The sequence below is a fragment of the Pholis gunnellus genome (genome assembly GCF_910591455.1).
Source record: "Pholis gunnellus genome assembly, chromosome: 5".
Classification (NCBI taxonomy): Eukaryota; Metazoa; Chordata; class Actinopteri; order Perciformes; family Pholidae; genus Pholis; species Pholis gunnellus.
The window spans coordinates 10,031,436-10,175,614 of NC_136531.1; the positions used below are offsets into that span (position 1 = coordinate 10,031,436).

Below are 144,179 nucleotides of genomic sequence, written 5' to 3' on the forward strand. Positions count from 1 at the left end.
TTATTTCCTACTTGGCCACAAAACAAGTTACGAAAGCCAACACAACCCTGTCTCCTAGGAATTACAACAATACAGCAACAGCAAATTAAATAATGCTGGCCGGTTTACATTTTTTATTCGCATAGTGAGGAAATCTTCATTAGAAGATATTGTTACTGAATTTATCAGTAAAATGTTCACTGACAGCTTATTCGTTTTCTGCCAAAATATCCGGTCTTGCAATACAATGTCTGCTTGTACCGACTATTGCATTATTAGCTTTTTTATCCTTATGTTTAGGCGCTAGAAGCACTTGAGTGAGGTTAAGATCATGTCTTGGTTCAGTACAGAAAACGTGTGCAGCGACTTAACATTAAACCGAAACCACATCTTTCCTAAACTTCACCAAAGTGTTTTTGTTGCCTAAACCAAGCCACAGCCAGGACGCAGACTGGAGTCAAAGTCCTGCTCTTTGTACGCCGGGAAATGACCCCGACTGCCTCCCTGCGACCCTAGACCCTTCATTCACTAAAAAAAAACAACAGCTTTTGCCTCTGACCATTATCCAGGCAGCGATTGCGTTAGCCACCACAACGTAACTGGTAAAGCCAATTTTGTAATATATAAATGTCGTTTTTAAGCGAGAGGTTTGGCCATCAGCAGGCCACATAAACACTGACTCACTCTAAAAGACCCACCAGAAGAAAGTTATTAAACTAGCAACATCAAAGCTACAAACAACCCATAATGCAGCACTCTCTGTCCTCAAATATAACACAACCCTCACATTACCAAATGTAATTTCGTCTGCTTTTTGAGCCACTACGGTTAATTTCACTGGTGCTGTATTTCCTGTCAGTATTTTGCCCCACCACAACAAACAGCAATCCTCAAGCAAACAGTTATGAAGGTCACCATAACAACCACTGACATTACACTCTTTTTTTTTTTTTTTTATCTGGGCCTCAGCGAGAGGAGAAAGTGTTTCAGTGAGTGTCAAAGAGAGCAGAAAGCTAAAAGAGGTAAAGAGCTATTAGTGAGGTCAGAAGGGGGGGGGGGGGAAATCGGAGGGCCGTGAGACACGAAGAGTAAAAACAGAATAATGAGAGACGTAGAGATGGGAAGTTAGCAAAGAGAGGGGAAGGACTTTGTCAAACTCTCAGTGCTGAGTTCGGTGGAGATTGGGTTGGTGGTGGTGGTGGTGGTGGTGGTGGGGGGGGGGGGCCTTACAATGGGGGCGCTGGCAGGGTTGCCACAGCAGCGTTCCGGATGGGCAGGCGGTCTCCTCTCAGGGGGTGAGGGGGGGACGTGGGGCTGTCAGGGAGCCTGGCAGGTAGAGACACAACGCCCTGTGACTGGGGGGGAGCACGGGTCAGTGAGAGAGGACAGGAGCGAGGGGATGGAGGCAGCGGAGGGGTGAGGTGGAGGCCTGTCTGATGAGGTGAGGAGAGAGAGAGAGTAGAAGGGGAGGGAGAGACATGAGGGAAGTAAATGAGGGTGGAAGAGTAGGAGAACTAGAGATGATTAGAGGAGAATTATCCAAGTGTGAGTGTGGATGAATGTGGAGTTAAGAGGAGGAAATAAGAGGGAGAAAAAGCAATAGACAAGTGACGGAACTCAACCACTTCTTCTACGTCTTCCTCTTCTCACACAATATCTCTACACCTCCAGGCTCATACGGTATGTAACCCATTCCCTGATGCGCCACACTTTTACTGGGGTTTCACACGATAACTTTGAGCGAGGCGGAGCGTAGAATGAAGAGCAGCATGTACGGATGCAAGCAAGGATTCTACAGACGGCACCAGAATGTAAACAATCTCAGTATTAATTTCCTCTTCTCTGAAATGTTCTGCCATGTTTAAGATCTTCCTCTCAAGTCCTGGTGGGATCTGGAGTCAAGTTACAGAACTCCAGAAATGCAGAGATGCAGAAATGAACTTTAGCTCCATTCTACTATGCAGTAAAATTGTCTCCATCGTAATGTCCGCCTCCTATTGATGTCAGAATCATATTGTGGGGGGTCAGGGTATTTGGCTTAAAGTTAAATTTAGTCCAACTTTAGCTGTAAAACTTAGTGGGAAAACCAGGGTTCCATAGTGGAGAGGTCTTAAAAGTTTTGGTGAGTAAAGGTCAGTTTGTGGAGTCCACGTCGGATGGACTGGCAATACGCAAAAGGAAAATGCACTCAGGAAGTTAAACAAGTCAAAAATACTGTATCTTCGGTGATGTCTATATTTTGCTTCGTACTGTAAATGCTGCCAGTCAAATTAAATCACTGAAAAGCACTTTTATTAATAAGACTGTTTTTATTTCATGGGGACAAGCTGCAACAATGATTTTGGTTATTTGCAGGCTGTAAATTGAGAAGCTACCTTCTTAAGTTGAACAATCAATCGTTGAAAGTCATTTTTTAAGCAAAAATAATTCACTATTTCCTGCTTCTGCTTTTTGCGGGCCTTAATATTCGTATAATAGTAAACTGGATGTCTTTGGGGTTTTGGACTGGGGGTCGGACAAAACCGTGGGCTCTGGCTTCTTGTGTGATGTGATCTTTCATCGTCTTCTGACGTTTTATAAAAGAAACGATTGTTCCAATAATGTGTGTGTAGTGAGGGGAAAATGGAGTGCAGAAAAGGGAAAGTGAGGGAGGTCGACAGGTTGCTGTAGGATTTGCTGTAATTTGGTGTGAAGAACAATGATCTGGTCAGCTTGCTGCCTGCAGGGTCAGAGGTGCAGACGTGTACTGGACGTGTGTGTGTGTGTGTGTGTGTGGGTGTGTGTGTGTGTGTGTGTGTGTGTGTGTGTGTGTGTGTGTGTGTGCATAGCCTATACAGTGTCTGTGTTGATTAAATTGTACTTTTGTCTCCTAACCTCATGAGTGGAGTCTTCCCCTCTTGGAAAAGAAAGCAGCATGTGGAGCACTTTATACTCAACATGTGTCATTAGGTCATGAATTGCCAAATAGGCATAAGCAGATTGTGCTCTCAGCCATTAACCTTCGTTACCACAGATACAGTTGAAATTTGTAAATAACTCAAGACTTGAGGAAAACGCTCTGCTGGTGTCTTTTTTTCCTCTCTCTCTCTCTTGTTTTCTCACAAAGGTGCACTTATTAGTGGAGGCCAGATTGCAGTGATCAGTGACACAGACAATCATGTGGCTCTCTATCGTTCCTCTCAGACCTTTCGGTGCCCCCGACCGTGTCTCTCTATGTCTTTCTCTGCTGTTATCACAAGTGGAGGGCTGTTCCTGTCCGGGTCATATGATGTCTTGTGGCCCTTTTGGTGGTAGCAGAACAGTGACAGTTCTATCCCTGTGCCATCTGATCGACACGCCATTCCTTGTCACATGCAAACTGTGAACTCTAGATGTTCCTTTCGCGTTGCAACCCAAAGTGAACCAGTGTTCTCTCGCTGTGTTCGTGCAGCATCCTCCTCAGCAGAGAGACACTCACTCAAGCTTTTTTCTACTGGCCTGAATCATTTGTTTCTGCGGCACATAATCACCATCACTGCACAAATGATGTTGTTCCACTCTCTTCTCTCTGCCCTCTGCTTCAGTCCTCCATTTGCCCTTGTTTTTAGTGTGTAAACGGCCACTTTCAGTTGGATTTTGCTCAGTTGTGATTTCATTCCGTGAAAAATCCCCCCCCCCTCCCCTGTAAAAGATAAAAGTATTTAAAACACAGAAAAATAATAAAATAATAGTCAAGCATCTTAATTATTACTTTTTGATGACGTTTGCATTTGTTTTGTACTCATTGTTGTTAGCTTGAATGGGTTTTCTCACTTTACATAGAAAATGAAAAGCAAGGCACTTTACCTCTCAAGACTTAAGAGCTTCTAGAGATGCGAATTGGTTCTTGAGAACAGTCTAACAACTCAGAGCGGTCGCACATAATTTCTGGGCTATTTGACCCATTAGATGTCAAAGTTTGGGAAACAAACAGGCAGTGCTAAGAGGTTTGATGGGTAGAATAATGTGGGCAAAGTGACAGAGGGTGCCCTCTGAAACACTCACAGCTCACAGGAAAAGAACATATTTTTAAACATTAATCTGTATACAAGTTGTATACTTAAAGAAATACTTCACCCACAAAATGACCCCTTGCTTATTAATTACTCACCGCGTGTTGCCTTGAATGCTTGAAGAAAACTGAATAAATCCTTGATGAATTTAAGTAAATGGGGTCCAGGTTTAACAATGGCAAGATTATACTGTTCGTGCAGTATTATACTGCTCGTGCAGTATAATCCAAGTCTCAATTATCGAGTCCTGTTCTTCCCACACTTGCATTTTACCGAAAATGTTACTATTTAAAACACTGGCGCCGCTATTCTTGAAGAGCCGTTTAATGTGTGCAACGAGTCCGTGCATGAGACGGTTCTTCAAGAATTCAAGGTCACAGGCAGTAAGTAATTGATATACAAATGGTCATTTTAAGGATGAAGTAGGCTATTCCTTTAAGTGATGCATCCGTTCACACCAATTAAACAAAAAATATGATCAATTACATTATTAAGATTGTTAAGAATCAAAGTCTAAAGGTTTATCATCATATGCACAGAGGAGAAGTTGTTCTCATACTGTACACAGTATACAGACCTCATTGTATTGTACAATCAGATTTGAAACCAAGTCTGCTGTGTGTGTTTTCTGTTTAAAAAACGTATAAGTAATACAGGAGAATACAAACAGAAGAAACATTGTCAATCAAAGAACCAACATATGTGAAGGGAAGGAAGGAAGCAAGGAGGGAAGGAAGGACTTACTCATTAACTCCTCTATGTTGTAATTCTCCAAATGCGAGGTGAAAAATATTTTTAGTTCATTCTTTCATAAAGAACTGGCGGTCATTCTAGATGTTCTTTTAGTGTAATTTATTTTAAGAAATGTGTGAAATCTCAAGTAGTGCACTGGATCACGCTGCATGTTTGCTGTGCAATACGCTGCACAATTCTTACAGACAGTCTTGAGTTTTTTGTCCCTGATTGAAAAGATTTGTGAAAGTCTTGGACGAATGTTAGAATCAAAATAAAATAAACTGACTCAGTAGAAATAGCTATCTCTTTTAAAATATCTGTTCTCTACAGAGGCATGGACTTAGCATGTCAGGGATGGGGGTAATTTATACATTTAGGTAACATATTCCTACAATTCGGACTCTGTAAATTTAGGCTGTGCTCTGCAACTCTTCAATCTTGACAATCCCCTTCTGACTGCTCGGATTGTAGGATTGTGCCCCAGACTGAACGTGTGAGTCGCTGGGGAATAAGGATGCTATGGCGGAGCTTTAACCTCATGCACAAACTTGTATTGATCCATACAAGCCTCAGTGACTATTGCTACAGAGCGGACTGCACTCTGTCATACAGGGCTCCCCCCTGTCACTGGTCACAGGCTGCTGAGGAGGACTGCAGCACATCACACACGCCAGTATCCAACCCACAACCGTCAGCCTTTGGGGCTAACACACTGCCACCAACCCTGACCTACCCCCCCCCCCCCCCCCCACCCCTTTTTCCTTTCCCTCTTTCTCTACCTCACTTTTCCTCTAATGAGTTGCAACACTGATAACGAGCCTGATGATCTTCCATTGATTCGGCTATCACTTGCTTGTCTGGTAATTGATCCGTAGCTGAGCCTCTAGTTAATTATATGGGCTTCGACATGGACCCCTGCCCTGGGGGGAATTCTCAAGTCCTGCACAATAATAGTTTTAATAAAGGAGCCTGCGAATCTCCTGCATCCCTTTTTTTTCCTACCCTCTTCCTGCATTTTTTTTTTATCTTTCTATTTCCTTCTCCCTCCCTGTTTCCCTTTTAAATTTCTCCATCTCCGTATTTTTTACTTCTGTGTCTCTTTCTCGTTTCCTCTGTCATCACGGCCATTACCATCAGCAGAGGCAAGGGGGGAGGAAGGGAAAGGGAAGAAAAAGAGGGAGCCTGAGCAGTATTGGCAGAGTCCATTCCTCCCTCCCACAAATAACAGCCATTAACCAGCCAGGTCAGAAGCTGAGCCACCAGCTTGACTTGAAACACTGAGTGCCACTCGAAGAAACCCACAGACTCGCACATTTACAGACGAGAGGGAGGAAGCGAGAGAGGTAGAGAGGGAGAGAGGGAGAGAGGGGGGAGGGAAGCGGGAGCTGGAAAACAAAAAGGAACCTCAGCCGCTAAATTGTCACTTAATATAATTAGTCTAAGCCTCGTGCATTATCTTTTCAATAAGTTGCTAAGAGCGGCGTGTGCAGTACATGGACAGGAGGTGACACATTACGCCTTTTACGATAAGGCTGCTCGTGGTTTCTGACAAGGCGCAGGCCACTATGCAAAAGATAGAAATGGGGGGGGGGGTAAAAAAGAGACAGCAAGGTAAGGAGACCTAGAAGTGGAGAAAAACATCACAGGAGACAAAAGCAAAGGAATAACACGTAGGCATGCAGGGAGGGAGATGTAAATTGAGCTTGAGACAAAGACACAATTGCACATTTTCAGAGTGGTAAGACACACACACTGCATACTTTTCTCTCAGAAATCCCTTGAACATGTACCGGGTGTGATAATCTCAGCAAAGGTTAACAGTATACTGCCATTAGTACATCGTACAAAAGGCTTTTAACAGACAACCAAGCACCTGTCTGCAGCAATTTACCACAAAATGTGAAGTGACTTAATATATCAGAAGCCATTTAATGTTGCCAGGGCGAGAAGTTCTCTCTGTCGCTCTCTCTTTTGTTCCTCGGCGGTGGAGAGATCACAGTGACATCTCCCTCTCGCTGCGGACTGAGGCACCTGGTCTGTCATTTCTCTAATGATGGTGGGGTGAAGAGACTGGGCTGGAGAGGAGGAGATGGGAGATTTAAAGGGAAGCGGATGAAAGAGGGTGGGGGGGGGGATGTCTTCATTGTTTGAGACATGTCCTATGCTGTGTCAAAGGAAGCATAGATCTCCTTCCTCTTTTTTTTTCTTTTTTAGTTTTATCCTCCTGTGTGTCTTTTTCTCCATGTCTCTACCTCCCTTTACTCCTCCATCCCTCATTTTATTCCCTTACCTTTGCGGCTGTGGGGACCAATTTGGCTAAAATGGAACCTCTTCCTCATTTTTTTCTTAATTAAAATCTGAGAGCCTCCGCGGGGGGGGGTTTCCTGTGTGTGTGTGTGTGTGTGTGTGTGTGTGTGTGTGTGGGTTCGTATGCATGCTGGTGGCAGATTGCCTGCGTTCCATTAGTCTTTCATTAGAGTGGGAGAAAATCAAACAAAGGCACCAGATTTGTTTGAGATAAAACAAGTCTATTGATATTTTCTTGTTTATTTTTGTTTGTTTATTTTTTATTGCTGTCGAGCCATTTTCAGTAGTTATTAAAGAACCTTTCTGTTGAATACAATACTGCTTTTTCTCAATTTTAAACAAAGAAACAAATACTTGATAACGATCTGCAACGGTGATGCTTTTGTTGAAGATTTTTTTCTTTCTTTCCAAAGTAAAAAGCTCTTTTGCTGTTAAGCACCGTGTGTGTGTGTGTGTGTGTGTGTGTGTGTGTGTGTGTCTGTGTGTGTGTGTGTGTGTGTGGCGGGATGGTCCTTCAGGGGAAGTTGCTCTGAGACGTGCCGGCCGCTCGAAGCACAAATGGTAATAAGGCAGGGGGACAAACGCTCCCCCCACCTTCTCCTGCTCTGCGATGGCGCTTGCCCCCACCTTCCTCCCCCTAGCAGAGGAGGGGTGTGTGTGTGTGTGTGTGTGTGTGTGTGTGAGAGGAAGCGTGCAGCGCGATGTCACTGAGCATCTCAGAGTGGAGCGGCACAGTTGAGTCAGTTGAGCCTGCACCGGCCCGACACACACACACACACACACACACATACGCTCGCCCGCTCGCTCGCTCTCACATGCTCTCGCTCTCTCGCGCACACTTACTTAGGCGCTCAGTCCAGTTCCTCAGCGGCTGCAGCGGAGTACAGAGGAATCAGAGAGAGAGAGAGAGAGAGGGAGAGAGGACAGGCGGCACGGACGTCGAGAGAGGGACACGATCTCCGAGAGAGAGAGAGAGAGAGAGAGAGAGAGAGAGAGAGAGAGAGAGAGAGAGAGCGAGAGAGAGAGAGAAGCGCGAGGCAGGGATAGCTGGTGGCTCACTCCCACACCTCATCTTCACTTTGCTGGGACAGGCACAGAATTGATGGTAAGAGACATTCATGCATTTTATGGGCTCAACTGCTTTAGCTGTATGGCGCTTTTCATGGGACTTTTTTGTAGTTAGATTTATTTATTTTTTGTTTACTTTTCTTTTCTTTTTTTTTTTACTTTGAACACAGATTTGATGTGAAACTGTTTATTTCTGTTTCACAGTAAGTTGATGTTTTCTGTTTCAATATAGTATACATTTTATATTGAAGCCTCACTTATGACAGAAAAAAAACTAGAATTGTGTTTTTATCCTTATGTGTGCATGTGCTCAGTGCTCAGTGCTGAAGGCAGCTCCCAGGTTCAACTTTTTCTACCCTACTTTTTTATTTGTATTTCTTTACTATTAGAGGTCTTAATGTGTGCATGCATGCAGGGCAATGTGTTAGACTGTGTGTGTTTGCATGTAGGTGTTTGCATTTGTGTTGAGTCCATGTCCAAGTACAAAATGACTGACAGATGGATTAAAGCAGGAACTGAGGCCATGGGCAACATCTAATTCCCATCCCCCCCCCCCCCTTTTTTATTTTACTCCATTCTTACTCTCCTTCTCATCAGCCCCCCTCCTCACCTCCATCCTTCTCCTCATCCTTCCTCACCTCCAGTTCTCCGCTCCTCTTGCCTTGTCCGAGACGAGGCCCCCGAGGAAATTCACTGCAAGCCCTCTTCTCTCTCTCTCTCTCTCTTCTTGAGAATTAACTCCACACACACTCCTCTGCCACCAGAGCTGCCAAGAAACCTCACACACACATCTACTCCCTCAACCTCCTCACGCTGTTATCCTTCTGGTGAAGCAGGACCAGCGCAAGACTAAGAAAGAAAAGAAAAAGGAACACAACCCCAAAGAGCCCACCTTCACTGACTTTTTTTTTCTCTTCTCTCCTCCTTCACACTCCCTCATCCCTCCTGCCCTCCCTCCTCTGTCTCTCCCTCTCTCGGTCTAAGTCCAAGGAGGCAGAGTTGGATGTGAGAGGCAGTGAGTGCGACGACACAGTCCCACAAGAGCCCAGCACAGACCCGGAGCCGCCCAGGCTATCTCCAGCTAAGGCTAACGGACCCACCGCCGCCGCTGGCGTTTGCCCGAGCATCCCCTCCAGTGGCCACAGTAGCAGCAGCAGCAGCAGCAGCAGTGGTCTGGGTGGCATTAGCATCGTTAGCAGCAGCGCTGAGGGAGCAGGCGAAAGCTCCATGCAGTTCAGCACCAGACCGCCTAGTGCTGAGCAGCCGGGCTTCATGGGGACATGGCAGCAGCAGAGCACTGACAGCAACCTCCTCTACAGAATGTCCCAGCAGGTACGTAAGCTCAGCTTCACCCCTTCATACTCTCCCTCTATCCCTCCTCTCCTGTTCACTTACTCCACATTTTCAGCCAAGGACTAAACTTTTATTTTTCTTCTCTTGGTGTATGTTCAGACGTTGGCTGTTGTGATTCTTACTTGGTCTGTGAGTTAAGAAGAGAGTGTTGGTTTGTGTGTCAGTATGTGTGTGTGTGTGTGTGTGTGTGTGTGTAATCTAGGGGGTAATGGGGAGGGGGTGTGTGGGAAATGTTTTATTATTACATTTTTTAAAATAAGGATCCCTACATGCAATTGCATTTTTGCAACTTTTTCACACTTTTGGAACACATCAGATTTGATGTTGAGTGTCTGTCTTAATGTTGTTGTTCCACACACAGTGTTTTCATATGTATGCTCTGCGTGTTTGTGTGTGTGTGTGTGTGTGTGGCTTTTATTTTTACTAATTCAATGCATGAGTCATTTTGTGCCCCATAAAAAAACTAAAAATTCAATTTTTTGTGTATTTGCAAAAACACATTTTTAATGCAAAATATGCACAAAATCAGAGAGGCCTAATTCATTTATTTCAGCATTTGATGGATTATCCCTTGTCCGGATTCGTTACATACATGCTTAAGTCTTCGTAATTGGTCCATGAGCGGTGTGGAGTTTAAAAGCAAGCAATAGCAGTGTTTTGGTAACCTCAGTGCCGATAAAGACTCGGGAAGGGGCACCCCTCTGGGACCGGCTAATTGACTTCATGTGGCCGAGGCAGGAAGCCCCTCGCGCGGCTACAGAACAGCAGAGGAGCCGCGAATGAAAACAGCCTCGTCTGGAAAAGTAATGATGATAACAGATCGCCTCCAACGGCTGAGGGAAAGTCCACAATTCCTCCCGACATTTCTCGCCTGTTATCGTGGATGTTACACTGAATTTCTCTCTTGTTTATTAGCTTTTAAAAAATATTTTTTTATTCTTTTCGAGCAGCCCCCAAGTTAGAGAGTTATTTTTATGGCACGGGGGGATTTTGTGATTTCGTGGGATAAATCAGTCAGGTAAGGAGAGGGAAGAGAAGTTAGTGCAAGTGTATGTGTGTGTGTGTGTGTGTGTGTGTGTGTGTGTGTGTGTGTGTGTGTGTGTGTGCGTGCGTCCGTTCGCGCGCACGTGAGGGGGAGACAGTAAAGATAGAGGATGGTTGTTAGGTTGCAGTTAATCATAGCGGGACCTGCAGGCTCTCCGTACCATACACATGCTGTTACACACTCAGACCACAGCGGCTCTTGCGCAACAGCCACGGCTCTTGGTTGTAAATGATGAGGAACTTATTTTGTCACTTTGACGAAATTTAAAGGTGTTTCTTTTCAATCCCAGAGGTGTAATCCTGAAGGTGAAACCGCTGTGTTGATATTAACATATCCCTATGTAAGTTATCAAATATCGCATTTCTGAAAGCACATTTTCAGATATTGTTGTGTTGTTTCTTACTGAAGTGGACGTTTTTCTGTCTTTCACTCATCCTAATATCTACCAAACATAACACGTCTTTCAATGAATTGCATCCCTGCACTTTTTTATTTTTTTACAAATCCCTGTCCTTATAATTGTCCTTAAGAAACGACCATAAAAAGTATTGATAAGTGAAGCAAAGGGCCGTACAGAGAAGAGAGGGCTCCTCCTCTCTCTTTCGCTTTCCCGGTGTGAAGCAGGTGGATGGGCCCCTGCGCTCATCATCTGCTGGGACCCCATGTTTGCATCCCCAATCCTCTTTACAAATGCGCACCGTTGTTTCAATATAATCAGCCGAGGGACTCGCTGTTATTTATCCTTCCTCGCACCACTTAGAAGACATCTTCCCATGTTTAGTAGGCATGACATAAATTCTCCGAAGGAAGCCTGTTCCTTGACAGACTCGCCTTCTTGGAATCTAACCGATAATGACTTTGTGTTTGCCGAGGTTGGCGCACCCTGGGGTGTTGGAGGAGCGTAATGCGGTATGGGCTTGTGTTTTCTAAATCTCCACTCTCTCCCTTAAAGATCAACTAGGTGACACGAGGGATGTGGTAGATTTTATCGTTGTTAGGCCAAATTATATTTCCATTTGATCGATGGAGACGCGACACAGCTGTGCGCAGTGCGTTTAGGCAGTGGTGAGGAGCAGGGCATCAACAAGCCAGAACATTTGGCAACACTTTGGACATTTCTTGTAAAACACACACACACACACACACACAAGGCAAGACTTTAGAAAAATTGAAAATAGCATTTTAACATGAATGCAGGTATTTTCCTTCCACGATTGAAATGACTGAAATAAGGTGGTGGATTACAGCAGGTGTCTGAACATATCGCTGCATGAACATCAGTGACCGATGAAAGTAAAGAAAGTAGAACACAGATTCTAGCTATCAAATTGTGAATCAGGAGATCTGATGTTTTCTTTTTCTTCGATGTGTTTTATAACACAATCAATCAAAAAAAAAAAAAGCAGCACCTGTCTCCTCCAGCGTAAAGAAAGATAAAACAAAAATAGATGCCAATTCGAGAATGTATATCACCTCAGAATGTATTGATTTCCTTTTTGATTGATTCCTGCATTCAAGACATGATCACGTATTTTATATTTAAATCGTGATTTCGAACTATTTCTGATTTAATAAATGAATGCATTTCCATATTCACTTGTCTTTTCAAGACAATGAAACATTTCCCTCCGGAATATTTTGCTAAAGGGGATACTGTTACAATTAGGAGCAACAGATGAAAAATAAAGGTGAATTAAATCATTTTTATTATATTTTATTTAGTTACGATTGCATATTGATAATCTATCGACATGCAACCGCATTTTATTATTGCGTGTTTCTGTCAACTAACGAAATTAACAACAGTCGTGATTAAGGCACGACTGCAAGCGGATAATTTACACCTTTCATAAGAGGCCTTAATGGGCTTTAATCCTTTCTTTCCTAAAACGCATAGCAGGAGATTCTCAACCTCCATAATCCACGCAATTGTCAACAGGAAACTACACGAACAGCATGCAATTTAAATGAAATCAATGAGATGGATTCGATAAATACTGCCTGTTGTCTCAGCTTCCTAATGTTCAGAAATCGGCGCAGATTTTACAAAACAATGCAAGAGGGAAGTTTCATAATTGTTTTTACGGAGGAAAAAAATACAAACATGAATTAGGAGTTGAATAATTTCCCATTCATTACGGAGTGATAATATTTGGAGCCTTAATTGACCCGCAGCTATGAATATCGACCCTTGCACGTTAAAAACCCCGGAGTTAAGTGATACTACGAGCTAATTGGTTCATCAGGGATAATTCCTCCACAATACAGCAGCCGTGCATCGCGTCTCTTTTTAGATTTATATTTTCTTCTCCGCTTCAAGTTGAAGGAACGAAGGAACAACACAAGGATTAGAAAAGCTCGTAACAACGCGCCTTAACCTCCACCTGAGGATCTGGTGCTGCCACCCAGGCTCACGAGAGAGAGAGAGAGAGAGAGAGAGAGAGAGAGAGAGAGAGAGAGAGAGAGAGGGAGAGAGAGAGGGAGAGGGAGCGCGCGCGCGCGCGAGAGAGAGAGAGAGGAATGTCTTCAAATCTAAAGCTATCTCTAAAATAGAATTTTACTTTTCTTTTTACAAGGGTGCTGTAAGGCGGCTTCCTATGAAGTGCGACAGGTCGACTATGGGCCGAGACCTGGCTGAGGTACAGTGGCATTACAGCTTCTGTCTGCTCCTTCCACGGAGTATATCAATGCCAGGGTTTACAATGTGGACATAATAATTAGAAATACATGGAGAGTTGTACATGGCAATCATATTAAGAATGATAAGAAAATAAATAATAATATTAAACATTTTCTTATATATTTTTTAATTTTAATTTTTTGCATTCTTTAAATTTCACATGCATTTGGCCAATTGCTAACATTTTTCAAACCCAGACCCACAAACCTGCATTGTTGTCATTTCCCTCACATCGTGCATTTGCAAATTTAAGATCCTGAAAGAGAAAACTTTCAGAAACTTAAACTAAAAAGCTGCAAAGGATTGTAATACAAATTAATATTTATATATTTCTAATGGTAATTTACATTTTTTTCCCACCTCAGTAAAAACAAAAACTGTGCTGTGATTAGTTCAAAATGGCCATTTTTATTAAAGAAACAAATTGTTGGGATTGTTCTTGTAAATATGCTAGCTCTATTGGTTGTACAAAAAATATAAATATAAATATCTACTCTGAATTTCTAAAATCTGGCTTCGGTTCTTCTATTTCCATCTTTCTTCCAATATTTTCTAGTGTATTCATGTCGTGTGTCATATTTAAAGTTTTTGTTTGGAGCAATTTTATACTGGTTAATGTATTTCGTTAATGCAGTGCAGCCTATACAATCCTGTCTGTGTGTGCTGAACCTCTGCATGCTGTTAGCTGTGAGGACATGACGACAGACGTATTAGTGGAATAACATGCTCTGCTTTGTTTTGTCTGACTGAAGAAATGAGGTTGATATTATCCTCTTCAGTGCAGATCACAGAACGCGCTAATCTGCCTATTAACACAGTGATACACTTACAGTGGTGAGTGTGAGTGTGTGTGTGTGTGTGTGTGTGTGTGTGTGTGTGTGTGCGTGCGTGCGTCCGCACCGGTTGTTTTACACAGTGGGGTACAGGCGTGCTGCACATGTGGTGCATATGCATTGCTTCTTGCCATTGTGTGTGACTGGGAGGCCGTGATTTGATACATATGTGTAGAATTATCCACAGTCAGTGAATGTGCATGTGTGTCGTTACACTCAACTGTTATTATTTCCATGTCTCTCTTTGATGGGTCGTTGCACACAGAGCATATGGATGCCTATACGTACATGTATCTGGTGTCAAACGTGCATGTGTGTGCTCTGACACTGAAATTATGTATGCACATGTGTGTGTTAGGCGTGCGTGTCTGTGCTTTTGCCATTTATTTTTTCTGAGTGGGTGGCTAAATACTCATATGCCAGTTGTGTGAGTGTGTGCGTGCGGGAGAGAGAGAGAGTTTGTGTGTGTGTGTGTGTGTGTGTGTGCGTGTGCGTGTGCGTTGGCTCCGGCTCCATGTGTGTGTGGGTGCGAGGTGAAGTGTCTCTTGGCTGGCCTTGGCTGGAGAGCTGGAGGAGAGCAGAGGTGAAAGAGGAGATTTGCAGAAAAGACATGCACCACTTCCCCCATTACTACTTTTGCTTTTTCTTCTTTTTCTACCATGTCTCTGTGTCTCACTGCCTCTTCTTCTTCTTCTTCTCGCTTTTCCTTACTCTACTTACTCCCCACACCTCACCCCCTCTTTTTCTCGACTATCTTTCCCACCTAAAACTCTATCTCCACCAGCCGTCCTCCACATGCTAAATCAGAGTGTTTTATTAGAAGGGGCTCTTGACATTGAATGTGTGTAACAAAGGGCCACGTTGGGTGTTAGGATTACCGCTTTTAATAAGACGCAAGGACAAGTGTCAGAAGGAGCACAGTGTTTCTTCAATGAGAGGAAGTGACTGGGTGTACCTCTCAATCAGCCTGATTGGAGAAGGTTTAAAGCTACGTCTTCACCAGAACAGATCCGTTCTTGTCCCTCACTGTAAAGTTGTGGCTGGCTCTTACATTGTTTCATGCGATTATTGCACTGTAACTGGCCTTTTTAGAGGGGGTCCGGATAACGCAAGCAGCGCTGAGAAAGGCCATTGTGGCATTCAGTCAGCGGGCATCTCTCTCTGTCTTTTTGCAATGAAGCAATGATGATGTGAGTGTTTCCTGAAGGCAGCATTATTTCTACAAGAGAGAGCACAGAAATGGGAGAGTAAAATTGAGTGGGAAGGTGGCTGCAGCTACTTGTATATTTACTGTATGTGTGTGTGTCTGTGTACTATTAAGAAGCCATCTAGTTTGACGGAGTAGGAGGATGTACAAGGTCCCATTCATGCTGTGGTCCCCACTATATTTACCCAGGCAGCAACCAGGGAGATATGACGTCCACAACATTTTTACTTTTAACTTGTTTCAACTGGCTTTTTACATTTTTTTTTTTTTTTTCGCTTGCATTACTTAACATGTCTTTTTATTTGTATCGAAATCTGAAGATAGATTGATATCATTTGTTTTCTTGTTATGCCGTTTGATGAACATGTTTCTGTTTCATCTGCGGTACACATTAACAGTATATTTTTTTAGTGGATAAAAATCAATAGCCATGATTTTATTTCCATATGTTTTTGTCAGACTGTTGAGACAGACACCCCCGTTTTCCTTTCTTATCCTCACCATCTCTTACTATCATAACCTGTTAACATTTTTTTTTTTACTCTTTTAGCTTTATAGTACATGCATTGATCTTGCCAGAAAAAAAAGAATCGGACTCGCACATGGCCGTGATCATGTGTGTGCCGGGTCATACAGTAACCTCTGTAGCCGTGCAGTAATGCCTGCAGGACCAGCGTTATGGGTAAGCACCGACCCCGACTCTGTGTGCGAGACCCGGGGCAACCAGCGATCAATAAGCATCATGTGAGCATCACTCACGGGTTCTATGTCAGCTGTTTCCTGTTTCTTCCTGAGGAGACGGCCGCCTCACCACCACGGTGAATGCATGAATAAGAAGAATAATGGGGAACGTAGAGAAACTATTATAGAAGTCAAAAGGCTTGTCTGGCAGGGCAGCGTGTTGTGCGTTTTGTGCGGGTGTATGTGCGCGCGAGTGTTGAGGACCGATAGAAATGCAAAGCTATCGGCTCTGCTCTTATCAGAGGGCTGATTGGTGAAATCTACTATGTTTGAGTCTTTTCCCAGGGACTTCTTTTTGTCCTGTGTGGGCATGTGCATGTAAAAGGAGCGAAATACAATATTGTTGCTCTTTATTTACTGTTATTATGTGAGCTGCTTTTACAAAATAATCAATAAAGTAGCAGTAATGTGAATAGAAATCTTAACATGTGACATTAAGGAGATTCATGTGGTATTTAAGGCGGTTAACGGGTAACATAGTGTTGAATATAGTGTTCAGTGTGGCAGTTGCATATGGGGTTTATTAAACTCAGCCATGGCATGTGATTAGACCCTCACTGCACTGAAAACATAATGTTTAATAATACAAATACAAAAAATACATACTAATTGTATGGAAAAGTGTAAAAATTATATTCATATTTTTGCGTTTTTCCGTGCTGATGGCTGTTCAAGCAACTGAACATCACTCCTTTCACTCTATTTTTCCTTTTTTCCTTTTCTACATTTCTCCTTTCAAAAGTGGGCTGTTGGATATTTGTCTTTGTGTAGTTTCCTGTAGTGGGGAGAAGTCGCCGGTGTGAAGAGGAAGTGTGTGTGTTTGAAGGGCCGGTCGCTAAGGATGTCACCACCCCGCCACTGGCTAATGAGGGGGACAGAAGCACAGGGCCAGGGCAACACACACACACACACACAATCACACACACACACAATCACACACACACGCGCGCATGCGACACACTCTGACACGGCAAGAATGCAGCAGCTGTCACCAAGGTCCAGGCAGTTATGAAAAGGTTGGAGTATAATTGTGCCTTCTGTGTATGTGTGTGTGTGTGTGAGAGCGTAAAGTGGCAGTACCAGGGGTCATGGTGGTGTTGAGAGCTGGGAGGGGCCCATGTTGGCTTTGGTAGCCCAGAGATCGCCACTGGCAGCGAGGATCATCACACATATTGACTCAAGTGAAAGGAGAAGGAGCGAGTCGGAGGAAACGTATATATATATATATATATATTGCTGTAGTATTTTAAGACATGACCAGATGGCAGAGACATTGTTGTGAGAGGCTGTTCTTTCCCGTCCTGTGTCCAGAGGAAGGTGACATTAGGTGTGACCTGCGCTAAGTGACAGGAACTCGGGCATACTTTCACCGCGGCTTCTCCCTTTTCCTGTTATTCCTCAACTCCTGTTATTTTGTTTTCCTTGGAGCCGCGCCAGCGCAACGGGCAAATCGACAGCATACTATTTTTACATCTGTCTTAAGGACCCCTGTCTGCTCGCTCTGCCTGCCAATTTGCCCCATCAGCAGTGGCAGCGAAGAAGAGCTCTCAAGGCACTGAGCCTTTCATTTTTCTGTTGGCAGTGTGGCTAATGCTGTCACTGTTATTTGAAAAAGCACTCAGGGTGAATTGCTATTATTATTGTTAAAACCATCATCATCATCATCAGGCTTATTTATGGTTATGGATAATTATGGTAATTTTGTTCAGGGCTCACAGTTGACTCCGTCTCTTTCCGCTGCTAATCCGACGTGTACTGTTGCGTGTGTGTGTTTGTTTGTACTGTACATTTTCGATGTGCTGGCAAATTACCAAAGTTGTTGTGCAGAGAAAATGGTTTTCCAACAGGTAACAGCGATTTTCGTGTCTGCAGTTCACATGTGAGGTGAGGCGAACTCGTGTGCACACAGGCGAGAATAAATGTGTTGCATCTCTTAATGCATAGGTTGAACTCTGTGGCTTATGTGTTTTTGTGTGTGAGGGCGAGAGCGGCTTTTCTCCCCAATATTTTCTCTTTCATTCTCTGTACTATTCTCTGTTCTGTTCTGTGTCCAGCTTACCATGGAGACTTGATTGCTAGAGGCCCAGGGAGGATTTTAGGGAGGTTCTGGAGAAGGGAGGCTAGTGGTACAGGCTGTGGTAGGCTTGTAGCCAACATACACACACACACACACACAAACACACACGATATTCAGTCCTACAGACTTAGATACCTGCTTTCACACACTCCTATTATGTCTTTTCTTTATACTTATTTAAGTGTAAATTGCTTCCTCCCTATACTGTCATTTTAACACTATGAAAAAACGTAAGATTAAACTCATTAGCTACTTTTTGTTGTGAGCAAAGTGTTAAAGCAACATGTGTAAGCGTTTGTTTGTGCTCTCTGCTGACTTTGTAAAGATGTTTGCGCTGTTGGATTAATAACATTTAATGGCCACTGTTAAATGCAGCTGCCTTGGCATCCCACAGCTCGTGTTTTTCTGGCAAACTGAGACTCTGGGTGGCTTTTTGTTTTTGTGTGTGTGTGTGTAGGTGTGTGTGTGTGTGTGTGTACGCAGTGCAATGAAATACCACAGTGTGTGTGGCCTGGATGGGAGAGGCATTGTGTGTGTTGTCACTGAGCATACCTGTTAACACCTATGAATCGAAACTCTCTGCATGTGAGCTGATCACATATTGAGCAGCATTGCGGTTCACTTTCTAACAATCTATAACGTCAATTAAGTCACAAATGATCTAATTAGCCTACTGTGATTCACATCAATTGGTCTGACCCTGTATCCCTGGCAACCAGCCGGGAGGGGGGGGGAGGCTACCATGCATGACCTTTGGCCCCACACATTGTTGGCCGTCCACCTCTTGTGACATTCATTGTGCGATTAAAGTGACGGCTTCAGTCTTTCAGAACGGGACAAAGTGAGAAATCCTGTAAAGAAAAAAAGCAGTTTTTCAGTGTGTGTTAAAAGATGTATTTTGTGTTGTTGACACTGACACACACACACACACACACACACTCTCACACACACACACGTATATACTTGCTTTCTCTATGTTGATGTTTTCCTTGTAAATGGCCTGGGCCGCTTCTTCCATTGTCGGGAAACGCACTCAGCGATAAGTGCTTTGTTGGAGCATCATTCGCGGCATGATGTGTGTGACTCTGACTGGCATTTAATATTTCATGGCATTTAATCCATTTGATATGTTTCCTCCAAATACAAAAAAAAAAACAAACATAAAAAATCTGGAGCTTTTGTTTCCCTTATCCAGGCCATTACTTCACAGCTTGTTGATCAGTTTAGATTTGTAAAGGGTGGCAACATGGGATTTATCACCCAGATTTACAGCTATTTTTCTGCACGACCATAAAGCTGATCAATTTAGCATCTTCATTGTGGCTAAAACGGGGCCTCATGAGGGCAAAGGTGATCCTTTGAGCCAATCAATGGCCGGCCAGATATAACTCAATAACATAAATAATACAAGTATCATAAGCAAATGGCAGCGAGATTCATCGCAGTAAAAAGGTGAAATGAGAGCACTTAAAGAGCAGCCAAGTTTACAGGATGTAGCTGCAAAGAAAGATAGCGCATTATGACAAAGAAGAGCAAAAGGAGCCGGCAGCTTGTGCATCAGTGAGAAGGTGAGGAGGAGGCTCTCTTAGAGATCAATTGGTAATATGCTGAAGTCACAGAGGCGATTAGAGGCGTCGACTTGCCTGTGTTGTAAATGCTGTCAGATCTGTTAAAGGAAGCCTAATACCTCTCAGGTTGAAAGCTGTAATAACATCAACTGTAACTGGATCCGCGGGGAAGTGCAAGTGAGTCTGCGTGAGTGGAAAAGGAACGGGAGGAAGACGAAAGTGTTTCATTGTGTGTGTGTAACGCCTAGGTGTGTTTGTGTGCTTATGCGCGGTATAGAGCAGCAGCAGCAGCACGCACAAAGGCGAGAGCCGCGGGGTTGCTCCTGGCATTTTTTCGGCCACCAGATGCCTGTCACTGCTTTAAGAAAAAAAAAAAAGAGCACGAGATGAGGACAAAGAGGAGGGGGGGAGGCAAACGGGGGTGGGGGGGGGGGCACCGCTGTTCAAATCATGTCACGTAGCGCTAATTCATCCAGCCTCATTAGAGAGAGGGAAGGGACCAGAGGGCCTCTCTTAGGACAGGGCCCGGGCTCAAACACACACATACACACACACACACACACAGATATATGCATACACTCATTGTCTCAGTTTTTCTCTGGCACATACTTACACATAGATGCAATTTCTCTCTTCCTCACACACACAGACACACACACACACACACACACACACACACACACACACACACACACAGACACGTAGACATACATACACAGATGACACTGGCACATGGCGCAGTGCGGGGGCAGTTTGGGGAATAGAAAATTGCCTTCTCAGGAAGGCCCCGGCCAATTAAGGACCTGACCGTATTGAATGTCAAGTGTTAATTTAGGCTCCCCCCCCTCCACCTCCCTCCCTCCCTCCCTCCAACCCCCGCCCTCACCCTTCAATTTCCCAGCAGTGGTGGGGGGAGAGTGTGCGTGTGTGTCCCAGAGATGAGCAAATACATGTCAAGCCAAAGTTGATTGCCTGCTCCGTATTATGTGTCGCAGGCAAGTGGCAAATGTGCTCCCTCCTTTTAGCCTCCCGCGTACCCCCCTGAGGGACGCCGCGATGGTAGGAGGAGGAGAGAGTGAGGATTAACTGTACCGCAGTGATAAGAATGGGGGTTTTTACACTGGGGAAGAAGGGGGCGAGGGGGAGAGGAGGAAAGGGGGGGAAAGTAAAGGGGACAGGCATCGAGAGAAGTATAAAGAGGGCACAGGGTTTGTTTGATCTCACAGGACTGGGCGGTGACTTTGATAGTCTTTTAATTGCCTTCATTTTCACAGAGGTGATGTCGCTGGCAGACACTCGCAGGGTAAACAGTTTTAAATAGAGAATGAGTAAATTTACTTTAGAGTTTAGAGAGCCATTTATTCAAAGAAAAAGAGAAGCTCTATTAACTTTAAGAGAAACTTTAAATGATGTCAACGTGAAGGCTCTGCAGTACACTCACAGCTGTTGGCATGGTCCAGGGGCAGACAAGGTTGTTTGCGAGTTGGACTGATGGTAAATGCCCACCTCCTTACCTCCATGATCTAATAGACATCCACTTAGTCTTAATGGGCAGATTCCCTTTCTCCTCTCGTGATGACTGTTGCACTCTTTAAAGGTGGAATTGCCTGATTGTCTTTCCTATCAACCCCCCCCCCCCCCCCCCCCCCCCCCCCCCCCCCTCCCTCCCTCCTTCAGCCTCTGTATCTCATGTTCACTACCTCTCTCCCAGGATAGAGGGGAGTATTTTTAACAAAATAAATATTAATGCATTGCTGGCATTTGCACCAAAGCTAATTCACCTGCTTTAGCCAGCCCTCTGGCAAAGGCTCTTTGTTTTACATTGGCGGCGCTGTGTTGTACGTCGACATGTGTGCCCAGGACTGTGTGCGTGTTTCTGTGTGTCCGGTGATAGTAGTGATGTTGTGAAATTGAATAGAGAGGGTGAGTATTGATCATTTCCCCCTGTGTGTTATTAGTGCTTGCTGCTACTGACAAAGAGAGCATGAGCCACCCGCACAAACACAAACTGATAAACACATACGTGCAATGTCACACACACAAACACACACACACACACACACGCAGAGTGTTTACTCAAGAAATACAGTATGTTGTTTGCATGTTTTGACAAGCGTAATACATTGCTTCAACAGGAGAAAAGTATTCTTTCCTTCGACATAATATTTTATGGAAATATCAACATTATTGCCCAGAGGCGGTGGTGGAAACCTGTAAAAATACAGCTCCTGCAGTGTTATGACAAACTGGGTAATATGTCACTGACTTATACGCGTCAAGGGTCTTTTCAAATAGAGACAATTTTAGTCTTCTCAGCTCACACACAAATGTATGCTCCTTATCCTCACACTCCGTTTTGTCAGTCTGCTGTAAGTGATGACACGTTTTGAGTTCACAAAGGTCACGGTGAAGTGTAATCCAATCTCTGATCACTGATATCAAAAGAGCCACCCGTACAGGCCTCCGGGGGGAGAAAGAGGGTGTTACAGCCCAGTATAAGTGCTTCATCTCTGGGTAGATTGTGATGTCTGCAGGGCCTCCAGAGCTCCAGTGGTCAGCGAGGACTGAGAAGTCTGTCAAGCCCTAATTGATCACCCTGACCTGGGGAGCTGAGGATAAAAGGAGAGGGTTGTGGAAGGATACAATAGATAAGACTAAAGGGAAAAGAAAGAAGGAAAAAAAAGAAGAAATTGTGCGACCGGTGGCTTAATCTCTCTGGACTGGCCATTTTTCCCCTCTGGATGATAGATATCGTAGGCCTAGCGTGTGACACAGATGGATAATGCAGGCGTCTGGGGCGATAGAGTTATAAATTAACACATTACTGGACCTTAATGTGGACTACTGTGGATGACCCCACACCAACATCATCAACCCTCCAGGCGTGCACACACACACACACACACACACAAACACGCCTACAGTCTCACTGATGCGTCTCGCTGAGCTCAGGGTGCGGATTGTACTCCTCAAGTGGCATTGATTTGTTAAAGTGCTGAATTAGCAGAAGTCCAGCTGCTCGCGCTTCTCTACTTTTTTTCTTCTTTCTTTCCCTTTTTTCTGTATTTTACAATTGCTCTCTCTTAGCTTCTTCTTTTCGCACTCTTTCAGTCCCTCGTTGTTGCTTCATTCTACTTGCCGAAGTGCAGATTTTTCCTCTCTTTCTAAATCATTGGGTTCTCTAGCACTTCCTTGCCTCCTCTCTCCGTATGATTGACTCACTCCTTTACCCAACAACACACCTTTTGCTCGGTCACAGCTTTGCTCTCCTTGGTTTCTATTTTCCCCCTCCTTAGTCTCCAGCTGGAAGGTTTCCCCTAAAAAAGAACAGTTGGTTTTTCTCTCCTTCTTCTTGTGGCCCACACAACACTGCCAGCCAAAACTGTTATGTCCCTGACTTTGAGACTGGAAGGGAAGTGGTGTGTGTGTGTGTGTGTGTGTGTGTGTGTGTGTGTGTGTGTGTGTGTGGCTGGGGATTGGTATTTAATAGCCAGACATACAGAAGAACTAATATCCAGAGCAGCAGTAGCCTGCACATTGTAAGGCCACACACAGTGACAAGCTCCTGCACAGCTCGCTGTATTTAAAACTCACCCGACTCCTGTAGTGCAAAGCAATGGCTTATACATCTACAAGCTAACCACAGTGAATTCCACCGGTGTAAATGTCATTTAAAAACAACTGAGTGCTTTTGGAGACTGAGCAGCGTACAGAAAGGGTCACTGGTGCCTCTGTCTGCTGAGCATGTAGTGGTGTGTTGTACTTGGGCTTGTGACTTGGACAGACTGTCTGGCTTTCTGATTCCGAGTCAAGGCCCCTAGCCAAGAGGTGCAGATTTGTTAGTGTCTGCTCCATTATCACCCATCACTCTCATGGTTTGTTGTGTGTGAGCGTGTGAGGAAGAGAGGAAGAGAGAGAGAGCGAGAGAGAGAAGAGACTGTCCCCCTCTTTCTTGCTTGCTGTGATCCAGCCCAAACAGTTACCATCTGGTGACCAGTGACTGACCCTTTTTTGTCACACACACACACAGACACACACAGGCATATACACACTGAGTGCCGGACTGCATCCAAGTGATGAGTGAGTGACCACTCGACTCCCCTGCAGAGTGTCCGTCTCTGCCAGACCTCCCAGATCCCTCCCCTCACTGCACATGATTGGTCGATGAAAGGTTGATGGGTGACTGATCTGTCCACAGTTCCAATAAAATGCTCAATAAAGCACCGATCCCGGCCCTGACAGGGCTAATAGAAAAACACCTAAGAGGAAAAAGCACCTAAACACACATACAGCACACACGGGTGCACGCATACACACATAATTGTTGCCAAAAACAAGCACATATCTCTCTAGTTTAAACCACATTGCTTTTTTCTGCTTTCTTTTGTGTTTGATTTCGTTCGGTGCAACAGTCAGTGATCTAGTGCTACGGTAGGTAGGAAATCGGCAACTATTGTGATGACAGATTAATTGTTTAAGTCATTTGTTATGGAAAAAATGCCACAAAAGTCTCTGTATAGACAGTTTCACAATGTATTTTGGTTTTGGACGGTTGGTTGGCATTTTACAGATCAAATGATTTATCGCTGAATTGAGAAAGTAATCGCAAGATTACTCGAGAGTAGAACTAATTGTTTTTTGCAGCCCTAGTCAACATATGCAATATAGTGGCCTTCAAAAAACAAACTTGGAATAGGAAGTGACAGTCGTTTTTGTGAGGCGCAACAAGAGAAACAAGGGTGTGTGTGTGTGTGTGTGTGTGTGTGTGTGACAGAGACGTGAGCACCAAGGTCAGAGGCAGAGAAGAAGTGACACATGCATCACAGGGTTGTGACATGCCAGGGTCACGACAAAGGTCACACTGGCTGTCCAGAGGACACACACTCATCTCCTTCAGCTCCTCTCTTGATGCAGGTCTTGTCGTTGTGTGTGAATGCGTGTCAAGAAAGTGACCGTCCCTTCAAAGGAAACGGGAAGTAGAAACAAACTCCACCTCTGCTTCTCCTGGGCAGTGTAGTCGGGGGAGCAAGGATTGAGCGGAGAGCAGGTCACAGGCCCGGGCCTAATGGTGGTGCGATGTGGTGGCTACAGCTCTCCCTTCAGTTCAAATGCAGGGAGGGGACAGAGAGAAAGAAAGAGTGAAAGAAGGAGGAAGTGGAGCTTGTTGGGAGACGGAGCGATGGAGAAAAATAGAGTGAAAGCACAAGTGGAGCATCTCAGCAAGAAAAACACTTAAAGTGAGGGATAGTAAGCAGAGATGGGGTGGGTGGGGGGCGGGGGGGGACGCAGCCAGGGGACTAAGGGGGGGAGGAGGAGGAGGAGGAGGAAGGGAGGGGGAGCTGGTGGGTGTGTGTCCCTCGCCTGAGGCTGATGCATTGTGACAGTCACTTAGAAGGATTTCACTTCCCCTAAACTGTGGCTTGCAGGAAGAAGCACCATAAGTTGGGACAATTATGGGCTGAAGGAGATATGACAGGACACATGCAGAGTGAGCCGCAGAGGGAGGGAGGAAGTAAAGCGCGCGGGGGGGTGCAAAGGCTGTGTGTGTATATGTGTGTGTGTGTACACTCAGGAGAACACAATCATATCTGCTTGCATTTGGCAGATTGGTCTGTATATGTGCAGACCAAATACTGTCTGTGTGTCTGTGTGTGTGTGTGTGTGTGTGTGTGTGTGTGTGTGTGTGTGTGTGTGTGTGTGTGTGTGTGTGTGTGTGTGTGCTTGACTGTGGGGGCCAGGGAGGGGCTCTTGCCCGGTGCACGCCATGTCAGGGAGGGCCGGCGTCTCGCTCCTCATGGTACCGTATGTTACCACTCTGCCTCCCTCATTCCTGCGCCTCATGTCTGTAACTTAACCTGGTGACGGAGGGTAGGAGGGAGAGGAAGAAAGAAAAGGAGTTGGATTTAGATGCTGCCAAGAAACATGCCCTATTTCTTTCTAATCTTTGGTTGATTTGTTTCCTTCCTGTGACTTTTTCATTTAGCATGTTAATAGTTTGGTCTTTTGTGTCACAGCCCTGATAAGTGTCCTTCATGCTACAATACATTGTATGTATGTGTGCTACTGCAAGCTCTACCAAGAATGTAACTGCAATTTGAGTGTAAGAGGATTCCAAAAAATAGACTTTTCTTGTTTCATTGAGTCGTTTTCCTTTCAGCGCTAACATGTCCGTTGTGCGAGTGAGGTGCTGGTGAAATCGTCTCTCGGCCTTTCTCTAGTTTGTGTCTTTCCGCGTGGCACCTTCAGTTACAGTTCACCTACTGTTCTCTTAATTCTCTTTGGATTTGTGTCTGTATGTGTGTGTGTGTGTGTGTGTGTGTGTGTGTGTGTGTGTGCACAGTGCGATAAATAATGATGACAGCAAAAAGAGCTTTCATTTTGAAAAATATACTACACTTGACCGCTCTGTGATACCATCTATTCAAACATAAACAGATAGATGTGCTGTCTCCCTCTGTCTTTATCTCTATTTTTCCTCTTCAGTTTTTTATGTCTCCTAAATGTTTTTATTTAAGTATTTATGTTAGAAAGGCTAATTTAAATCTACCAGACACTGTGTTTTTTTTATCACAGGCATTTTATGTATTTAGGATCACAGGCATGAGGTAGTTTTATCTCTGGGATCTGTCAGCTTTATTAGAAGGTGCAAAGCCTGCAGATTCCTAACATTTTGAATAAATTATAGTTTCCTCAAATGCATGTTTTGATGGCTAAACAGCACTTGGTATCAGGTAGTAACCACCTACAGTGTTCTGTAAGCTATTTAATTCTAAGATATGGATGAAGATATTTCGAAGATAATGATACTGCAGCAGCAAAGACACAGATTTCCCTGAAGTGATGTGTAAACTAAGATTTAGTCCTCTGCCCTCCCTGGTTTGCTCCCTCCTCATCAGTATGGCGGTTGTGTTTGCTGAGCTGGCTTTTGATAGACTTTCGTTTGGTTTGGTCATCTGAGATTTGGTATTAGCTCTCTTCTTTTCTCTCTTTCCTTCCCTCTACGCCTCTCTCCTGTGGGTTTCATTCAGATGCACCTCCAGACTGGCTGTGTGAGGGAGTGACGGAGGGATGGATGGAGGAAAGAGGGGCACACTGGGACAGAGGTTGAGGGGTATTAGACCCTGGAACACAGCTGGGACCCCTACTATCAAAGAGATGGTAATGATGGTCTGCTAGCATTAGAGAAGCTGGGATGAAAGAATGGCCAACAAACCCACTGAGAGAGGACAGTTTGGCACTGTGTCGAGCCTGAACACGTAACCAACGCTGCCACCTCTGTCTGTCGTGTCCAGGGGACTATTGAGTTTGATTAAATGTTGACGGATTTCCCTTTTCAGACAATTTAATAGTAAAAGGTTCAGAGTAAAATTTAAGTAGCTTCGGGGAGAGTCAAAAAATATCGCTAAATGCTTTCATGGAGATCTTTGCTCAGGCCCCCAAAAACAGTTTGTTGTTGTGTTCTGACCAATAAAGCACCCTGTCAAAAATACATCCCCCTCATTCACTTCAATGAGACCCCTGTACTGGCGCAGTACGGGTCCAAACCCACCGTTTACTGCAACTTCATCCGGCAATCAAATATGGTCAATTGTTGCAACAGCAGAATGAACTACAGTCACACATGATAAGCCTTCAGAATCAAACTGCGCTTTTTGGATTTAATTTTCTCACCAGTAACCATAGCAACATGTCCACGCCAACACCATTTTTTTTTTTTTTTTTTTTTTTTAAACACTGCTATTTTTGGTCTGAACCCCTGTTTAGAACGTTCTTAAGCAAACTAAAAGATGGTAGACGATCCCAAAACTTGTGCAAGAAGTCATGTTTAATCACTGTAGTGTGGACCCAGCCCTGCTTAGCAGAACCTACATCCCTGGTTGTAGGTATAAAAAAAATAAATAAAGAATAGCTGCGTCCAACTTCTTAGTGCCTATAACCCATACCCCCTTGCAGCAGTCATTAACCATGACAGGGGTCAGGAAGGGTCGTGGGCTAAGCACTCCATCGGCTATGGAGTCAATAAAGGACTCATGTCTGTCCACAATGACCCTTATAGTGATCTATTTAAGCAAGAAAGCAATGTGCATTTGTATGTCGGTGGTGTTGTTTGAGAGGAGATTACTAGTCAGCAGATTATGATCCATGTTGTGACTTGATGAAGCTTTTCCCAAAGAGGGGTGAAGTAAAGTAAGATCGCTTTACAGTGTATCTATACACCGGAAAATTTGTTTACAAAGGCGCAACCATGGATTGAAGAGCACACCTTTTTTTTTACCAGTGGTAGCTGCGGCTCTCCATACGGTCCATGCAGGTTTAAATAATTAATATACTCTTGCTCTCGCTCGATGTTGCGCTCTCTCTCTCTCCATGTCGTTCGCTTTTGCTCCCTCCCGTTTCGCCCCCCCCCCGTTCCTCTTAGCACTTGCTTCATTTGTTTGCTTTGAGGAGCTAAATCTTGTTTGCGCGTATTAATAAGTCAAGGCGGATTATCCCCCCCCCCCCCCCTCTCTACCACAGCCCCCGTAGCGTCCTAGCCCTCTCTGCTTACACTGTGTTTGCGGCCGAGTGGCTCTGTTTGCAGAATCCCCCCCCACCCCCACACCTCATACCAGAGAGGCATAGTGCGCTAGGCTAATTAGATTAATTCCGATGCCTGTAATGATTGCTCGCCATCTATTTTTAATGACTGGTGCATATCAAAGAGTAGTAAAGCATGCTGCCAGCGAAGCATGCTCCCACTCCCCCAGTGTGTCAGGCCCTGTAGGGGGCACTGGCTTAGTGTTAGTGTTAGCATATTGTCATTGTGTGTTTGTGTGTGTGTGTTCATTTGTGTCACTGCGGGCTAAGAAGGAACATGTGTTCAGTTTGGCCTCTGCCTGGCCTCCTCAACAAAACAAAAAAATAGAACACAAATAAATAAATTAGCATCCACTCCATGACATCGTGATCTTTTTTGTGGTAGTGAAATAAACACTTCTAGCTGTTGTTGTCTCTCGGTGCTGCTCATACACATTTTTTTAATTTTATTTAGGAGGGACTGGAAAATATAATAGATGACCGAGGTTAGGATTTGCAGTAAAAAAGATGTAGAACTAATATAAAATCTGCATAAAGTAAACAGTGATAGCTTTTTTTTTTTGCTCTATTATTCCCGTCTGATATTTTTTTTTTCTGCTTCAAACCACATCTTGTTTTCTCTGCTTCCTCTCACTTGTAGTAAATCAAAAAGTAAACCTTCTTCATAGTGTGTCATTGAGCATTAGGCCACGGCTTACACCTCGCCATCCCCGAGCAAGTGTGTTCATCACCCCTCTTTATGCATTTGAGATGCTGCTCATCTTTAATAGATAGATCTGAGCCTCTTCCCTCTTTCTTCACCCCTCTGTCTCTTGGCCGTGTAAAAGGAAGTATAAATATTTGAGAGGCAAGAGGTTCAAAAGTGGGGAAAAAAGGGGCGTTTAGCGAAGCCGTTTGGAAACACAAATCTGAAATGAGAGACTGCGAAGAGTAAAGGAGGGAAGACAGGACGGGTGCAAGAAGCCAAAGTCCTTCAGACAAACCCTCCGTATACAGGATATACCCTCCTGTTTTCTTCTCCTGTTCCTCTCTCACGCTAAATAAATATGTGCAACTTACAACTCACTCTCACACACACAGGGTAGATTTCCATAAAATATTAAAGAAGGTGTTTCCTGTAATTATAGCACTGTTTGCCTCTGCCTCAAAGCCTGATCTGTAATTAAACAGGATTGCACACGCACATGCCAAAGTAAAGCACGCTCAAACACACCTCCACGCCCCCAGAAACACACACACACACACACACACACACACACACACAGAGCGAGGTGCAGATTTGTGAGTAGATCTCTGTAATGCATACTCTCTCATAACACATGCTCAAATTTGTACACACACATTCAATGGACTCATTCATAGACAAGTCCTCATACACATCAAAACACACATCCTCTACTTCCTCACACACACACACACACTTTTTTTTACCTCATTTCCACAAGAAAAAGGAAAATCAAGAGTCTGTAATATGCTATCTCTCCCAGACACCCTATTGTGATGTTATCTCCATAACTATCCATATATTGATCCGCCTCCCTCTTTAATTCTCTCTCCATCTGCCCCCCTCCCTCCCGCCCCACACCCACCCAGCCCTTATCTAATCTGGCTATGCCACTAATGGCAGCCATTCTCAGCCATGAACAAGTGCCATAATGTGCTCTGGTAAGCCGTTATGATGTGAAATGACCCTATTGATTGGCTTGCATCCCCACTGACAAAAAAAGAAGTGGCGGCAGTCACTTATTACTGTTAATGAGCTGTGGGATGGGCCCTAAGTGGCACGGCACACACACACACACACACACACACACACACACACAAACGCATGCATGTGCGTACATATGCAGACTCGCACCCCTTGCATAATTGTGGAGGCATTACTCCTACCTGTCTGTGTCCCGCCACATTTCAGCTCGTTAGCGATGGGAGGTCCCACCGTGTGGGCTAGTGACGAGCTTTTAATGGCTGCCACTTGGCATTGTCACGTCGCGTTTTCGATGACTGTTGCATCTGTTTCTATTTTTGCGTCTGTTGTACACACCTGGTGGGTCCGTAATGAACAAAGCAAAAGGCTGCCACTTAGTCTGACAAATGAAACAAGCTTTTGCTTTTTGAGTAAAGCGTGTTTTAGCACAGAAGCCCAGATGTGAGTCGATGTAGGCAGTGTAATGGGAGCCGAAGCAGCGGTAAGTGTAATGATGGCCAAAACAAAACTGGGAGGTTTGGTTAGACGGCAGTGTGTCGAGGCCACAGGCGTAGATCTGACTCCGACACTGTGCTGTGTAGACAGAGGAAGGGTGTGTATGGCAAGCTGCTTTATGAGTGAGGGGAATCTTCTTCTTGCTTATGTGTGTGTGTGTGTGTGTGTGTGTGTGTGTACGTACAAGGCCACCGTGTGTTTTCCAAGCTGGCAGCGCCTCCCGGGAATAATCCATGGGACACATCCAATCAGCCGCAGTGCATGTGCGACATATGTTTTTTTATTCAATCTTCTTGTCTTTTCATCTTCCGCCACCACCAGAACGCTTCCTGCTATTTTCTTCCCAGCTCGGGACAAACGAATAACAGATGTGAGAGTTTGGAACGTACCCTCCGCTCCACCTCTCTCCTTCCCTTCCTCCTGTGCTGTGACTAGTCTGTGACAACCTTTGCACTCTGCCTCTCTTTTGTTTCCCAGAAGCTTGCCTATCCCTCGTCCGCTATGTGGGGACATAAAGCTGCACCCATCTCCCAACCCGCTCCCACTGGATGACTCTCATTCTGAGGCTGTTTGCCTCTTTTGTGTCCGTGTGTGTGACTCGGATAATTTTAGTGCACATGTGGAGATGGGTCTTGGTCCTCAGGATCCCCCCCCAGTCTACGCAGTGAATCAGAGATTTAGTTGATTTACGGGTATGACAAGTCAGCATGCATACCAAGAATAACTGTGTCATGCAGTTGCAATTCATACAATTTCATTGAGACACATTTCAGGGGAACTCAGAAGGGGAACAGTAACAGGAAATGTTGTGTCATCTTGAAATTTAATGTCATTGCGTTTTTTCACACCAAAAGTTTTTAAACGTTTCAAAATCAAGATTTCTAGTTTTACGACTGAAGTTTTTTACGGATCTTGTATCTTATAGTGGGATTTTCTGCAATATGGCAGATACAACGCTCAACTATTCCCATACAAATCAATCAGGAACTTTAATAATTAAACTATAATCCAATACATTTGCTTATTTATTAGCCCCTCAAACGAATAAATCAATGGCGTATCAATGTTGCATACTTGAAAAGATTTATTTATGCAAGGCTGCGGCTGGAACAGAGGATATAGTGGGGTGTCTGGGAAGAGTCAATATTTTCATATGTAAGCCTGTGAAATTAATGACCTAATATCTGCAATGAGAAAGCTCGTTTTAAAGGCATAATCCTCTCCCTGTTTCTTGGGAAGACAAGAGCAACTGAATCAATGAAGGTTTAGGCTCTGGGAAATTAATACCGCATACACACACGCACATGTATGGAGTCGCACACGCAAAAACCCGTGGTTATATCCAAGACAACACACACACATAGACATACACTGATTTATTCTATCTGGTATGCCAGCCCCACTGCACGCGAGAAGGTGCTTTCATTCGATCACACAAAGTGACAATCTGTGACAATAAGTGCTATTAAATGAGTATTAATGTTCTTTAATTTAAGGTGAATGGAACTTATTCAATAGACTTCTGTGTGCAACAAAAAGCAGTGCATGACATTTGGCAGTTCTTAAAAGTAGCAATCAGTTACTGTATTAAATCCAAAGGCCAAATACGAGGGGAAACTGTACCTGCACTTTACATAGTGAAAACACATGTTGAAGGAGTGATTTCTAATTTTACTGTAATATGCTCCAGTGCACAAACTGTACACTTTGAGAATTCACTCTCAGATTGTGTAGCAGACCTCTTTTTTCTTTTAGTTCTGTGCGATCATTTATTTTGGGTTGTGCAATTTGTGCGCATGTAACCCTTACCAAGCGTACTGGTTACAATGCCAGGAAAGACAAATGCTCTTTTGCATTCACCAAAGAGCTGCAGCTTTCTGTGCACGAACTCAGACATTTAGAATTAAAGTGTCATTACTTAGCTGAAATGGAGGAGCTCAACAAGACAGAGGAGACGGGGGAAAGAGAGAAAAAGAGACCAAAATGCTACATAATTCCTTCATTATCCAAATGAATGAAAATCACATCCATGCACCAAGACAAGGCTGTGCATCCGTCTCAAAATTAACTCACCAATTATGTGCGGAAGCTAATGAAGGCAGGGGCTCAGTGTGGCGATAGTTTGCAGCCGTCAAAAGGCTTTTGATTCCATTTGGAGGAAAGACCTCTGAGGGCAGACTGGTCCGGTGCCAGCTGACCTTCTTTATCTGACCTCTCACCTCCGTAGTGGCTCGGGAACTGGGCTGATAGCTGATTTGTTGGCTCGCCTGATAGCCCCGAGAAAGAGAGAGAGAGAGCGTGTGTGTTTGTGTGTGTACCTAGACATTTTGTATTTACTGAACTTCTCTGTACTTGGTATAGATATTCATGACAATTACTTGCTGGTTGGATGACTTTTTAACAGTGTTGCAGCCCTGCAGCACTCTAACCCAGAACTCATGCGATGTGAGTGCCAACACTGTGTCTCTACACCGTGTTTTAGTATCCAAAGGAGGCCACAGCGGCCAAGGAAAGTAGGAGGAATAGGATGGTAGGGGGCATGTAGAGGACAATCATTAGACTTCACAGAAGGAGGGATGAGGAGAGGCTGCTAGGTGTGTGAGGATGAGAGCGGGAAGCTCAGCGGTCCCCGAGCATCTGGCAACGCGTCGCGGGGAGCCACGGTCCCTGTCATTAATAGTGATGAAATCATTTAAGCCATCAGGACTAAACGAGCCAGTTAAGAGACACTCAACGCTACACTTCTGTCTTGAGACGGAGAGGCATCGCCTGTGTGCTCTGCTGGCATTGACACACAGAGAGGGAAAACAGATGTGTGTGTGTGGAAGCTGACAGAGTGTAGAAAGTACATTATCTATGATTTTTTTTTCTTTTTTTTGCTTAGCTGTGTTTATGATGAATGCAACAGGATTCTATATGAAAGTGGTTCCCCCTGCTATTTATGGGATTAAAGTTGTGCCACTGTCAAAATTATTTAAAATTTCTGTTGTTTTGATTTTGACTTAGTGCACTAGAGAAACTAAATTAAGTAAGTTGTCTGTATTTGTGAAATTCATGTTTTTTTAAAATGCAGTTTCTTTGTATCAAATTTAACGTCATAGAAATGGAAGTACTACACAAGCCATAACTTTAAATTCAACTGTTGTGGCAACATCTTGTCACCGTTAATGGCAGTACACATTAGGGAACAGACAAATAATTGTAAAAGCAGAAGAAGATGAAGAGAAACATACATGATAAAAGCAATAATGACTTACACAGTTCAAACTCAACAATCCCTAAAGTTCAAATTCAGAACACATTGTTTACGTTTATTTGGTCTGCGCCACAACTCTTAAACCTTGTGGTGTTTTTTTTGTGCTAAAAACTGTATATGTTGGTTAAATGGAGACCCATTATGTTGACATGAGTACCAGAGGGCTGAAAAACATTATGAGCTCACCGCTAAATGAGTAGAACATTAGATGTGGTCCTTTTTATATCAAGTTCCAGCCTCAGCAACAGCAGCTCTGCTGAAACAGTTTGGACAACAAACAGGTCAATTATCTCGTCCAAGCACTACCTTTACATTAACTCCATGCTCTCCACTGTATCTGCAATATATCAGTGAATACTTCTTTTTTGTTTCCACGGTGAGAGGAGCATACAAATTGTGTACGGTATGTCTCTGTATGATGAAAGTTGGTGGAATCCAGCAACAAACTGTATTACTGGTGTGCCACAATTTACAAGAGATGTGCCATCATTAGAGCTGTAGTGAGAAGAGAACCAAACCACTGGCTAAATCTGCCATGAAATACTAGACTGCAGCAATAAAACCTGAGCATCTGCACCAAACTGGAAACAGATGAACCCTGTCAAGGATACATTGTGCTTTTTTTCCCTCCTTGTTTCCTACGAGGCTGCGGGTCTTCTCTGGATGAGTGGTGAGAATAGCGATTTTGTGCATAATTACGTGTGTTGATGTGCGTGCACAGTGCGCAGCATGTGCCGATCGCGTGTGGTTGTGAGTGTGTGCACACTGGTGTACTCTTGTCGGCCTTTGTGTGTATCATGTTATGGCCTACACAAGTACCGAGGCCACAAAGGAAATCCATTGCCAACAACAGCACAGCTACTGGCAAGGAGCCATACCACCCCAGAGGCTTATGGGATAGGGTTTACAACCAGAGACGAAGTGTAGGAGGGTGAAATCTGTACGGGTCACCCTTTGTTGTACTGTATATAGTGTCCAGTTAGTCCTCAGAAAACTGTCAGAGACCTTCCTAGAATTAAATATTTCTCACATTTTTCAATAATGATGTTGAACATGTGGAGATAAAAAGCAACGCTCGGCCTATAGGCTGCTCCGCACTCAATGTACAAATCAGGATATTAATACCAGGTATTACATTGATGTAGAGCAGAGTACCAGAGATTTATAGCATACATTAGGAGTCAGACGAGAACATTACGGTGCTTATTGTGAATTAGGACATGGGCTCTCTGCCTTGTTTGCTCCTGGGGAGGGGTCGTGATATCCCGTTACTTCCTCAAACTCGCTCACTCAGAGGGGACAGTGTGCTTTTTCCATCTCGGTCCCAGTGCGTTCAGTGTGTTGGCTTTTCGTTATATAATGATATTTAATCGTTGGAAGGCCCTGCTGGTTGGCTGGTTACACGATACAGATGTACAATGGTGATTGGTTTATTAGCCATAAAAAAACCCCATTATGATGTGGGGTGTTACTAAAGTAACAGCAAGATGGCCAGGTTGTGCCTTTTTCTTATTCTCCTGGTGGCTCAGTTCGATGATGTGTTATGTTTGTGGTAATTTATCTGAGTCAGTGTTAATAGCATACATACATTTGTTTTTAATGGCATAATGTAGAATTTGAACCAACAGCCAGAAACCACCACTCTCACCACTAAGCCAGCCTCTCTCCCTCTCCTTTGTCTTGTCATCCGTTTCTTCGCCTTCTCTCCAGTGAGCATCAGTTCTGCCTTTCGTCAGTGGCGGTGCCGTCTATTGACAGGCCAGTACATTCTAGACATATCTAGGGGATTAAGTTGCAAATTTAAGCAATGGGAAAATCAATGGGTTCCTCTTTTAATTCATGAGAAAGGCTGTCACTGTGAAAAAACAGCAGGGAGATGTGGCTGTTTAGATCACATTCATCCAGGGAGAAGCAGAGATGGAGGAGGAGAGAGTGAGGACAGCTTCCGTTAAATCTCTCCATCAAATGGGGGAAAGGCCGATGGTTGCTTGCCAGAGATAAAATAAAAAAATAAAAAAACACTGGAGAAAAATATAGATCCTTTGTTGCCACCGTTATCAGCGGTTTATGCAGCCATTTGTTTGACTGGTCCTCCATTGGCTAACGGCTGAATAATTGAATGTGAGCTTTTATTTTTCTTTATCTGAAAAAAATGCACTCTGGTTTGGCAAAGGTTTTAAGTACTACCGGGCCTATCAGCCAATAAAAACAGGTATTCGCATGCACAGATGTATACTTTTTTTTCACATAAAGCTGAGAAGTCACCCAGCCCTTTTGTTTTTATCCGCAGATCTTTGTGTTTTGTGACAAAAATACTTAATTTGTTTAACCAGAAAGTAGGAGTACAACAAGCTGTTTATATGAGCGGCGATAGAAGAGAGAGATGCGAGGAGGAAGAAAATCTACCTCGCTGTGATTGCAGAAAAAAAAACATTGTTTTTATTTTCTCAAACACAAGTCACCTAATTCCCGAACGGCAGTCGTTTCTGGCGAACATTTAGTAAAGTCATCAGATCCCTGTGTTTTATGACTCCTCTGAAGTCGCGTTCATCCCCAGGTTACACTCCGGTGCTGTGTTTCCCCTGCTGACTTCAGGGAATTTGATTTTTTTTAATGAACAGCTCAATATCTAATTCATTAAAGTGGCTGTTGTATTTGATGCCTTTTCCTTACTCCAGCGGAATCAAGGGAGAAAGCCAGGGGATGAGGGGAGATGGCCCTGTCGATGGACGTCCAGTTGAACACACAAAGTGCGCCGAGTGTGTGTGCCTGCTTGTGTCCCTCTGAGACTTGGGGACTCCGGTCGATTGTGGCTCCTCTCCACAGCGACTGAGAGTGGGAGTTTTACTCTGTTTGACTGCTGAAGGACGGGAGCTGTAATTGGCCTTGCACACACTCTCTCTCGTCATTAGAGGCAGGCCAAGAGAGAGGCTTAACAATCGGTGTGGGGCGCATTGCCAGTGCTTTCTTTTTCTCTGAGTGTCTATCTGGCAGTGAAAAAGCATAAGGAGGCATGTTAGGCTTTAGAGCTGTATTTAAAAATGTCGCCCATGGCTCCGCTTTGTGTGTGCTGTGACTGAGCAACACATTTTCCCTTAACACCAGTAAGGCGTAGAGATCTCACAGTTTATAGGCCCCTGCTCACACTTACTTCAGATGCTTTTCATTCATTGGTTTGACTGGATGAGGGGGTTTCTGTGAGAGACAGGTGGCATCAGGAGAACTGAAAACACCTGTGGATCTGTAGGAAAATGAAGACGGCTTGAGCGTCGACTGATGGACTCGTGCTAAGTTTCTGATCTTTTCTCAACTCATTCTGCAGCTCCTCTGTCGTCCTCTCTTATCAACTTTCTGGTCTCTGCATACTGCGATACTCATCCCTCTCCAAGACAAATGTACAGTAGCAACATAGGCATGCATTGCATAATGTAAAAATCAGGGAATCTGATATACGGCAGGTTGGAGGCCCTGAAGAGAAAACAGCATAGTGAGAAAAGGTGTAGTAAAGTGAAACAGAGGGCCTTGGTGGAAACATGAAGGGGTCAGAATAAGAGTGGAAGGGGCTCCCTGGTGAGGGCCTGCGGGGACGGCTGGGGATGTGTCAGGTGCCTGAGCCGCACTCTGCGCTGGCCAGTGTTGTTGTTACACCGAGGGCAGCGCCACAAGTCCGAAAGTATTGATTTCCCGCCTTGTCGAGAGGCAGAGAACTGTCATGTGGAGAACACTGACCTTGGTACACACACTAAGACAACTATTCCCCCCGGCCCCCCACGGCACGGAGAGGAGAGGAGAGAGGAGCAGCAGACTCAAGACACAGCAGCGCCATGCAACAAACAACAATAAGCTACCGAGCCTCCTGTCGGGGAGGGGAGAGAGAGAAGGTGAGGAGGGAGAGGAAAAAGAGAGAGCTTTCGGAATAAAAGTAGGAGCAGGAAGCGAGAGAGAGAGAGAGAAAGAGAAAGAGGAAGAGAGAGAAAGAGAGAGAGAGAGAGGAGCCAACAGTCAAAGCCAGGGCCAGTTCCCCTGAGTTGTCAGTGGGCAGCCCAGTGTCTGGTTATCACGCTGTTTGAAATGACAATGGCTTGACTTGTATTTTCCTCCTGAGACCCAACTCAGATCTATAAGCCAGAGGGAGGGGGGTAGGGAGGGGTGGGTTAAAGGAGCAGAGAAAAGAAAAGGCTGGTCAGAAAAGGAGACGATAGAAGAGCGAGAGGGAGGTATGAAACGATATGAGAGAAAGGGCTGACAAAAAAATAAAAGTGTGGGGGGAAGGGTGGGGGGGGGGGGGGGGGGGGGGGGCATAAGAGATTGACTCCTTCTGCCTCTGTATCACCGGGGCAGTTGTAGCCTTTGACGTCTACAGAGAGAGACAGAGAGGAAGGAAGAGAAAGAAGGCAGCAGCAGCAGCTCAAGTGAAATGTTTTTCATGTGGAAGCTCCATCAGGATTTGACAACAAAAAAGGGCTCCCTGTCACCTGCAGCAACACAGCGGGGCTCATCCAGTCACTCCGGAGCACAGTGCAGCGAGACAGACAGAGAAAACACGGCCTACAAAGAGCTCTCCTCGGGTTAGATGAGGGTGACAGACACTTGAGAGACCCGGCTTTAGTCACACATCTCTTGCCTCAGATCAGGGTGTTTTGCTAACAAGCTCCGCAGCAACTTTCCTCTCTTGTGCACTGAAGCTCATGAATAAAGGCCACTTTCTCATGATGAAGAGCTCTGTGTAGAGTTGTGAGCTGTTCACCAAGTCTCTTTTTTGCGGGGAATCTCAAAGAAGTGGAGTCCTAATTGAATTAGCTGGCTTATTAGTGTTTGACATCGTAAGCTTGGCTATAAGGAAGTGGGGACTTGGGAAGTGGATTTAAAGAGCAGTGTTGGTTTTGGTTCTAATTTTACACTCTCCTGACACACATTATTCCCCTCAGCTGCAGTTAGGCCCAGATATGGTAATGCTAATAATATGTGTGCAAGGGGGTTTAAGTGTCTCTCTTACCTAAATTGCCAAGCCTGGGAAACAGTCGTCTGTGAACATAGTGGCTAAAGCCGTGTCAATGGTGCGGATGCCTTAAAGCAGAAATAGGGAAATGGGTGTGATTAAAGAGAGTGTCTTTAGAAAGTATCATTAGACAAAAAATGTAGATACTGAGTTATTGTTTCAAAGATTTGAACAAGCAACCTTCCTCATCTTCCGCCCATCTTTGGCTGCTCACAATCCTCTTATTTCATCATGTCTTCAAGGGGAAAAGCACACTAAAATCACCTTTGGCCGTAGTAATGTTTGGTAGCCTTGATGCTGATTTTTGCCTCGGTTAGTCTGCTTTAATTTGGTAAAATCTAATTGCTAATTACACTTGCTTTCATGATCTCAGTATGTTGAATCCAAGGGCTTTACCAGTATTATCTTTACTCACAGAATGACATAAAGAACCTTTGATCAAGATTAACAACATATACTCTCTTTTGGTCTGTGCGAAGACACACGTACACACAAACGCATACTGCACAAACTTAATGAATCTGTTTCATCTGTCTTTTCGACTTTCTCTCTCTGTGTGTTGTCGATATTCACCTCCCCAAGCCCGGAGAACACAATTTCTAGAAAGTACAACTTCATGCTTTTGGAGACGTGTACTAAATAATAACAAAAAATCACTTTGGATCCTTATTAATCAACTTTCAGTCAACATTTTGTCTATCATTTACCTGGTCAGTAAAGAGTTAAACATGTCTGGGGCATTGGTTAACATCTTTATCATTTGTTTAATGTCAGCTTCCTTTGAGAGCATCAAAAAGAACATTGTGGCTTTAACCACAACATCACAAGTGCTCTGACCATTTAAAAACACACAAACACAAACATTGGCATTTATTGCACCTCCCTAAAAATATAGCGGGACAACTGGCAGCAAGCAAATGAATAAATGTGAGCCTCCACAATTAGCCCTTGCTCTCAGTGGATGCATAATGGATCTCGCTACACAAAACGATTACGTGCCACTTGAGATAATGACAGATTGGGCTAAAAGGAGCTACTTTACCCACTTAGTCAGCCCTCTTTGGGGGTATCATGCCGTTTTTGTCTGTGGTGAAAGGGGACGTGCCAGTGAGGCCTGTGGGCCCCTCAGCCTCCCTCGGTGCCAGAGGGCATAAAGCCAAGTGAATGCCCTGCCTGACACATGATAAACTTGGGGACAGGTGACCAAAGCGAAGCAGGCCATTCCTTGCGTTCCACACGAGTTTGCGAGTAATGACATGCCAGCATGTCATTTTCACCTCTCGTAAATCCAGGAGGGGAAGAAAAACAGGTCAACACTCTCACTGGTGTCAACAGGTATGATGAAAAGAGGGAGCACTAAGGTTACTATACAACGGCTACTGTTTCTCTTTGTGCTCAGCTCAGAGAGACAATCATTGTACTCATTTCAACATCATCATCAACATTTGGAGTGTTCTCAATGGCTATCAAATATAGTGTTGAGTGCTAATGCCAGTATACTATACCGCAACTCCCACGTCACAGTTTCTAAACCACACGGAAATACATCCTGCCTGCAAAATCCAAAAAAAGAATGCCAGGTTGAGTTGAAGTTACAGTTATTAATCTAGGATGAAGTAGATTATATGGGACCAGCACTGTTTCACTAGGAAGAAAAAATGCTTATACCACGATATTGGGTGTGAGAATGAGAACATCTTGTAATTTTTAAGTGTATTGTTGGCATTAAATACCTATTCAGAGGCAGCAGACTCGTTAAAATAGAGAGTAACAATGAGAAAAGAATGAAGAGACAAAGAGATAAATAAAAAAAAATAATTGCCTCAGCAAAAACCACAACTGCATTGCTTTTCATCTCCATCCTTGCTTGTCTGTGTTTTGTTTTTTTTGCCCTGGTCTTGTATCTATCCCACGTATTCCCCACTGTCCGTGACATACTGGAAATGCCTGGTTAAGTGCTGTTCTGACATTAGCTGAGTGTAGTCACAGCATTTGGCCTGGGGACAAATGCTAGAAAGGCCCTATAAATATGGATGCCACCCACCCCTCCTCTTTCCTCCCGCTTTTCTCCGGGCTCCCTGATGAGTTTGCATGTGTCTGTGTGTGTGTGTGTGTGTGTCTGTGTGTGTGTGTGTCAGTGTGGCACGCCGTTTGCTCTGTCACACCATGTCCCCACTGTTTGTTTACTCACACTGACAGAGATACACTCGCTTGCCCGTCGGTGCTCACCACCTACGCCTGCTAACCAAGTGCCAAAGAGCTTGCAAATGCTTCAGCCCCTCCTGTAAATAATGCATCCGCCCAATGCCAGGCTGCTAGCTTGCGCCGCATCCCCGGCTGTCTGAACTATTTCATAGGCCGATGAATCCGTTAGCTTGCGCGTCACTCTTAGTTTAGCCCGTGTGCATGTGTGTGTTAGTCGTTGTCACCTGCTGTTACGTCGCAGAACATCACACCCAGAGAGCTTCGCGCTGCATGAAAATGATGCCAACCGAGGCCAGGCGTCTTCCTCTGTGCCCACCTCATGGCCCCGGCGCTGTGGCGGCCCTGTGGTTGCCCGGGGCTTCACTGATGCCAGCACGTGCAGAGCTGCAGGAAGGGTCCCCATGGGGAGGAAGTGGGCCATTAGTACAGTCCTTGCCCCGGCGTTTTACTTCACTTCAGTACACATCACAGAGGGCCGCCCTCTCACTAACTAGCTAACACATGCTAATTAGTCTGGCGACAGAGCCCGTTCCCTCCTTGCTTTGGGAGCATATGTGTAGCTCCAGAGCAAAAGCTGGCTGAGGACTGATGCTGCTTCATTAAGTTTTTATTTTTAATAGCTTTGTTGCACCTCAAATAAACTAGGAATGTAGTGCAGAAGCTTGGTGTTTTAGATTAGCATGAACAATATGGTTGATGGGGCAAATACAATGGTAAGAGTTCTTAAAATGAGTGTGGGTAACTGACAACTCACTGCTTCAAACAGGCTTCTCACATAAATGAACTGTTGTGCTTTCTGAATTTCCGTATGGCGTGCCGGCTGCTCTCCGACCACCTCGCCTCTTCCTGCAACGTCTTCATTTTCTGGAAACAAGAACAACCACAGCCTTAATGAAACTTAATGATGATAGTCATAACACAACAATAATCCAGTGGTCTGGAAAACTAATCAATGCGTCTTCTCTCCTTCCCCTAATGACCTGTGAAAACAAAGCAATAAAAAGGCGGTGTGTGTTTATTTTGGCCAAAGCAACAGGCTGATAAGAGCGTCTGACTGATTAGCGCACCACACAAAGCTAATGTCACCACGCGAGGTAAAGGTGTGTGCGTGCGTGTGCATTTCAGAAACTTTCCTCTCCAAAGTTTGCGGGCCAATTTTCATTTCTCATTCACTCTGCCACAGCAGACTTTTGATCTGTGGGTTGGATGAGAATTTCCTGTTTCATGTCCATACACTTTCTTGTTACTGTAGCTGTAGTCTGTGGTGGTAGTTTGTCATCCCAGTAGTACAATGATGAACACATGTTGTTTTCTTTGTCCTCTGTGAAGTGGCTGACCGGCTTAGCTTTCGTTTTAGCACGCCTCTTGTCTTTGGGTCTCCGTCTGATTCGTCCCAGACTCTGGCCCTTCACCACAAATCACTGTGGTGTGTTGTGTGCAGCTTCCGGACACCAGTGTGGCCCTAAAATGGCACAAAAACACCGTCCCTCAAATTCATCTTTCCCTTTTTGCAGTAAGAAATACAAAACCAGTGGATCTTTTTTTTTTTTTTTTAACAAAATTGTGATTACTACAGTTTCTTTACAGTGGGTGTTGGTTTGAGTGACTACTTTAGTTTTTTAAGTACAAACAGGGAGAAGAAGGAACAATAATATTTGGTTTTCAAGGTGATGCGGGAATTATATAAAAAAAGCAACAAAAATAGGGAAAAAAGGAAAAGAATATTGTCACGTGTGCATGTGTAAAAACAAAAAAGCACACTCTAGTTTTGATCAGCAGCAGTAACCGCTTTTGCCACCACATGCTATAGCATATTATCTGCATCTTGCCACTACAAATAATGACCAGTCAGTACATAATTTACAGTGTAAATCATGATATGTACATGTGATACACAAACACACGGAGAAAAAGACCATGTTTACATCCTTCTCTTGGGTCCAAACCAAATACAACATATGCATACTGTAGTAGGACACCCAGAGTTTTTGAAATTCTCAGAATTAAAATGATCTAACAAGCAGCCCTGTAATAAATGTATTTCTTATTCCCTGGCCAGATCATACGAATACCTAAACACACAACACATTTCACATGACAACATGGGAGATCGGTGTCAGGTGGATTACATGGAATGATGGGGTGATGTGTCTTTTTTTCCTGCTTGCTGAAGAGCCTGGTGTCCTGATTAAAAATTTCAGCTCCACTGCCTTTCTAATTAATTAGCGAGGCCACTCAGAGGAGCGCTGTGGACCAATTAGTCTCTAGCAAGCCGATGATGCCTATCGCTACAGCATCACTGTACAGCTGTCGCTCCCCGCTCCGAGGACGGCTGGGGATGGACCCTCAGGTGCTCGCACAGGTTCAAACAGCAGCGTGCGTGCATGCACACTACATCAGATGAATGCATTCACACAGCGTGATGATGATAGTAATAATAATAATAAGAGTAGATATACAAAATATACAAGTACAGACACACTCGTGAAATCAATATCATAAAAAATATTTCCAGACAGAGCCCATCTTCCCATTAAATACAAATGATCATAAACAATACAGTATAGCATGTTTAAAGCCTGGATTAAATGGACGGCTCCTGTAATGACTCGGTGAGTCTAAAGGAATCTGTCAAGGGAGTTGGGCTGCAGACAGTGATGGAGAAATTTGCTGGTTATTGATAAGTCAATCAACGGAAAATAATCTATGAGAATTTGGGCAATTTAATACCAAACATATTCTGGTTACAGTTTCTGGAAGCCATATTTTTTGTTATTTTAGAAATAAAACAATCGATAGATCGTTTAAAAAAAAAATAATACTTATATGTAATAACACTGAAAATGTAAATATTTTTTTGCCAACTGAAAATGGGAATTCTATTCAAAGATACTGTGAGGAAATGCAGCTGGAAAATGTGAATATGCATCGAAAGGAAATTACTAAGACCAACACTTTGAGTTCTTTTGTCTGCCATGTTGAGCTAATTGTGCTTATCCACCGTGAATAACCTACAGTACCTGACATTGTGAACTGCATGGCGTTGAAAGTCAGGACAAAAGCCACCTGCAGACACTGAAGCGGCACCTCTTGCATCCTGATAGAACAAGAACAAAAGCGCATGAAATAAGGTGGACCTGTATCCGTTTCTTAGGTCTTGATGATGGGGGATTCATCCGGCATGCTGACCACAGGGCTGGGTGGGGAGTTGGGGAGGTGTCTGCACTTCTTTGGAGGGGTGGCAGAGTTTGCTGACTTTGTGAGAACGGACTACTTATAAGACCGAGGAAGCTCATTTCCACTTCAAGGGGTCGTCTGAAACATGGCATCAGCAGGCCTCTCTGTTAGCACTTGCTCGCTGCGCACTTCCACGTGCATGTGTGTACTAGTGTATGTGTGTACTAATGCATGTGCGCGCCCTTGTGCACAAACACACACATCATCTGATCGTCTCACATTCACAGATACTAATAATGTCTCCCCATCGCCTCCTCTCCTAAAGTCTAATGTTTATGCGTACTTGAGGAAAATGCGCTGATACAGTTTTTCCTCAAGACTGAAAAACAGCCAAAAGCTAAAAAAAGAAAAAAAAAAAAAAAGTGGAACTTCAAAGCCCCCAATGGTGGTGGTGGGTACACATTAATGAACATACTACACACTTCACACACACTCAAACAACCACGTAACGTCCTGCAAATAATTCACTTTTTATTATAAAATGGAGCGTGGATTGGCACGCTTTAGCATAAGAAAATGAGTGTGTGAGTGTGTTTGCACGACGCAGACACACACTAACATGAGTCACTTTGCAAACACAAACAGTCAATACTGTAGTGGCTGATTAGTATGAGAAGAGGGGATGAATATTGGAGAAGGGCTCTCTAGAGCCACCCATGAAACATGGAGAGGATGTCAAAGCATTTTGTTCCCATCTCGTTCATTAGATCTAACTGAGGCTAGTGGACGCTCAGAGTGTTTTTGAGTGCATTCACAATCACACACACACACACACACACACACACACACCAAGACAAAAACACTGTTGGAAACAGTTGTAGTTATTAGATCGGCGTGTCTGACATTTTGTCGACATAAGTAATTAATTTAGCCTTTCTATTGGGAAAGTCCAAAGAGCCCAATTAACATGGCTAATACTGCTGCATCGTGTAAAAACAACCCTTTTTTTTAAATACAGAGGGAATATTCAAATGACTTGCCTTCATTATTCAAATGTGTAAGCAAAGTCATCACTGGGGAAAGAGAGAAGATGGGATTCACACTCGCAGGAGCAAGAAAATGATAATCAATCTTTTATTTCTGCAAAGCAATCAAATAAACAGCATATGTGATTTTCCTTTATCTTGGTTTTATTTGTGTCATCTGAAATCTGAGGGTTTCTTACAATTATTGTCATTAATTTTCACTCGGAATTCAGAGGCTTATTTTGTATAAATTGACTAAGAGCCATGTTGCAGTGATAATTGTTAATTATAAAATTGTAAAAATGACATGATTCAGATATCTTGACAGCATGTTTGCATGAGCCTAGAAGCAGTTTGGTATTGGTAATGAAATGATACAGTAAGTCGAGGCTTTAGAGAAAAAGGAATTTTGACTTTTACAGTTGGTCCAGTGCACATGCTCAGCCGACAAGGCCAGGACTCACTCAGTAGCCAAATCCCACGGCTTTAAAAGCAGCACGCTGCAGAAATGGAATCAGACAAATAATATTCTTAATTTAGAGAGCGAAAATGTAAAAGGTCAGAGGCAGGAGTGAGGGACATTTTATAGTTTACTTGAATCTGTTTTTATAGATCGCTATTGTGGTACTGTGTTTTCTATTTTCACGGCTCGTTGGGGTATTTGTTTTCGGGTGAACTCAGGGGCCCCACTACTGCAAGGCCCAGGCTCTTGGCTCCACTCTCCCACTCGTATAGCTATAACAAAGTCAATATTACAAAGAGGTAACACATGTCGAGGTATGCTTCAGGCCTGCCCTGGTGCTGTGATCCTGGATTGGGACACACACACACACACACTCAAACACACACACATACACTGTGTAAAAGAATGCATGCCTTCAAAAGTAGGCTGCCTTCCTCCATGAAGAAAAAATGTATGCCACTTTTTTCATCTCTTTGCAAATTTGTTCTCTGGTTGAAGCTGGTATTTTGGCTTTCACACATGTGAGACTGTTCATGTATGTGTGTGTGTGTGTGTGTGTGTGGGAGTGTGTGTGAACTTCTCTTCCTACACAGTGTTATGTGTGAGCGAAAAGTACTTGTTGGTGTCTGCGCGTTCACATACATTTGGAGTGTGTGTGTGTGTGTGTGTGTGTGAGGGCCAGTTTGTTTTGTTTTTCCCTTACTTCAGCACATCTGAGAGAGCTTTTCTGGAACTCCTGAGCCCTGTCCAAACAAAGATGGCCGAATGTGAGGGATGAAGGGGAGGTGGATCAGGGTGTGCGTGCGTGTGTCTATGTGTGTGTGTGTGTGTGTGTGTGTGTGTGTGTGTGTGTGTGTGTGTGTGTGTTTGTGATTTTTCAAGTAAGCCGGGACCAGAAGGGCCTTGCGAAAAACCAAAAAGAGGGAGGGAGAAAACCGAGCCCCTGAGAAAGGCAGCTGGAAACACGGAGACTTGCGGTCTTTCTCCCCCTCATCCCCCACCTCTCTCTCCCTGGTCCAGCTGCACTCAGATGTGTCTGCCTGGCCCCCCCTCCAAAATCCCCCACCACCCACCCCTGCGCTCCCAAGCTCAATGCCACTGCCAAGGAGGGAGAGAAAGAGGGAGAGTGTCGCAGCTGGTAATACTTACTGGCCATTTTGCCGCGGTAAAGGCATGAGATTCATTAGGCCAGGGCCCGCGTGTTATGTGCTGAGTACCGGCCGTGTTATTGTTAGGATGTGGTAAAATTATAAATATGGAGGGGTGAGGGGGATTTGGGGGCGCAGGAATCTAAGTGGAAGGGCTGGAGAGGAGCGAGAGAGAGTGAGGTGGTGGTGGCGGAAGGGGGGGGGGACGACATGCCACTCATTAAATCCTCTGCCACAGTCTTGTTTCTCATGATTGGGTGGCGATAAAAAAAGTCTGTCACAATTTGTCAAAGTTAATGACTCAATGGCACACCAGCACTCACGCGCTGGAAGACACGCTAACATATGTCGAATTAGTCAATAGCTTTATAATTGAAGAAATAAGGATTCCGTCTTTAGCCAAATGAAGCGGACTTAGAGGGCCCTCAGAGGGAATTTGCAATTTGGTCAGGTCGATTGCAGAATGGCAATCACCAAGGCTTAGCACTGCTTTCCTCACGCAACTGTAGGTTTCTTTCTTTCTTTTGCTTTCTTTCCTCCCTCCCACCTACTTGAGCTGTGTCTTCTTTATGACCTGTGGCTCTGGAACAGCGTCTAGCCTCCACTTCAGCTCCTCTATCTGTGAACTTTGTAAGACTGATAAAGACACTCAGATGGACTCCTTTGGTTTGCCGTCTCCCTCCCTCTCTCTCGTTGTCCCACCACACACACACACACACACACACACACACACACACACACACACACAGAGTCGTCCAAAGACACTCCTCACGACTCTCCCTCATTGTGTGGGCTTTGGGAGTGACATGTTTGTCATTGCAGTAATGTAGCCATTGGTTAAACACTCTCTTCCTCTCCCTCCCCTCTCTGTCCGTATCTCTGTCTTGTGTCCTATTTTGTCATTTGCCGACTGGCTCTGTAAATACTAATAAAAGTTGGAGCTTTTTGTTGGAGTGTTGTTGGAGTGAACAACGAAACTGATTCAGGAGTCTTCTCGCTATGCTGGCTGAGGTAAATGATTGCACAAATCTGTAAGTAACAACAATCTGGGCATTGATTTTTCTCTCTTCTTGTTGCTCTGCCACTTTTTGTGATATTCTAGCAATAATGTCGGTGGATGTAGCACTTGGTTGCAAATAATCTGAATAGAGCAATTATTCCTAGTTCAGCATAGTTTATACATAGTTTTTGTATTTCTGCAGCTGTTGGGTTTGCAGGCCCAGGTGTTTACAAGTAAACCACCATGCTGACACACTGTTTGAACAAAACTCTGTGGAAAGAAACAAATATTATTGCCCAGTCGTGTGTCTTGAAAACCAGCCAATCTGTCTACGGTAGTGTTCGGTTTAGTTGAAAAAACACATATACATAATTTGGAGATTGCTTACACACAATTAGTGCAGCCGTTTTTACATTAAAAATGGTCAAAGAAAATAAAGAGCTATTGGCAAGATTACGTCTAGGAACTCTTCCAAGAATTCTCTGGCTGCAAGCTAGTTTGAGTAGGGGAATTCACTGAGCGCGTGTGTGCATGTGTGTGTGTGTGTGTGTGTGTGTGTGTGTGTGTGTGTGTGTGTGTGTGTGTGCACGTTTGCATGAGAGGGAATGTGGGAGAGTGTGTGGGCGTTTGTATGTGTGTAGTTCAGGAGGTAGAGTCCCACCCTGTAGACAAGTGTGATGACTAAATGTCAATTTGGGGGAGTCTCAGCAGTGCTGGCCTCCTGTCGTCACGCTGCTTTCAAGTCTGCACTGTGTGTGTGTGTGTGTGTGTGTGTGTGTGTGTGTGTGTGTGTGTGTGTACCGTCGCCCACGCCAACCAATGATCGCCATGGAGATGTCCCCTCGCAGAGAGGGGTCGGCAATATGTCTGGGCTCTGACTAATACTTTCTGTTTGTGTTAGGGTGTAGATGGGGAGGGAAGTAAAGAGCAGACGATGTTGGTCATCTTCTCTCCCCTCTCTCCATTTCAAACCAACCCGACCCCCTCCACCACTCCTTCCATTTGTCTTCTGTCCCCTTCCCTTCTACTCCCCCGTCTCCTACCTCAAACATGTGTCCGGTCGTACTGTGTGGTCATGTCACTCCCTCAAGTCTCCAGGCAGAAAGCGAGCATGCTGGTCCTCAGGGCGATATTTGCATTTCGGCGGGGGCAATCAAAGGGCCGGCGAGTGCAGGTGTCAAGTCTGACAGGGAGTTGTCCATATCTGGCTCCTTCTGATAGGCTGAAGGTCAGAGCAGATCTAGGATGCATTGACGACAACAACCTCTTTCATTTTCTTTCCTTTCCTGTCCACACAATGACCAGCGATAAGGAAGCGTGTCTTTGAAGAAAGCAAAGCCAAACAACTTGCAGAGCGAATCTCTGGCTTTTTATTTTACTTCCTTGCTAAAGCAATTAGTTCAACACATAATTAAGTGACATTTGGATTGTTGATTAATCGTTGAATTCATTTATGAAGCAAAAATAACACATAATTGCTGGTTGCAGCCTCTCAAACAAGTGGATTCTCTTTTCTCCATGTAGATTTAATGTATTTGCTTTTTAGACATTTGGGTAGACGAAGAAACAAACAAAATTCTTAAAGAATTATGAGATATGTACTGAGCAGGCCATCCATAGTAGAAAAACAAACTTTAAAGCCCTCTCTGGTAAACAAACTATAAACCACAAACACCTTAGGAATTTCTGCAATCTGTTATCTCCTGGTCGACAAATACCTTGACATTGATATGAAACGATAAAAACGATGATATTGGTCACGCAGTATAATTCATTTAGATATTCAGTTGAACTGTAACACCAGCAAAGAGTTTATCGTATAAAATGTACTTGTACCAAAAGTTGTATCTTTTGCGCAGCATTTTTGTTTTTTACCTTCTATACCTCCCCTCATCAGCTTTCCTCTGCCTCCTCCACCTTTGCCGCAACACCTCTTCCCCACCTTTCCGATACAGCAGCTTGCCTGGCTCTCCCCCACTGCTCCCCTTGCTATCTCACTTCTCTTCCTTTTCGTCATCTTTCCCTTCTTTCTCGCTCTTTATCTCCCTCCATCCATCCCCTCCCTGCCTCCCCGAGCACCCTTCTTTGAACCTGGCCTCGTGTCTGTGGACCCAGAGGTCTGTCACTGGGCAGATGGTTTGATCTCTGGCTGGGGAAATGCTTTGAGGCGAGCTGAGAGGGGCCAGGGGCCTGGACTGGGGGCCTCTGCCTGGACCTGCTGTCTACACAAAAGATGGGAGAAACTGCTGCTCCCTTGATGCTTGGGTATTTGAACTGACAGTGTAGTCCAGTGTTAACGGTGTGGTACAGCTCTCCATCTATACAGGCTGCACTGACTGAGAGCATGGCATATGATAGCGAGATCACAGGGTTGTGTTTCTGTCCAGTATTGGGATATTATTCCCCTTCTCCTTCTCGGTTTCACAATATCAAAGCCAGCTGGGTCCTTTTTCCCGTTCACTTCATAAACAAGCATGACTGTCCCGAAGTACACGCACGGCTATTTATCATGCGAGTGAGTCAGACTGAGAGTTTCGTCATTGATCTGATTTGAAATGTTTCGGGGTGGTTCTGTGACTGTGTCAATCCACACAGAAAAAGGCAGGAATGTTGGAAGCAGGAATGTTGCTTGTTGGACTGTGGAGTAATACGACGGGTGTTGTGTATGTGAAAGGAGTGCAGAGCGTGAGTCCCATCTGACGGCTGACAAACGTAAAACGACAGGACTGGACCTCCGGTCAAAGATGAAACTGGACGTCATCTGGACTGAAAGATATCATCAACACTCACAGTTCAGTTGTTTGGATTGTCCAGTTATGAACTTCAGATTTATGTTCCTGATTAGTGATTCTTATCAATGGCGGCTGTATCGCAATTTCAATACTAGCAGGCAGCAATCCCACATGTTGCATGTGTTCGCAAAAAGGTAGAAGAAAGGGTTCGATGTGTCAGATGGCATCACAAAAAGGCTGGGTGGGAACTGTGAAAAACAGCGAGTCCTGCCGAACTGTGACTTTATCTCTCAACAGTAATCTTGTAATCTATTACATTTAACCCAGAATTGTTATTTTCTATCACTTCTGCCCAGTTGAGCCGGCTTGAAGTTATGACCCCTTTATTCTTTGGGTTAGCAGGACCTAACAGGGCTGCATCAAGACAAAACTGTGTTACAGTAATAGCAGGTGAATTACAGCACAATCTGAGAGGCACAGCCAAACATCTGAAACTTGTTTTTCTTAGACACAATATGTTCACAGATTAATTTGATCATTCCCCAGTCTTTGTTAAATGTTTATTTTACCATGCTCACTCTATTTCCAAACTTCATTTTCAAATTTGGCCCTTTTCATTAATTCACAGTAAGTTACTAACATGCCTTCAAATGGCGCTAAATCTAAACATTTTAATAACTCTTTATATAAATTGAATTCGATTTGAGGCACATTCACTGATTGACAAGGAATCTTAAAATCTGTCAAGTCACAAAGAGCATTAATTAAGGGTGCGTGCAAACAACAGACATGGCTGCTTCCATTTGTTTGGCTTAAAGACAGGAGAAAGAAAGGAAGAAAAGAGAGGGGTCCCAGGTCTCCACATGAACACATGAAAACACATGCTTCTCTTCTCCTTCTGTAATCCACCGGGGACTCACGCCCCATTTGGTTCCCATTAGCATAGCTCTGGTCGCTCTGCCCCGTGTCAAAGCCCAGACGCACAGCTGCACAAAGGACAGGGACCTCTGGCTCTGTGACTGCCAGCCGCTGGGCTGAAAAAACAGAACTGACATGGAGGACGGGCCTTACACTGTGGGGATTTCAGAGGGAAGAAGCTAGTCTAGTCGACTACAGTTCAGCACAACGGTTTTACACTGAAGTCAGCGCGCACGTGATTAATCATTGTTTATTTTATAGCACTTTGTGAGGCAAGAAAGCTCTGTTCCAAGTGAAATCCAATGTATGAAATCAAACAAGCAAAAATTAGCCATGGCTTGAGGTATTTGCTCCCCTGTATTTTGTGGCGTGCCGACTACAAAGACTTTCTTTATTCAGCGTGTTTTATTTGTCACCTGTTTCCAATATGGACATCGTGAAGTCCTGATCTATCTGACGGAGCCAGGGCCTTGTTTTATGACACGCAAAGCTGCTGTGCCTCTTTTCCTACACACGTTGGCTGCACATTTCTGGCAGGAAATTGACGGCATTTCAGCAGCTAACTCATGGATGAGATAATATCTTGTGGGTGGAAGAGAGGACAAGATGCTCCCAGTGTTTTACAGTGACCCTAAGCAGAAACAAATTTAAATCTGAAGCTGCTGCTGCAAAGACGCACACATATGCGCATGTACACACAGGGTTTTCATTTAAATCTCGGCTTTGCTTAACTCACCAAACAAGAGATGCGGTCTGTGGCTGTGTGTTGAACATGGTAACGGTTTCAATTAAAGTAGGAGGAACAATACCCGACCAGCATCTAGCAGCTGTCTGGGTTGGCTTTTCCACTGCACACTGTCAAGGGAGGATACAGAGAGGCTGAAAGGGACTAGTGGTGTTTTAGTGGTGTTTTCGGTGGCATAATGTTACAACGTCAACTTTAAAATATGACAGGGTAGTAAAACAGTTGTACAGGATAGTATTTTAGGAGCACAATCAGTTCTATGGCTTCATACTCTCTGTGTTTGTCGACCTCTACACATGCTGCTTGGGACTCATTTGCATGTGATTCTGGGCCATGTTGCCATGTCTTTCCCAGTCTGTTTAAAATCCATATTGGACCCGACTGCAGGCTGAACCCATCTTGTTCTGCGGCTCCTCTTTCCTGCAGTTCTTCAGTCCATCTGTCCCACTAACAGTTTTTTAATTGAGAGTCCTCCCCAGACTGATGCTGGCCATTGCTGACTGTCAGTGTTTATACAATTGGGCTGGGACAGGGACTGTGAGCCAAGCAAAACATCCATGAAACATCAAGCCTCCAGCTAAACAAAGTCCAACAGTGAGACACACACACACTTGAGCCAGATAAGGGTAGAACGTTATGCTTTCTGAACGCAGCTAGGTTAAGCTGTTGACCATAGCGGTAACGCGGCAGCTGTGTGAGAGTGTTGACTGTTGTCTAGCTCTAATTACTACAGCATTGTGGGATTTTCTTCACTCGCTAACAACTTTCACTTTCTAGCTGCTCATTTTTCTCGAGATTTACGAAGTCACACACACTCGCTCACACACACCCCTCTGTCCTATTCCTCACCGCTTTCCTCTTTCGTTGGGAGCCAAAGAGGAAACCCTGGCGAGACGCTAGCACAGTGACTAATGCTGTGTATCTGGCCGGGCCTCAGATAACATAGCCTCCTCCCCTGCCTGCTGTGACAAATATGTGCGAGTGTAGCGGTGGGATCCGGGCCCAAGCATGTCCCTGATCCGGCTCAGGCCAGACACAGGTTAAACCACGGCCAAATGCAGCCCAGAGCCAAGCTGGCAACAGAAGCAGAGTAGTTTTGAGTACGTGAGAATCATGAGAAGTCTTGATGATGATTCTGTCTTACTTGTTTCCTCTGACAAGCCACACAGGCAGGCAAACTCTTGATGATGTTGCTTTTGATGGCCATCTTTGACACATCCGTCTGCTGCCTCTCTTAATAAAACGTTTGTAATCAGTCTGTAGTCTTTCATCTTATTGCGTATGATCAATTCTGATGCCGTCATATCACAAACATTTCCCATGTTGCGGTTCTCTTACAAGTTCCTAACTGAACGTGGAACAGTGCGCAAATGAATCCCAAGAAAATAACAGGCACAGTACGTCCTCTTCCCTTCCCTTTTCTCCCGTCAGCGCCTCTTCAGTTGAGGGGGCTTGCTGCTTTAATGCTCCTTAATGCTGCTGTCTGCTTAATGGGCCAGATATGAGAGGTGCTGCTAGCCAGCGTAATAAGTCAGTGATTAGAGGGCGCCTTGTCACAGCAGCAGCCCCGCAGACAGTGGCACGCTCTAATTGCCGTATTAGACGCCCCTTAACTATCTTGTCAGCTGTCAGACCCGAGCTCATAAACAGCAGAGGTGCATTTGATTTTTCCAATTGTTTATTTCCATCTGCTGCCGCACAGAGAGGTAATTAGAATCGGGTTGTGTTGTGTGACATCACCGTGATAAATTTGGGTACTCCATAATAGAGTTTGCAAAAATCTTTGAGTTCTATAAAGGGGGAATTCGTCTGTGTCAAAATTTCTGGTATGGAATCGCAACTAATAAAAATGAATTGACGAATTATTTTAGTTCTTAGCATTATTGAAGGTTTCTAGAGAGCAGTGCAACAGCAGTTTCCTGACCATTTAAGTTCAATTTAAGTTAAATACATTATAGATGCATCCATAATCCATAACCATAAATTAAGATCTGGTGACATGATTGTAGGCTACATTGTGGGTATATTACATCGTGACAATATGTAGTGGGAAACTGCATTTGATTGTGAAGAACAGTATAATAAAACAGCTTTCTGAGTGCAGCCTGTATCGGAAAGGTCACAGGTTTGACCCATCCCTGGTCAATGAATGTCTGCTACATAAGTGTCCTTGAGTTGAACGCTGAACTCACTTATTGCACGTTGCTCTGGATAAGAACATCAGCTCAGGTCATAACGTCTGTACACTCAAAACTGACACATGGCGTGTAATCCTCACACACGGTGAGGATTGCCGTGCGTGCACCTGGAGAGCTTAAAAATGGTGTAAAGTCAAATAATATCAGCCTCCTGTCTCATCCGGTGTCAAACAGTGAGGTGACATGGTTAGAAGTGGGGTAATTTTGTGTTTAATCTGGGATTAGCCCATGTTCACTTTGACACCTCCAGTTACTAATCTGGTTTACGACACCTTAGGGCGAGCAAAGGGGGGGGGGGGGATTCTGATTCTGAGTGTACGGTCCCTTAGTAGATTATGAGTGAGCTGGGTTTTATATCCTGAATTACAGGATATTGGTCTAATCCACAGACTAGGTAAAGCCATTTCCTGCTGCTAAACACCAGAATGAGCTCTCGGGTCAATACTGGTGCACATAAGGAAAAGAACACAACTATTCTGTCACCTCTAATCGTGCATTGACCTCAGCTGTGTGACGTAAAAGGCTGATCTGTGCTGCGGATCCTGTTCTATCTGGAAGTGCTGATCGACTGTTTCAGACATTGTGAAATATAGGTTGCTGGCGCAGACATGGACTCCAACCTACGATCCTCTGTGTGCACGTCTGTGTCACATTATTGTCGCACCGTTTCCTTATAAGAATAACAGCGAGACAATATGTGATAGCATATTTAGTACGGATTGTAAATTCATAAAGTGTCTCTTATAGCTCTTATAAGTAGCTTTGGTGCGAGGACAAGCACCTTGACATGGATCTCTACGAATAGTGCCGTCGCATACAAATGTGACACGTTTCCTCAGTACTGGATTATTAGGATTTTCCTGTGAAAATAAATAGGCAACCACTCACAGCAGTCACCTTGTACACTACACCCTAACTTCCTGCCTCAAGCATTCCTAACATTTTTGCTCTGTAATTTTAGTGATTACAGATTTCTTTTCTTTTACAGCCTAAATAACTAACACCCCTAAAGTCATTCGCCACTGACTCAACAACATATGTGCCAAATGTAAAATACATTATCCTTATCGAGTGGAATTGCTCTTTATTATACCAAGCTATTAACTGTTTCATTCTAACATCAGCAGCCAACACACTAGCAGTACATGTTTAACAAGGAAATACAGTATTTGATTTTAAAAAGAGAGACGTGTTTTACGAGTGAAACGGGTCCAATATTTTTACTCCATCAGCAAGGTTTGCTGCACAGATCCTCCAGCATCTGCAGATTCTCTTTGAGGCAGTTTAGGTTTGCAGGAGTGTGACTATCTTTATCCATCAATTCATCTTGATAATGTAAAAAAAAATGTCTGATAAACAAAGGGCTGCCAGTGCTTATTAAGATTCATGTTTCTAATTCCTTTTTCTTTTTTGACTCCTTTTATTCTGTCTTCTTGTTTCTCCATGTCGGTGTAAAATTTACGGCTTGCAGCTGCTGCGCTTGTGATGATAGAGCTGTATTCATTTGTGTGGATTTCTGTATATACCGTACATTTTCTCCCTGCTGTACAATCTCTTTATTGTTTGAAGAATGTGAAACATCATCCCGCTGCAAAAAGCACCTGGATTTCTGTTAGAGTTTTTAACAGCCCTTGATGAAGGCTTAGGCAGACGATGCATTGTGCTGTACTGAGTTGCCCTCGTCAAAGTCTGGACACTTAACCTCTCACTACTAAAAGCTTCCCGGGGTCAGACTAAGTGCAGCTCCAGTGTTGAGTAATGGAGCCTCAGTCAAAACAAGTTAAATTTCTGCATTTTTAGGAGGGGAAGTCCTTTGTCGGTTCATGAACTCTGGGAAATTACAGTATGGAGCAGCACATTCATGCATTGGAATGAAATAGCAGTTGGGAAATTTGTTGGGTGGTTTGGTGGCTGCAACTGCTGATACGTTTTCTTTATCACAATTGTCACATTTTTAAGGAAGTGTGATCATTTGTCCCTGTGCTTCTTTCTTTTGTATTTACGACTGTTAGCTGATAGCTGCTCATTCTCAGTCCTTGCTTTATCATCTCTCCTCTGTACTTGAGCTGTGATTGATGTGGATTTGTCTATTTTTCTGTCTCTGCAGGCCATTCGCTGCACACTGGTGAACTGCACATGTGAGTGTTTCCAGCCAGGCAAGATTCACCTACGAACATGTGACCAGTGCAAACATGGCTGGGTAGCTCACGGTGAGTACATTCTTTGTTAGGGTGGCGGGTTTATCTGAATATGGTTTCATTAAAAGGACCTTTTTACTTTAATTACAACACATGCATCTCAAATGTTTTGTTTAATTTTGTATTTACTGCAGACAGTATCTTCTCTCTGTCGGTTGTGAATGTACTCAAATCCAAATGTTTTCACTCATTTTCCGTAGTAGAAGAAACTTTGCTTTCATTGTCTTGTTTTTGCACCTTTTTGCCAAAAAAACAACAACTAAAAAAAATAAAACAAAACAACCACTAGACAGATGGAGACGCGAGAGACCACACCTCATGAGTTTTTCACGCGGGTGTAAGAAAAAGGGAGAGGAGTCAAGAAAGTACAAAGAGAAGGAGGAGGGTGAAAAAGAAAACACCTGTTTGGCCTGCGTCTGCACGAGAGTGAGCCATGGGCCCTTCAGCGGATCGCACAAGACCCCATTGACTATTTTTTAATCTCTCCCTCTGAACTGTCAGGCGCCCATCTCTCCTCTCCCCCACTTTTCATTTCATGTCGGCATTGGCAGAGACTCTGACAAGTAGTTCTTCATTTTTTATTATGTTCGTGTCTGGCTGCGCTGTGTTGTCAGGCAAAGCACTCGTCAGCAGGAAAAAGCCGTCCCAGGATCAGAGAGAGAGACCCAACCAGGTGTCACCCAGACAGACTGGGGGGGGAGGGGGGGGGGGGGGGGGGGGGGGGGGGGGGGGGTTTGAGAGAGAGGGAGTGAGACAGAGAGGAAGAAAGAGAGAGTCGACCAGGTGTCGCGCAGACAGCCGGAGAGGAGAAAGAGGTGACTGAGGTTGCGATACAGGGGGCAATAACAAAAAACCCGACATGCACTCACGATTAAGCTTTACGGACGACTTTCTTTGAACCTTTGACTTCATTGTGCCCCCACCCACCACTTCTGAAACCAGACCTACGTCCTTGAATTCATAGGACATAAACCATTTGAGCACACACCTGATTAGAAATAAATAAATAGGATAAAATAAGTGTAGCAACAAGAAATGCAAGTCCAGCCACAAACGGAGAAGAATACGATTTAAAACAGTTTGGCTGTAATGGAGGTTTGGAAGCAAATAAAAAGGGAGATGTAAGAGCAGCATGAATGGAAAAGAGAAAGAGATTAGATTAGATATAAAGAATGGCAGATAATTACATTAGTGTCATTGCTTTTATCTGATTGATATGTTCTTATCAGCTAGTGCTGACTGCGCAGTAGCCCCCGAAAGAAGATTTGAGATGAGAAGGAAACTTGATAGTCATTGACTGTTCCTGTCTGGCTGTGTGAGTTTCCTTTTTTTTTTGTTTTTGTTTCTCATTTTGTCACCCGGTGATTCACGCAGCTCTGGACAAGCTCAGCACCCAGCACCTGTACCACCCGACCCAGGTGGAGATCGTTCAGTCCAATGTGGTGTTCGACATCAGCAGCCTGATGCTGTACGGCACCCAGGCCGTACCCGTCAGGCTCAAGATCCTTCTCGACCGCCTCTTCTCCGTGCTGAAGCAGGAAGAGGTGCTGCACATCCTGCACGGCCTGGGCTGGACCCTCCGAGACTACGTCAGGGGCTACATACTGCAGGTCAGTGACCAACATGCATGCTACACATGTAAAGCATCATATAGGTTTAGTTTAAATGTCAAGACCAAATATTGGAGGTACATCCTCTATACTTATGCACAAATGCATCCATGCCCATGCTTTTATTTGCCGGCAATTTGCGATGTTTTTTGAAAGTGGGAATAATGTACGCAGTGATCACTACCATTACGTCTCACCAAGTGCATCTACAAATTTCTCCGGCATTGCAGTTATTTTGAGAGGTATTGATCACAAGCACAATAGTGACAATCTGAGCCACTTCAGTCCCATTGCCCATCCATTTTCCTCACATTTTCCCTGCTTTTACTTCTACTTCAGTCTGCCCTGCCCTGTAAACACTATGCCCCTCCGCTGGGAAAGGAATAAAAAAAAAATAGAATAAAGAGGAGAAAAAATGTCATGCCAGCAAACTATAAAACCACTGTAGTGCGTTTCCTCTCTCCATCTATCCTTCCCTCCAACACTCCATCCCATGTAATTGCAGTCAGACACATTTCTCAATCAAAGGTACGGAGGTTTTGGTGTTGAAACCCAAACCAAAGTGTTCCTGAATGAATTAGTTAAGAGCAAGTGAACATGTGCATGTGGTTAGTGTGTGTGTGTGTGTGTGTGTGTGTGTGTGTGTGTGTGTGTGTGTGTGTGTGTGTGTGTGTGTGTGTGTGTGTGTGTGTGTGTAGGTGTGTGTGTGTGTGTGTGTGTGTGTATACGTGTGTCTGTTGTGTGCACATGTGCTTATCTGTATGCGTATATGGTTGAGTGTTCCAAGAGTGTAAGTGGAACAGCATGGTGAGGAGAGGGTGGTTTGTATGTGGAAACAGCTTCTGTGAGTAAAGCGCTCGCAGACCCAGTCCCGTTTTCTTAAAGTCTTTAAGAATACACGCACACACGCACGCACACACACACACACACACACACACACACACACACACACACACACACACGCACACACACACAAAATAAACAATAGCAGCCCAGCCGTTATATGGAATTACATGTATATAGAAAACATGGTTTGCCATTTGAGATTACAATTTACAGTTAATAAAAAAATTTTGAGTAAAAATACATTTAAAAATTATAAATATCAGAAAATCTGGTAAATTAAAGAAATATCATATACTATAATATTACCAGTCATCAATTTATATTTTTCAGTAATATTAACTAGTTTGCTCCATTTTTACATTCAAATTACATTTGCTTATTTTTCCTAATTGAAACAAAAAACTATTTAATTATCAATACAACCGTTCAGAATCTTTTTGCCTAATTGACAAATGGTTTGTTCAAATGTCTGAACCCAAGATGATCCTCAAATGTGTTGTGAATCTAAAACCCCCAAATATTAAATTTGAAATAATATGAAACACAGACAAGCAGCAAATCTGCTTAGAATATTTAATACTAAAATAATAATCAATCATCTAAATTCTTGCTGGTTAATCACTTTTGACAAACTAATTAATCGACTAACAGTTTACGCTCTAAAAAAAAAAAGAATTTCAATATTTTCCCTGTTACTAAACTAAACTAGACACTAAACACAAATGTGCAGAGTGATACGGCCTTGTATTGAGCTACCATCGGAGCACCGTGGTTCTCATAGTCGTAGCCTCTGAGTTTATATCAGCTGGCTCTAATAGTCAGCTGGTGGGAGCATCGTTGCTCAACTGCTCAGCCTCATGTCACGCTACTGGCTAAATCCTCTAGATCTCCTCAGAAGGGCTTCAAAGGGGCCGCGTGCCGGCGAGAAGCAGCCAGTCACTTAAGGACAGTAAGTAGTCATTGTACGGCCCTATTAGCCTGTAAGTAGCTATGAAATTCAATCATCTTCCTCGAGCCTCCGGCCAACGCTTTGTGTAAGGCGTTTGCCCCACCACCACCATGCCGCGTTAAAAGAGAGATGAAATGAGTAGAACACTATTTCAGACGACAGATAATACGTTGTCTTTTTGATTTTGACACCATTTGATGATAAATTACTTTACCGTGATCCTAGCGGTTAAAAAACTCTCACTTGTACCGATTTAGAATTTGAATAAAAGTGTTTTGCTATTTTAATTTATATTGTAATGAGGTATGCTATAAATCACTATAATTATACATCAAATACAGCACCTATTTCTAAATTATATTCAAAAGACGCCTCACTTACAACACATTTCACTTTTTCTCTTTGTCCAACCCCCTTTATTTCTAAACATTTTCTCTGCTACTATGTCATAATGTGTCACAATAAGTTTAGATTGAGAAAGAACTGTGTGTGTGTGTGTGTGTGTGTGTGTGTGTGTGTGTGTGTGTGTGTGTGTGTGTGTGTGTGTTTGGTGCACTGCGTTTGCTGGGTGTCAGTGTGTATGGGTGTCAGTGATGCGCCAGAGAACTCAGGACATCGAGCTGACAGAGTTTACCTGCAGCTCCTCTGATGCCTGACCACCTGAATGTATGCAGCGCAGGAAGGAGGGAAAAAAAAAACACACTTATATTCGACCAATCAAACGGAGAAAACCCCCAGAAAACACAGACACAGCTTGGCATCAGTATTCTGCCTTCAGACCAACACATGATTTAAATAGCTGGCAGGCCTACGGAGTAGTCATATTAGAAAAGAGAAGGCCTCATTGCTCAACATCACGTGTTCCACCCCCATCATGACACCGTTCTACTCTCAGTGCTTTTGTTTAGTGAAGTCAATGCCAGCGTTTGTGGCACCGACTGATGGTCAGCCTACTTCTTCTTATCTTCATTTATGTTCTTCAAGTGTAAATCACACAGCTGCGGAAAAAAACGACTTTGTCTTTAGTGTTCACGGTGATTTTGGTGCTTCCCTCTACGGTTGCCACGTTATGTGCTGCCTCCACCTGGACAGGATTAGATCACCAAAAACTGTTTTCTCCCGATGAGGATATTTAGGATATCTCCACACAACACTCACCCGCTCCTTCTCATCACACGCAGCATGAGTACTTTACGTATACATAGATGTACAACTCTAGGCAACCACTCGTGTTTTGCTCATTGATATCAGAAGCGTCAGTGCTGTCTCATCACCACCCTGCCTACCATCGCATTTTGGAAAACCATCATCATTACTTTAGTTTAGATTACCTGCAGAATAAACTCTCCACAGTAAAGTAATACTACAAATATGTCACCATAGCGTTTAAGTTTTGATTTACAGAAGGAATGAATTCACGTCAACCTCTGAGATACACTTTGCCCTCTTCCGTCCTCACTGACATTCACTGCATGCCATTCGCAAACACATTGTAGAGGTGTGACTAAATATGCGTACACTGTGCAATTTATCTTTCTAATAGGCTCCTTTAACTAAAGAAATGAATCAATATTATTAAACATGCAATGGCTTATCAAGCGGTTGGAATTTTGATTTGTATAGGAGAGGAATTATATATGACATCAATAACCATTAAATTGAATGATTGTCTTTCTCTCCCTCTCTTGTCCTTCTATACACCGTTTGAAGCCTGACCTTCAGTCCACAAACTGCTCTCTCGTAGCATTAACACACTTGTACACCAGCAAATCCATACAGCCAGTTTCTGAAGTATTAAACATAAACAAATGTATGCACGCAGGTTTGTTTACCCGACCACGCATCTGCACAATAATATAATGTGTCTAGCTGTATCTAAGTTCCTAATAAACACATTCTTGCCGTCGGAAGAGAATAACTCCCTCCTGTCATCACATTTTCAAGAGTTAAAAAGTTATTTAATGACCTTTGCAATGTCCGTTACCATGGCAGTAGTTGGCTCGTTTTCTGTGAAATATTCTGAAAACTCACACAGCCAACTTTACTCAAAGTCTGACTGCATACACATCTACATTAAAATATGCTTCAATAATATTTAATCTGCACATATGGTAAACGGACTTGAAAATATAGCCTTTCTAGTCTTCCCGACCACTCAAATCACTTTACACTACATGTTAACATCCACACAGACACTGATGATACGAGGTAGCAGCTGTCCATCAGGATGTAAACTAATGCTTATTTACACACACTGATGGTACGGCCTTCAGGAGCAATTTGGGGTTTAATATCTTGCCCTATATAGTCTACCTGAAAACAAAACCAAACAAAAAGGAACAGAACAGGCGTTAGCATTTGGCTGTTGACAGAAAATTACCTTGAAATATAATTTACAAAGTACAATATGTACAAAGTAAAACAGCCTTGCTTTAAGGCTTAAGACTATTTATTTTCCACATTATCTAAAGGCTTTAAAAGGCTTGTGTGAGTCTGAGAGGCCAGAGAATTATCTCAGTAATGAAAAAATGACAGAAAGGTACGTGCGTGCTATTTTATTCTACCGTCTTCACTGCATTATGTCTCCGCTATTTCACCCCTGTCCCCCTGGCTGAAGTTCAATCCGAGGCATTATGTGAACAACACAGACACATTTGTTTGTTGCCAGAATTCCTTGCCCTTCACTTTGTCAGGACTTTCACCTTCTCCACTCCTCAGCCCTTCATCCCTTTCTCCCTCCCTCCTTCTACTCATCCCTCTCTCCTCTCCCGTGGTTGTTTCCAGACAGACCCATAGCCAATGTGCACCAGATGCCCTCCCACCTCCACCCAATCCCGCAGCCTGTCACTGCTCACTCCCCTGTTCGATACAGACAGATGGAATTGCTATCAGTACTGGCTCCTCTCTCTCTCTGTCTCAGCTCTGTCTCCCACACTCCACACTGTCTATTTTGCCTTCCTCTTTCTTATCCCTTACCAAGTGAAAAATAAGTAGAGAGAGAGAGAGAATGAGTGGAAAGAGAAGGAGAAGAGAGACGCAGCCTTTTCAGCCAACATATGGACCGAAGCCCTGGGTTTTCCTGAGCGACATTCTCAGTAATGTTCTGTCCTTGTAGAACATTGGGCTGCCTCCACTTTTATGAGATGTGGTTTTCCTGACTCCACACGGCTTCCAGGAGACCCAGATGGAACCGCTAACAACCCCCACCGCCGCCACGCAACCACACGCACACGCACACACACACACACTGTACTCACACAAACAGTCTTAACCCTAATTGCACACACACTCGGTGGAAGGCTTATTCAAACTATCAGGCGCGCACACACACACACACACACACAGCCACAAAATCACGCTCGTCTAACATGGGCTTTGTTTCAGTGGCAGATGCCTGCGCATGAGGGTGTGTTTAAAGTCATTAACATGGCAAAATAATCTCCTTACATTCCTGTTATCTACTTATTGGGTAAATATATTGTTTTCTCTAACGAGCATGAACATTGGTGGTAGTTTTGGAGAGCCATAGGGGGGCTGTGCTGTTATTAAAGAAAAAAAAAAAACATGTGACTATAATGTTGTACATGTGTACTTACACATGTGGAATATGAGATGTAATTACATGGATTAGGGTGCAACAGCGTTTGTGTAAGACAGGAAACCATTTCCAGTTGCAGGTGGGTCCTGAGGCCTTAGTGAAGGTACCACTAGGCTTCTCTACAGTGGTTTAGAAAGGTATTTATTGAGTTAGAGTCACATTTCAACATTTCTGTCTTTTTCTTCCCCCCTCGTTGCACTCCCCCTCCACATTTTCTGTCTCTCACTCTGTCAACTGCGAAGGGCACCATATCTCTTGATCCTCGCCTGAGAAACTTCCATTTTAGGTAGTCAGGTTCTGTGCAACAACATTTTTTGGACACAATCCCCTTCTCCAATCTCCTCCATACGGCACACTTGTAACCCCTATTTTCCTTCTGTCCTCCTCTCCACCCTCCATCACCTCCCAGTGCCTCCCCTTCTCTCAGAACCTGTTTTCTGTTATCACTACTTAATGCCTCACCCTGGGAGATGGACGGGGGAGAAAGCATTCTCCTAAGGTGGAAATTCTTGCGTTCATATGGTTATGATTTGGTGGGGAGGTCAGGCTCGATCTTTGCTGGAAGGCTTACGGTTGGCTCTGTGCTGGCCGTGCTGGGCTCCAAGCACTTCAAAGAGGGCCGGTGGACTGAATCAAGGTGATTCTTACCGCCCTGCGCAAACACACACACACACACACACACACACACACACACACACACACACACACACTTGTCCTGCCTAACACTCTTAAGGGTGTCTTCTCCCTTCTTATTCTCAATCGCTCTTCTAAGTAAGCCAGAGATAAAAGAATGTGATTTCAGATTAGAGGATGAGTCAGAGAGAAGTAGAGAAGCATTATTGGCAGGGCATTAAAACCATTTGATATCATAACCAATTTCATGTTTAAAAAAACAACAACACTGCTTCATCAACAACAAATATTATGTACCATATCATAAAAACAATCTAACAAAATCATGTAATGTTAACAGAATTTGCAAGCCTCTTCACGGTCACTTTTTTTTTTCTCACAGCTTGCAAAGCTCACAGCCAGCTCCTTACACAAAGTCCTGCCCATGCCAAATCCTCAGTCCCTCGCTTGTGAATCCTGAACCCGATCCTCAAATGAATTCAAGCTGGAGAAGCAAGGTTATGAGCAGGTTACATTGTATGCAGGAATTTGGGGAATAATTCCCCTTATATATATTGGATTTGGCAGGAGGTCTGAATTTTACCATAGATTCTACAAGGCCTCAGAAGCTGCTGCAAGTTTAAAATTGGGAAAAAATATTGCAACAATAGCAGTTTGGTTTGCACATGCTATCAAGTGGAGGTTGAGAAGAAAGTTGCTTCAAAAGAGAGTAAGTGAAATTATTATTTTAGGGTCCATCTTTTCACTCTAAATCTCCATGTCTTATTCCTTTTGATCAGCAGAAGTGCATTTGTTGTTCTGTGTATTTCTGTTTCTTTGGCTACACAGAGGCCTGAGGTGAAGTTTTGCTGACTGATTCTTTTTTATCAGATAGCTGTCAAGGTGTTCAGGTAATATCAGGACAGCAGATGCAAAACAGAAGTGTGTGCCATAACTGCTGGTGCATGATCATACCCTTATGTTTCTGTGCCATGCGTTAACATCGTTTAATCATACGGCCCTTTGTCATTTTTACACCATTCAGTTCTCTGTCTTCAGCAGAGAATTGAGGTTGTTTTCTCACTGTGGGTACTCTGATCTTTACATTGCTATTTCAAAGTGACACCATTGCTACATTACAACATTCAACACTGTGATTCTCTTTACTCAAATCAAACACTCACTGTGGTTCAACACTTTACCGTCAGCCTCATAAATGTTTAGTATCATCTGGCTTTTTACTAACTGCACACACACACACACACACACACACACGCACGCACACACACATATACACTCGCTATACAGTGTAAGACACGTATTATCTTTCCCTGCTAGTATGCACACTGTAGTCTTATATTAAGGGAGTTATTCACTGATTAAAATCCCAAATTTGACTTTAATATTATTACATGCAGAACAGGCCTGTAGCAGCAGTTCATATACGGTCTAGGATCATGGATGCTGCATCAGAGAATGTGATACAGAGCCAATACACACGTCAATTTCTCCTCAAGAGACACTTAAGTAATTACACCACATTTGAAAATCCCTTTAATGCATCCATTACATGCTTGGTGGCCACATGTATATTTAAAAATGTTATTCAAACCTAAGATGGGGGACCCCATATCTGGTCAAATTTAAAGATCATGAATATTATATGCCAAAACGTATGAGAGTGAGAGGCGTGTGTGTGTGTGTGTACAGGGGATGCTCTAATAAAATCTGATTGGAGGGTTGACATGCTGTGCAGGGCAAACATGGGAAGTGAAAATGATATGTTTAACATACATAGTCAGGTCTAGCAGCTCCCATGGGATCCTATAGGGTTTGATCAAACTGCACTCCGCTAGGCTACACACACACACACACACACACACACACCCCCCCCCAGTATATGAACGCCACCTTCTTACCCATTTCCCTCTCAAATCCCCATGATAAAGCTGACTTCAAAGCCTCATATCCAATCCTACAGCTTTAGATGCTGGTTTGATTCTCTGGCTGCATCTCTTCCCATGGCCCCCACTCCACCCCAACACACACACACACACACACACACACACACCTACACACACACACACACACACACAACCGTATTCACTTTCAATCTATATCTGAGAAAAGCAGCTATCTCTGTCAGCCTCATGGTGTCTCCAAATGTAAGCGAAGAACAGGGGCCACCAGTGCTTTTCTTCTCGCCTTTAAGTTCCACTGGCATGTCATAATTAGAATAAAAAGGAATATTCTCCCTGTATTAATGGGTGCTCTCTTTCTCCTCATCCACTCTGAGCACCCTGTTCCTCCCTCCTCCTCTCCTGCTCCATATGCACTACACTGATCAGTGTAACGGGATCTCTGGTTCTCTCACTGCACATTTGCCTTTCTCTTTTTACCCAGTGTCCGTTCCCCGGGAGAATTGCCTCAACAGGTCCTCACTGCCGCCCTTGTGCTGCTGAAGCGCCCCATGGGAGACTCCCATAGTCAGCCACGCACCCTAATTGAAGCTGGAAATCTGCCAGCCTGCTTATCAGGAATTTTTATTTACTTCTGCCAGGCTCTGCCCTCTTTCCTTTTCGAAGAGGGCCATGTTATAATTACCTCCTCAAACAGAATCCCTCTCTTTTTGTCGGCATCCCTCGCTCCATATATCCCTTTTCATAAGTTATAATATCCTGTCTCGCCTGCGCTGGAAGGCGGAAATGGCTTCTGAATTCTGAAGTGGCTTTTCAGGGGGCTACGGGGGTTTGTTGCCGCAGAGGGAAATTGAATTTTACTTCAAGGTCAGCGACACTAATGATAGTGTGGGAAGGTGTTGATCTCGCGTAGCAGTGGTTTGTCTAGCAGCACCCCACTGTATCGATCTGCACGGGAGATCCTAGTCCTGTATTGATTGTCACACGGAATTGTTCGGGAGTGTGGTGGAAATCACTAGTGTAGTATAAGCGGTGATTTGGGACTGCAGTCACTCTCAGGGGTTGCTAAAGAAAAATAAATGAATGTTTGGAACAAAAAGAATGTTTGAGTCTCCCAAAACGAGTAAAAACCTGGTGCATGATAATGAACAGTAAAAGTACATCCTGAACTGCTCACCCACAACACTCACACATACTGTACCTCCACAGGCTCAACAATATACCAACCGAACACACACACACACAATGAAATTTTAACCAATCTCTTTCATGATTTACTGCTGCTTGTACGCAAAATGGTTAGTTATGGGTAGGTGCCCTGCGGTGTGAGTGAATGTGTGTCACTTCCCCCACAAATGGAAACATTTAGACACTGAAGTGTGTCCTGAGGTGAGAGCTGTAGAAGCTCTCACTCATAAAGTAGCGGGGAGGCAGCCTGTGGAGGAAATGAGCTAGGCAGACTGGTGGAGGGGAGAAGAGCGTGACACACACACTGAAAGGACCTCACACACATGCACAGACACACACACACATGCTGGCGAACCACACACTGGTGACTGCCGCGGTTGTGCTGCTTTGCACCGTGCACCGTCCGTCACCGTCTCGTTTTCACCGATGGCTCCAGCTGTGTTTGACTTCCTGTGTTTCTACGTGATGCTGTGGTGTCATTGGCAAAAAGCACACAGCCGGCACTGTACCTCCATGTTATGTGGTGGCGGTTTAAAAGGTCGACTGACCTCACCGTGAACCAACACCGGCGCTGAGACACCTGTGGAAGTTCACCGCAGAGGACAAAATAATGTGGGATTGTGGCCGAGACATAATGGAGCTTCTCATTTTAGACTAAAGTGAATCCTTATTTTTTATTTCATTCCGTACTTATTTTTCCCCCCCTCTCTCGTCTTTCGTTATCCTCTCTCTCTTTCTCCGACGTGTTGTACATGAGTGCCTTTATTAAGCAGGATGACCTGTCATGCAGGTGTGTGGAGAAGGTGATGACTACCTCCGCCCTCTGCACATCCTCATTCTCTCTCTTCCTCGGGTCTAAAGAAAGACACCACCTCTCCTCCACCAATTGGTCTGGCTTCACTTCACCTCAGACAGGAGGGGTTTGAGGAGGAGGAGGAGGAGGTGATGGGGGGGGGGGGGGCTCAGCGGGAAGGAGAAAGACCCAAGCAGCTCCAAAGTCAGTTGAATCCCGTCGTAGGTCAGCCTGTTTTTAATGGTGATTACTATTAGCATGCGTTGCAAGCTTAAAGACATTTTTTGTTTGTTTGTTTGTTTTTATCCCCAGCCATGCCAATAAACAATCAGTGCATTAAGTGGCGAGCAAATGGAATCAATTCATCCAGTTTTGCGCAGATGAGTGCAGAAAACGAGGCGTGAAGCAGCCGCTCTCTGTGTTTGGAGTGTCTAATTAGGAGCCCATTATAGGGCATCTCAGCATGGTGCTACCCTGATTGTTTATTAGAATTTCACTAAGGTTAAAGAGAGCGAGAAAGAGAGAGGGAGAGAGAGAGAAAAGGGGACTAATAGTAGTAATAAATGGATAATAAATGGATACCTAAGACATACACACACACGCAGCCTTGGTGAATGCCAGCCCCTGGACCTCCTACAAAAAGGGCTCTTGTATAAGGGAGGGGGGGGGGGAAATAAAAACCTCTACCATCACCGTGCATATGCTTGGCTCCGTCCTCTTAAAGACTGTCTTATTAAATGGGTAAGTGGCTGAGTGCTGGGACCACCAAGTGAGCCGTGCTGTCACTGGCACATTGCACTCTGTGGGCTGAGTGCCGCAGGCGTAGACAGGATATGATATAGGGTCACCAGAAATGATGGTTTAGCACTCGATGATACATCAGTTCCCAGCACTAACCGCTCGGCCTGCCAGTGGCATTTCTAAGACTTCTCTAGTCCTGGATTTTTTATTTTGTACAAGATGCAGAGCTAAGTTATAGCCTCCCACAACTCCACCTTAAAAGTATGTGCGTGTTTGTGTGTGTGTGTGTGTGTGTGTATCTGTGTGTGTTGGAAGGCAAAGGCAGTAATCAACAAAGACAACTGGCCCTTCTGAAGAAGGAAGATCAATAGACTTCCACAGGTGACTGACCTCAGTGAGCTCAGACACATGCATGCAGGTTTACCACACACACAAACACACACATTTAGGCGTAGGCACATGCACCAGTAAGTACTTGTGGCATGCTCTCCTCTGTGTTGTCTCCACCTAACCTCTGGTTTACACAGGATGTGTGTGTGTGTGTGTGTGTACGCTTACACACAACCAAGTCTTGCGCTCTCATCTTCAGGATCTAAGGCTCATTGCCAACTGGCTTTGGTGCCAGGCACTGCCTTATTACCCTCCCCAGCACACACACACACATACACGTACACACACACATGCACACAACCATACTTGCATTCCTACTCGCATGTGCACTTTAAACAACCTTGTTGCAAGAGTTTGTGCGCAGGCACTCACACACAGTTGTACATGATGATCTACCCTCCACATAAACAAAGATAAGAGCAGGAACGGTCAGCGCAAGGCCCCAAGAGGTACAAAGCTATTACTGGGAGACCACAGTCGCGTGGCTGTGTGTGTTTCTGTGTGAGTTTGTGTGTGTGTGTGTGCACTCATGTTTGTGTTTATGTAGTGCCAGTTGCAGACCGAAGCTCTTGGAGCAGCAGCTCAGAGTTTTGTGCGCCACGTTTGCAGCACTAACCACTGTGAAATGGTTAACGTGAAACTGCCACTGGTATCGTGAGGTGTTAAACTCCTCTCTGACTTCCTGTCAAAGTCTTTGCCACCAGCCGTCACAGCTCAAAAGTGATCCGACAGTATAATCACAGCAAGCCACTGAACAATGTGCCAAAGGGCCCTGACAATTTGACAACGACTTTGCCAGCTGCAGTGTCTCACATTAAGCATGGAATAACACCTTTGTCAAGCAGTGCGGGGCCTACTTAGGTATGGGGTGCGCTGTCTCCATCTTGATCCCTGACAAATATCCAGCCCATTGAGGTGACACAGTACAAAGCGTTTTCCCACTTTGCCAAGCTGACAAACCTAATTACGGAGCTAACATTCCTGGGATCAGTCCTAGATCAAGTCTCCTTAGTACTGCGAGCTGCACACCCAATGTCCCTAAGGAAAGGAATTCCTCCGGATTCCATTGATTTCCCAGATTCCCAGGTCTGAGCAGAGAACATGTCTCGAAGCTTGTAATTACTCACTGAAATTCCCATCGTGTTACCTTTGGAGATATAGTAATTATAGGGCAGAAAATATATGTTTTGCCTGTTGAGTGAGGAGAAATCTCATTACTTATTTATTAGCTTTAATAACCTTGAGGCGGGAGTAGTAAAGTTTGCCAGTAGCGACGTCTATGATTCAACTTGCCATTTATTAATGTTTTAAGAGGTTTTTACAGGTTCATATTCTACACAAAAATCAATCTCTTTTCAACACAGTATGATTTGAGAGCTAAAAATAGACCGTTTCAGGCACTTTTGTTTGGCTGAGTGACAGAAGTTCGCCTTCGTGTAGCAGTGGAATGAATTCCACAGCATTATGACCGCATCAGTTCCTTCAGCTCTTTGAAAGAAACGCAGGAGTCTGTTGTTATCAGAGCGTAGGCCCAGCCACCTTCTCCCTTTATGGGCATGTTTTGCTAATCTTGCTACTGGCCTCTACTTCTTAAGTCAAAACAGGTGTTGCACTCATAACGCAATCTTGTATTAGTGCAAGCACCACGGCTCATACTCCTCCAAGGCCGTGTTTTCTTTGCAGATTCCATTCTTGGCTAGGAGGCTTACACCTTGTTTCATATGAGTTAGAGACTCCAAGAACGAGAGTCATTAAAGCTATTTTGATATGGGTGTAATTTTAAGATGGACTGGCTAGGGGTCAGGTATACTTGTTACAAGTGGATGCTTCACAAAGCAACGAAGAATTCATGCGCTGGCACTAAAACAGTCAAGACAAACGTCATATCCGTCGGGGGTCACAAGTCACAACTCATCATTTCTGTTTTTGCCATCCACTGTGCGTGTTAGCAGGTGGGTGAGTTTTATTGTTTGCCTTAAAATAAAAGCGATGTAAAGTAAAAATCAATCTGGCACAAGACCCAGTGAAGGTTTCTGCTTTGGTCCACTCAGCCACCCTCCTCTCTGCCTTTCCTTCCATTTTCATGTCTAAGGATAGAGAGATTAAAGGGAGGCCATGTCTCAACCCTGAAGAACTGCCATCACTCACAGATGAGCAGTGCCAAGCTCCTCTCTCTTTTTCCTGCTCTTTCTCTATCCGTTAGATACGCAACATCCCCTGGTGCTCTTTGGCTCATCTCTTCATCCTAAAAACCACTCTCTCACACACACACACACACACACACACACACACACGCACACACCACAAGCATGATTTACTGTCATACACTCCTGTGTGTGCCTGTATGTATGCGTGTGAGTAAATGTGTGCTCACATGTGTTCTGTGTGCATGGCAGCGGCCACATCAAATACACTAAAGCAGGACTCCTCTTAGACATTAACCCATCCATTCTCATCCCCCCATAGTGATTCCAATACAGAAAAAAAGTCAACATTCAAAACCTGAAAAAACTACGAAATAAAAGTAAAGGCAGACTACATCTGGCACAATGTCTGTACTTAAGGTTTCCAAGTATGTGTCTGGGGAGGAGATCTGGTGGGACAGAGCCTCAGTCGGCTTGGAAGTAGTAGAAACGGATGTCACACTGGAAATTTATACGGTGCGGTTCAGGGAGCAGCGGCTGTAAATTGACAAGTGATGCTTGTGAGCAGCGTTACCCGTCTGTTTCCCTTTCTCTCATCTTCTATCTTTTTTTCCGCTCATCTTTTTCTTTTCTTAGCGTAGCTGTTACTTCATACATCTGTGCTCGCCCCGAGCAGTATTGTTAACGGGTGAGAGATACAAAAACAAGCCAGAAAACTAAAACAGGAAGAAGTAGCTGTGCGCAGAGACATGGGAGAAAATGACTCGTGTTCCCTTTGTAATATTAAAGAGTGACAGACAGAAAATATGAAGTACATCTGAAGCTAATATCTTTAATCTTTCAGCAGTGTTCTGCTTGGATCAATGTGACCTTTAGGTTCTGTTTTTACAGTGATGACAGACTGTGAAATGAATGAGAACTGGGACACAAGTCTAAACATGTAAATACAGCATCACCAACAAAACCTGAACATGTCTGAAAACAGTGCTTTTTAGAAAGAATTACCAACATTAACTATAATCCCCGTCATTTCTTCCTGGAAAAATGTTTAATACGGCCAAGGCTATTAGGCCACAGTGTTGAGGCTGAGTGTGTGTGCGTCTGTGTGCACAGCGGCACGAGTGTATACCTGTGCTACAGTTTGATCGGGTCATTCTACTGTATAAATGTTGCTAATGGCAGCACTCTTTTTAATAATGCAGGAAGCTCTTTTCTCTGTCCCCCCTCCCCATCACATCATGTTTGGAGTGACAGCCACATGAGCCACCATTCCCATTCCACTCAGTCTACAGTAGGTCACCTCGACACAGAGACAGAGAGAGAGAGAGAGAGAGAGAGAGAGAGAGAGAGAGAGAGAGAGACAGAGACAGAGAGAGAGAGAGAGAGAGAGAGCGAAAGGAGCCCGAACCAAGACCATGAGACTGGAATACGATAAGGAAAGAGATGCACACAAAGACAGTTGTCTACTTGAAGTAATTATTGTGTAATAATTCACCAAATATAGGATTTGATTTGCAATTTCAGTAACGGAGGAGGACACCACTCTTATCATCTGGCTTCATTTATAAAAGCACATTTCTAGTGTATTTGTAAGACCTCCACAAAAGAAAGCCTTTAATCTGATGAGATGTTTTCATAATATAATTATGAAAAAAGTATGTCAGAAAACAAATATTTCTTCTTTTCCCCGTTTGATCGGGATCTTTGTTGCGTCTCGTACCCCTCTTCCTCTCCCCATGATGTCTCCTGTCTTTGACTTGAAACTAAAAAGGGAAAAATGCCTAAAATAACTTGATAAAAAATTGGTGTATATGCAGAGGAATGTTAACTGTCCATTTGAGATAAAAAAAAAACATACTGAGGTTAAAAACTTTGCACAGATACAAAGAAATTAGCCATCCAGTGGATATTATTTAAAAATTGAAAATCATTTTTCATTTTTCATTGCAAAAATCTAAATCATCACACGCCTAAGTGATTCTTGGAGGAGGAGGATTAGTCTTGGTGATACGGCCTCACTGTACGAGTCAGCGCTAACACTGCCTGGGCAATGTTCAGCAGTGACATCTGGTAGACTTTGCTTTTCTCCTTCCAGCACCGCCACACGCCAATTGAGAACAGACAGATGCCAAGACCACTGTGGCAGCTCTGTCTTTCTTGCTCCCTCTCTCAGTGCACCAATTCTCTCTGATATGGGTAACATGCTGTCAACATTTAGGCCTTCCAGAGAGCAAGAGACGTGAAGGGAGAGATAACACGAGACAAGGATGGGTGAAAGGATCATCAGGGAGCACAGAGAGGAACTTTCACACCGCCACTCTCCTGCACACACACACACACACACACACACACACACACACACGAGATATGTCACACGCCCAAACATCAATGTGGGTGCCGTAAGGATGATGCCCCTTCAGGGTGACAGCGTGATAAGAAGGGAGTATTATATTGTAGCACCAATGCAGCATGGTGCGCGTTACTTGCCGCACCCCTACCTCGTCTCTTCCGCTCTTTCCTCCTCTCATTAACCTCGGCTCTGATTGCCCCCAGGACTCCCTTGTGCTAATTAGAGGGGGGAAATATGTCTACGATGCATGCACTATTGTACAAACACACACACACACACACACACACACACACACACACTTTTGCGCAGCTGACAGAGAGGCTTCTGTAAATGGAGGTGTGAGAAAGGCTTGTCTGCTATTGTGTTTCATCTACGTTGTGAATGTGTTGGCAACCGCAGGGTTAACCCCACCAGGTGACAGTTAGCAGCACTGTTGATTTCTTTTGCACAGACAGCCTTCATGTCAGCAGTGCTCACTGAGCATTTTGTCTCAACATGACACAATTAGGGCTGAACAGGATATGAAACTGTGAATTGATCATTTCTCCGCCTTGTCAGTCACCTATGATAATGGCTATCGCTATAATATTAGACAATGTAATAACAATTATTAATTAACATTCAAATAGGATCAGACAAAAAAAAAAAACAATAAAATAATTCATGTAATTTCTTCATTATTTAATGAGGATTTACCTTTTGTGGTGAGACGCTTAGAATGCAGATTAACCGACTGCTAAGTTGAATCGCTTCACACGCAAAGACTCACACAATGACTGTTCCCAGATCCATGGCAAATTAAAGACTATTGACAGCGAAGCTGTGGGACTGCTTCCAGCGCAGACATTTCTAATAGCACTTTGACATCTCCATCCAGGAGGCTCTTTTGTGTTCTGGCGAGCAGTTTGTGAAAAAAAAAAGAAAAGGCCCGTTTTCTTTTTTTGTTTTACACGCTGTTAGGGACAAGCACAAACATGTTCTGGGAGTTGTACAGCAAATAGCCATTTGTACCTGGACTGGACCTGGGGAGAACTAGTGAAGAAAGAAAGAGAGGGACGAGGAGAGGGGGGTATAGATAGAGGGAGGCGTGGGGGGGGGGGGGGGGGGGGGGGGGATGGAGAGTATTTAAGAGCACTTGAGTGCCAGCATAGATGTAGTCACTTCTCCCAGTGGACGAAACCAGGCCCCTCTGTACCATGGCATGATTTTTCACTTTAGCAAGCACCACTCAGTACTCCTCCTTCAGTCCCCCTTCCCTTTCTCCTCTTCTCTCAGTCACTGCGTGCTTCAGTGATTCCATCATTCTCTTTCATTCACTCTTGACTACAAGGGGCACAAGTACACACACTCACAAACACACACGCTCACACACGCACACACACACACAATTTGACCCATTTGCCCCCCTGCCATGGGTAGTAAATAATTCCATTGTGAGGGCCATTAGCGAGTATCTCAAGGGTTAAGAGGGGAAATACACAGGCAGTCAGATGGGCGATTAGACAATAAGAAGATGAAATGTCTACTATTGTTTTGTTGCTTATTGTTTCACAGAGCTCACATTAGACCTGTGGCTAATTCATATGCTTAATGTCCTTTATATGCCGTTTTTTTTCTCAAGGGGCCACATACTGTGGAGATGAAGACATTTACACACACATGCACAGGCGTACACACACACATTATTTGTATTGCTACCTCTCTCTCACATGTGGCAGAAGGTTACTCTGCCAAAAACTAATGATCAACAGACCCGGTTCCCATCACTATTTAGGATTCAACATCCCTTCAGACTAAAGGAAATGTAAGATACAATTATGCAAAGTATAGAGAGGGCCCAGCCAAAACTCTTCTCCTGTCCTCATGCATTCCAACAGCAAAACCAAACTGTTTCTGTTAATGTACTCGCCTGTGTTTGTGTGTGTGTGTATGTGTGTGTGTGTGTGTGTGTTTTTGTATTAGTAGGGCCAAAAGCAAAGCAGCTTGCCATTTTAGTTGAGGACTGCACCTTACATGGCTACATTACAGTCTTTCCAGTGACATAGCCTTTTAAGAATGGGTGTCACCAAGCCAGAAAGCTCACTAAGGAGAATGACTATGAACAATGCAATTCTTCTTAATTGTGTCTAGACATGTGTCAGCCAGCGCATGACTTGTACGTGTGGTGTGTGTTTATGTGTCTGTATCGCCACATAGCCTGCAGTCCAGCCAGAACACATGAACCTGTGGACACACTAACTGGTCCTCTGAGCCTTTAGTTCAGCCACTGTCAGAGGGATCCTTGTATTTTTCCACAGGCATGTCAGAGGATTACACAGTCCCTCTGCTGTTTCACTGACCTCCCCCTACAGCACACACACACACACACACACACACACACACACACACACACACACACACACACTCACACACACACACACATCAAAGCAGCTCAGCGTAGTGCCCAGCATTAAGCTAGGGGCACACTGGCCTACTCACTCAGCAGGCCGTTGGCACACACTTCACATCTGCCGGCAGGGATTGCCAATGGCAAGCATGGCCCCTGTGTGTGTGTGTGTGTGTGTTCATTTATAAGAGAAAAACAGCACATGTTCTTTGTTGAGTGTATGACTGTCTGAAAAAAATGTTTACTACTCATGTGACACATTCTGTGGTCCCACTGGTAAAAAAAAATCATCTAAAATATCCAACATTTCCAATTATTTTTAGTCGGCCTGAAGCCTGGCACTTAAAAAAACATACATTTTTAGAAGATGACAGTAGATCAGCAAGATTCCAGACTACACAGAACACAGCTACTCTCATCTACTAAATGTTCATATTTTTCAAAAACTTGGATGAGACGTTTCCCAGCTTTCCTAGTTATCGGCTATCAATTAAAAGTGTTTTCAATACTATTTTACCCAGACGTAGGGGAAAAACAATGAATGCTTAAAAGTGGTTTTAAATCAGACAAACAGGTGCATGTAAATGGGTGTTTGGTAGCAATGTACAAGAGTTATAATGCAACATGAATTATTAAAGCACCTTGGCACATTGGCTGAGGGGAAGATATGGTGCATGTGAATTATCTCTGATCAATATATAGAGTTTAGTGGAAACAAGGTTCCTAATTACGCCCCCGTTTGACCACACGCTCACCTCTTCTCCCACCTTTTAGTTTTCCTCCCTTTCCAAGATCTGCTAACATCCCACTCTTCCTCTGTCAGGCGCTTTGGCCTACACACAGGGCAACTATACAAGTACAATACAAATCAATGGGTTAACACATTAACACACAGACAAGGTAAGGGTTTCAAGACCTTTAACCCAAACACCTTTAGCCCTCCAGGTTGATCAATAGTCAGAAAAAATAGCATTAACAACCCTTCACACTCTTTCCATTCCGTTCCTTCTTCACTAATCATTCTTTCAATGTTATCTCCCTCACCCCTTCCTCTTTTCTTCTGCGGCAGAGAGGGAAGTTTATTTCCCAGAGCTCCTTAGAAGTCCCTGAAGCCTGTACGCCCCCATATCACCTCCAAGCCACAGCCAGACACCCTGTTAGAAGCTATTACTATCGTTAGCTTCCCCCTCCATCCCAACACGACTCAGACAGAACCTGGACATTAGCTAATCCATACTTATTGCATCTGGGTTCCTCTCACAGCCTTGTAATTCATATGGAGAGACATATTAGTGCGACATATTAGGCTGGCAACAGCTCTACGAGGTGAGCTGCTACGCTGACACTAAATTGACTTAGCTGGAGCCTCAAGGGACGTTGCAGGGCACTGCTGCTAGCTGACGACTCGGGCCCACTCTGCCTGTATTGAGTTTCTGTGATGGCTGTTTAGCTTGTAGTGCTACACGGGGCAGAGAGGGAGAATGGAAGGTGCTCCGGCTCATCGCGTTTACTGACAGAAACCCAGCAGACCACAAGGCGATAGGGATCAATAGCATTGCACTACACAGCCAGACCAGGCCAGACCCAAACACAGGAGGATTGCATTACACATGGGCTTAAATCAGGACAAGACTACAGTGCTATTAACACAGCACAAACACATTCAGTTTGCACTCAAATGCGAGGCAAGCATTTCCTTAACACAAACTTTTTTGAGACAAATTCCCTACAAACACTATTCTATTGTATTGTGCGATCTGTCCCAACATCTGAAAGACATGCACGCGAGTTATGTTTTCGTCTGGTGATCCTGGACCTGAGCCTCCAGGTGGCCATACATCCCTTCTCTGAACAAACAGAGCAGCGGGTTCGCTCCACTTCCCCCATGTCACCAAGGCCAAGCCCAGACATTGTGCGGCCCACCGGCCTGCTGACACGGCCACCCAGCCTGCCAGGGATTTGCCGCCGGGTCATAGAGTTGACATTTATTAAAGGAAGTTGCATGGAGAGTTACGGGGAGTTGACAATCCTCTCGTCACGTCACACTCCAGAATTCAAAAACCTGTGCAGTCCACACCCCTCTATGTTTCCAACAATAAAAGAAACAATGAAGCTGTTAAGTGCTGTATGACCCTCCCAGGGCCCACTACAATGAGGATGACAGCTTTCACTCCCCGGCTTGTGCCACTGAGTTTGGAGTTCCTTGCTGAGACTTACAACTTATAATCCATTTGAAGAAGGAACAAAAATACAGATGTTTGATGACGGACCAAATATCCCAAAAAGAAATTACAAATGATAACATGCAAAAACAAAAGCCTATATGTTAAAATTACTAAGTGGGCAGTATGAATGATTGTGAAGGAATATTCGTAGGCCGCAAGGGAATGTGGAGGTTAGTGGACCGTGAGGAACAATGAAAATCTAAAAAGGAGAAGTCGAGTGAAATGGATTGAGTGTGTTGAGGACCAGATGTGCCGTGGATGGATCAAACATCTGCTGGCTCTGCAAGGCCTCAACGGTCTTGAATGACCTCCATCATCCAACCTTTCTCCCCATGAGTCCCAGTAAACCTTTTGTTCTTCACCATTTGCTCCCTCATATAGATCAAGTTGTTTTTTTTAACCAACTGTGTTTTACTTTCATTGTAAGCCTTCAGAATGAAAGGTGTCACAAAAATTAACAGGAATACAAATCAAATTTTACAGTGCAGATTTTGGTTTTTTTTCTGTTATTGTTCTCAATACTGTGTGTTTTGATGGTCTATAGCATTTCTCGGTGTATAAGTTACAGTACAGAGAGGCAGCACCAGATGGTAATGGTGTTTATTTTTGCAGTAAGTAATCACCATTCTGGAACTTATGACAGTAGACAGGCCCAGGGACCTGGAACCATGCCTCGAGAGACCTGAGCACCACTTCCTGTTGTACCCACATGATCGCAGACACGCACATACACACTCATGCGTGCACACATAAACACGAACATCCCGCTGGCGATGTTGGCCCCCTGGGCCACAGGGATAGATGTGCTCTGGCACATAGGTTGGAGTAGTGTAAATTACACTGCAGCCACACTGGCACCCTCTGCCTCCAAGATGAATGAGCCAACTTGCCAGGCAACAATTCCATTGAGGCAGTTTAAAAACAGAGATACTGCACGGTTTGTAATTTGGGACCATTTTACCCACTTAGTGTACTATTTCACTTTGATAAAACTACAATATTCATGCACACTTCTTTGATGAATAGCCCGGCCTTGGTGTCACTTACAATGTTTTTATTGGTGTTGTTCATCATAACATAACACTTTTGAACTCAACACACAATTAAACCCCATAAAGACATTTTAAAATGTCTAATTGATTTGCCTATAACTACAGCTTATAATTATACTTCTTTTAACTACTTTTGACCTGAATTCCCAAATTTAATACTTTTTAAAAATGATTTTCAAAAGTTCCTTTGTATATTAAATTGCAGTTGCTGACATTTATTATGATACAATTTCGAAACTAGATATAAAAAAGTGACTTGCTAAAACAAATTAACTTGGTAGCTTGGTTGTTTTCATCTTGGATTATATTTCATGTCTCTCTAAAGTGTGAGAAACTTTTTCAAATTTCAAATACAGATTTTCAAAACAAAACGGGCTACCAGCTTTATTTGATTTTTTTTTATAAAAGACAGGTCAAAGTAACAAGAAACAGGAAAAACTGACCTGACAGCATGTAAAAGAATAAGACAGGCGGATTTATATCCAAGATGTTGAATTTACATGGTAACAGCACCATCAGGACATACAAATATGGAGCACTTGTCCAGCAGTCACTGATTTCCTCCTGTAACTTCTGATACAACAACTAACACTACACATAATGACTGATTTACAGTTACAGTCTTGAGCAACAACTTATTGCCAATTCGCCAAACAGTTTGTATCATAGATTCCTAGTTAACATGACAGACACAGACTCCTTTGGGGCACCCAGACCCCCTAGTGGCCCTTCGTCTATATGTGAGTCAGTCTGGCAGTGAAATACTGTCGGGGAAAGGAGCGGGGTGGAGGGAAGGTACCAGAGAGAGAGAGAGGCTCCAGTTAATGGTCTTGCATCTTCCTGGCAGCATGTCAATAATGGCTCTGATCACATTAAGTAAAGAGTCCATTAGCTTATTCTCTTTCCTACTGCATGCTCTGTAGCAAAAGCACAGGAGAAAACTGAAAAGCTCCCCTAATGCAGTGTGTCTGCGTGTTACAGACACCTCTATCTGTTCCCAGCCCGACCAAAACAAAATGACTTGGGAGGTACAATCCATTATCCATTCACATCTATTTCCTTTAACACAGGGACGCGAGAGTGATGTGTGGATTACTTTGATTGTGTGGAGATTGTTGCTACGTTCCAGAATATAAGAACATTTTGGAAAAATGCAAGAAAGAAAATGCAATTGGGTTTGCAACTATTTAAGACTTTATACACAGTAGTTTTTGTGAGCTGGGGCTCTCATGTAATGTTTCTATTAGCAATAAATACATAGTTTTCATCAGGTTCTAGTTTAAACTGTGATTTGCTACCCACAACTAGCCTAGGAATATAAGGGGCAGATATAACACAAAAGAGGAACAGAAATTATTGATACATCAAGACACTATTAACATGTACAGTGACTCTGTGGTGGAAGAGCAAATTGTGGGCATATGTTAATGCTATGTCTCCTGCCAAAATAGTAATCAAGACAAAGGAGAATAGATTTACGAGGGAAAGAAAAGCAGGTTGTCAGCCACCTCCACATATCCGCCAACACACACACATACACTGGACAGACAGACCATTTCTCAGCTGCCTCACTGCTCTCCATTGGCCCTGGAGGGGCACAGCAGCCCCCACATCTGTCTCCCAGGCCCACGACAGACCTGGCTGCCGCATCCAGATCCAGCAGATCACACGAATCATCCTCAATTAATGTGAACCATCAGGCGTTCCCTCGCTGCTTCTATCACTCCACCCCTCTTCTCTGAGGCATCCCCTCTAGCTCAGTGCTAGGTCCGATGAGTTTTACACATCGACCACGGCTACGGTTCCTTAGCACAGTTGGGTGAGGCCAGCCAACGTTATTGTGTATGCTTTGTGAAAAGAGACAGGGAATCAATACAACAGTCCAGACCCAGACGTTGCTCAAATGTAAGTGCTGCGAGGCGGCTCTTCAGAGGTTCTCAACTCAGAGAACAGCCAACTTTGCTCTGCAGCGAACCGGGGGCTGGAAATGGCTTCCATGTGCCTGCACCTCTGCTGGTCTGTGGCCAAAAGGCTGTCCTTTTCACTTTTTAAAGATGCCGAGGGACAGCTTTAAAACTAAAAATGGTGGTGATGGTTGAGGTCAGAGGGGGGGATGAATCAGAGGTTAGGAGACCTTTCTTTAATATGACGGGTTTGTTTTCAGAAACAGATAATGAAAAAAGACAAGTCATTGGGAAAAGAATCGGAAACTGTTTACAAAAGGCCACCTGGAACCAGGGATGTGCCAGATTGTGACTCACCCGTCTGTGGTCCTCTATAATAAGCCCCCCGACCCCCCTTCCTATCCTCGCAGTCTGCACTATAAATCTCACTCCAGTCGATTAGCGTGCCCTTAGCAACAACTAACACACAGTCATGAAATTTTAACCAAAGCCATGAGTTAAATCAGGTTGAGAGGGGAAGGCAGGTACCTGTTGGTTGATCAGTGTGTCTGGCCTGGTGAAATAAGCCCTGTGGCTTCTTCACATTTTCTCTCACCGGATCCCAGGAAGCTCTCCTTTCCGATAAGCATAACAGTGACCAAGACAATGCCCTTTGTATGGTTGTAAAAAAATGGATAAAATAGGAATCTAACTTGAATAGAAGAGTTCCAAGTTTTAATCGGGAATATGAGCTGGTTGAAACAATTGTATTTGACATATTTACTGAAGCTTGCTCGCATTGGATGAACATAAGTGGTTGTAAAATACAATACACTTTAACATGATTTTGAGCCTTTTGATCTGGTGTATCTCATTTCCCCCCACAGTGTAACTGCAAATTGTCACTTATTAAAACCAGACCACATACAGAAAGGCATCAATGCCGTCTGCAGACGTACAAGTTTGGCCGCTATTTTTTGCAATCTGATGTTTAGAAGGACAGCTGTAAACCACACAACATCGTAAGCGAGTATAGATTTCTGTTGTTTGTTTTATTTAAGGGCAGTTCACTAAGAACAGAACTGTAAAAATGCCTGTCCCTGTAATAAGCAACCACAAGGTGACATGATTGTGACTGATCGGTTCAAAGGGATACTGCTCTGTCCGTCTTTGATGACAGGATAAAATGTTTTTACAGTTGCCTTGTAAGTTAGATATTAGTGTCATCTTGTACCACAGCAGCCCATGTACAGTACATTTTTCATCTTGCTATAAGTCAATGTTTCTGTAGTTTAGAAAACATCAAACCTCTAAGGTGTACACAAGGTCACATCCAAAAGCAACACATTCTTTTGATGTGCAGAGCATAAAGGAGGAATTTAACATGATCACAGAGTGCAAATTTCAACCTCTATGATTCTTACAAATGTCCTCCACCCGCATCTGGACGTAGCTACTGATTTCCCTGTGGTCCATCACAGGGGAAGAAGTAGAGCTGGTTGTTCACACATGACCTCTGACCTACCACTGAGGAGCCAATGGGGGAGCAGCCTGTGTCTTGGGAGCTGTTGCCCTCTGATGTGATGGCTTCAGGCAGTGGGCTTTGCGTGAAACCCTCCCCCATGGCACCCCTCGCCACTAGATCCTCTACATTATTCATACAGCCCGAGATGGGGTGGGGAGAGAAACAGAATATGGAAAAGGAAGCACCAAGGTTCAAGACCTTCTCAGATCACAAGGAACTTCTGCTTAACCTCCCTTGAAGTGGCGAACACAGGGATAGAGCAGTTTTTTTAAGGAACTGGATCTGAAAGCCGGACTGGGGATCAATGGGGATTCCCTGGAGGCTTGGTGGAGATCGCATTCACTGAAAGGTGATTGGTGAATCAATGTGGTTCCCATGGTTTACTTTGCCATTGTGAGAACCGATCCATCCTATTGGAAGTGATACTGTCTTATGATCGTTCCAGTTGCCCTTATGTTAATGTGTAACCAGTGTAGCATCACCCTACACAGACTATACACATGTTAACATGCAAATGTAAATATCAGAGGCGTTATATGACACAAGCTCTGTGAGGGTCAGAGATCTCCCACTTGATCTCCCGCTATTATTTTTTTAAGCGTGTGCCTAGCATGGCATTTTTCTCCACTACTTTCTAAATACATACATACATATCATTGAGTATGATAGGTGATGATTAGTGAAAAGCATATACATGTTAAGCTGTTAATCCCTAATGCACACCATGCAACCTAACAACGCTGCACACCCCGGCTCTTAATACAGCCCAGCGCATAACCCACAGTACTAATTGCATAATTGCCTGATTTGTTTTAACTGACAGTGGTGCCCTGGCCCATGACAAGGCCATCATTTGCTCATCCTCATTGTCAGCAATTTGCAAGGCGGATACCCCACTACACACACCCACTACACAACATCCAGCATCACAGTATTAGAGACAGCCATGAATTAAGAATTCATCGCAGCGGCAGAGAGATGAATAAATACAGCCGGTGCTAGATTAATTCTGAGAGACATGGATGCAGGAAGATAAAATAAACTAACAGCAGCAGGCTGTCCACCAGATAAAGTGGGTACTCCATCGTCTCTCTGCTGTAATTATTGGCTAATAGTCATTAACCTGGCAAACAGAGGTTTAGCTGTATTGTTTAAAGGACTCTGGGATGCATAATGACAGACTAATATGTCATAGCACTGGGGGAGATGGGGGAGGGTTGGATTAATGAGATTTTACTGGAGGGAGTGTACAAGAAGAGGTGGGGCACGCTTGGAAAATATAGGGGAAAGAGGGCCACATTAAGCTAATTGGAAGATGAGTGCCTACTTGTAAAAGTGCTTCTAATGGCATATTTGTTTCTCTCACAGCATCACAACGCTAATGCAGGGAAGTGAAGTTGTGAGACGTACTGTAGTAAGGACTAAAGGGTGTTTGTCTGGAATTTGACGTTGCTACTAGAAATGTATATCTTTGTTGAGTTGCTGCATGATTTTAAGAAAGAGTAGTTGTTTCCAAATGAACTGAACCGTAATCAAGTTTGTCCCCTCACAGCCTTTTCTTGATTCTTTTTGAATTTGTGTTGGCCCAAACGTCTCCAAAACTCAATTGACCAGTGAACGAGGAGTGCTTGGATAGCCTCCTCTCAGACAGGGTCCAGTGCATAGCAGAACTGCTGACCTGTTCTGACAGCTGGCTGGCCCTTCCTAACACTAATAGGTTGCAGTTTGGCCTGTGTCACTGTGTTTTGGCTTTTGTTTGACTTCATGAGTGGGGAGGTGGAGGCACAGGTTAGGACTAGCAGAGGATAGAATAAATGTCTGAACCCTGTTTGATTCAGTCAGTGATTGAGACGGGGCTGGATAACGGCATGTGGGTTGGAGAGAGATGTTGGTCAAGTTATCTTGTTGATGTGTATAAGCTTGCAAAGCTTTGTAGTTTATCTTCAGAACCTCACTTATAGCCTGAGATTAATCCCTCACATTTATTAAAGCAACTACCATTCAAATTGCCTCCATTTTGTTAGCTTGTGGTTGTTAAATATGTTATAGTCTCAATAAGACCAGCAAACAAAAAAGGGGGGGCAGTTAGGAAATTGTTATGAAGATGTCTTAAACTGGCTTAAATTAAATTAAATGTGGCCTACCATTGATCCCCAAATATACTCTCTATTCCTATTTAATACTAAACAGAGACACTATTCATTAGGATAATACAATTATATTTCATTTAAAATGTTCATTGTTGTAATTGTACGCTACCTGAGTTTATATTCATATATTACACTCACTCACAAATTAATCTTTTTTTTGTCACTAGAAAACATTAAAAGACTTTTCTTAAGAATTTTTCTTAAGAAATGCTCTGGTTGTGGACCTATTTAAAGATTCACTTTCTAATTTGCTTTCATTTTTTTTTGTTTCAATTAAATCGAATGGAAGTACTAATGCCCAGATGGCCATGCAGTATAAAATATTAGTGCCCAGGCTAGAATTTAAAGTCATACCTCCAGGCAAAAACTCCAGAGCGCACACAGAATGAAAGTGTAAAATGTTTTTTAATGTATATTTAAGAACAAATACCCCAGTGACTATTGATGTTTCGTCTCAGAAGAATCTATTTCTCCAGTATATGTGAGGGCATGATATGAAAACACTGTTTTTCTGCTCTGCTTTCTCTTGTGTCTCTCCTGTACTCTCTCTCTCTTTCACTGCCTCTCTTTAAACATTTATCTTCTGTTTTCTCCTTACAGACCCTTTGTGCTTTGTGATGTTGGTTTTTACAGCTTTTTACTACACACCAGAGTTGCCATTTATCTTTTATAGATGCCAGTAGCTAGGAGCACATATGAAATGTTACCATTTCACTGTGACTAATTGTCATCGCTTGCGTTATTCCCTTGATGTCACTGAGCCTGGTTCCCCGGGAACCTGTGTTTACTCTATGTCTCTCTGTCTCGCTTTCTCAAGATTTCTATCTTGTTCACGCAAACATCCATATTATAGAATCTTATATAACAGCAGCAGCAGTTACTGTAAGCGGACAATTTTGTTTAGCGTTTTGTCCTCAGTGCTATAAAGCATGAAGTAATGTGGGTTCATACAAGAGGACGGAATGCACTGGGTCAAACATGGTAGTTCAAACACAAACTAAATTCTCAAGATGTGTTCTTTTACCTGAAACCCTTGCCATCTCTTGATGTTTGACAATGTGCCCATTTGCAAGGAGTCTACGTTTCTTTTTTTTCATCAATTAATACACATCTCCAAAAGAGACCAACAAAGTAAAGTGCTTTATTTGGAATAACGTTGAGTCCCAACGGAATTGCTGTGGTCTCTCATGATGGAAAATTACTTGTCACCATTCCTAAACCTCCAAAATACAGGAATTAGAAAATTAAATTTATTATAATTATTATTATTATTATTATTTATTATATTAAAATTATCTATTGTTAAAGTTTGTAAGTTTACATATGTGCCGTTTTTCATTGGTAGCCACTGTCAACTGAAAATCTATAATCAGTTGACACTGTCTTAAAATGAATGAATTACATTATTATGACATTACCTTAAATATTACATTATTTACGGTTTTGCACTGTGAAACCTCATTAACATATTGATCCTTTAGACCTCAGTAGCATGATACTGTAAATATGCAGCCTGTCAAATGAAAGGAACACAGGCTCAATGACATAGGCAAACACGATTGTTTTACTGTTTAAATGTCCAAAGCCATTCCCTGAAACATAATGTAGCAGTCCCATCCTCCCTCAAGCATTTCACTGCCTTAGAAATAGAGAACACACTGAGGAAAATGCCTGCCAGCCAAGGTGCGATTAGTGGCTTGCATTAATTATGCTATTATTTCTACCATATCTTCTCTTGCTCACACAATTTGTGTATCCCTAGGTGCAGTTTGTGTACAGAGGGAGTCATAGCAAGAGTTCACATCTTTTACAAAGCTGTTTTGTCAGTCTCCCCACAATGTTGCAAGTCACAGAGAGCTGCTAATCACCCAACCTCAGTACTTTCAATGTATTTGCTTTAGAAAGTAGTTTTTCGACAAAGCTCTGTTACTTGTCACTCCACGAGCATCTGAATTTCATGTGCAGAGGAGTTTGCCCTTAAATACTAACCCTTGCTCTATCTTCTCCTTTGACCCAACTGATTATTCACAATCAATAATGGTTTGCATTTTGTCTTCTCTCTTGTCTCTTCTGGGGCCTCTAGGATGCTGCAAGCAAGGTGCTGGACCGCTGGACCATCATGTCCCGAGAAGAAGAGATCATTACCCTGCAGCAGTTTCTGCGCTTTGGAGAGACCAAGTCCATTGTAGAACTGATGGCCATTCAGGAGAAGGAAGGTCAGGCAGTTACAGTTCCCTCCTCCAAAACAGACTCCGGGATTAGGACATTTATTGAAAGCAACAACAGGTCCCGCAGCCCAGGGATTCTGACACAACTGGAAAACAGCAGCCCATCCAGCATTCACCATTTTGAGAATATCCCCAACAGCTTAGCCTTCCTCCTGCCCTTCCAATACATCAACCCAGTCTCTGCCCCCATGCTCGGCTTGCCCCCCAATTCCCTGCCTATGGAGCAGTCTGCTCTCCGGCTCCGGGAGCCCAGCCTGCCAAACCAAGGTGAACAGGTGGACACCAGTGAGTCAGAAGTGTCCCTGTCACCCTTCCGCACAGGCCAGAGCCCTAGTCGTGGAGCCATGGGAGCCATGAACAACATTGAACCCAAAACAGAGCCCAACCACAGGGCATCACCCATATCACCAACCCCTTCCACCCAGCAGGCTCAACAGCAGCAGCAACAGCAGACACAGCTCCAGCAGCAGGGCCAACAGCAGTCCCAAAATCAACCTCAGCAATCCAACAGTTTGAGTGACCACCATGTCCACCACCAAGTCCACCACCATTTCGTGAAGGACGAGCATTCAAAAAGCATCTCCCATTCTTCCTTTTCCTCCAAGATGCATCGCATGCGTCGCATGGGATCCACCTCACGCAAGGGTCGTGTGTGCTGCAATTCTTGTGGCAAAACCTTTTATGATAAAGGCACCCTTAAGATACATTATAATGCTGTACACTTGAAGATCAAACACCGTTGCACCATTGATGGCTGCAATATGGTCTTCAGCTCACTACGCAGCCGCAACCGCCACAGTGCTAATCCCAATCCACGGTTGCACATGCCCATGCTGCGCAATAACCGTGACAAGGACCTCATCCGTTCAACCACTGGTACACCTGTCATCTCAAGCACCAAGAATGGTGGCTTTACCCTCACCAGCCCTGGAAGGCCACCACTGGGCTTCACAACCCCACCGATAGACCCTATGCTTCAGTCACCCCTGCAAAGCCCACTGCTTTTCCCCTCCCTGAAGTCAGTGCAGCCTGTCCAGCCAGTGCCCCCGTTCTACCGTACACTACTGTCCCCAGCGGACCTTGTCAGTCCTCCAGTGTCACTGCCCACCAGCCCCATCCTTCCCACAACCACCAACAGTACCAGCCTGATGGACCAACAACAACATCTCCTGGCTGCTGCAGGGGCTTCACACAATAATGTTCATATGTCAGACGTAGGACCCATGTCCCACCGCTTGCATACACATAGAGCCAATCACGACCTCAACACTGGCAGCAGTGAACCCACGCCCAAAAAGAAGCCCCGAAAATCGAGCATGCCAGTGAAGATCGAGAAAGAAGTGATTGATGTGGCGGATGAATACGATGACAAAGATGATGATGACGATGACATCCACCATAATCACCACCATCACTCAACGCTTCTACATAACAATGTCAAAATGAATGGTAACTGTAACAGCAACAACAACAGTGGTAGTGGTACTGGAAACCACAGTGGTGGTAGTGGGCAGCAATCCCCTTCCCAGGATGAGATGAGCCCCGGCCTAGCTCTGAGAGGAATGATGAGACAGAGTGAAGATGAATGCAGGGAAGGGACTGGTAGTGAAAGCAGGGGTGGAAATGATCTTCAAGGCTCTGGTGAGCTTCGTTGTATGGGCAGCTTCACCTCTGAGGACCAGGACCATGAAAGAGACTTTGAGAACGAATCTGAAACCTCTGATTCCAAGATGTTCTATCGTGATGAGCTGATAGATGTGGAAGAACAGCAAAAACACAGTAGGAGTGGAAGGTGTGTGGACAAGGAACAAGACGATGAGGGTTGTGAAGAAGCCCAATTGAGAAAGGAAATGGAAGGCAAGGGTCATTCCTCACCCTCCCCTCATCAGCCCCCTATCAGGATCAAGGAAGAACTCAACGATCCTACTTACGACATGTTCTGCATGGGCCAGTATGGACTCTATAATGGAGGAATGGCGGCGGCGGCTGCTGCTGCAAGCATGGCTGCTCTACATGAGAGCTTCATCTCTTCAATGGGCTACGGTGCCAGCCCACCCAAATTCCCTTCTTCTCAATCACCAGAGGGAGACCCATGCGCAAGTCCTGACCCCAAGATCTGCTATGTGTGTAAGAAGACCTTCAAGAGTTCCTATAGCATGAAACTACACTACAAGAATGTGCACCTCAAAGAGATGCATGTGTGCACTGTGGCTGGCTGCAACGCTGCCTTCCCTTCCCGGCGGAGCCGAGACAGGTTAGTGCAAGAACTTTAACAATTTTATTTTAATGCGATCGCAGGTAGGTTCAATGGAAATGCTTAATTCAATATTGATCATCTATTATAATTGAACGCACTTTATGAATCTACAGAATATACGTTTATTTTATAGGGATATATTGGTTTCATAAAAGTCATCAACAGATATTAGCATTTTCGTGAGAGCTGTGACTTTTCATTTCATGTTAAAAACAAGATTTAGCTGCAGTATTTGAGTACTTTATGACATTTACCTGGTTAGGCTATCACTTAACATTTGTTACCCAATGCAACACAAAAAAAAATGTTTCAGGGACATCTGCTCCTTGTCAAGTCAGAGTTCAGAAGAGTAGGGTGTCAGGATTAAAAACACATACACACACATTTAAACAAGCACTAGGCTGTACCCATCAACCTTGCAGCTGCAGTGTGTTGTTTACCTGCCCTCACTACCTCACCTTGTGATAGAGAGGTGGAGGCGCATATATTAACATAGACAGCGGTCTGTCAAACCACTGCATTTATTAGCGCATTATGGAGGTGAGGCTAGCTATATTCACCTGGGCTTGTTAGCACATATCAGTCCCACACACTCACTCTGCAGAATATACATGTTGCAGCAGAAGTGGCAGCAGGTTGATGCCATAACACATGCTGGAAGTACATAACATCACTAGTGCCCTGGGCAAGCACATGCTCCTTTGGGGATTACAAACCACTGGGGTTTCTGCATCACGGGAGCACTTTTAAGTGTTGTATTGGCCAACATCCAGACATGGTTAATGAGCAGAATTTCTCTCAATCCTTTACATAGACATCAATAATATCCTTTACAATTTCAAACACCTCTCATGCTCACACTTCTTTCATCTTTTTAATAGAACTTAGCTGTATCATATATCAACCTTACTCAATCTGTTTTCATCGGGGGAATGGAAAACAAATACATTAATACAAAAAAGATTTATCTTGTAACATGACAGGTGATACTCTTATTTAAGGAAGGGGACAAATTCAACATACAGCTTGCTTCCAATTGGGAAACAAATCTTCCCAGAGGGAGCTTTATATTTTTCCTTAGTGTTTTGTCTCACCCACACACTATCTCTGCCCCCCCCCCCCCCCCCCATCATCTGCCCAAACTGCTCCTTTTCCACCCCAAGCATTTGATTACATGCTTTTTCGGTGGCATCTGTTCCTACCCCGGTTTGTTCATTAACAGCATGTAAAGGAAAGCAGGTGATTCTGAGACTCTATTAGAATGGATGTGGGAGAGGAACAGGGGGAGCAGAACAGGAGACAAGGTAGCATTAGTGAAGGTGAAACCCTGCTGCTCACCTGACGCAACTGTGCCGACAGCAGCAAGATGACAGGAAGGGTTATTATAGCATGCATTGCCTCAGTGTGGTGTACTGCCACCAGCTCCCTTCTTTTGACAAGGCTTTAGGAATAAAGAATGCCTGAGGCATGACCGACGTGCTGTGTAACATGTGTATGCACATACACACATGCAGATGCAAACACACACGTAAAAACGGATAACAGAGAAAACTCTTTGCTCTTCTCTAAACCGTATCTCTTTGTAATTATTCTCTTAATGGTGTCAAACAGTTGTTGGATTATTAATGTCCTTTACTGAATTTTAAAAAGCTGAGAAAGATGAGAGCTTCACAGTACATTATAAGGGAAATTTAACATGAGGAAGTATTCCAATGGCAGTTAGTAGTTTTGTAAACTGGAAAAAAACAATTTCTGAATCTAGCTCCATTGGTAATCAGCAGATGTTGATCAGAATTGTATTGGTAATTGACAGTTACATTTCCACAGCTGTACTGCTTTTTTGCTCAGTTATGTAACATTGTCCCTTCATCCCGGAATCGGCTGTCATGACCCTCCTCCTGGAAACTGTAACTAAAATAACAGCAAAAATATAAATAATCATCAGAAAAGAAGAAGGGGAAATGATGGTGGGGGGAGGTGCATTTTCACAAATATGCAGCCAGGCGTTTGGTATCATAGCCAGGGGTGAGTGGAGGAATTTAGACGGGCACAGAGAGTTTAGAGATTAGACCGTACTACACAGAAAAAACACCTCAACGTGAACTCTTCGTACGCTCACTCTCTTCCTGTGTCAACCTGGATGTTTGTGTGTCTGTGTGTGTGTGTGTGTGTGACAGTTTGACTCCGTGATAAAACACCAGCATGTAAATGCAATTCAAACATAAAATGGCAGAACATATGGGAGATAGAGACCACTTTGTAGCTCAGAGGGACAATTGCTTAAAACATGAAGCATCTTTAAGGCCGGGGGTGTACAATATAGCTCTGGGTGGGTGACACAGAAGCACACTATTGTTTCCATACTTTTTCTGTGGGGGGATAAATTCCTGCTAGCATATGGGACATATTACTTTGCCACTGGTTCAAACAGGGAGCAAAAAAAGCAGAAAGAAGGGCATTACAAAGCTAGAGGAATCCTGGAGCTTTGAGACGAGTCAATACACAAACCGGGCTCGCATCAAATCTGCCCCTGGGTAATCCTCTAATGACATAATGTATGTTTGAGTGTAATGGTGGCAATAAAACAGGAATATAATTTAGAGGTTTTCATAAGTGCACATTAGATCACACTGCAGGAATGAAGATATTTGTACAAAATAATGTTGAGAATGTGTATTAAATTAGATAAGTCAAACTCCATTGTTTGTCCTCGTTACACTTTTTTGAAAACAGTGTTTTTCAGAAATTATGAATAAGCAGCTCTGTCCGGTTGTTCACCTCAGACAGACTTAGCACAAAGTAATCCTCTTTTAAAAATGTAAAATAACCATTACAAAAATAACCACATTTAATTGTAATATGAGGAAGGTAACCCTGTGGTTATTTGTTGTTGTTTTTGCAGATCAATAATATATGCTAAAGCAGTATTTTAATATGCAACCCCGCCTGGCTTCCTCTTCTCAATTCCTCCCAAACAGAGCTGTTGACATCCAGCAACAGGGAAGTCCAAGTACCTCTGCATAACTGATTAGCCCATTGACCGAGTGAAAAGCCAAAGGCACGTAAACACACCATCAGACAGCAGCATCAAAAGCTCTCGTATCAAAGTAAAGAAGAAAAAGGAGGAGAGGTCATTTGATCTACTGAGAAAAACAACCAATGACATTGTCAGAGTAGGAGACATTGTGAATGTGCTGCCACGGAAACAAAGTATCACTAGTGTTCATTCACTTTGGATACTTCACTTTGAAGACTTTATGATTTCACGCGAATACACACATTAGTTTACATGCATACTGTACATACACACACACGGAGGAATGCAGGAAAGGACAAAGTATTTAATGTGCCCTTGAGCAAGCATGTAATGGTTGTGTTTTGAGTGTAACACGGAGACCAACATAAGAGAATGTGGGTATGTGTGGTTTTACGGTGGGGTGTTTTCTCCCAGCCTCCAAGCTGCCCGGTGGTAAATGATTGCATATTTATTGTGGGGAGCGAGCAGCGTCGGCAGAAGTGTTGAAGAAGCTGCATGATTAACTGCTGGATAGACGCGCGTAACAGCAATCATAACCATTATTGGCCTTGTGATTCATACTTTTTAAACCTTTGACAAAACTTGCCTTACTTATCTCATTTTCATCTGCTGGTCCTGCTTCTCTTTTTTTTAACCTTCCCTCCAACACTTAAACTTCCTCCTATGTCGCTACAGCGCGTAGCTTCTTCCACATTCCCATGGTGCAGAAGTGCGCAGCCCATGGTCCCTGCATGGGCCACTGCAGAGAGAGTGAAGGTTAATTATGTTGGAGAGTCTCTTTCCTCCCCTCTCCTTCCTCTCTCTGTCTCCCTCCCCTTCCCTCGGTCCCCTTACGGCATGTGGGCCCGGCTCTACTGCTTCACAATTAGCTCTCTGTTTGTCTCTTATAAACAAAGGGCACGCTGCTCATAGAGAGAATATGTAAGCAAAAGCCACGCACCCCAGATCAGAAAAGAATAAGAGGAATTATTTTATTCTTAGATAAATAACGCCATTAATCAAATTCTAGTACATGTTCTGTTTAATGCATATTTAATGTCTATGCAGTCATTTATTTGAGGATCCTCAAATCATTGTTTGTAGCCCATGCTGTTGAACACACTGAAACAATGCAAAGCAGATATAACAGTGACAGAGAGTGATAAATGTTACTAAAACTCTTGTCCTCCCACTTATACCTAAAACCTCATAACACACCCCAAATGACAGGAAAGACAAAGAACCACTCGTCTCAGTTTAACACCACTCAGCTTTCCATCTCATTTACACATTATGAGTCATTTAGACAACACACACACACACACACACACACACACAGACACAAAAACAAGGGCAAGGGCCATCAGACGAACCTAAAGATGATTAACGCCGGTTGGGACGGACACACTCTCGCTCTACCTCCTCTGCACAGTCAAAAATGGGCTCTCTGGAGGCCTCCCCCATCTTTTGGGCAAAGATGAGACTGTCAAATTGGTTTGCCAGCCACATTACTGGCCAACAGGGAGGTAGAGATGGAGGGGCGGGGGGGGGCACTCAGGAGTTGGTTTTGGGGGAGGAAAGATACAGCGTGCAGAAGTGTAGTGATGGAGGTGGAGGGGAGTGGGAAATGGGGCATCAAGTCTAAATCTGATAAATGATGGGATAAGTGCATTATGCCCACTGTATGTGGATTCAGCTGACTTATTTTGATTTTCAGGGCAAGGAGGCATTGCCAACACAGAATAATGTTTATGCAAATAATCATAAACTGGGCTCTTCTTCTCCTCTTCATCTCTTGAGATTAAATCAATTCCAAATGGTTACAAATGATATATCATAAAATGCCTTTTTCCTCCATTGTTTTATTTCCATATACCTGTATAGTAGAATAAAAATGTAGTAAATGTGAATATTATTTATATAGATATTGTTGTAATATCCTAACAATATGGTGTGCATTTCTGAGTATTTAAGATGGCTATAGCACAGACTACTTACTGCATGATATTTAGCATGTTTAACTATAATATCTGAAACTGAGATAGACATGGTTAACTTAGAGCTTATTAGCAGTGAGAAGGTGTTGTTATAGAGATGGAGACATGTTGCAAAGGACCTGCCTACCTGAGCATCATCAACAGCATCCTGAGCTTCAGGCTTAACTGAGCAAATCTGTGGCCCCTCTTCATGTTAAAGCCTGTTTGGTATCCCTGCAGAAATTCTGCCCATTTCCTTATATACTGATCACTGACTACAGCATATTTCAGACTATTTCAAAACACTCTTGACCTCTCATGGCCAAGCGTCCACACATGTGTTTGACAAGGCTGGGATACAGCGCCACAGACACTGAATCATGACTCCCATATTTTAGCCATAAGTTAACACCACATGGGTGCAACTGTACTATCAAAGGACAAAAAAGAACAAAGGATTTATAAAGTCTTTTTGATCGAAGTCCCGCATGGAAGTAGTATATTTTCTGTTTTTCACACATACACACACACACAGACATTCATGCATGTGCATACACACACACACACACACACACACACACACACACACACACACACACACACACACACACACACACACACACACACACACACACACACACACACACGCAGTGACAGCCACGGCCAATCGATTTGCCACGCTCTTTCTCCTCAATGCTGACGATGCTTGAGTGGACGGGTTCCTGGTTGCCTGGTTCACAGAAAAGGGTCCCTCAAATGAATGTATTTCTACCTCTTGCAGGACAATGTCGGATAGGGAAGTAAATAATTAAAGGAAAGGGACCCTTTTTGACTGCATCAACCCTGCCACTGCTGGTAAGCTCTACTATCCATTGTGACTCCATTTTTGCCCATCCTGCTCAGGATGACCGTTTTCTTTTGAATTTTTTTTTTTTAATTTGTTTTACACAGTCGTGCCCTCCCTGCATGGAAACCCCTCACATTAAAGGAACTGAGTGTTTGCATATTTATTTTCTTATTTGATGTAAGTGCTTACCCGATATGAGAGGAATGGGCCTTGTGTATGTCATACCTGACGCAGGTAATTAGCTGCTTATGTTTTGTGTTATGCAGTTTTTTTTGTGACATGTGTGCAGTGGGTCCCCTTTTTTTCTCAGTCTGACTTGGTAACTGGGAAATTAGAGCGAAAAAGGCATCGGCTCAGATCTTGTAATCTCATTTCACCTTGCATCTTGTAGCATGGCTTTGTTTGCTAACTGAAATTCTCACTAATTGTATCTTGGCTTAAGCATGGCACTTGTTACTTAGTTTCTTTTATCAGCTGTAGTACATTGTGTGATACAGTTAGCCTTGTGTTTGGGAAAAATGCCCATCTTAATTAAATCCAGGGCTACATAAAGACATGTTCATTGAGGTGCTCGATTAAGCCACCTCCAATAGGGAATGAATGCGATAATGCTGTCAGGGCCTAGTGCTAATATGCTATCCAGTTCCCCTCGATTATCACATTACCACAGCTCGAATCAATTGATAAACTCCCATTCAATATGGTGGAGTATTTAATTGAGTCAGAGTCTATTGGATTTGAGGGCTGTGCAGTGCAGACATGCTGACAGCGGTAAACACTAGCAGGATGCTCGCTCTCTGTGCAATCTTTTTCTGAGGAGAACTGCAGGATGAATTTCTGTTTCTGTGTGACTGTCTGTGTGTACACATTAGTGACAATAATATCTAGTGGTTCTTAAATATTTAATCGTTGTAACCTGGTACCATTTCACAGAATTAAGATAAGTTGACAATATGGAAGTACACAAATACATGTATTTTAACACTGTGGCTATTTTGTATTTGAGAGGTAATCTTAATTCCTCACACACTTGAGCCTTCTGATTTACACCTATGTCTCCCCACAGGCACAGCTCCAACATCAACCTGCACCGCAAACTGCTGACCAAAGAGCTGGACGACATTGTCCTGGACCCCCAACTCCCTCCACTGCCCAAGGACCTGCGAGCCGAGTTACTGGCCAAGATCTACGCCGGGCACCACATGGGCTTGGACCCATATGCCGGGATGGGCATCGGAGGCGCCAGCCTCCGGCCCACTGGCCTGAACCACAATGCCCGTTCCCTGATGAGCAGTGAGTATCCCCACCACCCTCTCAACCATAACCTTAAAAACCACCACACCAACGGCTTCTCCCGGGGCCAGCCAGACAACTACATGGTGTTGGACCTGAGCACCACATCCAGTGTTCAATCCAGCAGCAGTGTCCACTCCTCACATGAGTCAGACGAGGGCAGCGACGAAGGCATGCTATTGGATGACTTGGAGGAGGAGGAGGCAGAAGAGGAGGAGGAGGAGGGCAACAGCGAGGGGGAGGACTGCTCCCAGCATGCCGAGGGGCAGGCTGAAGGAAGGCATCGGGATGAGACTGGAGAACTAAGAGGTGAAGGACATGGTGAGGGGTTGGAACCTTCCTCTTCACCATTCCTCTTTTCGTCCACCGGGGGCAGTAACGGTGGTAGCAGTGGGATCCTTTGCAACATCTGCCATAAAATGTACAGCAACAAAGGAACCCTGCGTGTGCACTACAAGACTGTGCACCTGCGCGAGATGCACAAGTGTAAAATCCCCGGTTGCAACATGGTGTTCAGCTCTGTGCGCAGCCGTAACCGACACTCTCAGAACCCCAACCTCCATAAAAACATGCCCTTCTCTACAATGATAGACTAAATAATGACTTGCTACTCGACCCTGCTGTCAGTCGGCCCACTCCTCCCTTCATTCCTCATCCTTATTCCTCCTCAAATTAGCTTTTTATCCCAGCCCAGGGCCATCAAATACAAGCTAAACGCCTGTATGCCTCCTGCCCGTCCTCTGTAAGTCATTGCAAGACATTTCTATGTCCCTCTATAAAATTCATCGACTCTAAATACAGTTTATTATTGTGACCTTTGACTTTTCCTTCTTTGGAGGAACAGGAAGACGCTCTTGCGCATGGAGTTTGCTTTATAACAAAACTCCAGTCATTTTTTTTTTCCATAAACTCCTCCATCTTTCCTTTCAGACTTCTCCCCACTTTGTTTTTATGTCAATCTCCAAAGAATCTATTCAAACTCTTATTTGTGACTTTGCCTGCAGAAATGATAGTATTGAAAAAAAGAAAAAAAAATAAGAAAATCTTCTTGTTGTATTTGTGTAATGATAGCTTTTAAATGAACCCGTTACAAAAGCATGACAGCTTCATTTGTAAATAATGTCCCAAGAGGCTTTTGGTGTAAAAGAGTTGTGTTGATGGTTGTTTGCTTCTTTTTTCTCTCTCGTTATGGTTTTATGTTACAGTCCAGTACAATACTTCCAGCTATAGGCAAGAAAGAGGTAGCATCTTACTAGCTTGACTCATTTATGTTAGCTTCAAAGACACATTTAAACTGAGTCCTAGGAAAAAAAAGAATATCATGTGACTTGTTTTATCTACTCGTTAGATATTCAGAGGTTGCCGGCATGCTTTTTTAGGCTCCTACACTGATATCATTCTCTGTATTTCAATTTTTTTTTTTTTGTCTGTTATGTTTATGAGCTTTAGTATACAAATTCAGTTTTTGCACTTTGCATCTATACAAGGGGATGTGTAATATTATTATAATGAGGACTTTTGCAATGGTGAGTTTAGGTGTTATTCGGGGTCATTGATGGCTACAGTGCCAAGGTAAATGATAATACCTTCAACATACTTGTGCCAGTTTCTTTTTGCACGTGCTCAGTTTCAAACACAGTTTCACAACAGAAAACGTCTTGCCTCCCTGAACAAAACCTGAGATCTGCTCACGTCGCTAAACAACGTATTCAGAAAGCATCTCCAAAGTCTCTTGCCTCAAAACAAAGTGTGACTGAACATAAACTGCTGTTTCACAAACACAAAGGAGTTAAGTATTGATAAAGTCTCTCCTCCTCTTTTTGTTTAATTTGTGTATGGTTGCCAGTTATGAACCCGATAATTACTTCAGGAGGTTTAGTGGGGAAATCTGTGTAAAGCATGACATCATTGTGACATTGTCAAACAAAGTCATCAATGCAAGAGCTCATGTTTGTTCTCACAAAAAGGCATCTTAATGAAATATGACTGTCCCATAGATTGGAAAAAAACAAGAGAAAAAAGATGAAAATAGTCATTCAACTGTGACCAAAACAAAAGTGCTTAAGAAAAGCTCTTTCAGTGTGACACGGTGTACTTAAATCATGCCCCATTGGATCAATATGATGCACTTGAGTCTTAAAATCTTTTGCTGTAATATTTTCGGTATCGGTTGCCATTGCTGAGTGTCGGCTACAAATGTACTCTTTGAAAAATGTTGCCATTTTTCTGGCTGTTTGCAGACATTTTGAACATGTCCATGACTGTCTTACGGTACAACTATTTCCAGTAACTGGGCAAAGTAGCCAAGGGAAGGGGTATTTATTGGTGGGTGATGTGTCTTCATGGAGATGTTTTTGTCCAGTATAAGAATATTTTTTGTAAAAAGACAAAAAATAAGAGATTGTTCCTCAGTTTGACTCGTTTATCAATGTACTAGCAATGCGTTGTGTTACTATACAAGGAGATCTTCTCTCACTTGACTGGTGCTACACACAGAGGGAAAAATATGCAGTGTTATGTGGTGTGCTGTACAGTATTCACAACACCTTACATCCATAACAGTGTTGAGTTCCATTTATTTCATACTTAAGCCATTTTGCAATATAGACATGACCTATTCTAGTGTAATATTTCATGTCTTTATTTTTTTAAGACTCCACCTTTATGACACATGCAGTTTTCAGTCCTCTCTTCTCAGAGATAAAGGGAGCGAGACAGAGAGCTGAGGCTGATGGAAAGGTTGCGGAGGTGGAAGGCTGACTAGGGAGGAAAGGATGACAGCAACGATCATTAAAATTGTGCTGCTTCTCCGTTACCTGGAGGCGTCCCTGCCATTCCAGCTTCTTCTGTCTAATAACTCACTTGTCACTTCGTTACACTGCCAGGCTCCAAGGTTGCTGACAAGACTGTGACACAGACAGAAAGAGAAAAAGAAGGAACGACATTGTGTGCTCTGAACAATTCAATTTGACCCATTAATTTTTGAGCTGAATCCAATTCATCTATTCCTTTTCTATTTGTGCTTATTCTTATTCAGGGTCACTGATAATTCAATTCAATTCCTTGCTCTCATTCTGATTTTCTCTTTGTCTGTTGGAGCGCAGTCATTTAACAACCGCCTTACCCATTTCTTCAACCCGCCACTCACTTACCACCTCCACACCCCACAGCGCAGGTCCTACAGGGACACACACTAATAGTGTATGCTTAAGTTCACCGGACGGCCACGGCATAGGAAAAAGGGATGGGTAATTGCCTGTTTATCCCAAGTGAAGGGAAAATTGAGTACAGGAACCCCTGCCTTCTCCCAGGAGTGGGTTTCACTGAGGCGCTCGCTGCCTCATTCATTCATTCAATCCCCCCGGCCCTCGCTCTGGCAGAAAAAAAAAGTGCTACTCCAGGAACCCTGCTGACAGCTGTCTCTCTAACACACAACCATACAAATACACACACACACACACACGTGCACACAGAGGAGAGTGGCGCACACTCACACATGCTTCCTACTTACGGGCCAGAAAGATGACAAGAACAAGATGACTTGTTAACCTCTAGCGGTGTAGGAGATGGGGGCAGAGAAATATTCTCGCCACAGGAAATGAAACTCTTGCATTAACATTATAGCTGCCGCTGCCACTACAGAGAAAGCTAATATTCTATAATGAAGAATGAAGTGAGCTAGCGCTGAGTCAGGAATGGAAAGTCCAATGCTTTGTTTTAATTATCATTTCAATTTAAATATCCAACCGTTAATTATTGGAGACGTTTTACCCAGAGAGGACACTGTTTGATTAAGAGAATCTAATAAAAAAAAGCCAGCAAGCTTTTTGATTTGGACTCTATAGAATTAGAGGAGCTGTACGTACCTGATATATCAAATGTTATCCTTATGTAAGTGTGCTCTGCCCTATTAAGCTTCTATGCCCTTCTTGATTTGAGAACAGTTTTTCAGACTCTTTATGTTCTGTTCCTTGCTGTCCATTTCTCAAGCAGCAGCTGCAGTGCACGACCTCTGTCTGTGTACTTGTGTGTGCCAGGCTGAAAACTGAATACCATAGAAGAGATTACAGCCCCCTTCTCCCACCTCCTACGGGCTCCTTACGAGTCCTGCATAGCGTTGGTGATGCCAGCATAGCTCAAGAGCTGCAAAAGGCTGAAAACAGAGCTGAGAACACATGCGAACCTCTGGGAGACGGGGAGACTGACGGCAGGAGAGAGAGAGAAGGGAGAGACTGTGGAAAGGGATCGGGCTTAGAAAGTGGTCTGGCTGGAGCCTTGCGGCAGTCACTTAACAAGGCAGGGGAGAAAGAGAGGTACACAGGGAGAGGAGAGAGCAAGAGAGCAGCAGGGCCAGGACTCCCCAGGAGTCATCGCCAGCTTCGTCTAGATTGCCTGCCGGAGAGCGATCGAGCCACCCCTCTCCCCCACACTCTCCTCTGAGAAATGACCACCAATCCCCCCCCCCCCCCCCCCCCCCCCCCCCCCCCCCCCCTCTCCTCTGAGAAAGCCCCCAATCCAATCTTTGTCTTTCTGACTTCTCCAAGCACATGGGCCCAGGTGCATTCTGCTACCTAGTGACTGGGCTGTGGATCCGCAAGAACACGTCACTCAGAGCGCCTCATTGGCCCAGACCACTGGAGTGAATCTTTAATATTTGATTAGGGCGTCAGGCATCAATTATTCTGTAATTCTACATGGCACACAGTGGGAGATGTGGACGGCAAAACGGCTGAAGCAGCTGACCTGTTAATCACGGTCCGTTTTGTTCGCGTCACGGATGGAGTGAGTACAATATAGGTGTAAGCGGAGAGGACGAGAGGTGACACCGCATGCAAACTGTCCAGTTAATGTAGCTCATGGAACAAAGCGGGATTCAAATGTTTGATGGGACATCATAAGAAATATGCAGATAGAAGAAAAATACACATATTTGTATAGATGCTTCAGTCTCATGTGAAATGTTCTAAAAAAAACATACCCTCAATAATTTGAACTGGAACCTGTGAAATATCGAGAATGAATTCATTTAATGTTTTCCATTGTGCCAATTATATTTTACAGTCTTAAAGTATAAATAAGCTTGAAGACCTAGTGAATTTAGATTTATGTTTTCACTTGTGTTTTTGTGTATACAATGCATTTGCGTCTTAAAAAGCCTGTGTTAAGGCACTGGCACTCGACAGCGTTGCATGGCTACATCGTCGCACTGCAAAGAATGAACAGAGAAGAGGAGCTTGCGTCAAAATGGTGATTTGGAAGCCTCATGAATACTGTATGTACCTAAACAGGTGTTTCCCATTTGCAGACAGGACGGAAAAAAATGGTCCTCTTTTTAAAAGACTCTTGTTTCTTTCTTTTATTTCTTTTTTTGCCTTTCTTGTATTTGTTTCTGTATTATAACTGTCTATGGTTTTTGCATAAAATGCATAAGGGTTTTGGGATGTAAATGGAATTTTATTCATATTTTGTCCAAATACCTCTTGTAATTTGTATCAGAATTCTTGTACAATTTTTATATTAAAGATTTATCAGTCACTGGCACTTTGTCATCGCAATTTTATTCAAATTCTGTTATATTTAATTCTATTAGAGTAGCTTGAAAAGACACCGTTCTACATAATGTAGAAAAAAAAATGCAGAGCCCCGAAACAATGTGTCAATCAAGCCATTTTAACAAGACACTGATTTCAGCAGGTTTTACCGGGCTCTTAATTGCTCTATGATAAAAATCACAAGGGAAAAGGCTATCTTGACCAATTAGTGGACGATTAGATTAATAGAGTTATTAAAAGACGTACTGGCATGAGGAGAAGGTGCTGCTGGTCTTTGCAAATTAGTAAGATGGTCACTGACAGAGGGAAACAAAGGACACACAGCATCATATGCTGAAATTAAATTAAATACCCTTGTGAAGCAACTATGTTTTTGGAAGACATATATACTAAAAGTACTTAAAACTGATTTAATTGTTTTAGTAGAACAAAAAAAAAGCAACGAACAACCCTTTCCTCCCTTTATTAACGAGAGCTAGCAAACCATCAACAATTTCATTTATGACTCCACATGAAATGAAGAATATTAACATCTATGAATATTAACGTCAGTCAAAGGGGAAAAAAACTGCGTAACAATAGAAGAACAAAGTGACACCGCAGACAGAGATTGACAACGACAACGGACAAATGCAGGGTCATTTTGCAAAAGCGACCTGTGCTGACATCATTTGCTGTGACTGGGGGTCAAATTACAAATTGATATGAGCTCCAGCAGGGATGTCATGTTTGCTCTGGTAACCAACAGGAACATAATGCCTCCTCCCTCCCCTCTGTGAATAGGAAGGAGTGACACAGGCCTTGTTGACCTTGAATCAGACACCATTCCTTTGTCACACACCAGTTCCTTGATCCTGTCATTGTTGATAACTACGCAACACATGCACACACACACACACACACACTAGATTTCAGAAATATAGCGCTAGATGGTATTGATTATATGCAGGGTTAGTAAAGGATACTCCCCCCACTTCTCACAGATATCCTCAGCCACCCATCTTCAACACACACACACACACACACACACTCCCTTTCTTGGCGACGACCTCCCACCAGGGAGGTGGTAGGCGCTGTCCGCCGCTAAGATGACCTCCCCGCTACGGTGCATGTTTCTGGCGGCGGCAAGCCATCGATTGGCCTGACAAACACGCTACCCCTCGGCTGACCTTTGAGAAGCAGAGCTCTTTGCAGTGTGTGTACATACAGACAAACAGACAGACGGGGCGAGCTTTGTTGTGTCTGAACTGGAAAGGGTGCTGCCAGGGGGGTGGGGGGGTAGAGAGGTTGACAGGGCAAAGATGTCCATCAGTCCATCTGTCTGTCTGACCTTAGAGTCAGTGCATTGAAGAGTCTGCATCAGTCAATGATGTGCTGGGTTTAAATGTTATATTTCAGAAATAGGTTTCCAACGCAACGAAACAAATTGTGTTAAGTGTGGTTGACTTGCAATAAGATATCACATTTGTTATTGGAGCATTGTAAACCTGTGGCTACCAGAGAAAAAGACAAATCATTAGCTTACATTCACCTTCACATTTAGGGGAAAGTATAGGACAAAAAATAGGACATAGCTCTCGTTTCCAGCCGCAAGCAGCAGTGAAACTCAAGCGAGGCTGCATGTTACAGAGGTTATCTTAAAAATTCAAATGAAAGTCAATATGGCTGTAAATGTCTACACGTATCATGTACTGTCCCGTCTGCAGTTCAACAGATTTGCATGTCTTTTCACTGTGGCAGGAAGTCAGTGCTGTCAGAAATAACCAATTCCACTACAGACAGAACATGCAATGTCATGCAGTTGAAGAAAAATCAAGCCGTAAAAGTGAAAGTGTTAACTAAACTAGGCAGACTCAGAGAAAGAACGCCAACCTAAAAGCCTATAATTACACACACTCTACAGAAACAATACGGTCCAATTGGTATCTATTTTGTTATTAGTTTATCATTTTATGAGAATCCTGCACAGGTAGAAGCAACATCAGCTGCTGTCATTCTCTTAGCAAAGTTACATGTGTGTGTGTGTGTGTGTGTGTGTGTGTGTGTGTAGGTGTGTGTGTGTGTGTGTGTATATATATATATAGATAGATAATCCCTATCCCTTCAAGCAAAAAAATCACATTCTGAAAAACTTGTTTTAATCTATGAGCCATATCAATAGCAGAGTGAAGAATGTATAAAGTAGTGACCATATCAACCAGACACTGTGTCAATCTCTCAAGGCTCAAAAAGGTCAGTATGTGTTTCTGTATGAAATGATCAGTCAAAACAGATAGGTATGTGCAGGTCATACAAATACAGACAATAGTTCTGTAAGTGAGCTATATACAATATACTAACATTAATAAATGTGATTTCTGTTTGTGAAATGTATCGTCAGAAAAATCACTCAAATATACCCACAAGAAATCCACTATCGTCAATGCACTGAAAGCAAAAATCAATTTTCATTGAGGACTAATTGATTGTAATTGCACACTATAATTAAAAGGTAAATTACCAGACTTTAGGGGGAAAGAGCAGTAAAGATTTTTATATTCCACTACTTTAACTTAGAGCTGCTAAATTTAAATATCCACATTTAATGTAACAATGAACAGAGACGTTTCTTTCAACTTTTTGAAGGGTGCAATTCATAATTATACTAAAAGAGACTGGATGACTGTGAGCAGAAGCACTTATTAATTGCTCGCGCATTGCTCAGGAAATGTGAGGTTAAAGGGAATAAAATAGATGGTCACTCCTGGATTCTTATAAAAACTCATCTGTGGTAACATGAGCCTTGGCTAGGATGAACCACATACACATATAAGACTTTTTACTGGGCCTTATTGATTTGGTTCTACACCAGTGAGGCCTGCAATGCTGGCTAATGCTATTGACGAGCCATCAGTCTTGTCCAGAAGTGTGGAGGCATGCAGCTCTTTTTCCAAGACCAACCAAGGAAGGAGAGAGGAAGAGGAGAAAAGAAAGAGAGGGGAAAAACATCAATGGACAGTGATGGAGAGTAGGGAGGAGTGCGAAGATGCAAGCACAGCAGACAGACTCAGACCCCTGTCCATGGTTTGGGAACACTAAATTAGAAAAAAGACAAAAGGGATGAGAGAGGGAGAAACTGTAAACAGCTGCATCGATCCAACTAGTGTTGGGCAAATCAAACCATTACAGCCAGAGTCTCATGCCCCGGAGTTGAGGGAGTTAGTGTGAATATCTATACACTGCCCTGGTGAGGAGAAAAGTTTGCACCAGCTCACGCTGGATCTCTTTTAAAATTGTTGGACTTACCAACTCTTTAGTTTGCTTCACCCGCTAAATAACAAGGTGGAAGTGCAGCAGGATAGGAAGGGGTTAACTTCGGCGAGGGTGGAAGAGAGGATGAAAAAAGCCCTCTGGCAACCCAGGGACAGAGGGAACGCTGAACTCATCACAAACCCCTCTCCTGGCGTCCGCCAGCACATAATGACCCCAACAAGACGGGAATCCCTTTTAATTAAAGTGAAGGGAGATCAGTTAAGCAGATGGTTGCCGACAAATATTAGGGGAAATAGAATGTTTAATGGTCTGTGCACTTATCGCAGGCTATTTTCTACACCCAGCCCCAAACTGATAAACAGGACAGAGCCTTGTTAATCAACCTTACAACCTTTAAAGCCCAAGATAAGAGAATAATTCGGGATCTTTGTAAATTAGCTTGAGATGTGGCTAAGACTCTGGCCCCTCGCGTACTCAGGGCCAGACTGTCGGGGAGGGAGAAGAATTTCTATCAGTGTAATAGCCTTGCGCCGTGGTGAAGAAGTTTGGGGGGAAAAGTACTATTTCTAGGGGATAAAGATATTTTTTTCCGGTGTTTTCCTGAGTTTTTTATTCCCCTTGTGGTTTGACCCTCTTGCCACCACCCTACTGCGCTCTTATCAGTGACACAAGAGAGTCACCCGCCTCCGTGGAAATAATCTAAACAGAGAGGCGGGGAATCGGCAGCCCGAGCCGGTGGCCTGTGTGAGCAGGTTAACGGGCCCTCACCCCTCTCAGTCAGACACAGGTGGGGGTGGCCTGTGTTTATTTTGCAGATGATGGATTGAAGAGGAAGGGATTATCGACAACAGTAGCAGCCCTTTGAGAACACTAGCAGGTACTATTTTGCTGTAAAAAGCCTGAAAGGGAAAAGTTTTCCTTCGGATAGCATACTGCAGCTTTTTCAATATTTCATGTGGTTCAAGGCTCATGATATTAATTTGTTACTCTAATTCCATCATCGTACATTAACCATGGTTTCGCATTTTGCCTCAAACTCAAATTATATTAATTACAAATTGAAATCAGACCCAGGACACTTTTTGTGTCCAGGAAAATAATAATAGACCAAAGTCTCTAGTGAACACAAATTGGTCAAAGATGAGAATCGGCTTGTTTTTTCATGTGATGAAATAGTAATGTTTAACACCGCAGTGGTGGAGGTGTTTCATTTTTCTGGGACATGCTTTGAGTATTGCAGCATGACTTGCTGCTTTTGGTAAATTCAACAACTTTTAATAATTCACATACGTTCAACAACAGCTGTGCAGTAATTATGTCATCATGTCAAACAACGCACGTATTGTTTTGCTCTCATTTTAATCTACACATGTGCTTATTGAATTTATATAACTGGCAAAGCTAAATCAAATGTGTCCACTTCTCAGTATTCCACAGAAACCACTGATCTTGTCTTTCAATACAGTTTCTTTAGTTCATTCGAGGTTTATACTGTATGTTGTGACCAAACTGAATACAAACAATACAATTAAAAATCCTGCAATAAACAGACAATAACTTATACTGTCCTCAGTGACCATAGAATTTTTGCCAATGCAAATTTCGCCTCCAGTATATTTTACCTTTTTGTAAATGAAAAACACATTGGCTGAACTCGACTCCACCTCTTCCCACCCCGATCTTTTTCTTTTCTTTAAAAAAAAAGAAATCACACACAGCTGAACCATACTTCATTTAGCGAGCGTTCAGAGCATTTCTGGGGTTTTTTGTGTTTTTTTTTACCAGTTAAGCTTTGTAGCTGGTCTAAGCTCTGTTGTTTCCTTCCTGGCCCCTTGGAAAAGGGACACTGGATTGAAGGTAATTGCGTAGAGAAATGCAGACATTTATCAGTGCTTGTGGTTTGGGACCTTAAATGGTCCTGCTGACAATTTTCCCTTACAGTAGGCCACTGTGGAGCTGGCAGGTTCTGTTCGGAGCCCCAACGCTGGGCTTGAAGGCTCAGAGTGCTGCCATATGTTGGACCTCACCGGTGCCAGCAGCAAATGTGCTGAACAACGAGACTCAAACCATGAACTCCGTGCCTTGGCAGAGGGCGGGTGCAGGAGTGAAGAAATATGCAGTTCACAAAAAAAGATTACGGATGAAAGTATGTGTTTTTGTGTGTCCAACCAGTCGGCCTACCTGTCTATTTGTCTGTCCAGTGTCAGATTGAGAACATATTGCATCCCACTGTTTCTTCAACACACACACATGCATATTAGTCTGAATAGCCATGGAGAACATCCCAGATTGCAATGGGTCACACCTGGTTATGCTTCTCCCCTGTCTCCCCTCTCGCTCCACTCCCCGGTTCCCACACCGGCGGCATCTGGAACCTATTGGCGGCAGAGTCACACCGAGCCATAAAGCCCTCAAAGGCTCACAAACGCACTAGGGGTAGAACGTCAAACAATGTTGGCCCAACAAGCTGCCAACAGACACAATGCATCTTGAACCTGAACAAACCCCACTGCTCATTTTTTATCCTCTCCGTCTCTCTGTATGTCTCCCTGAACTATTCCTCTCTTTCCCTCTCTCACAAACACCACCTGGGAATGAGTCGAGGGAGAATTTTTAAATTTTTACCCCTAAATGGAATTGGTACTGATGCTGAGGGAGCTAAATGCGGCTCAGGCGACTGAGACCGTGGCGAAACAGATACTGATGAGGCCAGAAACTGGCTGTCAAAATAGCTTGTAGCAGAAACACAACACGTACAGTGCATCCAGATCTTGGTGTATTTAAACAGGCTCTGGCTGGATCTGTTTAAGGTTTTAATCAAATGGTCTGTTTCGCCACCATGCTCTGCCCACAGTGTCACCAAAGGGTTAATGAGCAGTTATGCCACCCGACAGATAATGTGATCTGTCCCGGATAGGATCTCAGGAGAGCGAGCGAGACCCTTTGTCACACGGCCATCCTTTTAAGACATGAGAGGAGCGGTGTGGGGGTCATTCTGTCACAGCCTTGTAATGCTCTTATCGATTCTCCATATCTGTTACGGAGGCTGGGAAGCACGTCCCAAATTCGATATGCTTTTAATAGGGGCCAAGTTCTCCAAACAACACAGTGCCGATCAAAACGGAAAAAATCTGAAAACATGACAGCAGCAAGAACAAAAGCTTTTGCAATTGAGCAATTATATAAAACTGAAGTATGTTATGTGTATTTTTGTCTGGCAGTTCCCTTACATGCTTTATATATTGCCTTCTTTCTCCCAGCCATCTCTCCCCTTTTTGATTTCTATGGCATAAAAATGTTGGCCCAGTGTTTGAGCACAAAAATCTGTTTTGGAGCTCTTTCAAACCAGCATTTTATTGCAAACAAATGTTGCCTTTGATACTGGCTACAATGGGTGATACTTCACTGTTTGTTTGTGCTGGAGGTGAAAATGAGTTGCTAACATTTGGAAGGGAAAGCTTGTGAAATATAACGCAGCAACAACACACACACACAGTAAAAAAAAATGGCACTCTTTAATGTCGTGCAGGAGCCTGCAATGTTTTTCCACTCATTAGAGAGACTTTGAAGTGTGAGTCTGAAACTTAAGCTTGGGAAACCTGACAGAGACAAGATTGCGGTGCGCACGTTCTTCTCCAAGAACACCGCGACTCAAGGTAACATATCCACATCCTATTAGTTTGTGGTAAACTTACCAATTGGATGCAGACAGACTGTGGTATTAGGCAGTACAGAATTTGATCATGTTGCCCATAGTATAAAATAGAGTAGGTGTACATGGTGAGATAACTACAGCTCTGTCAAATTTAATTTCACCTCATGACTATTACCACTACAGCATTATCAAAAAGAAAAGGTGGATTTTGTGTGAGTAGCAATATAAGTGCTTTGCTGGGCTCAAGTCGTAAGGACTCCAGTGAGGGGTGGTGCAAAGTCTTGCCTCTTCACTGTCAGACCCTAGGGTGCTGTCTAAATTAACTGGGACGAGTGGATTGTTGGAGGGATGACCCTTTCCCTATTCATCCGGTTCTTCCTCCACACACACACACACACACACACACACGCACACACACCTCATCACCCATACACACTCTGAACGTCAACCGCTAAGCCTCAATAAATCTGATAAGCCGCCCTGGTGGCTTCTGTGGCCAATCCGCACAGAGAACAACAAGGCCGGTATCAGGAAGCTGCAAAGCCCTCGTCAAGCGGGACTCCAAAGTACTCTGAAGGGCCGCACTCGCACCCCTGAAAGCTGGCCCGTCTCTCAGCTCTCCCTTACCCCACCCCGGCTCCTACCCACCACCCCCACGCCTGGGTGATGTCATTATTGAAGTCTTTGGCGTGCAATCCGAGGAGTAAGTTACCACTGACAGGTTCAGAGCCTGGCTGGCTCACCCATGAGGATTCATGACTTTGAAGCTATTGCCCTTAAGCTGCAAATTATTCTTTTCAGGCTCTCTCTGCTCTACCTACAGCTTTAATCCACACCCTCCTTCTCCTCACTGCACTACTACTGCTCCACCAGACTGCACCCACCAGCCTGAACACACATACAAGTATTTTAGATAGAGGTAGAGAGATACGGACACACAGAGAGAGAGAGAGAGAGAGCGAGAGAGAGATAGAGAGGGAAGGCAAACACATGCTCACTCGCTTTCCTAGATATCTGGAAACATACTTTATTGAATAGCCTCATCCCCCCTCCTCAGCACAGTAAAGTTAATAACACCAGCAGGGCAGAGCAGTACCAGGCTCCAGCAGCACCGGCAAAGATCCTCTTAGCCCCAGCCCATCCATTCCTCACTCCCTTCATCAGCACTTAGTGGACATCTGTGCAGTGCCAGCCCTCTCCATATGCCACGGCGGTCAGAAGACAAACGACCATGTCAGTGCAGTGGCACGCCTGTATGTCTGATGCCACACAGGGGTGCAGGGTGGGTGTGGTGAGGGACAGAAACAGGAAGAAGGCCAGGCCCAGTTAGGAATGGGCTGGGTGTGCAAAGCAGCCGGCACACAGGGAAAGGGGCAATAAGTTATTTAAACTGTAGACACATGAAATACCAAAACTAAGAAATGACTCATGTGGTCAATGAGACCTGCGTGGAAAACAAAGAAAAACACCTTGAACACTTGCAGTCTGCGGGCCATGGAGCTGGTTTAGCTTGTAATGGCCCATTAACTTAGCACATAGAGTGAGTTATATTATTGCATGTTAACCTCTTCCAAAAGCACATCATAATTTATTTTGATTAATTATCTACCTTCTGGTCAGTTTCAACTTCCCACCTATCCATACATTTTTTATATACTCTTATTCTGCGCAGGGTTCTGTGGGTTGGAGCCTAGTCCAGCAGAAACTGGGCAGCCAGTGGTTTCCATTCATTTTGCTATTTTGATCAAATGAACTAGTACAGACTAAAGTGTATTAAGTACTACATGGTATTTCAAAGTACACAGGGCATTATTTATTACTTAATATGTAGTTTAGTTTTATTGTAGGTGCATTACCACATAGGTATTAGAGTTGGCCTAATATTCACAACCTTTGTAATAAAGCCTAACTGGGTTTCTGGAGCCCAATATCAACATGAGCTCAACAAAACAACATACTAAGTGGGACATCTCACAGAGGAAAAATCAACTTGTCAGTTCTCTCGGATGGATAAACTATATAATGGTGACGCTGGTTACAAATTACCTTCAACCGTGATGTCATTTTTTTGGCTTGCCATCACACACACCAAAATTGCTATATCTGCATTAAGCTAATATTTGTCAACTAAATTGATTTGTTTACTGTGTTCCGTAGGTGGCATGGCTTTCTGACGAAATAGCACATGAATGTAAAGCACTTCAACACATTTCTCTCAAATACCTGCATGTTGGTGCATCAACGAACACCTTACCAAGAGACCTTTCCTCGCTTACAAGTACGCTAAAATAGAATGATGATTACCGCAAGTTGTTCACTGTGATCGATTACCTGCCCCAAGTCTCTGCAGGTTGACTTTCATATTTTAAAGAGTGAAAACAACCAGTCTGACTGGACAGTAGGAGTGGTACTGTACGTAAAACGATGAACTCCACTGGCCCTGGCAATAAGGCTGGTAGGTTACTTTAACATGAAAATGACCTCGGGAGCAAAATGTTATATCATGACACAATCACAATGGGATTTTGGGGAGAAGCTTTCCCTCAGACAATAATGTGGAGCTGACGATACAAAAAAACATGTGTTATACAGCACATACGGGCTAGCATACTTTTACAATAAATCAGCAAAGTTGTCCGAAAGATTTCATAGTGCAAAGAATGATCCATATGCTTTCCACTGCAAAATTACTGTGATGAAATGAATGTGACTGAAAGGTGACTATAATAATTCAGGAACAGAGGAGGTTAAACTTGTCATACTTGAAACCCAAGGCTTGAGTTTCAGATGCAACGCTATGACTCACATATCACCCTCATGCTCCAAAAACAAAAATCTGTGTCCAGCCCAGGTTGAAGGGAGAGGGAGTGGAGGTGGGGGGGGGGGGGGGGGGGGGGGGGGGGGGATGAGAGATGAGAGAAGGTGTGTGTAGAAAAGTAGGGGAAGAATCGCAGTATTCCCTGGGTAACAGGCTCTGGCGAAGGAACTGAGAGGTGTTTTGGCTTGTGTTGCATTCGGGGAGAGAGAGCAGCGTCTCCCAGAAGGAGGCTATAAAAAGACAAAGGAGGCAGGAGGCCATGTGGAGAGACTGTTGAAAGGGAGCAAACACCCACTCCATAATCCCACCACTGCCACCATCACCACCACTGGGGATGAAACGCACACTAAAGATTGAAATCACATAAACACTAAATTGCTTTTACAAAAACAGACACATATTCACCCAAATACAGCAACACTTGAGTTCAAGTTTAAACTCTAACGGTCCGAGTGGCCAATTTGTTTTGTGGCATGTATTAAACACAGCAACACATCAAGTACAAAAGACTGACAGCCGTAACAAACAACAGGCTGACATGCCAATGCCAGTGCTGATGGAGAGTGCCAGTTACATGTGTGAAAGATCAGTATCGCAAAAAGGGGAACTGGAGATGTGGCTACACACAATGGTCTCAGGAGGCAACAAGGCTTGTACACATTCAGTACTCAAAACCAAACAAACCCTTAGGCATTAAGTCACATCGGACAGGTCGATAGACATCGACGCAAATATACAAGAACAAATACGTACAGAACACATGGTTACACAGAGGGAGCTTTCAACATGCTCTCCTCCTGCACAACCCCAAATATCTAAGCTATGAGGTAACACTGGCTGTTTTTTTTTTGTGAACAATGAATAAAAAATGTAAGTTTGAAGTCCTGATGCAATACAAATAAAAATCAAATGAATCCAAACCCCTTCTCTGCTTTTGTTTTACTCCTGTCTTGGCCACCGTGGCCAATGTGGCCAGTCAAAACATAGAAATTCTCATTTGAGTGACGGGGATGAGACGTGAGAAACCGAGAGGAGGGGGGAATAAAAGGACAAAAGAAAAAAAAAAGAGAGGATGTGCCACATCCAATTCTGATTATTTACGTGAAAAATGTGCTCTGCAGTTCTTTCCCCTCGCAGGTCCATGGGAATGCAATGCTCTGGCCCTTTGCCTGGGTAAATGTGTTCCCTATGTGTGGGCTTTCTATCCCTCTGTGTTGTCTTCACCAGAAAAGGGTGCAACTGGGCAAGGTGCAAGATAAAGGTGCCTCTGGTTAAAGAGATTTTCTTTCTCCACTTACAGATATGGTCAGAGAGAGAGAGCGAGAGAGAAAGAGAGAGAGAGAGAGAGAGATGCTGAGATGGGGTGGGGTGATACAAAGAAGCCATGGCTCTTTGGTTGAACCTGTGTGTGGGAGGTCCAGAAATCCCCCCCCCCCCCCCCCCACCACCTCCTCCACCACCACCTCCACCACTATTAAATACCTTTGGAACATCCCGACTGGCTTTTAAAGAGAGCTGCAGAGGGTAACTGGTGGATATGGAGGAAACTAAGCATGCCCAGAAGGGGGGGATGTTGTGAATCGCTGGGTGTCCATGACCTGGCACTGTTCTAGCCTTCCAGCTCATTGTTCTGGGCCCAAGAAATCCTTTATAAGCCCATTAGAGTGTGAATTGTACCAATCAAATTGGAGTGTCTAGTACTAACAAATGCTAGCATTGGATTTTATTGCTGTTTGAGCCCTCCTGGTGCAAGCCTTATGGACTATGTGGTCAAGCTGTTAACCATTACATTGACAGGCATGCACACGTTTCTACATCTGGCCCTCTGCAGCTCTAACACACCAAGCCAATTACATGTTGTTGTTCTTTTTGACATATAATGTTTTTCGTAATCAGATAATTGCTCTACCCTTCAAAACTCCCCCTTTAGAGTGTTTTCTCTCTCTCTCTCTCTGCATGCGTGCTGCTGCTGAAATGCTGTGCCAAAACCGCTTCTTCAAAAAACAACGTTAAGAAGAAGGAGGTTCTTCTACACGTGTGTCTAGGTGTGCTGCATTCAAGTAACGTTTCTTTCAGGACGGTGTTCAAGACTTTGCATGGACTAAAAGTGAATTTATGGGAGACGGAAAAATAACAATTACTGGAAACCCTCAACTCAAAACTGTACATGGTTCCACTTTGAAAAGTGAGCACACATGGAGAGGTTTCCTGAAACATGTACTCCATGACAAGAATCTGCCAGTTTCTAAATACTTGCATGTGAAACGGCCACAAAGTATGCTGAATGTGTCAAAACCTTGATGAAGGGAGGAGATCTCCTGATTGAGTCATGTGGTTGCATATTATCCCTCAAATCAACCAGCATGTGCTCTGCACTCACATCTGCACAGAGCACTCACATGTACTGCCCACCACAGCTCTGCCATTTAGCCCAAAATACTTCACACCCTCTTAAGGATATAAACGTTATTGTTGGAAGACCTATAAATGAAATGTGATCCAACAGTCAGGGTGAAACCATGACCTGTCTTTAACATCAGACCTTCCATCCATTTTAACTGTCTGAAACATTATGCATTCATGGGAAACATTTGCAGAAACCTCAGGAATCTGCCCTCCCATGATTAAGACATTTCCATAAAACTACATGCAATCATGCCTCGTCTTTATGTATGCAGCTGCAATGCATATGCAGAAATGCAGAATATTATGTAAAAAAAAATCTATATAATAGTAATTTAATACAGATCCCTCTATTATGCATATATTCTGCTTTGTTGAAGTCCGCTCATTATGAGCAATTGCCATCTGCACATAGAGCTACCCAGTGTCTGGGATAATTGTACTGCTAATTGTCATGTGGTGTCTGCTCGTTGCCAAGAATAGACAGTGCCATGTGGTCCTGTGTCTTGGGGTTTGTTTCTGGCCTTGATAACTTGATAGGGAAGATGGGAGGGCATTGGTCTCCCAGAATTGAATTAAACAGTAAATAATGTTTGTGTTTTTGTCACGATTTCCTGTTTGTTAGTTGTCCCATTCTGGGTTTATCTTGGAGTGTTTTCTCTCTCTCACACACCTCTACCACTCTGTCTCTCTTAGCACTCTCCCTCCCTCACACACACACACACAGAAGAAAGAAACACTGTCTATTTTATGCTCTACAGATGAAACGCATTAGCGAATGCATGGCAAGGGACACTGAGGGAGGGGCAAAAAAAGCCTCCTCAGTTCCAACGACATCAGCATTTTTCCGCAAATTTGCAATTAGTCTTAAGGGCCAGTGTAAATTAGGTCTCCTGACAAATGAGCTACCGGGACAGGACATGAAGTTTCAATAAATCTGAGGGGCTGCTCAGGGCATTGGTGTCCTCTTACTCTAGCATCAAGAAAGAGTCCCAACAGACAGCAGGGGGATATCCATGGAATAAGCCCAAAGAGTACTCCCCACAGGGATTCATACGCCCAAACTTCTGCCTCTCCCCTCTCAAAGCTCCACGAGGGAGACCACTCCATGGGAAAGAAAAGTATTTCATGATGGAGATGTGAGAAGGGGATGGGTCTCGAAAGCCCCGATAAGGAGCCTCTAATGTGGGTAAACTAGCGCCGGTGCCTGTGTCTACACCCATAACTTCATGGATGAGACCACTTTACGCTGAGACACTGAGAGTGAGAGTGCCGTGGTCCCATTCAGGGGAGTCTAGAGTTGCGTCTCATCAGTGTTTAAACATATTAGAGCGGGGCCTGCGCTATTGCTGATTTGATCTGCTGCCTCAGAGGGAAGACGTAAAATATAAGGTTTTACTTTTTAAAGACTGAGCAGTTCTCTCACCATGGTTATTGATGATGAATCAACTTACGCATTTGGCCATTGCACAGGAGGCCTTCTGGACAAGTATGACAGTTAATGGAGTTGGCTGAGGAAGCTTGAGCAAGGATCAGGTTCAAACGGATTCCTAGTTACAGTCCGTTTAATCCAATTGGACAAAATAACACGCCACAATAAAGTGCTGCTTAAGGTCGAGAAATGCGTTTAAACGAGAGGCAAACTGATGACAAAGCGAGGGAATGTAGGATGGGACTGTGAATAGCATTAAAGCCCCATTTGTCTGCATTACCTGTATGGAAGGGAGTTGAGACTTCCACGAGAAGGAACAGTGATGGGAGAGTACAATAATGCGGTTGCAGGAGGGACTGCTTACTAGGTTACACGCAGATGAAGCCCGAGATTGAATTGGGACACTTGGAAAGTACAGATTGAGACATCTGCCTCATGTTACAGCGCGATGCGTACAGTATCACATTATGTGACCATGTACTGGCTATTAGATCGGTTGCATGGTGCTGGAGAAGGAGAGGTAGCAGGGCCTCAAGCATTGGGACTACTTAACAACATACTAGTGGTTTTGTCAGGCATTTTAAGTAGCATCTTATCGAATTCACTGCTCAGAATAGGACACCATTCAAGTCAAGTCACTGTATTGACTTCACTTCAATTCGGCACAATTCATTTTTTTATTTAGCCCACTATTGCTTTATCTCCCAAGTGAACAGAAAAATGAGAAACCTTTTTCAGAAGTTGTGGGCTCAGTCCCATTCTGGCCACTTGGCCTTGCCCTACACTCTCTGCCTCTGCTGGCATCCCATCAGTTTCTGGGTTATGGAAGTGAACTGTGAAATACTCCAACAACGCATCTGCTCCGGTCCTTCTTATGATACCCCAACTACCCTCAAACGTAAGTGCAAACATCCGCGAATCAACAAAAACAAAAACTTTGTTGAATACTATTTAAGTCATGCACAGATATAAGGTTTGGAGAATACCCAGATATACTCAGTCATAATGAATCTGTATTCCACAATAAACACTGCAACACAACAATAAAGCGTTACTATGCAGCAGTAGATTGTGTCACATTCAGAGGAAAATTGGGACAGGTTAAGTCAGTATCTGAACAAAGGGAAGCAACAAGGGAGGTGAGATGAGAGGAAACACGGGGACAATATGTTGAATCAAAGATAAGTATGCTCTTCCTCTCCAGAGAAAATTATCTGCAGACCTGCACTTCTTGGCTGCCGCTGAGCCGGTTGTGTTTTGCAGACACTATTGACACAAAGCAAAGCTGATAATTAAATTACATGTGTTGTGGCAGTCCTGAGATACTCTGAATCATTAGCACATGTAGGGGGAGGAAAGAGGCAGTCGCGAGAGGCAGCGAGCACGCTCAGATCAAGTTTGCCGGATTCTACGTTTCTGTCATGGGCTATGTAATAAAGCTCAACGACAAACAAAGCGTTAATGATGGTAGTGTAAAACAGAAAGGAAGCTGGTGATTCCAGTAAGCCTGTCCACTGATTCGCTGACATCCTTCCTGGACTTGGTCCCACACATCACTTTCAGCAGGGAGAAATAAAAGAGGCAAGGGAAAAGATCAAGAGTTTTCCAGTTTGGCGTCTGCCCATCCATTACAACTATAAAGTCTTTCACACAATCCCTTTGATGCGCATCACTGATACGTGCTTCGGGGGGCTTGTACTGCTTGCATGGGAACAGTCTATCTAAGTGACAGCTACACAAGCTCTCTACACTCACACCAGCACACACGAGCATGCACACACAAACATACACACCGAGTTAGGCAGCTGTTTAAAAACATTACGTCTCATTTGACGTGGAGATAGAAAATGTTTCCAGATAGCAAATGTCTTCAGTGGATCTGTATGATGCCATGTCCTCTTAATTTACAAAAGACATTTAAATGGAACTAACAGTCCATTTCTGCAGCACATTAACCTGCAGCTTAGGGATGAAATCTCTCTCTCTGACTGCGGGCTCACCAGTCCAGTCCCTGTCCTAATTGAGTCAGCGCTCCTCTGCTGCTTGGACCTTATCGTATCACGCTTTATAATTGACCTGCGCTGCTTCATAAGACAATGCGCCAGGAGCTTGACAAAAGTTATTAATTTTCACTTTGTCCAAGGCTCTGTCCCAATTAGGTCCCCTGGCTGGGGCCGACAGGGCGGCTAACGTGATTACAGGACAAGCTTATTAGTCTGCAGCAGCATCGAGGAGCGGGAGGAAGACCCTAAATGAGAACACACAATGCAGTGGGCGATTACTAGAAGGCAGCAGCCCACTGGGATTGTTCTATTCTGATCTAATACGCACCTTCATACTCACCATATTGAATATTTTTGAACGTATCCTTTTAATATAATGTAATCATTCATTTACAACATTTTGGTAAGATCACAACATGGATCTTAAATAAAGAATCTATGAAATGTCTTCCAACTTTAACTGTTTTAAATTCACCACATCGCTGCAATCCATATTTCTTAGTCTACCCGGTCCTTTCCGAAGGTAAGCAGCTGTAACTGGGAGCTAGGCTGCATTAAGGCGGTATAGTCACAGTGAGTCTAGGGGTTGGTTAAGGAGAAACCATGCGAGCCAGTGCTCAGTGAAAGTTCACCAGATGCCAGGAGCAATGGCATCACTCCAGTCCTGACTCCCAGCCAAATCACTCTCAACTGGGAAGTGAGTGGACAAGCTGAAAGGGAACCAATCGGACCCAATTAAGTATAATTGCTCCAAGTCCATCACAGCTCGGTCTGAAGCTTCTACTTTTGTTTTCTCCACCACCTCAAACACAAGGGACAAAATAAAAAGAGTAGCTACTAAATTCAACAACAACAAAAAGACAGAATAAAATGTTGGACTTTGCTGTTCTGTTCCGTTTGATACACCTATTCATGTATGGTATCTATGTGTCCGATAAGTGCAAGAAAGAAGGATTTCAGCAAATTTTGGTTCCTCAAGCATCCTGAAAAGTAGCTGATGCTACTTCCAAAGAAAAGTCACAACAGCAGCATGTATTCTGAGCCCCCTTTCAAGTTTAGTTACAGTGCTGTCATGTTCAATCAAACGAGGCTTAAGATGGGAGAGATTTGAAGCCTGCTTGTTGAAAAGCGAAAATAAAAGGAGTAAATCTTTAGATGGCGACTTCAATAGCCCTGAGTGGAAAATTACTACCACACAACCATGCCCGTGGGGGCCATTTTAATGACAGCTCACAAAGATTGGCTTCACCCACCGCGATTAAGGTTACCCTTCATGATCAGAGGCAGAGCAATACAAACAGTTAGTCCAGGAAAACAAGAGAGAGGTTTCACACAAAGACACCTGCCCACTCAGCAAATCCTTGTACAGTTTCATCCATGGGGCCTCGCCTGTAGCTACCTGGCTAACAAGTCCAAAGTCCTGTGTATGATAGGAGAGTGACAGCGTCCTGGCAAGCTACCTCTCTCTGATTAATATTTCATCTTGGAACTTTGGCCCTAAGATGTATCATGGTTGTCTTGAGCCTTCGATGACTTAGTGCTGAGACTACAAAACTAAGGACTTCAACACTATTTAAAATCTGTCTCTTGCTACTTTTTTTTGACAGCTCGTCAAATGTTTTCACCAACAAGGAAAACTGCTTTTGCTGCGGTGGTCACTGTGTTTAAACCTGACGGTCATAACTCGTATTCATTTTATTTTTAAGCAACTGTATGTATTCAAATAAAAAAATGTAGAGGTATCTCCATAATATTGTATTCAAATAAAATTAGTTGAAAAACACCGAATAACACAGTATAGGGGAGAGATAGAAATTACAAATATAACCCATTTATAATTTGACTGAAGATTCTGGGCCACAAATGTCACGTCTGGAAAATTAATGTTTCGCGCTGCCCTTTGCTCATTCATCATTGGAGGTTTACTGGCAGAACTCTCGGGGTAAATATTTCTCTTATCAGATTTTCCTGGCAAGCGTGCCCGGTATATAGAACAATTTATCATATCCACTAACAGCACAACATAATGAGGCATAATAAACAAGGCGAACCTTCATTTGATTATTTTTCGTCTTGTGGAAAAACACATTTCTGTGGGTTCGAAAAAAGGTCCTGTTCAGGGACGCAGCGGTGAAAGCCGTGTCTCTGTTCAGTGTCCTGGCCTGGCTCGAAAGAAATACGATTAAATGAGTGTGAAATCAAAAGCACTGACACACGTGGCTGGGCTCTGCCGTGTGCATGCCATTATTTGGCGGTCTCTAAATGCGGATCTCATTCTCAGACATGTCTTTGTGAAGTGTCAAGCAATTTTTTTTCACCCAAATGTTTTATGAAAATATTTACCCATGCTGCTCTGTCACTTGGAGAAAATGAGAAGACGAGGATGCGCAATCAATAAGCAGCAAAGTCCAATTATGTAAAAGTGTAAATTATAGATTTGGTGTGATGCCAGGGACATGGACACTCTATTGCTCTCTTGCTCATAAGCTCTCTCTCTCTCTCTCTTTCACATGCAAACCGAAGCAACCAAGAAGAAAATATGAAATTCTAATGTTTTGTGCCACAAGCTATTTCAAGTGCAGTGTGACTACATAGTGTACTGTACATGTGAGACCGTATTCAAATGTGGACTCTTCAGCATTGGGGCGCACATTTTTGCTGAAGGTTTATGAAAAATGCATCTATTAATTCATTATTTCGATTGAACCTGTATTATAAAACCCAACACTGAAACACAACAGTGATTCTGTCTGCCTCAAGTTTCTATTTCCATAATTTAATTGAGGTCACAAAAGCAGCTTTGAAGAAAGTCAAAAGTTATGGGGCAAAAGCTTTGCCATATGTTTGCATTGACCTTTAATTTTGTGAAATATGTGTTACACAATCCTCAGCTTCCATGGGTCAACCTCAATGATTATTCACAGCGAAAAACTAGCAGCTGTTGACTCTGACAGCCACATTCCTCTCTAGCCTCCTGCGTTTCAATTTGTCTTACAGCAAAAAGCCCTTCCGTTTTTAAATACCAAGCAGGGCTTTTTCCCACACAGGTCCTGCTGAGGTGAAGAATCCCACTCCTGCCACCACAACAGCAGATACGCCAGGGTCTTCTGAGAGGTTAAAACATTCTGCCGATGTTGGAGGAGGAGAGATGAAGAGAAGGGGGAGGGAGGAGGAGAGGGTCTCTCTGACAGTCAGAAAACAGTCCCTCACAGCGTTCGCCCCAGCCTCTGCTGCAAAAAAAAAACACTTGAATTCCTAACAGCGAGTGCCAGGTGGTCACAAGATGAATTCATCAGGGCAATGCATAACGCAAAAGGCAGAGATTATCACATTGCAGCAGCCCTAGGGCCATGGCAGCGCAGCCTGATTGGAGACATGGAAGGAGGCCCAAGAGAGGCGCTGGTCTTCCCTCTGGCCAGCGGAGAGGTGTCGGTCCGCTCCTGGGAGAGATGGAGGAGTAAGGGAGAGAGGGAGGGAGGGGGTGGGTGGTTCAGAGTGATGGTTCACCTCGCTACAGGCAGCCCTCCCATTGGGGCAGGAGCAGGCTAGGAGAGGCCTGAAGGCCACACACACACACACACACACACACTATCATTCTGCTTTTCAAAAGACACAAACACACAATGATCTTTTCTACCAGATCCTTGGCAAGATTTTTTTCTAGTCATGGGACTTGCAGTCCCAAAAAGATAAGGGTTAATATCAAACAAGAGTGCTTGTGTGCTTTGCCACTGTAACCCTGCATTGTTGAATAGTTAAGTCTGAGTAACTATACTGGTAACTGTGTGTGTGTGTGTGTGTGTGTGTGTGTGTGTGTGTGTGTGTGTGTGTGTGTGTGTGTGTGTGTGTGTGTGTGTGTGTGTGTGTGTGTGTGTGTCTCAAAGGTGATGGAAATCAAGAATCATCTACACTGTCCAACAACAAAATGTAAAAACAGATACTACTGTCATTCAAGAGCTCATCAAAATGGCCATATGGGAGATAAGTAAAATCTAAAAGCATCAACACTATGTCAGGGTGAGAGTAATATATTCGGTTATCTGCAGGGAAGAAGCTTTATGTGCAAAGAGTCAAACTGTTTCACATTCTCATTGAATGTTGTACATGATAGTCCGTGGTAAATGGTTGCATGTCAGTCATTTTACATTATCGTTACATGATTTGTAATATGCCGTCTTAACATTTGTTTCAGCAGACACCAGTACCTCAGACCAGCTCCGTAGAACTTTTTTTAAAACTGCACAGTAAAAGCGTTGATCATATTTAACCGGTTGAATTACTATTTATTTCATGTTAAAAGCAAAATGAAAAGGAGAAAAACTGAAAAAACGAACACAAATTAACCTGAAAGATAATATCTAAAAAAGCATTTGGGTCACCTGTGTCTACCATATGCTCTGCATTATGAATGTAGAGAGAGAAAGTGTGACAATGGATGAGTTTAATTATGAGACAAGTAAAAATAAGCTGGTGTTATTTGAATAGCTGGTTTTTGGAAATCGTGTTATGTGATGGCAACAAAAAAAACAACAACTGATTCACAGGCTGAATCTCATCATATTGTGACCAGTCTGACATTAATTGTACTTTGACAGTGCCAAAGTATCATCAACATGAACATAACATACTATATCACAATAGCCACAGGATAGGATTCGCCACATATCAATCAGGGCCTGTATGTTATTGTAAAATAGAATAAAAAAACATTTATGTTGCAATTTCCACAGCTGTTAAAACTACATTTTCAAGATTTAGGCAAGTGGAACAAGCGACACTACGAAAACACTGAAAGGACTGTAAATTAAACGTCATATCATGGCTGTTATAGCGCAGCATCTGGCCAATTAAATGAAACATTTTCTTCTCTTTTTTTCTCAAAATGGTTGATTTCTTATTTGTTGTAGTTATATGAAGGATCATTAGGTCCCATAAGTGACGATTAAGTGAAATATCATGAAATATTGCGTCATATTTGAGGCATACATTTTTAAACTACCTAAATAGTCCGACTATAAAAATGTCTCAGCCCAAAGGAACATGATTTTAAAGCAGCTCTTTGTTTCCTTTTCTTTTTTACATGGAACTGTTGTGGCTGTTCATTTGAGGTAATCAAATACCATAATGTGTATACTGTACATGCATAGTTACACAGCACAATAGTAAACAAATAAATGTGTCAAGTGTGCCTCTTAAATATCCAATATTTATGGAACGTAATGTGCATCATTTAACAAGCTGCTTATGTATCGACGGAAGTTATAAAAGAAAAAAGAAAAAAAAAAACTGACCTAAGTGACTGACCTTTTCAAAGCAACAATCAAATCCACCGGCTGTGTGTCGCTGACACTTCCACACTGTGTTGTTCACTTTTCTGTCCGTGTTTCTTTCGCTTTTCTTATTCTACATAAATTATTGACTGGCTAATTTGGTCTGCTGGCCCTGTGAGACACTGCAGCATCGGCATGACAGCTTTATCTATTAGACTGAGCCCAATGACAGCCTTGTTCCGGCTGCGTGTGTGTGTGTTTGCGTGTCTGTGTGTGCATGTGTATTGTGCCTGTTCATCCATATTCGTGTGTGTGTGTGTGTGTGTGTGTGTGTCATGCGTCTGTGTGTCAGTGTTGCAAGTGGGGTGGGGGGGTCAGGCTCATTCTCAGTTGCATTAGCACAGGAGCAGGACTGGGACACATCAACATCTTAATCAATATGCGAGAGTCAATTACTGAGGAAGCGCGTGCTTAAGCAAGATCTGATTATTGGGTTCATGTTCAGTCCACCAAATGGACCGAATCAATGCGATGCGATATGTGCTATATAACCCCCACACACACATACACACACACACTCTCTCTCTCTCTCTCTCTCATCCCTCCTCCTCTCTCCTCCTGTCACCTCACCCCGTGCTCCCTCTCCCCCCCCCCCCGCTGTCCCCCACCCTATCACATTCCTCACGGACACTTGAGGAAAGGAAGGGGAGGCTGATCAAAGTGACAAAGAGGAAGGATTTATGCACTGTTGCGGCATCTAACAGGACTGCGCTGAACTTGTCCAGAAAGCACAAGTGTATTAAGATGAAAAGGCTGGCGGAGCTTCAAGCTCCCAACGACCCTTTAAATAAGTCATATTTGGGCAAGATTTATGAAGATAGAAGAGGGTAAAAAAAAAACCTGTGAGGATCATCTTAAGAGGATATTTGAATGTGCTCACTCCTCTCTACTAAACCAAAGCACACTTTATGGTGAACGTGGGTTTCAACACGCAGACGCTGGCTTTGCTTGTGGAGATTCACTGCAAACTTAATCACACTTTTTCTGTGTATTGTTTCAACTGTGAGTTTTGTTTCAAGTGTGGATTTGAATTTGTCTGCTTTTGATGCTTGCTGCAGATTTTTTTTTGTGGGAGCGTATAGTGGTTTCTGTTGCTTTTCATCATGTCATTCCAGCGCTTTGTAATGATATCGAGCATTCTGCAACTCCTCTCAACCACCCCCAGTTCAATAACGAGTGGAACACTAGTGCGGAGAGAGATCTGCCATTCACTGTAGTATTTTCAAGGGCTTTGTCTTTGAGTTTTAGATATCGGTGGGTGTGTTTCTTTTCTCTTTTCAACATTTGGCTGTCATATTTGCTTTTATTGAGGATTCCGTTTGGTGTGCTGCTCCTGTCCACAGCCCGTCAACCTATCAAGACGGATCACACAGTGGGTTTGCCGTGCTTCCTCACAGAGACAACCTTGCCACACCTCAGGCCCCTCCTTGGCCGGGAAACCCACCTCACTGCCGGACCACTTCCTTATTTACCTGAGTGAAAAATGACACCTGGAACACTGAGGACACAACAAAGAAAAGAGTGTGGAGAAAAAAAAAAGAGTGCGATGAGAAGCTGGGTGGTAGAAAGAGGACCAACAAGGCAAGAAATCAATAGCCCAGAGATTTTTAACTAAGGTTTTTTTTTCCTCTCACTCTCTGTCTTTTTTTATCTCGTAAGCTGCCAAACATCACCAGTGAAACTTGCACGAGGCAGTCGTTGCCAGAGGGTGAATCATAGCAATATTGATTTGATTATGTAAAAGCTCGGTGGAACCTCAAGCCAGATGCAGAAATAACTCCTCACCTAGGTCCTGTGGGAGAGTACACACACTGGTTTGGAGGAAAAAGAGAGAGAGACAGAGAGTTGAGAATGAGAAGAGAAAAAACATATATTGTTGAGGATAAAAGCATAATTACTGCCCTCATAGCTCAAATACATTTCTTACTTTCCAAATTGCTCTTCCTTTTGTGGCCCCCTGCCTCCTGTTCTGCAGTCTTGCTGAATGATAATTAAAACTGCTCTACTGTACTGAATTAGGAGCTGACAGTTATGAACTCTGCAGAAGAATAGGCAGCGTGCTACCCTAGTTGATCAGATGTGTGTGTGGGTGTGTGTGTGTGTGTGTGAGTTTTCCCAGACAGCACCACGGCTGATAGAAAAGAAGGCTAAAGAAAATGCAGAGCGTCCTTGGATTCTGATCTATGGCACCCTCTTCTGGACCCACTATCTCTGACTTTCTTCTCCACAGAGAACACAACAAAACGTACTGATCTGCAATACTTTTCTTATGTTCTTTATGTAGAAATAAGCTAAATATATTTCTCTGTTTTTAATAATCATGTGCAGTGTAATCTTTCACTATAACAAGCAACAATCATTTTGTAAGCATGACCATGAATTTGCTGTTAAAGGAAATTCATGGAAACAACATTTCACAGACAAAACTTCTTTAATGAAAATAGAGTTGTGAAGGGCTGCGAAGGATTAAGCAACTCCCATACAGGATTTGGCGACTAATTGCTGGCGTACATAAAGCTAGAGTTAGACTGAAAACGCTCCTGGGCAGGCACTAATTGGGCCACCTTTTTTACAGTGATGGGAGCCACTGATCCAGCGGTCTGTCTATAACTGCCCTAAATTATGATTCCTGGAATCATAATTTCCTGGACTGGAACATTGTGGTCAGCTCTCATAATTGGCCTGGGCTGGTATCTCATGTAAAATACTAATCAGATCACATGAGTGGTGGGAGTGTCTTTAAAGTGAGATGGGGTTTCACAGAATCTATTTGAGCGCGTGATTAGGTGGGTACAAAATGGGCCAGAATAACAGATCTCATTAGACTGGACTGTATGCCTACCCTCGCTTTTTTTTCCCCCCTTCCTGAGCATTTTACTCGTCTGGACTTCCTGTGATACTGTAATGCAAAGCAGAAAGGTCTGAAATGCTATTGTACCCTGTTGTCCTGCGCTCTCTGAGGGCTCGTACAGTACAAGATAAAAACGAGGCACAGACACAAAAGAGCTGTTGTTGCTTCCACTGTTAGAGAACAATCACTGTGTCTTCAATATGATTGAATGGTTTTTTTAAAACATTTAAAAAAGACAGATTATTTTAGATTTTTTCATGGGTTTATTTTGACATAAAATCATTTCAGTTAATTTTATGAGTCATGGAAATGACATGTTTTCTGAGGTCAAAGTGAGCACAAGGTCTTCTATATTTTACTCTTTGGTGTACCGTGACTTTTTCTTGTACACTGGCGATTCTCACAAGCTCCCGGTACCGTATGCTCTGAGTGCATCCACCATCCCTCTCTCATATTACGCTACTTTTATACCAGCAATGTAATATGTAAATATGTGGATTGGACTTAATCCCGGCCTTGGACGTTTTCACACAGCAGTAAACCTACTGTGAGTATCAAAGCTTGCACGTTTTTTTCCACCTCAAGCACTGCATGTTCTCCACTTTTTACACATTATTATCTTCAATAAAGGTCCCAAACAGTATAATAATAAAATAAAATATGGTCAATAGCATAATGAGTATGAAGACTTCAACTGACCAACATGGCACATCACACCATATAATATGGTTTGTCTTATTTTGACTTTCAATTACTGTAAACAAAAACAATTAAAACAAAATAAATTTATTTTTTAAACATTTTTGCAGGGCCTCTTTACTCTAAAAACATCCACCTGAATCCATCATGATTTTTAGTTTTTAAAGAAAATTGGAAAAGCCAGTAATCTAAACTGAGTTTGTCACCAATTGAATTTCTCCCTCATTCTGGATGATTAGGTATTAATGTGATTTAGTGTGAAGGAATGCATGGTTTCATACCTAACTGGTATCGACTGCATTAAGGGTAAACATCAATTCCAAATGCACATAATCATATTACCTGGCTAATCAGCATTGACTTTTACTCGGATCAAAGACAATAGAAAAAGGTTGAATGCAAATACAATAAAAAGCATTTTAACCATGAGAAACAGTGGAGAAAGGGAATCTGAAGGACAGATTGCACTTGAGGTTTGACGTTAAGAAATGTGAAAATCTTCCTTTGTTCAAGCTGAGAGTAATGCCCAGACTCCTCGCTCTAATTGATCTATTACTGTATTTAGGTAACTTTTGTTAGAAAGGAATCCTCCTGTAGCAGCGACTCTTTGCTATTGCATGATAATAAACTTGCAGCTCTTAATTAAGGTCTGTTTCAGTGAGAAGCCCTCGCTCCAGTAAGCCCCCTCTTCAGAATAAGGATAATTCCCATTCATTTGGAGGATCTCTTAATGATCACTCCCACACCGAACCCAACCTCCAAATAATACCATGCCTCAATCAGCATATTCCACAATCAATTCTAAATGGATTTCCTTTGCTGCTGATTACTTTAATAACTTCAACGTATCTTTTAGCAAATGGGCATGTGAATCTTTGTGATGATTATCATTTAGCTATGAAAGGGGAGGGGTGTAATTGAATTAGGGTCCAATATTGCTTCGCTCAATTATGGTCCATGTTCCATTTTATTATCTAAATTGTTGTTTTAATATCGTCCAAAAAAATGGGAGAAAAATCACTTACAGATTACAATGTCAGAATATGTTGTTTTTGCTGCTTTGCCCACAAAGAAAAGACCACTTTAATGTGTTATGTGAACCAATCTCTAATTAGATCAGTGGTGCTCCTACGATTTGAGCTCTGCGAGGGCTCGCTTACTCCAGTGGGTACACACTGTTCTAATGAGTTTCCGAGCTCAGCATATAGACATATTTTACAAGAAGCTGAAACCTTGGAGGGAGAAATGTCTTGGATATAATCTCACCCATCTCAGATGTGTTACAAGCTCTGAATACCTGTGTGACATATCAATTGGAAAAGGGTTCTCAGTGTTCAAATTCACTGTTTTAAAATCAAGAGTTGATGTTGAATTTGAGTATCGTCGGCGTACTATTTCAACGCAAGCTTTACACAAGTTGCATATATTGCTGACAAAATATCAACTTTCAGATAAATAAAGGCCTTCAAATCTTCAACAAAACATGTGAAGTCAAAATTAAAGTCGGTGTAGATGGAAAAAAATCATCGTCTCCATGATTTGCATACTGCATGATTTCATCCTGTATGGTAGGATAAACTATTCAGAAATCACTGTCAGTTTACCTAACGCATACCTTTACAGCGTGGTGTGACCCTTTGGACGCCAGAAAGGGCTCGACAGAATGAGCAACCGTACAAACAACACTATAGTTTTCTGCTCAAATCTAACAATACCTTTTGTCTTTGTTAATGTCTGAACAATTAGAATTGCTGAAAATGAGATTATTTGGGCTAAAATAAGATCATCACTTTACATTTGCCAAATTACTGGAAAAGGACACTTACCGAGGACTCAACATTACCGCATCAACCCCACCGCATACAAACACAGTAGTTGCATTTGTCATTCCTTTTGACAGAAGCAACTGGAGAGTGTCATAAAATGTGCATTTGTCACGGCACATACTGATTTGTCAGGGGACCATCATTCATAGTTCATAATGCTCGCCCTCCGTCTGCCTATCCAGCAACGGTAACGTTGTTTAAATGCCCAATGGAGCTGCACTACACCAGATAGCATCCATCTCCACCAATCAGTCAATCAGTACCTGGGCGAGCCCCAGAGAGCCTCTGGATTAGGTCAGTTAGGATGCTCTCTGGTCTAGTTAGTGGATTAAGCCCCTCTCTCAAAAGGCTCAATAGAGCGAGCCACACAAGAAAGGTAGCGTAGCTGAAAAGTAGTATTTCCTCTGTAACGTACTTGTGGCTTGTGGTCTACAATGTGTTCTTAATTCCTAGGACAGATGTAATTGTTGCACTGTTGGCTGACTGTGGTCTGGTCCAGTGTGGAGCAGGTCTGTGTTGTGTTACACTTCATCACAGAAAAGATGGGAGAAATGAGTTGGATTTAAAAATGTACCACGGCTGCTCTTGGACTAAATATTCCTGTCTAACCCTTGAACCTGAACTGTTATAATTTCAGAGATCTTTATCACATCAACTCACAAGTTACCCTGTCACTACCCTGCTTCACTTCACTGTGGAATAAACAATTCTTGTCATGAAGCCACTTGGCTTTCTTTCAACGGTCAATTTGTACCATTTAGGAGTATAGAGTTTTCAAGAACCTCATTGTCTACTGCTCCACTTATCATGAGCTTTGTGGAGAATCCCGGAAGAAGAACGTTTCTAGATAGGACACATAATTCTTCTGGAGAAACTCATGGGGTCATTATCGGTGCACAGGCTTTTTCCCCTGACGCATGAATACAGAAATTAAAAACACTGCAAGGAAAAACAACGCTGCAATTAAAGGCCAATTCTCCTCATATAAAGCAAAATAAAAGCACTGTACAAATGGCAATAAAATGCGGATAATGACCTCAGGATGCCAAAGTAATATTTTTTTTCCCCTTTTTAATTGTAGTTGTATTCGCCCTCACCGTTTCATGTTATGGGGTCGGGCTTTTTAAACTTTTCACAGCTGTGTGGAAGGGTAGGGGACAGCATCCCGAGGCGCTTTCAGGCCCTGGTGAGGGGAGTCACCGTGCCAGCTCCCAAGACTTGGATTCATTAGCCGCTTTAGCAGCGCAAACATTACCTTAAATGGTGAGGCCATGTGCTGGCAAGGACCCACTCTCGCCTTGTTTCAATTACATGGAATCAAACATTGCAGGTATGCTAGGCAAAGGGTCTTTGTTGAAAGAGAGAAAGGGAGGGAGAAAATGGTTTACAAAGCCCTTGCCCTCCTTCGCCTGTGAAAAGCGGCCTCGTTTTATTTGAAAACTATTGTACAACAAAAAAAAGTGGTAGCTTGGCAAAGAGTTGTGTTTTCAGTAACAATGTGATTTCTTTTTTTCTTTAACAAAGCTGTGCTAACTATTATATGCAGAGTTTTATAGTGAGGTCCCTCTGATTACGTGACTTGTCGGCCTTGTTAAAACGTCTGAAAAGATTAGAGTTGGATTATACGTGTCACTCGCCACATGTATGTGTTTCATTATGAATCTCGGACTGATGCTCAATATGCAGAGCAGCATTTTGGCTGTTTGCATCGTTCTTGGGACTCCTGGAGTGCCCACAGCTGGTGCCAAGATAAAACCTTGAACCTTTTTTCCCCCCTACACCACTAAACAGCTCTAATGTGCTCACACATGTACTAGGAGTCTTAACAGGTAATGAGGTCACTGCATTGGAAAGGGATCATGAAAACATTTGTATAATGTGATCCAACTGGAGAAAATTAGATGGTATGGCATCACACAGAGGGTAAGGTGCAAAGCTGAGGTGTTCAAAATACATAAAAATGGCAGCCAGGTTTATGGTAAGGTAGTTAGACCACTACAGCACATACGGTTAGAATAGTATGTGTTTGCACAGCCAATCTAATGTAACAATCTGCAAAACAAAGCACTCTATAAAGCAAGATGAAAGATTTTTTTTATCTGTTATACATTAACTTGGACTGTCTTTGGAATGAACTACTCCATGATTATGCCAAAGTCAAGAATACTCCCTACTGCTCAAGCATTACTCTCAATCTCCCTGCGTCACCCGTAATATGCAGTCCCAAATAGGACGAAAGCCAACTTTACAAAACATACACAGACGAGCATTTATCTTTTCCAAAATAATACTGTAAGACATTGCTACGTGCAGATGGGTAAAACACACTCAATTCCAACCTGGTATCACTCTCCAATCGATTGACAGGACGTTAAATACAAGGTGTAAAAGCGAACTTTTTACAAAATGTGATGCAAATACATTGAAATTGGTGTGAGCCTTAGTGTGGCTGTAGCAAAAATGGCCCAAAAGTTGTAAACCACTCGTTGTGCTTGGAGGAGGCTGTGCGCAGATTCGCTCTATGCGGGCACTCCTCACACATGCCAGGCATACATAGTACTGCGTGGATTGCGTGAAGCATGTATTTTCTGTGTTTTGTAAACCATCTCTGTGGCTCTGCGGAAGCTCTGCGCAAGCTTTTTAGCAGGCGTTTAAACTGGCATAAGCAGCCATTTGTTTGGGTAAGTGGGTGTAAAAACAAAATAATCACTGACTAGAGGTCTTCCCTCGCCGACACATCATTTTTACGCATCCCAACATCTGATTGAGTAATTGATGTATACTTCTAATTTTAAAACTGTGACCTTTCCAGAAATACTGTAGAATGTCTCTTTCTTTCTTCTATGTGAAGAAAACGACAATAGACAAAACATATAAATGTGCTGCTTTTATGTGGAAGTCACAGCAGTGCTGTAAAGATGAGAAAAGCTAAAGTAAAATCTGGCAGCAGTGCTGAAGATTCACATTTGTGATTCCCTGCATTGCAGACATATTCTGTACGACATTATATTCCAACGTGTTAATTTTATGTGAGCACAGTACGGCTATGACACTGTTATAAAAGTTTATAGAGTGTCTTGTCAGCTCTTTAGCAACATCACTTATACCTCACCATGCCATCCAAAATCAATACAATATTTTTCTCCCAATAAATAATGTAGGCCAGAAAAAGGTCCAAATGCACGCATCGACAGTTGGCTGCAATTAGGGGGCGGCGGCAGCAGTAACTGATGACAGTCCCTCCCTCCCTCCGGCTCACACGAGATCAGCAGAAAATGAAGACGCGGAGACCACTTTGTCACCGGCTGAGGGTGGACCTGGAAATGACTCCTAATGGAAAAAGGGCTCCCTGAGCCGCCACTGCATCTGCTGCTCCAAGCACTTTCTACGGGCCGATGGGCCAGCCCCAACCAGTTTCCAGCTCCCTTTATCTAAGCCTTTAATATTCTCTGGGCAGCCAGCAGCGACCGCAAGCTGAGGTCAGGAGGCAATAGTAGCTGAGTGTATGTGTATGTCTAGTCTCTACACATTTGTGTGTGTGTGTATGTCTGTATGTGTGTGTGTGTGTGTGTGTGTGTGTGTGTGTGTGTGTGTGTGTGTGTGTACGCTGTGAGAGTGGACGATAGCAGCAAATACTATTGATACCAGACTATTAAGATTACGGGAAATGATAAAAGTATACTGTTGTGATGTCAACACCAAACAACAGAAATGCAGAAGGAGGAGCAAGATAGTAGTAGAATTTAAAAAGAAACAAGACTAAAAGACTAGCCATGCCACACGTCCCTGTGTGGCTGCGATGCTTATTTATCCTCTGTATGGACTTGCATCAACTTTCATCAACCAGCATGCTAACGTGCTAAACTTAGAATGCTACAATGCAAGTTAACAAGTGAGTTAACCACTCAAAGCGCTTTAACACTACATGTCACTCACCCCATTCACACCCATTCATGAACTGATGGCTGCAGCCAACAATCAGGGTGCCACCTGCCCATCAGGACCAGCTAACTCATTCATACCTGACACATACACCGCAGGGACAGCCTACGGGAGCAATTTGGGGTTATGTGTCTTGCTCAAGGACACATCAACATGGACTAGCTCGAACCGCCGATCTTCTGGTTGAAGGACGACCCTCTCTACCTCTGAGCCACAGTCGCCCCTAAAGTGGGAATGGTCGATAACACAGCAGTGGTGTGTGTTCACTTCGGCCTAACAGAATTTCCTCATTACACTAGCCCACAGTGCTGGTTATAACAACATGATTAACTCTTAGCTTTTGCCTATGACCTAAATTACCCTACTTCTCACTTGATGTATTACCTCAGTAAACATTGTTAAAAATTACTTTATGGTCTCAATTGCTAGTTTCAAGTCTTCTTCAACACAGCAGAATGTTTATTTAGTAAATTATGGTCTCATTTAGAGTAAAAAAAGACGACAAAGCTGGGTTTGCTTTAGGTCACGGCAACATTGTGATTGACAAGTTGCTACCACGGCGTTGGCCAGCGTGTTTGATTTTGTCTTACAACTTTAACCCTTTCACAGTGTGTTGTCAGTTCATGAAAGTTAATTATAACAGTTTTGGTTGCCTAAAAAGTACTTATTCAGCTTTCCGTTGTACTTAGCTTCAGCCTCTCATGCAGAAGGGGGGGAAAAACGAGATGGCAGCTGCCATAAACCAAGATGGCGGCTTCCAAAATGCCGAACTAGAGGCTTCAAGACCGCAGGCCACAAACTAATGCCTGACGTCACGGTAACTATGTCCACTTCTTAAACTTCCAAACAACAAAATCATGAATCTGGAGTGTGAAGGTTGGCATGTTAGCCTGCTATGTTGGCATTAATTATTAGTATTGAAAAGGTTACGATTTTGACTTGTTGGTGGCGCTAGATGAAAAGTCAGGGATCAGCTAAATTATTAGGATTCAACCGCTGTGGACCATGAATGTCTGTACCATATTTCATGACAATCCATAAGGACATTTTATTCTGGAGTGTTAAACAAACAGGCCGACGTATGTACAAATCAACCGACCTATGTTTCCATCCCAGAAGCCATGCCAGTAGCCTGGCAAAAAAATGAAGGTACTGCCGGATAAAACTGCTCCCGTCACTTGGGATGCTGTGTATACTTTTTCAGTTTTCAAGACATTTTATCTTACTCCTCTGGCTCCCAAGCATATTACTCTCAAAGGACTTTTTTTTTTAGCTCTTCAATTACTTCAGGAAATTCAGTGAGAGATAAAAGTAAGTACCAAGGCTGTCAGAGATTATGAGGCACACTTGTAGCACCGTACACGTTACATTCTGGGACTAACTTTCTAAACGCGCTGCTCTGAGGGGGTGACAGAGATAGTAGAATAAAGCCTCCCTTTGTGTCACTGTGCCCCGGACTGCAGGTGTCTCCAAGTGATGGAGAGGGCTCTGGGAAACATTTATATCTCAAATCCACTTTATCGACCGTGCCCCTGCCAGAGTGGAGCTAGCAGCAGTGGTAGGGGGGTTGGAGGAGAACAAGTGGCTCTTAGCACACATGCTGACACCGAAGGAGCCTCCAGCACTCACTCTTTTGCTGTGAGTCTGGAACCTCTTTATGGTGATTGTTTTATCAGCGTTCCTGTCCGTCCCCCGGGAGGCTGGGGCCCAGGGAGGATGACCCTCATTTTCTGAAAGCAAAGTGTTCAGTATTGATCAGTAGGAATGAGCAGCCCGTGACATGGGTTAATTTACTGGACCTAGGAAGGTTCATTGTTTCCTGTCATTCCTGAACTCATCGCACTGACCTTTACCGCCCTGTCCTGCCAGGCGCAGTGTGTGTACACATGGACACACACACACACACACACACACACACACACACACAAACAACTTCACTGCTCACTGCCTCACGGCAAAAAAGAGAAAAAGTGAGACGGACACATTGACAAACAGATAGACGGATAAAGACATAAAACAACCACCACTTCAACAGAAAAAGGTAACTTTGAATTCATAAAAGTTTCGCTTTTTTTTGTAAAAAAGGAATAGAAGACTTCACCTCTCTGTCAGCTGAAAATGAATGAGGCTGAAGGGTGATAGACAAGTCTCAAGTCACACGTTTGAAACTAGACCTAATGCCGTCGTGTCAGAAATGTATTCCTTGGCTAATTCACTGAATATGTAATCCCCCATTCAATCCACGATGAACTGAAAAGGGCTCAATACCTGAGCATCTTAAGGACAAGATATAATCAATACTCAACTCATAACCTGTGCACGGAGTATATTGAGAATGACAAAGGTCAAAGGTGAATGTCTCTGGGTGAAAAGGCCAGTTTGGTTACATCAAAAGGTCAAAGCCTTAATGTGATGCTCAATTGCAAAACTTATTAGGGGCATGGCCTAACAACCAGACTTCAAAGTGTGGGGTTACATCACTTTGGATTATGTAAATTGAACATAAACAATAGAACAAAAGAGGGAAGATCTATTGATAAAAGGTCCAGAGCAAAATAGTAAAATGGAGGGGGGATGTAAAATGTGTAGCTTCTTTTATGAATTCTTATTCTTACCATATGACTTTTAAACTATGTGTGTTAACAATATACTAATAATCATAAGGGGAATGAATTTACTTCACGACTAAAATGATTTGAATGTAAATACATTGTTTGTCATTGCATCATTAATTGGCAGCTATATTGATAATCAGTTGTTAAAAACAAATGTTCCTTACCATACTAAAATATTCTGCTACTGCTTATCAGCTGTTAAAATTGGCTCCTTTTCCTTCCTTCCTTATTAAGTGATCATAAACTAAACATCTTTGAAATAATCAATTAATTGAGACGGTAATCAGATTAATTAATGAAATTGTTTTCATATAATGAGAATCATTAACTGCAGCCCATATAGTCCTGTCCATGGTTCAATTCTAGTCTTCTGTGCTGTATCATTTACTCATTTTACTGAAGTGAATCACATTTTAAACTAAGAGGCAAAGTAAAGAAAATCAAAATGATAAAGAAATGGTAACAATGAATCGAGGATAATAATTCATATATGCAAAGCGGCAACATACAAACCGCTTCAGCACAAAGGCAACACTCAAGAGGTGTCTCTGAATTCAGGATTTCCAAGCTTGCATTTGCCATGTTTGGTTAACATGGTGGTTAGCTTTATTTATTTTGTCCATTTTATGCAGGATTCACCCAGCTCAGGATGCAGATGGGGAGGTAATAAATCCGTGAGGTGTCATCTCACTCCCCTCCCCTTTGCCTGGCATCTGCGAGTGCTATGCCACTTCTGATTAGTGCCGCCTTTCCCTCCCAGAAAGCCAGCAGACAGGAACAAACTGATTACTGCCCATCTTCAGGGGATTGGAGACACCTAACAGGAGGATTACATTAACATATTAACAGACGCCCCTCACCTGCAGCCCTCCTAATATCACTTCCATGCTCTTCTATTTTTTGGGGAGGGAGTGTGGTGTATTTCATCTTCAGATGGAGAGCAAATAAATAAAGAAAGATAGCGATTCCCTCTCTCTCCCAGGGTGCGCTATCTGTCATTGATGATAGGTGAAGAGGAGAGGGGCGCCTTTGAAGTTTTTCGACATAAAAGGCGCAAATAAACGCAAACACATCCTTTCAGCTACTCACATGAAATTAGGACCTGGTGAAGACGGGGGTAGGAAGCTGGCCTCCGCAGCCACACCTAATCACTCTGACGGCAGCAAAGACTTCAGTCTCTGCTCTACTGGGAACATCGGAATTAAGTATGAGGAAAAAAAAGTTTAAAAAGAAAGAGTGCTTTAATCTGCCTCAGCTACTTTTCCACTGTTTTAAACAATGTTGTGCTGAAACAAAACAACAAACAACGAGCAGAAAAAGAGAAAAGTTTTCCCGCCCTCTGAAATAAATATCAGGAAACTTTGAGTTGGTTGACAGAAGTGCGGATAAAGTTGACTCTGGCTGTGATATCTTCAATCTTTGATATTTTCACGGTGGAAAAATCATAGCGTGATCTTATGAATCAATTACAAGGCTGGACGGGATAGTCCCTCCTATAAACTACCTCAGAGTACAGAGTAACAGCACAGACAGTGATAGTTATCAGAACTGTAAGTGTGAGGGGGGCTCTTTCCACATTATTATTTGAAGCACTGCTCCAGACAAAATGAGCTAACTGCCAAAAGAGATAAAGGGATTTAGAGATTCAAAAGAATAGAGATTTAAAAATTAATGGCGGAAAGGATTTGCCTTCATGTTTCTACAACTTGTAAGCAGAACATGACTTATAAAGAGTCATGGAGACAAATTGCTTTTAAGAATAAAGTGATGGTGAAAGGGAAAAAAACAAGCAGTGAATATTTAATAGGTACCACAGCCTCTTCACAAACAAATCAATATGGTGATAGTAAACATAAGGAGGCTCATACTGTGGCTTGCAGCCCAGGAAAGGAGGGAGGACAGGTGTCAGCGGGCCCAGCCACATAGTTTAGGTTTATCTTGACATTTCTGAAGGTTAAAGGATTGTAACTGTCTATCTGTGTCAATCACTTTGCTCAAAGGTCACAGCTAGTCTATTTTTCATTAATTATACCCTCAGATGTCTTCAGAACACCTAACAATCCCAACTCCCTAAACAACGGCCACCGAAAGGTTGTAAGAGAGGAATACATACATAAATTTATAATTCAACGTTTACACTGAAGGCTTGGTTAGATTTGATTTCAAGCTGATGATTTCTATTTGTTCTTTACAATTAAAAAAGGACAGTGATCATCCTTACTGAATCTATATTACAATACATGAGGACTTCAAATTAGTAGTATAATGCCTTACTGACCAGAATCACAGCATTCTGTCACTTTATCCGTGATTAGAAAAGGTGTAGCTGATGTTGCCTTGCTGCTAGTCGGATTTTTCAACTGACTCTTAGTGGTCAACGTGCCCAAAGCAGCAATGTATTCAATTTCAGCTCTGCAGATTTGTAGGACAGAATGCATAAAGCCTGGGAAGCTGTCTGATGGTCTGGTGAGTCATCTTTATCAAATGAATAAACACGGAAAGAAAGCCAAAGACGTCTGCAAACTTTAACATGACAATGGCAGAATGACATGAACTGCAATCTACCAGGGGACAGTAGTCCTAATGATTGTGTTGTATAATAGAACTCTTTTTACATCACAATGCCTTTTTCTCTCAGTATTCACATATTCCAAGATATAAATCATAAGGATGGTCTAATGACCTGGCCCCTATAGGCAAGTAATCAGATGTAAGCATCAACACTTGTGTCAGATGCTCTGATGGGCATGATATGACCTGTACTTGGGAGAGACTGAGTCTCCAGGATTCCCCGAATTGTGCCAACATCTCCATGAAAAGGTGACAACATGGACAAGCCAAGGCCTACTTGATGGGGATGAGGACTGCTTTGTCTGGACCAAATCACAAGGATGACTGAGGACAGGACAAGTTTGAGAAGCTGCAGTTACCTGCAGTTAATAAGTAAATAGGTAACTTGGGACTTTATTTACATAGAAGTCTTCCATCGTGGCTTGTATTGTCATCATTTCCTGACATTAAGGTATTAGTCCGGGACCGAGGAAACCTTGAGGAATCTTGCTACACCTGTTTCTGTGAAGAGCCTTGCCCCCTCTTACACAAAGCCTTTGGCCTTTGTAATACTTCAAGGCTTTTGAACACAGCTCTAAAATTTACTGGGCGTTTAAGTACTTACTGTTTTCATATCACTGCTGTAATTTAGACTTCTGTTTTACTTATTGTGGGCAGGCCTTGTGAACAGGGTTTTACAGTTTGCTTGTCCATTACTCTGCCTGTCACCTTTGACCTCCTCTGGAGCACTAAATGCTTTTCTTGTCTTACCATGCGAAACAAGGCTGAAATAACAACGCTTCTCTTCCGCTCAGGGGGCATGTAAGAAAATGGCACACAACCTGAAGTGAACAATAGTATGTGCACTCAGAGCACCTCTCAGAGCATTCCCCGAGCAGGATGCTCCACTGCTGTGACCAAGCCCTAAAGTGAGCGCTGGACTCTTCCGAGGCATGAAATAATAATAACATCGCACTTCCGTCTCCCTGCTAGAGAGGAGGGGAGGAAAGTATATGAGGGCCTGCTATTGTCACCGCTCACTAGAGAGATACCAGTATCCCCGAGACTTTAATGGGAAAGACAATAGGGCTGGCCTAAAAAGGCTTCCCATTAAAATTTAATCAGGGACTTTTGTCTCTCACTATATGTGACGATGTGTGTGTGTGTGTGTGTGTGTGTGTGTGTGTGTGTGTGTGAGTGTAAACGACTACAGGGACAGGTAACAGCACTCACAGCCCATCTTCATCCCCTCTCGTGTTGTTTGTTTCAAGTTCATCCCTTTCTTGTACCTTGGGAGAGTTATTTCATTTTCTCCCAGGTGTGTCACTATCCTCCTTTAACCACCCAACCACATGGCAACTGCTCGAAAAAAATGTTAAGGGCAAATTGGATTAACACCACGGTCTATGGTCTGGGCACTTAACAAACACAGATGCACTTAAGGGAGCCCACAGAATGATTTGTGACTGAACAAAGAACTGGAGAGATGGAGCCTGGGCATGACCACAGGACTGGTGTAATATGTCATCTACCGGAAGAGCTATCAGCTCAGCCTACTGGAAAAGGAGTAAACTCCCAAGTGCTGAAGGTAAATTATATAGTGTCAAGTGCTTCTCTCCTACTTTTGGAGCTGAGACAAACAGGTTTTTTCGTCATCATATCACAGGGCTTTTCCCTACTGAAGAACTGTAAAGTTAAAAGGCAACTTCTTTTATTTGCAGTTTAGTATTCTCTCTTGTACAGACACCGTTTATATGAGATATATGTCTCATTTTGATTATAAAGGTAGACTGAGATAGAAACTTTTATTATCTGAGGAATAAGAGTTGCCTCATCCTTGAATCTGGTGTTACCCAAACCCTCGATAATTACTTTTTATTTTCATTTTTTACCTTTTTAGCATTATCCAACCAGCAAAACAAATCAATAGTGGAGGTTAACGTATTAGTATGAACAACGTGTTGACTTGAAATATGCAGGCCTGACCCCAATAAACCTTGAATAAATTCCAACATTATGCAGCTGTGGCCTGTTGCATTAAAATGATTCAGAAAAAAAAGCAAGTTCATTACTTTTAGTGTCGATCTAGTTGTAGGTAATTAGATAATGCAGAATGGCATATGATTGTGTTTGACAGTTCATTATCATTTTTATGTTTTAGATGGATGATTAGAAGACACATTTTATAAACAGCAGAGGGTTAATAAAGGGTAAAAAAAAAGTGCTGTTAGACACCAGCTGTTGAAGTGAATTAATGATTCATTAACTGAGGTTCTGCACAAATTAAGTTTATTTTACATAGATAAATAGCCATATTGGAATGTGTCGCTATTCATTGTCTTTTGTGCTATCTTTACTTGTACTTTATTTTCTTCATACTTAAAAAAAAAAAGAAAAAATCCATTCATAAATGGTAATATCACAAGGCCACATCAGTTTGATCTGGTGACATTTCATGCCGAGGTTTAGCCATTGATTACCTCTCTATGCTTTGTAATTGTTTCTTCAAGGTACTGTGATCGTGTGTGCAAGTGAAGTTCCATGTATGGATTTCTTTCCAATTAAGGTTGGAATTATTCACAGGGGGCTCACCCTTGACGGCCTGCAAACAATGACATAACATTGGAAAAACATTTTTGAACCGATCGATGAGAAACAACCAAATGATGTTGGCTGAATGATAAACAGCTCTTCTCCCCGGACCTACACCACCAGGGCTCTTAAGATGTCTGACGTCGAGTAGAGTGACAAACACACATCCGCACACATAAACACACCTCGAAACAGGCCTGATCTTGTAGTCTCAGAGCGCAGCGCGTTCTGCAAGGATTCTGCACCGCCTGGAGATGGAGAATGAGCCGGTAGGGAGTTGAGACCTATGGGGAACACTGTTCCAAAGGAATGGCTTTATGGAAATGAGGGTTAAAGGGAGCATCGTCCGCCCTCTGATAGGGATCCTATGAAGCGCTGACATATACACCCCCCCGCCCGCCCGTCTCCAACATAAAACCATGTTATATGAGAGGGGGTCACCGTTCACCCTAATCACGGCCGTGACATGACATGCTGTAGGTTGCCCCTCAGTGTTAAATATTTATGTCAGCACCGCCGTTTTGCCTTGATGGCTGTCAAGACTTTGACACATGCTCTCTCTCTTTCTCTATCTGTGTGTGTGTGTCTCTCTCTCCTCCCGCTTTTATTAAAATGCAACAAAAACAGAAAAACACAAAGGCATAAGCTAAAGGTAGAGGCTTTCATGTATCTATAACAGCAACTGGCCGTTAGAATTGACACCTTACTGCGTATGCAAAGGCGTGCACTATTTTCATGTGCGTCTTTGCTTCATTCACAACTCTATGCATCAGTGTGCATGGATGGAAATGGCAAATTGGAGACTGTCCCAAAGACTGGATGAAAATTATCACTCTAGCCATATCGATGCACAATTTACCAGAATCCTTGTAAGTTTGTGTTTTAATTAAAGTTGTCCCAGTATAATAAACAGGGTAGGCAAAGCCAACACGTGGCTTTATGTCGTCTCTTGATTAACGCCCATTGTTTAAAGCTCAGAGTGATTTCCCTCACATGACCCAATGTAAAAGGTTTTGGGGGTGACTGTGATCACTGGAGACAGTGCTCTCCTCCTCTTGCCTTGCCGGCTCCCCCATGATAGGTGTCAAAGATATTCTAATGAATGTCAGAGTACATTTCAGGGGGCCATGCTCCGTACAAACCACTGGAGTGGCCCATCTTATGGGGCTGCCAAACCCCCTCCACCCTAAGCTCCCCACCACTCTCTTCATGTTCAAGAGGGTTAAGAAGATTAATCAATGTCAATGTCTTTTCCCTTTTGAAGCCAATAAGGTGCACACTGTCTGGCCATGCCCAACAGAACATCACTTTGTTCCGTCGCACAGCCGCCCCTTCGCTGCCCTCACTGACCCCCCAGCAGTCCCACTTGTCAAAGTCAAGGGGGCGTTTGGCGTGTGGTAGAGACTGGCCTTCCGGATAGCACTCAGCTCCGCCCTGCTTGACCTATTCTCTGATATTTGACCACTCGGTTGCAAGACACTTGCTCTTTCGAGCTGAAATGTCACTGGGGCATCTTGTCAGCTCACAGACACCTCGGCCTGACAAGCGATTTTACTTTGGTGTGCTACAAGGCAGAAAATACAGGGCCGTGGCCGTGGCCTTGACGCACACAAACTGTCAGCTAGCCAGCAGGGCTACTTGATACTGACTTACTGGCCTAGTGTTAAACACAGGAATTGTAAAAAAAAAAAAAAAAGAAGAAGAAAAAAAAAAGAAAGAGTGTCTGGGACATTACATCAATATCTGGAAAATGATGCTGACCGTGCATAAGAAATGAAAGCTGTACTCCTGTGTTCTCTGGGTATAACAGTACGAGTTAGGAGAACTGTACACGTTTGAATTAAGTGTTTGGTTTAATTAATATGATGACAACAAACAAAGGTATCCTGGGAACTAGACATACGACACAAAAGGTCAACTGATAACCTTTGACTTCCTCTGCACCAATGCCTCCTCTTACCCTCTCCTCTCCTACCCATCCTCTCCTTTCTTGTCATTTTGACCCCTCTCTGTTCTATTCACCTTTACGGTTTTTACTAAATCAGCATGTTCTTCAGTTAAATGAGGGAGAGCACGCTCCTTTCCCCTTTCTTTTGACCGCCAGTGGCATTGCAGCATGAAAGAGAAGGATGGGGATTGGAAGTAGCAGTCACATCATTTCTGGTTTGCGCAACCTGCTCAAAGTTTGCAACTAAATGCTTGTCTTCAGTCGAGCTGACAGGGGAGAAGTGGGCGCTCAGTGAACCATGGCCGGGCTGCCATGAAATGACAGGAATCATTGGCATACATTTCAAACAGCCTCGCGCTATCCTATTAAAGTGCCACATCCCCACTTTAAAACAGACAAGAAGGAATCCGCTTTGATAGATAGAGACTAAAATGGCTTATTGATTTTCTCACCCTTTTTTCGTTGTTAGGAACTTTTAAAAATTAGACCCCAAACTTATCTTTTTTTTTTTTAATTACAATAGATTGGGAAAATAAGTAAATGGTCTCTTGTGACATCCCAGCTTCTGTATAATTAAATTAATTAAAATGTTTAAATTGTTTTTAAATTGAGGAAATACCACAGCACAGTATTCCACCTATGGTTTGTCCTGTAATTACTGTATTAGTATTTTGTATTTCATTTTCATATATCATTTTAAATTAAATGTTGGGCAGTTTGATGAAATAACAACCTTATTATTAATAATGACGGTATGGCAAAAAAAAAGAAGCTATTTAATATTGTTAATGTAAAATTAAGGTGACCTGAACATTATAAACCTTAATGTTTAATCGTTTATTATAGTTCATCACATTGTTACATGGCACCTTGTGTATGGTTTCAGTTGTGTTTTGAGTATTAGAACATTTTGAGTAGATAATAATGATTTGTATCAAGCCACAATTAGTTCATAAACCCAAAGACAAGGAGTGATCCAGTTTATCATTAGCTGGAAAAAAATCAAATGAGTTTCTGAGCAACAAGGCCAACACTTGAAGTTAGAATAACCCGATAAAATATGCAGTTTTATATGACATTTATCACTTATAATGCAAAGTCAATGACTAATACAACATAAATATCTACTGTTTGGTGGTGAATAAAATGTACAGTACAAATGAATATTCTGCATAATGAGGTGACGTCATAACGTTGGTTTATAGTTGTTTCTATTAATATCTGAATTATCAAAGATAAAATAGAACACAGAAATGGCAATGAAAAAGTATTTCATTACACAACTTGATGGCTTATAGCCTTTTAACTTAACTGCTTGACTTGACTTCTTATAGCACATTTAACCCATTATGACAGAGGAAGTAAGGAGACGTAATGGTCCTTTAAGCAGTTTACAAAGCTCTTATTAGAGGAGTAGGGAGTCATGAAGTAGAATCAGACAGAGGGGCGAACAGTTGGACAGTGGTAGAAATGTTTGAGGAATTGAATTTTAAGAGTGTATCTTGATTGCATTAAGCTGATGCTCAGGTTCTAGGTGATACTCCTGAGGTTTACACTGTAATGATAACCATGCGGTTTATATAACACACTCAGTAAGTGCTAAAGACCAATTTGAGAATTTCTATGCTATTTCTATAATATTTTTAGGATAATTCTACCCTTTAAAATGCAGCACCGTGGCTCAATGAGATGTGTTAGTTCGCAAATATTGTACTGTAGGATAATAAGATCAACATAATTATTTCAGAGCAGCCTGAGGCAAGTGCCGGTTCATTTTGTGTCAAAGGGCTTGTGTCTGGCTGCAGGGTTGGATTCAATCAGTTATATCCCCAACATCCTTTTACTTGAGTCAATTGCCCAAATTTTGATAAAAAAAATAAATTAGGGCTACATTTTGACTTAATTGAAAATGTAGGAACACCTTGACACAGAGCATGTTGATTTAAACTTGGGGGCGGTGATCTGAATGTCTTTTTTTATGCTTCGGCACTGCTTGATACAAACACAAATCCACAGGATTAGCCTAATCGGTGACTGTGGCCGGACAAAGTCCTAACAACCTTGTCAAATGCTTTGTGCGTTTCAGAATGGAGACTGTGTTCTGGCCCATCAGTTTCATAAGGCCTACATTATGGATCGTTGAGTATGTTGAGACACCCATAGCAGGGGATCTGCTGCCATGCTTGATTCCCACACTGCTCAGCACAAATATTTTAGCCGTGGACATGACGTGGTGTAAAACACAATGACCGCGGGGCCATGGCC

General features: G+C 43.3%; 1 protein-coding gene across 1 annotated transcript; it reads left to right on the forward strand.

The window, feature by feature from the left end:
- Window positions 1–9,294: 9,294 nt before the first annotated feature.
- Window positions 9,295–97,200, forward strand: bnc2 (basonuclin zinc finger protein 2). Its single transcript, XM_079160275.1, has 5 exons — window positions 9,295–9,452; window positions 56,378–56,480; window positions 57,843–58,078; window positions 86,913–89,311; window positions 96,220–97,200. Exons 1-5 carry the CDS (start codon window positions 9,348–9,350, stop codon window positions 97,040–97,042), a joined length of 3,666 nt encoding a protein of 1,221 aa, XP_079016401.1. The 5' UTR covers window positions 9,295–9,347; the 3' UTR covers window positions 97,043–97,200.
- The last annotated feature ends 46,979 nt before the right edge of the window (window positions 97,201–144,179 follow it).

Bases quoted from the DNA above. Each gene is read 5' to 3' on its own strand.
- bnc2 (XM_079160275.1), top strand. From the start codon at position 9,348: ATGCAGTTCAGCACCAGACCGCCTAGTGCTGAGCAGCCGGGCTTCATG. The intron at 9,453-56,377 runs GTACGTAAGCTC...CTGTCTCTGCAG, and splicing joins TCTACAGAATGTCCCAGCAG to GCCATTCGCTGCACACTGGT. The intron at 89,312-96,219 runs GTTAGTGCAAGA...GTCTCCCCACAG, and splicing joins TCCCGGCGGAGCCGAGACAG to GCACAGCTCCAACATCAACC.